Source organism: Zootoca vivipara, chromosome 16 (assembly GCF_965207765.1).
Source record: "Zootoca vivipara chromosome 16, rZooViv2.hap1.1, whole genome shotgun sequence".
In the NCBI taxonomy this organism is placed as follows: domain Eukaryota; kingdom Metazoa; phylum Chordata; class Lepidosauria; order Squamata; family Lacertidae; genus Zootoca; species Zootoca vivipara.
Genome location: NC_142599.1, coordinates 29,400,140 through 29,530,175, shown reverse-complemented (window position 1 = coordinate 29,530,175; position 130,036 = coordinate 29,400,140). Strand labels below are relative to the sequence as shown.

The following is a 130,036-nucleotide window of genomic DNA, read 5'->3' as shown; positions in this document are numbered from 1 at the left end:
GGCAAGCAAGACGTGATTAAATGGGGGGGGGGGTTATCACTTTAGTATATAAAGCGTTTTAAAACAAATAATATAATTGATTGAATAAGAGTATTACTATTGTTATTAGATGGCAATGAATAGAACCCAGTTAGCGATTGTAAAATTCAGGGATACTAAAAAAACAATAGTCGTGCCCCGCTCCATCCAGGGCACAACTTTGCATCTCATTTACAATAAGGAAAAGCATATGACTGTTTAGCATCCTGTACAGTGGTACCTCGGTTTAAGAACAGCCCTGTTTACGAACTCTTCGGTTTAAGAATGCCGCAAAACCGGAAGTAGTGTCCGGTTTGCCAACTTTACCTCGGTCTACGAACGGAAGCCGAACAGTGGAAGGGCACCGGCGGCAGGATGCCTCAATAGGGAAAGCGCGCCTTGGTTTAAGAATGGACTTCCAGAACGTATTAAGTTCGTAAACCGAGGTGCCACTGTATCTCTAAAGGGGAAAAAGCACACCAAGCAGTTTCTCCACCCTGAAGTGCTTTGACTAGAAGCTACCAGAAGGGGGAGCTTGTGTGTTGTCTTTTCTCTTTAGACCAGGGGTCAGCAAACTTTTTCAGCAGGGGGCCGGTCCACTGTCCCTCAGACCTTGTGGGGGGCCGGACTATATTTTTTGGGGGGGGGGGAGTGAACGAATTCCTATGCCATACAAATAACCCAGAGATGCATTTTAAATAAAAGCACATATTCTACTCATGTAAAAACATACTGTTTCCCGGACCGTCCGCAGGCCGGATTTAGAAGGTGATTGGGCCGAATCAGGCCCCCGGGCCTTAGTTTGCCTACCCATGCTTTAGACCAGGCATCCCCAAATTTCGACCCTCCAGATGTTTTGGACTACAATTCCCATCTTCCCTGACCACTGGTCCTGTTAGCTAGGGATCATGGGAGTTGTAGGCCAAAACATCTGGAGGGCCGCAGTTTGGGGGTGGCTGGGTTAGACAAAACATCGTCCCTAATTGGAACCTGGTTATTATTAATTTTAATAACCCCTGATTATCCTTCCCATCTGCTTCACACATTCCTTACACAGGTGGGTGGAGGATAGGAGGAGGGGACACTCGAGAGGAAGGTTGGAGGGGCAGGTCAGGCTATCAAGGCCTACGAGTCGCACTGGCTATATTCTCCCTCCATTTGCTGGGAATCACAAGCAAGGAAAGTTGCCCTCAGGTCCTGCTTGCGGGCTTCCAAAATCCGTTAGAATTTATCACTCTGGATGATGCAGGACAAAGATTTTACTTTGCACGGCGCATCGTTCAACTGTGGAACTCTCTCCTGCAGGAGGCAGCGATGGTCAGCAATGTGGATGTCTTTAAAAGAGGTTTAGGACAGGGATCCCCAAACTATGGCCTGTGGGCTGGATATGGCCCGAAGGACGCATTTATCCGGCCCGCGGCAATGCCCACTGCCGCTGCGCACTCTTACCGGCGCAGCGCGGCTGCCCACTTCCGGGTTGAAGGAGCACCGGAAATAACTTGCACGCACGTTATTTCTGGGTTGGAGGAGGCCCGTATGCATACGCACAAGCTATTTCCGGTGCTCCTGCGACCCGGAGGCGCACCGAAATAGCGTGTGCACACGCGTATGGGCGTGCACTCTCCGGCCCGCCGCGCGGTCGGCGCTGCAGGCACTGGCCCAAAGCGCGGTGGGTGACCCCTGGTTTAGGCAAATTCACAGAGAAGGCAGCTGTCAATGGCCACAATAATTTGGGGAGGCAGCCCATGGGGAGGAATAGCTCTGGGCCATTTCTCCTCTCCGTGCTGTTGCTGCTGCTTTCTTCCAGAACATTCTCTCTCAGGTTTTCTGTCCTTTTAAACCCCCAGAGACAGTGGATGAGGTGGGCGGGGGGGCGGGGCTGGGCTGGGCTGAAATTTCAGATCCCATTTCAGAAAGCTCACTCTGTGAAGCAAGGAGCTATTCTTTAAGCAGAAAACTTTGTAGAACTCCCTCTGAGATGGTTATGCAACCGCTCCCGTGTTTTATAAGAGGTGCTCTTGACTCAGAGCACCAGGCTGGCTTTTAACTTGGATTGCGGGGGGGTGTGGGGGCGGAGAGAGAACCCATGGGCACGGGAAAGTGAACCCGCAGGAATTTTTATGACATGCCGTCTGAGCGCTTCATGTTCGTTCTCAGCACGTTAGCGGGATGAGGGCATAGTATGCCCAAATAGGCTGTGAAGCTGGAGCCTCTTGCACTGATTGGCTGAGCTCCTCTTACGTCACAGAAGGACAGAGCAGGCCTAAGTGTGTCTGGCGGCTATTGGCCCCACAGCTCTACTCCCAGAGAGGGCTGGTGATAGGCAAAAGGGCCTGGAGCATTAATGCAGGGAGCATTCGCAAATTCAGGGCTTTTTTCAGCCGACACTCAGTTCTGGCAGCTCTCAGGTGGGCGCCGTTGCCATTATAAGGAAACAAGTTCATGGTGAGTTCCAGCACCTCTTTTTCTAGGAAAAAATACCGGTAGCCCCGAGCAAACTTGAGAATAACCATGGGAGGAGAAAGAAGAAATAGCAATAGGGAGGGATCTGAGAGCATAAAGAGAAGGAGACGGTGCAGAGGAACATATAATGGCCAAAATGATAGCTATGGGGGACTGAGTTTCTGAGGCTTGTGGAGTCCACTCCCCCTTCCCCCCAATATTCCAATTTGCCTCTTTCCTGAAATTTCAGTTTTTTGCTTTTAAAAGTGTCCAGTCCTTTTTTAAAAATGCAATAGAACAAAAAGGGTGCAGGCCTCAGTGCTGTATACCTGAAGGAGCATCTCCACCCCCATTGTTCAGCCCGGACATTGAGATCCAGCGCCAAGGGCCTTCTGGCGGTTCCCTCACTGCGAGAAGCAAAGCTACAGGGAACCAGGCAGAGGGCCTTTTCGGTAGTGGCACCCGCCCTGTGGAACGCCCTTCAAACAGATGTCAAGGAAATAAGCAGCTATCCTATTTTTAAAAGACATCTGAAGGCAGCCCTGTTTGGGGAAGTTTTTAATATTTAATGCTGTATTGTTTTAATATTCGATCGGGAGCCACCCAGAGTGGCTGGAGAGACTCAGCCAGATGGGTGGGGTACAAATAATATATTATTATTATTATTATTATTATTATTAGGTTGCTCACTAACTTCATTTTTTTTTACTTCATAAAATTTATATACCGCTTTATTGTTAAAAACCTCAGCGCAGTTTGATGTTTTACTGTGTTTGATGTTTTAATTGGTTGGAAGCTGCCCAGAGTGGCTGGGGCAGCCCAGTCAGATGGGCAGCATCATATTATTATTATTATTATTATTAATCAACTTGCCTCCATCTTCCGGTAGTCCAGCCTTTGAGGACAAATGCACAGAGCTAACTGACAAGACCTAAGCCAGGCATCCCCAAACTCCAGATGTTTTGGACTACAATTCCCATCATCCCTGACCACTGGTCCTGTTAGCTAGGGATCATGGGAGTTGTAGGCCAAAACATCTGGAGGGCCGCAGTTTGGGGATGCCTGACCTAAGCCTTTATCTGTATATGATCCCTGAACCTATTAAGCTACCTATTATATCTGTTGCTTGGTGATCCACTGCCTCCATAGGCCCACTCAGTGAACAATTTCCAGCTACAGGCGTCTCAGGGGAGGTTGGGGAAACCGGAGTTGACTGGCTTCAAATATCTAGTCAATTTGCAGGGCTTTCAAGAACACAGGAGGCTGCCTTATACTAAGGCAGACCAGTGGTCCATCTAGCTCAGTATTTCCTATACTGACTGGCAGCAGTGATGCTCCAGGGTACCAGGCAGGAGTCTCCTCCAGCCCCACCTGGAGATGCCGGGGATTCATTTGAGGACCTTCTTGACGCAAGGAAGATTCTCATGAGATGAAGGAGCAGGTTTATCTAAAGTCGACAAGCTTTATCTAAAGTTGGGCACCATTTTGAATCAACATGGCGGACGGGCCTTCCGTAACTGCCCTGATTTTACCCACTGCTTTCAGAACTGCCGTAGTTTTGTTTTGCTGGGTATGAGGCTGTTGTTGTTGTTGTTTAGTCGTTTAGTCGTGTCCGACTCTCCGTGACCCCATGGACCAGAGCACGCCAGGCACTCCTGTCTTCCACTGCCTCCCGCAGTTTGGTCAAACTCATGTTCGTAGCCTCGAGAACACTGTCCAACCGTCTCGTCCTCTGTCGTCCCCTTCTCCTAGCACCCTCAATCTTTCCCAACATCAGGGTCTTTTCCAAGGATTCTTCTCTTCTCATGAGGTGGCCAAAGTATTAGTATTATGAGGCTGCTAGTTTTTTAATTAAAAAAATACTTCTTAAACAAGTAAAGAAGATACGAAATGAATACAAAATAACTGGGGGACTTTCGGAAGGATTTCTCCAAATGATCCGGCTGACTTTACAAATGGTTTCAGCAGCAACTGAGAAGACCAGCAAGTCTGGAATCAGGTACCTCTAACCACAGATGGTATCCCAGCATGGCTTGGCCAAAGTGCTGCTCCACCTGCGCTGCCCCAGGGCCCCGGGCGTTGGACTCGCTGGCCTGTCAAAGCAATCAACCGGCTGTCATCACGGTACACCTCTCGCCTTCAGTGAGCTAACGCAAACGGACAGGTAACTCTTGCCCACTAAAGAAACCTTCACAGAACTGGAAAGCTCTGCGCTGCCTCCCTTTCCCTTCTCTCCTGCCTTGCCTCGAGGCCCTGGGGGCCAGTTTTGCAAAAGTAGGCAAGTGACTTTGAGACCCGAGTTCCGATTCCAGAAGCCGTGGGAGCGGGAGCCAGCCTCGTGAATTCTGTGCCAACAAAAATAACTGTTGGGGGTCCAGACGGTCGGTCGCCCGCTCTACAGATAACGGCACAGTTGCAGATTTGGGAGCCAAGCTGAAGTTCTGTTCAGCTGATGCCCCACAAGCAAATCATTACCTCTCAGCCTAATCCCTTGCAGGGTTGCTGTGCACTTAAGCGGCTTGGAGGAAAGGCAATCTTTGCATGCATAGAGCTCGTTTTCAGTGCTGGGTGTGGTTGCCAAGTGTGATTTCTACGTTCCTGGTTCCTGGATCGTACTGGGGCCATAGAAGCCCGAATGCAATCTCACAGGACAGGGGCAGAGACAGAGTGGAAACTGAAGACTCTGGAGAGAAGCAGGGCAGGTATGGGATGAGGGTGGAGCTTGATGAGTGAGGGGTGGAGCCAGAAAAGTTTTGCAGAAGGAAAGTGCAGTTGGGGTGGAACTTGATGACTATGGGACAGAGCCAAAATGGAATAGGATGAAACAGGGTTTGTGCCAGGATTGGAGCCTGATGTGTTATGAGAGCCGCCTACGAGGATGAGGTAGGCCAGGCATATTGAAAAATAATATATATATATATGATAAGAATAATATTGGAGAAAACTGGGTATTGAAACTTGCTTAATCTAAATCGTATATCCCAGTTTTCAGTGGCCCTTTAAAGTATGCTTCACGCAGAGTATACGCAGTCAGAAGTCGACCTGGCTAAGAAAACACCACCAAGAGCGTAGGGAATTATCTCCCTTATATGAAACCCCTTACTAGCTGTACGCTTGTAAAAGCATACAGAAGAAAATACAAACTGTTGGGTTTCTTTAACTGAAAAACAAACTGACTCTAAAGAGACTTTAAACTAAAGATAAATGCTTTCTCTCTTAGCAATGTTATCTACCCACATTCAAAACCTCCCACAAACCTCCCATTAAACTACCCGAGAATTAACAGTATTCTAGCATTATAACTAAGCAATCATACTAAAATTCAACTAAGGAATCTCTTAAACTGAGAACAACTGAGAGAGTGATCTACTACGAGATGAATCAAACTGAAAGATCTAACTAAGAGATACAGAAGGCTTTCTGGCAGAGCCTTATATACAAGAAGCAGAGCCCACGCTTGTGGGCAATTAACAGAAACCACCTGCACCTGTTTCTCTTAAACAGACAGTATTTACATTAGACTGGCTCTAAAGTAACTTGACTATTCAAAAAATCCAACAAGGCATCCCCAAACTGTGGCCCTCCAGCTGTTTTGGCCTACAACTCCCATGATCCCTAGCTAACAGGACCAGTGGTCGGGGAAGATGGGAATTGTAGTCCAAAACATCTGGAGGGCTGAAGTTTGGGGATGCCTGATAAAGGTGGAATATAGTCATTTTTGGAAGTTTTCACACTCCCGAACTATTTATCTGACAAAACATGGTTTATTTAGGTATACTGTACAGTGTTTATATACAGTGGTACCTCGGTTTAAGTACACAATTGGTTCCAGAAGTCTGTACTTAACCTGAAGCGTACTTAACCTGAAGCGAACTTTCCCATTGAAAGTAATGGAAAGTGGATGAATCCGTTCCAGACGGGTCCGCAGAGTACTTAAACTGAAAGTACTCAAACGGAAGCGTACTTAAACCGAGGTATGACTGTACATGCAGAGATAAAGGTAAAAAAAATTGAGGTGCCAGTGTCATGATTAAAATTCATCTTGTACGTTTAAACTTTTTTTTAAAGTAAGTTGGCAACCCTAATCAGCAGAAGGACTGACACCAACTTGTCTATTTGGCAACCTAGTAAGTTAATGTTTATTGGAGACATTTATGCTAATGATATATTCATAGTAAAACTGCTGTAGGTGCCGGCACAAAATGGCTGCCATGGGGAGCAAGAGAGAGAGAGAGAGAGAGATGCCAGTATTCTGCACTAGTGAGTCCTGTCACAAACAAGCCATATATTTACATGCACACACATAAGCTCCATACTGTAATGCATTTTTGTTCTTTCTTACTAGCATATGCATTAGGATGGTGACTTTTTTACAACCTCATTTCCCTGTATCATAATTTGATGAGCTTTCATTAAAGATTAGATAAAATCTTACTTTCAAAGAGATTTGGTAAAAAAAACACCTCCCGCACAAAATGATTTTAAAATTTTTATTTATGAGATTTTTAACCATTTTTGAAGTCACTGTAAGCAGATATAAAATTGAACCCAAGCATTAGAGTCACATATATACAACATTATATAGGGTCATCAAACACACAAGGAAGCTTTTTTTAGCTGCAGTAACAGTATAGACGCCGCTAGAGGACGATGTTTTGCTACCTCTCCTGTAGGTTCTTTTCCCAGCATCCCCGGCAGGGTCTGCTGGCTGAGTTTTGAGGTCCCCAAAAGGGGCTTTTACCTTGCGCAGGTGTGACATTTGTATACCCAATGTTGCTAAGAACACTCCCCAATGTGGAATGTGGTGTTGTGTTCAAATTTGATACGAAATATATATAGGATTGTTAATACAATTTTATGAAATGGTAAAACGGCATACAAAAAAACTAAAAACGGTTTGTGTGTAACCTTTTTTAATATTTCAGTGGAATATACCTCATTTTAGTCATTAATAGGCAAAAGTTCATCCATTTGTGCTACAGGAAATAATTTTTGAGGGGGAAAAATGAAAAAGTCATCACCCTAATATGCATTCATGCACACCTTTCCCTAGTCCTGTGTATGCATTTCTGTATACATTACTTGCCTGGAGAACTGAGTCGCAAAATCTGGAGAATTGCAAATTTCGAAGGACAGCTGTTTTTCGGTTCACTTATTGTTTCGGGACGTGCCTTTAAATGCGAACTGGATCGGATTCCTTCGCCATCTCTATTTGGGGGGCAGAGTCAAGGCATGAAAAGCCGGCAGATTTATGGGCAGAGAGCCTGTCAGAAGAACCCGGCAGATGGTGGCCATCTGATTTGCTATGTTTTCAGTGGCTAATTACCGGCTACCTGCCATTTTGACAGCTAGGGCCTGTAAAAAAAACGCCAGCTCTGGGGAGCAACACACAGAAGGACCCAGAGAGAGAGAGAGATGAGACTTATTGCAAATGGGGCCGCTGTGGGGAGAGGAAGAGCGGCCGGCTCCACTCCGAACCACGAGACTCTTCTGCCAAACTGCAAGGGATTGATTGAGGCTGTTGTGGGAGATACATGAAAGCAGCTTAGCTGCAATATTATTTACTCTTAAACTCCTCTTACCTTTAGCCGTGTCCTCAGCAAGCTCACGGCTAAGAGGGTGCCTGGCAGAGGCTGCATGACGTAGGCTTTTCCGCCCACTGCCAAAAGTTGGAGGGGCGCTGACTGCCCAAAGCCTGGCCTTGAAACAGGGTCACTGCCTTTATGGACTGAGAAGCCCCCTAGATCTCAGTCCATTCATGAACCTGAGGGTATAAAAACACAGCGCTTACGCTAAGACCCACTGATTTGAATGGGAACCTACAGCAAAGAAATACTGCAGCCTTGGTCTGATTTTCTTGTTATTTAAATGTATTTATTTTTATTTATTTAACAAAACCCAGTGCGTTTTTCTGGGGGTACTCAAGGGTGTGCAGTAGTACTGGCATCTTTTCCCCCCAATCCCCCCAAAATGTTAAAAGTAGCACTAACTGTAACAACTTCATATTGAGTATTACCACCTTTTTTTTCTTGGGGGGAATAAAACGCTAACAAAATCTATATAGCGCTGGATCGTAAGAGGAGCTCTAAGCGTTTTACAAAAATGCAAAAAAAGTTAAAATTATGAATAAAAAGCAGTTAAAGACAGGTGTTTAAAAACAGTTAAAAGATTATTAAAATCATCAGAAGCTAAAAAGAGATGATGGTTTTGATCTTTCTATGCCGCCCATCGGAGTGGGTTGCCTCTCCGTCTCTGAACAGGCTTGCCTTAACAAAAATGTACTCCGATAAGATTACAGCGATTCCAAAGCGCAGAAGGGGTATTATGGGCCCCTGTAACAGCGCCAGTTCTGGCGATCGAAGCTGTCAAGTGGGTACATAGGGGGCAAAGCAATCCCGCAAGTATACTGATCCCAGGCTGTGATAGGCTTTATATGCTACTAGTAACTCCTTGAACTTGGCCTGGTAGCAAATCGCAAGCAGTGCAGATCAGGAAGAAGGAACGTTATATGCTTAATGAGCACAGCAGCTCATCCCCGCTCATAAATCAGTTGCCGAGCCCCCCCCCCCACAGCCATCTAAGTCCCCTCCTCTCCAGGGCTCTTCCCAAGCAATCAGAGGCTGTGCCTGTGTGAAGCCTGTCACTGCTCTGCCCCTTTCAGCCCTCTTCTGGTTCTGGAAGACAGGAGGGAGGGGTGCTTGTCATAGCAGGAGGGGAAGGCACCCTCCTGATTCATCTCTGGCTCTTGGCTTCCCTCCTTCTGCTTCTGCCTCTGGTCTTCTTTCTACCAGAGACTTCCCCTGTTCACTAAGGTCTGTTACCACGTCAGCTTCCGACACCTCCTCCTCTTCCCAGTCCTCTTTCTCTTCTCTCTATAACCACTAATCATTGTCCCACCACCGCTCCCCAGGCTCTGAGCCTGTTCCCTTGCTGGCTCCCCAGTTGGTTCCTCCTACCATTCCTCTGTATCCAACTAGTCCCATTACATCCCATTAGTTATGTCTTACCACCTTTACCTGAGGCAGGGTGCCACTTGAATTCCAGTTGCTGGTGAACCACAGTGTCCCTGTGCCCTGCTTGTGGGCTCCCCAAGAAGCATCGGGTTGGACAGGGGAGGAAACAGGACACTGGATTAGGACTGTCTAGGTCAGGCATCCCCAAACTGCGGCCCTCCAGATGTTTCAGCCTACAACTCCCATGAACCCTAGCTAACAGGACCAGTGGTCAGGGATGATGGGAATTGTAGTCCAAAACAATTGTAGTCCATCTGGGGGGCCAAAGTTTGGGAATGCCTGGTCTAGGTAGTCCTCTGGTCTCACCCAGCAGAATGGCTTCCCTGTTCAGCCATGAAGCTCACTGGATTCCAATAAGTAATATTCTCTCTCTCTCTCTCTCTCTCTCTCTCTCTCTCTCTCTCGGCTCAGCTAGATGGGTAAAGGAAAAGCATCTTAGGTGCTTTGTATTATGCGATATAACACTGCGACACCAGATGGCACTGTGGAGTCCTGTCTTTCCCTACCAGATTTCCCGTTACTGTATGAGTTTATAACGCGTTTAACTGAATCGCTTATTTGACGTGCCTGGATCCAGCCTTCCTCTTTCTCTCTGCCAGCCCCTCCTCCCTTGCAGCATTGTTGTTGTCAAGAGGAAGTCGCGAATCCTTGGAGGAAAGGCAGAGTAAAGCTATAGTCCAAAAATGCGGCTAAATATACAGCAATATTCGTGGTTAAAAGAGAGGTAGAGCAGCTGCGTTGCATGTAGAATGTCACTGGTTTAATCCCCTACATCTCCCGATGGGACTGGAAAAGGCCCTGTCTGAAAGCCTGGAGAGCCACTGCCAGTCTGTGTAGACCGGGGGTTCTCAAACCGTAGCCTGCGGACAACCAGATGTTTGGGAGTTTTGTGGTGCTGGTCCACGGCATGTCTGTGGATTTGTGGCTGAAGGCAGGCGATGGCATGTGCCTCCTGTTGAATTTTATTTGTATGCTTATTGCTTATTTCATTTCCTATATTGCATTCTATTGTATCACAATTTGAATTCATAGAATCATAGAACTGCAGAGTTGGAAGGGATCCTAGGGGGTCATCTAGTCCAACCCCCTGCAACCCAGGAATCTTTTGCCCAACGTGGGGCTCAAACCCATGATCCTGAGATTAAGCACCCCATGCTTCTGCCGACTGAGCTATCCCTATGCAATTTGAATCCTACACAATAAAACACAGCATAATAACAAATAAAATAAGCCCCAGCACAGCACATTACAATTCTTACAACAGAAAGCAAAAATAATAATTGAGTGATCCACCAAAATCCTCAGCAGCTTTCAAGTGACCCCAGGGGTGTGTAAAAAAATAAAGGTTGAGAACCTCTGGTGTTACATGATATTGAGAGAGATGCACCCTGGTCTGATTTGGTAAAATGCAGGTTCCTAGAGCAGCTGCTACTTGTGAAGGCTTAGAGGGGCTGGGTGAATGGAATTTGAGCCTTGTTTCAACGCATTCCTTGGCTGGGAAATATATTTTAAAACTTTGACAAAATAAAGGGGCGGGGGGGGGGAGGCCTGGATGGATTTGAGCCCAGACAGGTATTTCCAGCTCAGCCGCCGCAGCGAGAGATCAGATGTCTCCTGCGCCCAGACCAGGATTAGATTAAAGGGAACTTCAAACAATATCTCTTGTTTCAGCCCCTCTGAGGTAGTGATTAGAGAGAGGAAAATAATCCCTCCGTCACACACCTGCTGCCTTGCCTGGCTCTGATGTGTGTGCAGTCACAGTAGAGGAGGCTTGCTTTGTGCCCAGGGGGAAGTGGAGAATGGAAGGGGAGTTTGGGTTTGAGTGGCAATTTAGAAGCCGCAGCGAGAGACTGGGCTCCCCACTGCGGCGCGTTGAGTCACATTTGATCACGCACCTGTGCATCTCATAGCCTGTCCAAAAAGCATCGGGAAAGTAGAATGTGTCTTGGATTTACTTGGTAAATCCTGCTCTTCTGAGCTCACGGGAACTCTCCATAATGCCCTTTTTGTTGTGCATTCATGATTATTTGTGCTCATGACATTATCAGGGCAGTTACACTATTTGTGCCTGCAAATGTTTCATGGGGGGGGGGGGGACATGCTGCCTCATTTCCAGTCCCTGCATGCCTTGCAACTCCCTGCTGAAATCCTGTAATATTTCATACCACAACTGTTCAGGTTTAAGTTTTTTATTATGCTGTGCCCCTCCGGACGGCAATAATGCAGAAGCACAGCAGAGCAGTTAATAAGGTGGAATGTTGAGTGGACAGTCCAGACGAAATCCGCCACCAATCCACTATTATCGTGTCGATGACAGGTTGCGGAATACACATGAATGCAGAATGAAAAGGACACCTGGAGGGTTTGGGATTGGACTCTGCATAGCCAAACCAACTGTTCAGGGAGTTCGTTCATTTTAAAAACATTTATACACTGCTCAATAAAAACCTTTAAGTGGTGTACAAAAAATGAAACATTCAAACTTCTGTTGTCTATGTTCCAGTAGGTAGCTTCTGTGTTAGATTACTGCAATGTGTTATGTGTGGTACAGCCTTTGAAGGTGACTTGGTGCAGAATTCAGTGGCCAAGTTGCTGGCAGCCCATTGGTTTCCAGGCCCAATTCAAAGTGCTGGTTTTGACCTATAAAGCCTCAAATGGCTCAGGACCCTAACACCTCATGGTCTGCCTCTCCCATTTTGAAACGACCCGGACCCTGTAATCATCATCATCTGACGCCAGGCAAAAAATATTTCTTTTTCACCAGGTCTTTGGCTCTTAATTACCCATGGGTGGAATGTTTTAATCCTGCCTTTGAAAAATAGGATTTTATTCGTTTTTCCTTTCAATGTATGTGTTTGTTTGTGTGTCATGTTGGGTTACCTTGGTTAAAAAGCAACCACTAAATGCATGGTTCATGGGGTCACGAAGAGTCGGACACACGACTAAACAACAACAACAAATGTATTAAATATATAATAAAACAGAGTGGAGAGACAACATAAAAACCAGTAAAACAGCATTATCAAATAGATTCGGCTCTGAGGGTGGGGGCAATCATTTGTAAAATGGGGAGGGAAGAGAGATCACCATCCTTTGCAACATGCTCATCAGCCCATTCCGCTAGGAGGCACTGACTCCGCATCAATAGAGGAGCCCTCGGCCCACGGGGGGTGAACTACATCTCCCACAAGCCTTTGCAAACGAAACGGACATAGATGGCTATAAATCCACACATAGCCTCGCCCGCCCCCTCTTTTAAAAGCTCTCAAGTCCTGCCTTTCCGCTTTTCTGATTAGTGAGTTTGGAAGGCGCAAGAGGTGTTTCTGGGCGCGGGATTGGCTGTTCCTGTGGCAACAAAGCGGCTTGGGGAAGGGAGGGGGCCAGGGGACCCGCCCCTCCATTGTGCTGCGAGTTTTTCTTGCCAAAAGCTTGGCTGGGGGAGTTAAAGAGAAGCGAGTTGAGATCGTAGCGCTTATATCTCAGCGCAGGCGGATTGCGCGCCCGCGCGCGCCTTCTTATTTTGCGCTTGAGGGGAATCCGGTGTCTTGCAAGGCGGGTGGAGGGATGCGAGAACACTGAAAGGGAGAAATACTTAAAATTTTGATAGCAGTAAAAAAGAGGGTATTCCGAAAATTAAAGGGGCGCGCGCACATCCCCTCTCCAAGCGCCGATCCTGCGCGCAATGTTTGCGCCCAAGCGGCGAGAGCTGCCTGGGAGCGCCGCGGCTTGCTGGCTGGGGACTTGTTGATGGAGCCGGCGGCCGGAGCTCAGAGGCTGGCCGGGACGGAAGAGCCCTTCCTGGGAGGGGGCACAGCAAAGCGGCGCCTGTGCGCAGGTAAAAAAAACAAAAAACCCCTGTGCGTCGGAGACAGGAGGGCGATGGGGTCCCCCGTCTTGAGCCCGGATCTAATAATGCGTGCGCTTTTTCCCTAGTCGCGAGAGGCTGCGGAATTGGTAGGAGCTGAAGCTTTTGTCCCCCCAACTGTTCAGGAGAGAGTTGCGGGGTTTGGTGGGTCGGCGATCCTACTCTTGCTTCCCCCTCCCAACTCCAGCGGGGCCGGGCAGGGGGTTGGGGAGGCGGATCCGGGAGAGCCAGGACGCCTGGGTTGTCTCCCCAGAGGGAGGGGAGTCTGGAACAGCAGTTTGGACCTGCACCTCTGCCGTCGCGCGCATAGGGGGAGAGAATCGCGATTTTCCAGGTCCAGCTTTTAAGCGAGGGAAGAGAAGTCTAGTGGTTTGAGGTGGAGAGTCGGGAACAGCCTCGGGGGCTCTGCTCGGAGGAGACGCTTGTCGCTAGGAAGTACCGTAAGAGCCTCCGCTTCCATCCCCGCCAGACTCCAGAAGAGGGAGAAGAACTGGGTGGTCTTGGAGAGCCGAGAGTCTGTTCTAGATCGGGGGGGGGGGGATCCGTTTCAGACCAAGGGCCACATTCCCTTCGAGACAATCTTCCCGGGGCCACATGCATGTGATCGGCCTCCAAGTGGGCAGGCACGGTGAATGCACGGTTTCCTTTTGTGCAGAGGGTTTGGAGTTCAGGGGCAAATTCCACCCAGGTGGAAACAGAGCAGGACCAGGATGAGATGTTGCGCTGGGAGAGTCTCAAGGGCCAGACAGGTCTGGAGGGACATATTTGGCCCCTGGGTTTGATGCTCACCATCTGTGGCCTAGAAGGATTCTCAGGGTGCCTGGGTTCCCCTTCGGGCTCGAAGAGGTGGGGGCTGAGCAGGCAGGACTCCTGGGTTTTTCACACAGGAACAAGGCAATGTGGAAGTCTGCTGTGTTGTTATAAAAAAATGCGTCTTTCAGCTGGAAACTATGGGGGCGGGGGATCAAAGTGTGTAGAGCCACATATGGAGGTTCTCTAACTTATGAGACTGTAACCGACTGCAGGTCCCAGACTTCAACAGAAAGACGGTTAATTTCCACAACACCCCCTCCCCTTTGTTTAAAATATCCAGCCTGGTGAACAGTTTTTGGAACCTTTGGAAGTGGATCTGAAAGATGGTGCCTGGCTGTGGGCTTTGGATTCAAATTCATACGAAATATCCCAGGGCGCTTTCTTGCGTTTACGCTGGATCATCGTGAGCATATATCCCAGATGCAGCACTGGCTGTTTGTTCTTCCCCCAGACATTTATTGGGGACGGGAATGGAAGCCGATCTCCCTTTGCGATTGGGGGCTCAGGCTGGAGGAAGGCTGTTCGAACAATTCAGCAGGGGGGGGGGGTTGGCAAATGGGAGCTTGGCTCACATATCATGATCGATACCGATTAGCATCAGTAATAACTATTTTAGCGCTTTTCTTCACACAAAAGCACAGTATCCTCCATCTCCCTGTCTGTTTTCCTTACGGAGCTGAGAGAAGTTCTTATTTTACTTTGAAAAGTGGAAATGTATTCATTAGAAAGCCGGTGTGTTTGAGAGGACTGCTGTTGTGTGTTTGGTCGCTTGGCAGTGGTGCCCAGATAGAGGGATCATCCAAAGGGGAGATGTGATGGGTTGGATTTTCCCACCTGGAACTGGGGTGCAATCTGTAGGAGATTTTGCTACTCTTGGTTTGCTCTTCTCATAAGTAACTGGAGCCAGAAACTTTTCCCTAGAAGACAGCGTAACTGAGGAACTCTAATTTTGGCATAAGTGTAATAGCCATCTCCTCTCTTTCCAGAAAATTGCTTCTTCCTCTCTCTAATTCCCCTGCTTTTAAATGTAGGTTGGCCATTTGTCAGAACAGAATCCTGAACTTGATGGGCCTTTTGGCCTGATCCAGCCACCATGCATAAAAGCTTTCTGAGATTGCCTTTCCATGCATCCCTGTCCAGTCCTGATTATTTGCTGGAGGAGGGGGAAATTGCACTGTCTTCCCTTTTGTGTTCTTTTAAAACATTTGTACCCCAGCTTTCCTTAAAGTCAAAGTAGCTAACAAAAAATATATAAAATGCACTCCAAAAAAGTCAGCCAAAAGCTCTGGAGCAGGCGAGTGGCTTTCATTACATCAGGGTGCTGAACTGCAGCTCTTTGTAATAGCGAACTCTCTGGTGGGCGGCAGGATAGTAACCTAAGCAGTGTCACCAAGAAACAAGATGGAGGAACAGCAGGATGAGGGAGAAACTAGGGTTGCCATATTTCAAACAGAAAAGTTGTTGAGCTCTTCTTCCTTTTTTTTGCCAAAGCTGTTGGGCAAGGTTGCTGAAAATATGCCATTTTTTGAAAGAAAAACCTGCAAAATGGGCACTGCCAACATGGGCTGCCATATGCCTGGATTTTCCCTGACGTCTGCCCAATTTTCCGACCAGATATGCCCGGGAAAATCCGGACGTATGGCAGCCCTAGGAGAAACCAAAATTTTGTAGACCAACAAAAACAGGGTATGGAGAATTAGGGGTAGAACTACCACCCCCAACCAGTCCAGCCTTTGTGGGAGTGGTTGTTATGGCCGCATGATTAGGTTGATTAATTAATTGGCTTTAAAAAAATTGATCAGCTGTAATAATGCCCTCAGTTAGTTGGAGAACCAATTATTATTTTTGCATGCTGGTGTGGTTGGAGTGACAGTCAAGGATGAGAATAGCTTGTCGTCAGCTATCTGCCGGGGCAGAAATCGTACTTAGCTTTGGCCAAATGGCTGCAGAAACGTCACCACACACAGTGAAGCCTATCTTTAATATTATCCTGAATATCTGGAGAGGCATTGGCCTGTCAAGTAGTTAAGAGTCTCTAAGGGAGACCTAAGTACTGATCCTCCAATTGGCCATTAAGCTTATGTGGTGACCCTGGGCTATTCATTTGTCCCAGCTTGTCCTACCCTACAGGGGTATTGTGAAGATAAAGTGTGGTGCCTTGAACTCTGCTGCTTGAGGGTTTCCTACAGGCATCTAGGTGACCACTATGAGAACAAAATGCTGGACTAGATGAGCCATTGGCCTCATCCAGCAGGCTCTTCTCATGTTCATTGGAGGAAATGTTAAATATTTTAAAAAAGAAATATACTTACTAAAACTGCAGACAGCAAGAACCATCTTAGAAAACGGATTTGTGTACCAGTTTGAGAGCAAGAATACTGAATGCCTCTTTTAAGACCTGCTGCAACATAGGTGCACATTGTTTTTAGAAAATGTATGCCTCCCCCAACACAAGATGGATTTTTCTCGTATAAAAGTGTGTGCAAGTTCAGTAGATTGATAGACTCGAAATTGAAATTGTACACACAGTAGCCTCTCGTCTGCTGTGGTGCAGTCCTGTACAGGCTCTTGCCTCGAGGCGCTTACAACCTAAACTTCATCAGTGTGGTGAGAAGGGAATGTGCAGCTTTGGCGTGGAGAAAAGAGGAATTCTGCAACCTGTGTAAATCATGAAAATTGGCACGCATCCCGTTAGCTCGCATAAATTCATTTCTGCTTCAGTAATCATGGGGAACGGCAGTGAGCTACAGGCACTGAAGTGCCAAGCCCGGTCATTGATCGTCTGGTTAGAAAGCGAGAAACAAAACAAACTGATGCCTAGATAATTTTATGTGTGTATATTTCACACAGCCTCTTTTAAAGACCACAAAGGCAGTGCCCTTGTATCCTGGTGCCCTGCTTTAGGCAGAGTAGAAAGAGACCCCTCACCCCCACCTGAGAATTTACAATGTATTGCCCGCATACTTTGAAGCCAATTTTTTCAGCCCATGAGGACTAGAAACTTGCTTTCGTTTTGAAGAGAGTGGGGCGGGGTGCACTAAGATTTGCAGGGTGCTGAACTGGGTGGAATCATGTTGTAAACTCTTCCAAAGGTGAATGTAGACACACTCGATGAGGAACTGTAACCTTTCTGGGATGCTAGGATAAAGACCCTGGCCCCCTAATATCGAGCAAGGATTGGCAAGCTGAGTGTTAGGTGTGGGTTAAAGGGCAGAGGAGCTGAGCTTTGCTATACAGCACCTGTTCTGCCTGCGGAACTGTACTCCACAGTAGCAGCAAGGGACCATGCTGCCTGTGTACCAGCTGAATGCCGGGATCCCAAAGCATAATTTTGGTTTGTCTGTAATTAATAATATGTGTTTATATTCCATTTTTCCAGTTCAATTCCTCTATGGGGTGTGTTCAGCCAGTGTTTGAAATTTGCCAGGCGCATTTTGCACCGTTAACACAGCTTAAGGAAACATTCAGTTCACATGAAAAGGGCAGGGCATGGTGTATGGCCAGTGAGGGGTGTGGCCTGGGGGTCCCAAGGGCCGAGCAGAGAGGCCTGGAGGGCCACATTGGGCTCTTCAGGTTCCTCCACCCCAATACAGAGAAAGGCACCTCTGTTTTGCCCCGGTGATATGAGGGAAGCCATGGCTGTTAAAGTGGTATAATAGAGCTTTTAAACGTATTGGTGTGGATGCGGCCTAGTTTTCTGGAACTGGCCCAGCCATGGCATTCTGAAGCCCAACCACCAGCAAAAATAAACCGATCTCCAAGACACTTTGTGCAGCAAAATAAATATCCTTTGGGGGGGGGGGAGAATTCCGCCTCCTTTGTGAACTGGCATTTGTAGGCCTACACTTCCAGGGCCCCATCCTCCCAATTTAACCTGAATTGGCCTGCATGCCTTCAGTTTCGAGCCAACGCTTTTTAAAATAAAAATCAAATCGCAGCCTTCCCCAGAGCCCATCCATCAGCGAGTTTTGCACAGATCGTATCAGAAAGCGCGAAGTGGGCCAAACAACTCTTGAGCCTGTGTGAGTCGGAGTCTGCCTGGAGTTACTTGCTGGCCAAGACGTGTGTGTTTTTAATTTAGCAGAGTTGTGAAGATTTTAAAAGAGGAGGAGAGAGAATATTAGGGAGAGCATGACCGTTCCCCCTCCCCTCCCCTCTTTCCCAGGGTGTTTAAAACGCAGAAATAGATATGGGTGGGCTTTGGGCAGAATCTATAACATTCTGTCTGCTGGGAAGGTGGAAAGCGGAGGTTCCTTATGAGCAAGGTTGGAATAGGCAAATTACCTCTAGACCTCACTCCCCCCCCCAAAAAGGCAGGAGAGGGAGATGAGGCTAAGGAGATGGAGAGAGAGGAAAGCTAATGAGGGCTGAGGAAGGGAAGGAGGTAGAATAGGAGATTTTTGCGGAGTTCAGAGTTGAATCTGTCAGCCCATCAGCTTTCTTGCTTCTGTAAAAGGGAACAGGGAACTCTTTCTATGCTCAAGGACCATGTTACTTCTGGGCAACCTTCAAAAGTCCCTGTGACTGTGGTGAGCAGGGAAATTACCTGTGAATTTTACCTTTGCACACAGTAGACTAGTTTCTATACACAGTGACACACCCTTCTGTGTCCCCCTTTACAATCTAAGCTATTTCAAGGGATCGGGGAATGAGAGTCATTTTTTAAAAAAATAATTATTACATTTTCTGTTTTACAATTTCAAATGCTCATTTTACATCTTTAAGATATCAATGCCTTCCCTTCTTCTCTTTCCATGGTTCATTTTATAGATCTCAAATCCCTGCATATTTTGCAAAAACTATACCAGTCAGTATTCCATTATTGCATCCATCCATTATTGCATCCAACTTATTTACACTGTTGAATTTATCTTAATGCTGCCAGCGTTTTCAGCTGTACACAGTTATTTTCCATATATTCAATAAACGTTTCCCAACCTTCTTTAAACATTTATTCTTCTTGTTCTCTTATTCCATACGTTAAGTCTGAAAGTTGTACATATTCTGTCAACTTAAGTTGCCGTTCTTCTTCAGTTGGGACCTTGCTCGTTTTCCATTTTGGGGCTAACGAAACACGGGCCGCAGTAGTAGCATACATAAATAACCTTTTCTGACACCTGGGAATTTCAGTCTGAATTATCCCCAACAGAAAGAACTCTGGTTTTTTCGGTTCGCTGGGGACAAGAGTCATTCTTATGAAGGCCACGTTGTTTAATTCAGTAGGGAAGACTGGGGCAGGGGGACATACACAGGGCAGCACTCTTTGAAATTGCTGGAGGGCCATCATATAGGAGAAATGCAAAGGCTTGTTCTTTGCTGCTGGTATAGAAGCCCATGAGCTAGAATTGCAGAAGAGTAGATTTCGGTTGGGCATAACCTCTGGTCCGTAAGAGCAGATTGACAAGAACGAGTAAAAACAAGATTGAGGAGCCTGTGGCCCTCCAGATGTGATTGGCAGAGACCCTCATTTTTTTGGTTTCCAGGCATCTCTTGAAGACATTTCATCATTTTCATGTTTATTCCACTCCTTATTTTAATCCCCACAACGACCCTGTGAGGTAGGTTAGGCTTAGAGGCCATGACTGGCCCAAGGTGAGCTTCAAGGCTGAATGGCGATTTGATGGAAGACTCCTTTTATTTTATTTTTATTGGCCAGTCACAATTATTTTTACCACTTTGTGGCATTTTATTTATTGTATGTATCAATGTGCACCGCAGTACTGCATTGCATGAATACTTTTACTAAATAACCTTTTATTATGTACGTATAAACAAAGATAAACAAATCTGAATTAATTTCCCCTTTCTGGATCTTTTGCTCCGACAGGGTTTGGTCTATGCTGAGGTGCAGAGTTCGACAGAAAGCTCTGAAGTCTTGAGACTTCCCTGCCAGCTCGCTAAAGCGGCAGAAACTGGTGCTACTCCGAAGGGCTTTGTGGGGATGAGAAACGGCGTACAGGCTGCAAGGCTCCATCACCAAGTTCCCCGGGAATCGTCCGATGGTGTCTCCTGAGCTGCAAGGGGCAGCCTGACCCTCTCTTCTACCACCTCCTCCCTCAAACGAGCAGCTGGTCAGCTTGCCGGCTCGGCGTTTCGGCAAGTGGGCGGTTTTGGCGGTGCGAGGTGTCTGGTGGGGGCAGCTGTGCTATGAATTGGCGTTTATGGATTGTCCGCCTTGCCCTGGTCTGCAGCAGCTTCGCTGAAGGTGGGCAAAGGTTTTTTGTTGGTCTCTCTTTTGGAAGACGATGCTGGCGGTGCGCTAAGTCTTGCCAATAGGCTATGAAGGGCCGCTGACCCTGGGGAAATGTCATTCGAGGGGGCCGCAGCTGGTGGTGGGCGGAGCCAGAGCCCAGAGTGGGCGGGGTTTGTGGCTCTGAAGATTCTGTAGCCCAAAGGTGGAGCACCTCTGGCCCACGGCCCTCTCTGCCTCTCTGTCTGGCCCTTGGAAATCTCTCTAGGCTGCATTTATTCTCTAGCCCTGAGGTTCCCCATTCCTTGTTTTGGTTTTTTGTTTGTTTGTTTATTCCCTTGGAGACCACCCAAAATATGTCATGAAAACCTATGTTCCCTTACTTGCACCACAACTTACATTACAGTGATGGCCAAATTTGGCCCTCCAGCTGTTTTTGGACTACAATTCCCATCATCTCTGACCACTGGTCCTGTTAGCTAGGGATGATGGGAGTTGTAGTCCCAAAATATCTGGAGGCCCGAGTTTGCCTATGCCTGGACTAGAAACTTGGTCTTCATTATTTGTTTTATTCTGCCATGGAGTTATAGCACACAGACATCCTTGAATCATCCATTGTTTGCTTATAATGGGAACTTTAGGAGCCGAAAGAATTGGCAACTAGGCTGCACTTGTCGGTAGAAGGAGTCTACGAATGTAACTTTCTTGCAAACTCAAGTCTACATAGCCAGCCAAGTGTGTGGCACTCCTGTTTTTCCCTGGGATTTCTGCAACTTAACTTTCCGCCCGTTGAATTCCCTCTGCTCAATTAACAAGCTGCCTTTTCGCTACAGGGTGCCTTTCCGTGCAGCAATAATTCACAAATTAGTGTGGCCAACTTGCTTCCCAGCCCCATGATAGGTTGGCTTTTAGCAGGTGAAGCTTTTCTGCATTTGTGTGCTGAGGGAAAAAAAATACACTGCTTGAATTTCCACCTGCTGTTTGGAAAGGCACAGGAACACTATGGGGGGGGGGAGTAGCACACTTAATCTGGGGTGTGGCTCAAGAGTGCCACTTTTTTGGCAATAGAGCACGTTGGGTGAATGAGGGAAAGCGCAAAGAGCATAGCGTTATGGGCTTGATTTCCATATTCTTGCCTCCTAAGCCATACTCTAACCACAACTGCCAGCTGTGATGCAGGAGTGAGGAATCCTTACTCACAAATAAGCCCCTTACTTGCAAGTAGACCAATGACTGTCAGCCTGTGTGTGCATAGTGTGCCATCACGCTTTGGCCTGGACTCAAACCTGTTGCTCTTGAGGATTGAGGACCGGGGGGGGGGGCTGCCTCGGCCTTGGGGGTGTCTGGTACCAGGTCAGGGCTAGGTGGGACAATATTCCTTCCAAACTACACAACGCCTGAGAGGCTGTTTGTTGTTCTTGTTCAGTTCTTTTTCACGCTGTTTCAGCCTCGCCTACATTGAACATGCCCACATTTAATTGAATACTAGAATTGGACTCCCGGCCCCATCCAGACAGAGGAAAGGCGCAAAGAGCTTCTCTTTAACCAAGTGTGGTGTTGGCCGATATAGGTGATTTCTCCCCTATTGGGGAGGGATCCTGGGTGTCATTGTGTGTTCCTGCCTCTCTTTTTTCCTTTTTGATGTGGCAGACATTTTGTGTGTGCGAAACCCCTCATGGCAGCCATTTTGTGACAGCAGGTTACTCAAAAATCCAGGTGTGTCCACAGGCCCCCAAAGGGATGCTGGCCTCTGGACTAGAACTTTTAAAACTTTTGGAGGCCTTTTTTTTCAAGGCTGCACAGAAAGCCTTTGTTTGCCTTTTTCGTAAACCGCTTTGAGGGTCCCCCCCCCTTACAATCAAGTGGCATATAAATTCCGTGGAATAAATAGAAAAAAATAAAATAAAATGTGCTTCTGACTTTACCACCAGCAGGTACCCGTGAAGCAGAGCCCCGTGCTGTGATTGGCCGGACGGGAGAGAGCGCCATTTTGGGCTGCGACCTACTGAAGCCAGACGAAGCGACTCCTCCCCTCTATGTTATTGAGTGGGTGCGTTTTGGCTTCCTCCTCCCCATCTTTATCAAATTCGGCCTATATTCCCCACGTGTGGATCCGGAGTACGTAGGTGAGTCGGCTCCACTGCCTACCCTTCCTTTTATTATTATTGACTATTAACTTTATACGCCACTTACATGACAAAATGGCTTCTAAGGGGTTTGCAAGTGGGGGGAAAAATCAATTATACAATCCATACATTAATTGAAATATGAATTTATTTATTTATCACATTTTCTGCCAAGGTGCCCAAGATAGGCTTACGAGTTTAAAATACTGTGCTAAAAGAAATCCTATGGAATGTAACATTGTGTATTCTTTAATATACGATAAAATAATTTCCACAAAACATTGAAAACACATGCAATGAAAATATGCAATAGAAAAGCCAGATTAAAAGCGTAACAATTAAAACAGTTAAAAACGATTACATCGGGAGCTTCAAGTTCAGAGGAATGCTTGCCTAAACAGGTGGGTCTTCAAGGGTTGGCAGCAAGCCAGTACTACTGACGGGGCCTCTCGTCTTTCAGTAGGGTGGGCATTCCATAGCACTGGTACCACCAGTTTAAAAGCCTGCTTCCATATTATCACAATCTGATAATAACTAACTAGGTTCTGTTTCCTCCTCCTCCTCCTCTCCAAAAAAGGAATAAAGTAAGGATGCAGAACTTCAGGTTCTCCAGATGTTGCTGAACTACAGCGCCCATCATCCCTGATCTCTGGCCATGCTGGCTGTGGCTGATGGGAGTTGGGGTCCAACAACATCTGGAGGGCGAGAGGCTCCCTACTCACAATGTACTGGGCTTTTTAAAAAAGCATCATTATTATTTATTAATTTATGACTCTGTTTTCACCTACGTCAAGGTGATTTTACAGAGGAAGTTTGTCCTGAAGAGATTTGTTGTCGCTTAGTCGTGTCCGACTCTTCGTGATCCCATGGACCAGAGCATGCCAGGCACTCCTGTCTCCCACTGCCCCCTGCAGGAGGAAGCTTTAGTAGGGTTTTATATTTTGATTGATAGGGAGGAAAGAAGAAGCCCAAAAAGGGAACAGAAGGAGGCAGGACCAGTCGGGGGATGGGGACCAGGACCTCAAATCTAGACGCTTGTTGGTTTTTTGGCATTTGATGAGTTTCTCATTTTGTGTTTGTGCACATCAAACCAAATTGTGGCACACATTTTCAGCCAGAGCTGCAAACGTGAACAGATAAGAAATGTGATCTGGTTGAAACAAAACCAAACAACCCATACATTTTTGTTAACTCATAAAATATTTTGTCATATGCTTAATAAAAAGGTAAATGACCTCTGGACAGTTAAGTCCAGTCAAAGGTGGCTATGGGGTGCGGCGCTTATCTCGCTTCAGGCCGAGGAAGCTGGCGTTTGTCCGCAATGCTCACACTCCCATTGGTCCAGGTGGGAGTTACCTGTAAGAAAATGAGGATGTAAGGAGAGGCTGGCCAGTGGCCCATCTCATCCAGCATCTTGATCTCACAGTGGCCAGCTTAGAGGCCTTTGGGGAAACCAAAAGCAGGAGCTGCTGAATGTAGCAGCCACTCTCAACCTGTACAGTGGTATCTTGGTTGTCGAACTTAATCCGTTACAGAACGAATTCGAAAACCAAGGCGTTGCTTCTGATTGGCTTCAGGAGCTTCCTGCACTCAATTGGAAGCTGCGTCGAACGTTCAGCTTCCCAAAAACGTTCGCAAACTGGAACACTCACTTCCGGGTTTGCGGCGGCGTTCGGTAGCCAAAACGTCCGAGTACCAAGGTGTTCGACAACCAAGGTGTGACTGTAGTTTTCAGCAGCTGGAATTCAGAGCTATGTTGCCTCTGACCGTGGAGGGAGGGCAAGCCATTGTAGCCAGCAGTCATGTCTCCCACATGCCATTGTTTAATCCTGCTGCTTTAAAGCCATCCAGGTTGGTGGTTGTCACAGCCTCCAGTGGGAGCGAAATCCTGTAGTTTAACTATGTGCCGTGTGAAGAAGTTCTATCTTTTGTCCTGGAATTTTGCAACATCCCGCTTCCTCGGGTGTCCTTGAGTTCCAGGGTTAGGAAAGAAAGGGTGAAAAATGTCCTCTATCATTTTCTTCCACACCGTGCACAATTCTATGGTGTGGAGCTAGTATGCGCCTAACGCAAGGTGCTCCGGAGGGACGCTTGGCTGGCCACACAGAGTGACAGGTGGGGTTCCCTTGTCATGAGTTACACACCCTACACTGTCTGATTTGATCAGAGACAGTGTGCAGATCCAACCAGCCCCCATCACCGTGGGCTGCAGAGATGTCTGCGCAACTGAGCCTGCAGTGGGGCGGGCGGACAGGGATGCTGGCTCCCCATGGGAAAGGGGCCTTGCATGCATCAATGGGTGCCTGCTGAAGCAAGGCAGGACATGCCCCAAGCAAAGTCTGCCCACCACCCATCCCTTTATTGACGGGCTGGTGGTGGAGAGTTGGGGGGATGAGGAGATGAAGGGCTGGGCGAGCTTTTGCTTCGCACCCCCTGGGCTTGGGAACAGGCATCGCTTCAATCCCTGGGTGCGAGAGAGACGGAGAAACTAGGAAGAGCTATTCGTATTGAAAAATGCTTGCAATTTCTGTGATTTGTTTCAGTGCATTTGCTTGGGTCTTTTGGGGTAAGGCATTGGCCTGGACAAATGCTTTGGGGGGGGGGCATTAGGTGTTTGTTCTGGAGTATATACTGGCTGAGGGGCAAATTTGGCATGATGAGGCAGATCAATGCATTTAAAGATGCAGAATTGCCTGTGTGTGAGAGAGAGAGAGGAAGGAAGAAGGAAGGAAGGAAGGAAGGAAGGAAGGAAGGAAGGAAGGAAGGAAGGAAGGAAGGAAGGAGAAGAAGAGGAGGAGGAGGAGGAGTTTGGATTTGATATCCCGCTTTATCACTACCCTAAGGAGTCTCAAAGCGGCTAACATTCTCCTTTCCCTTCCTCCCCCACAACAAACACTCTATGAGGTGAGTGAGGCTGAGAGACTTCAAAGAAGTGTGACTAGCCCAAGGTCACCCAGCAGCTGCATGTGGAGGAGCGGAGACCCGAACCCGGTTCCCCAGATTACGAGTCTACCGCTCTTAACTTCTACACCACAGTGTAGAAGCAAGAAAGAAAGTTAGTTAGTTAGTCGCTGGACTACAAGTCCCATCATCTCCTGACCACTGGCTAGGGCTTATGGGAGTTGGGAGGCCTTGCAAAAAAAACCCAACTCAACAACTTTGGGAATTTTCTTTTTTTCTTTTTTAAGTCAACAATTTGTTTGAAATATGGCAACCCTAGAGTGAGGGGCCTAGCAGGCCATGGAGTCTTGCAGAACAGATATACCGTAACTACAGGTAGCCTAATGTGTTTATAATCATTTAATTGTATTACAACTTACTGAGCTGTACTACTTAACTGTACAATAACGTTGGGCATATTTTCATTGCATCTGCAAGTAAGAGGACTAGAGGCTTACTTTTTAATAGAAAACAAAAGTATTCAGGGAAGGAGCCTGGACTATCCTGAAGGGGGCCAGATGGGAAGGAATTGTATTTCATCTATCACAGCTTTTCCCAACCTGGTGCCCTTTTGAACTACAACTCCCTTAAGACCTGACCTGTTGTAATCCAAAACTTCTGGAGGGCGCCAGGTTGGGAAAGGTTACCTGTCACTTTCTCTCACATGAAAGAGCAGCCCAAGAATTAAACCTGGTGATTAGTTCACTGTTTAAAGCACTCTTATATCTCTTTTAAGAGTCATGGCTACTCTCAAAGAATGCTGGGAACTGTAGTTTGTTGCAGAGATATAAATCCCAGCACTCTTAAAGAACATTAAGCATTTGGGCTGTCCCTCAGTAAAGACTGGGAAGAGTGAAGCTGCTGGGCCAGTGAGGGACCCTCTTCAGTTCCTGAGGTCCTCAGTCAAGGGCCTGGCCTCACTGACCACTGCCACCACTCCTGGCACAACAGCTCAGCGGCAGAACACCTGCTTTGCATTCAGAAGGTCCCAGGTTCAATCCTCAGCCTCTCCACTTAAAAAAGGAGATGGGAAGTCTTTCCTCTGCCAGAGAGCCATTAACACAGGGGTAGGGAACCTCTGGGCCTCCAGATCTTCTCATAGAATTGTAGAGTTGGAAGGGGCATCTAGACCAACCCTCTGCAATGCAGGAATCTCTTGCCCAATGTGGGACTCGAACCCACGACCCTGAGATCAAGAGTCTCATGCTCTGCCTTGCTGAACTGCAGCTCCCATCAGCCCCGGCAAGCATGGCCTATGGCCAGGGGTAATGGGAGTCGCAGTTCAGCAACTGTTAATTTTATTGAAGGTACTTGTACCCTGCCATTTGTGGCAAAGCCCTCCCAAGGCAACTTACAAAAGACTAGCCTGACCTCCTATCAAAGCAGCTTCCGAACTCCCCCTAACCCCACAGACGGCGATTATATGAGCAACCGGTGCCCTGCAATGCTCCCGCGAGGGGCTGCAGAGCAAGAGAGGATGCCAGCAAGGAGACGGAAGGAGCGGCTCTGTTGATGGGCTGGGAAAGAGAAGGGGCTGGGGCCTGGGCCTGCACAAAGGCCCTTTGCTTGGTGGGGGCAAAGAGGTCAGATGGATGCTGCTCGCAGGCCCCTTTGTTTCTTTCTAATCCCCTAATCCTGCCTTGAAGCCTTGGCTGCTTGGCAGCTCCTGCTGGGTGGGGAAGCTGGGATGGAGTGAGAGATGGAGCAGGGGGTTGGGGGTCTCTCTGGGAATGGAAAGCAAGCCCGAGGGGGAGGTGTGTGTGTGTGTGTGTGTGTGTGTTTGTACACATGCATGCATCCTGTCTACCCATAAGCATCTCTGCCCAACCACACCAATGTTGTTTTGGGAGCTTTAGGTAGAATCAGTCGTCCTGTCTCCCAATCCAGTTTAGCATTTTTGGTCTGGCAACAGCTCTTGCCTCTGTCTGGAGATGTCAGGGATTGAACCTGGTAGTTCCTGTCTGACGTGGCTCTCCTTTTAAAAATAACAACTCCTACGGATCTGAATCGAGGGCTGATTTTAGTCAACCCAACTATTGGTCCACCTCGCTCAGTTTTGTCTACACTGACTTGGCTGCAGCCCTCCAGGGTCTCCTTCAACCTTGAACCTGGAATCTTTTATGCACAATGCACGAGCTCTACCACTGATTGGTGGCCCTTCCCTGATGTGTGTCACCTGCACAATGTGAGCTGTGTGCTGTGATTTGCACACAGAAGGTGCCAAGTGCAATCTCTGGAGAGAATGTCTTCCCCACCACCCTGCTATGTGATCCTTTTAAGTGAAGGTTCCAGGGATAGAACCTGTGTTCTTCTGCATGGAAAGCAATGTGCTCTAAGACTGCACTGTGGCCCTTCGGATCTCAGCTGCTTTTGTGCAGCACCTGCTTCATTCCAAAGGCTCTGAAAAGCTCTGCTTTCAAAAGAGCAAGGTGCTAGTCCTCAAGATACTTTTTAAAATGAATTAAAAACCCACTGTATCTTGCAGGCTTCATTCATTATTTGTCCAGCCAAAAGAAGCCTTGATATTTGTGTGTGTGTGTGTGAGAGAGAGAGAGAAAGCAACTATGGATTTACTGAACTGTGTTTGTGTATTATCTGAACAATGCTATTTCATGGGACTCTTAAGTGTCACCCTGCTTCACTCCAAAACTGGGGGGGGGGGGGGACACCTAATGCTTTAAGTTTAAAATTTACTTTTAAAAACTCATAATTTTTGGTATGCTATGGGCTAGCAACTCCCATAGCTGCCAAGTTATCCCCTTTTTTAAGGGATTTTCCCTTATGCTGAATAGGCTTCCTCGCGAGAAAAGGGAAAACTTGGCAGCTATGGCAACTCCCTCCCCCCTTAAGCATAGTTTTTCGGCATTGTTTTAGTTGATAGGTTCCAAAGGGTCATTGGAGCACAGGGCGTGGATCATTGTGTGTCTCTGTGTGTGTGTGTGTGTGTGTGTGTACGCAAAAGTGTGTTCTGCCTTTTGCATGCTGCAATGTTCAGCCTCCTTGCTGGTGGGTCATTCCAAGGTTGTTCTCAGGGAGGGGATTTTCAGCCTAGCTATTAATTGGCGGCACTGGGGATTTGGAGATGGGGCTGCATCAGCAGCAGCCGTGGCGTAGGAGGGGGATGTTCTCCTATTGGGTATTTAAAGTGGGCCACTGGCAGATTCCCCTGGGAAGCCCGTCATCCTTAATAAAAGTGGCTGCGTGGGCCACAGGATCTTCTGCTCTTTAATTAGAAGAAGGGAGCGATATCTTGTGCTGGCTGGGAGAGTGTTATAATTATTACATATCAATAAGGTTTCTTACCTCAACTTCACCGTAAGGTCTCAAAGTGGGTGGCAACAATAATCTACGAGAAAAACAAGTATAGGTAAGATGGAACAGAATGGTGTAAATTCAGCAGAAGAGGTGGGTCCCTAGAAACAAAATCCCTTTAACTGTCAAAGGCCAGGGTGAAGGTGCTGGAAGTTCTTCTATTAGGAGGGCGTTCCGCAATTTAGGGGCTGCCACAGAGGAAGCCCATATTATCATGGAATCATACAGTTGGAAGGAACCCTGAGGGTCATGTTGCGCAACCCCATGCAATTCAGGAATATACAGCTGTCCCTTATGGGGATCAAACCTTGGTGTTATCAGCTATCCAGCTGCTATCCTCTCCAGGTCCTCCATCCCCTGCACTTCTGAAGGTGGCAGATCTTCCAGCCTGGGCATTGAGGTCCAGCTCCAAAGGCCTTCTGGGGGTTCCCTCACTGCAAGATGTGAAGCTACAGGGAAGCAGGCAGAGGGTCTTCTCGGCAGTGGCGCCCGCCCTGTGGAATGTCCTCCCATCAGATGTTGAGGAGATAAAACGATTATTTGACTTTCTGTAGACACCTGAAAGCAGACCTGTTTAGAGAAGTTTTTAACGGTTGATGTTTTATTGTGCTTTTAACCCTTTGTTGGGGAGCTGCCCAGAGTGGCTGGGGCAACCCAGTCAGATGGGCGGCATATAAATAACATTATTATTATTATTATTAACACAAGTGGTGGCTGATGCCTATTGAGGCAGGCAGAGCAGGAGCCCCACGGTAGTTGGAGACAGGGCCAATGGCAAGCAGAGCCAACTGGTCCTAGTTTTCCCACTTACTGGGCCCTGTAGTTGCAACCCTGAGACTAAGGAGGAAGAAGCTGGCAGGCAGTGCCAAGCCCTGGACTTGGATGCAAAGGCAGGCAGGTGGAGACTGCCTAGGAGCAGAATGAGGCCAGTGGGGCAGATTACCATATGGGAACTAATGGACCCATCTCCACTGATTAACATGTGATTTAGCGCTTTTGAACACCAATAAGTGAGCACCTTGGATTGCATATGTAAAGACTCCTGGTGGGGAGTGAAGTGGGGAGAATTCTTTTGTGTTCCTGTCATCCTCGTCCCCCAAAATACCTTCATTAAAAACACTTCAGGCAAAAGTAAGCCAGGGTGCACAACTGATAATACGTATATAGTCCAAGGCTGGGCTGACCCCTGGGGCTCGAGGAAGAAAAGGCCTGGCCTCCTCCTGGTTTGCAAGCCAGTGGCCAAGTTTAAACATTTGCCTAACAGATACCTCCAGATCGCAACAATTGCTGTAGTTAGCTTTTCTATACAGTGCAGGTTCCTGGCGCTTATGCGATCTCAGCAGATAGTTAAGTCCTTTGCTTTTAAAGAAGAAGGAACGTAGAGAAGGACTGGAAATGAGGAAACTGCCTAAGAAGCCGACACCATCAACATCATAAAATTATTACTTATACCCAACCCATCTGATTGGAGACTGATAGATAATGCTGCCAGTGGCTGCTAGCCACAAGGGGTGTGTTTTACTCCAGTGTTGGAGACAGTGTGTCCCTGAATGCCAGTTGCTGGGAATCAGAAAAAATGAGTTTGTGCTTAGGTTCCGTTTGTGGGCTTCCCAGAGACATATTATTGGCCACTGTAAGAACAGGATGCGGCCACTGGCCTGAGGCATTTCAAGATGGCCACCATTTCAAGATGGCTTTGTGGGCCTGGCACAGCTATATCATCCGTTAGAATCTCCATTCCTTCCTTTCTGCAGTGCCAGGGGGGTCATAAACCCCTGCTCTATTGGTCAAAAGACACTTAAAACTGTTAACGTCCAGACCCACCCGCACCCAACTTGAGACAGCATCTCGGAGGGTTCACCCTGTGTGTGGAGTGTGGGGGCGATCCTTCAATCTCTCCCAAACGCCCTTTTCCCAAAAGCCACCAGGGCCTGTGGTGTGTGAAGCTCAGGGGGCGGGATGGTGTTCTGGACAGTTCCCATGGCAGCGGGTTGTCCGTCTTCAGCACTCCCTCGTGGTTTGGGGTTGGGCTTGGAGCTAAAGGAGAGGCCCACGGCTGGGGTTTGCAAGAGTGAAAGAGGCTGGTGGGTCGGCTGAGTGGAACAGCAGCCCCTTTATCTCTCTCTCTCTCCCCTCTCTCCCTTGTTTTCTCTTTTCTTTTTCCTTTTGAACTGTCAAGGTCAGCCAAAAGGATTTCAAACTGTGTTGCCATGGTTCCCAGGTGGTCCTTTGCAGAAGCCTGAGGAGTCTGTTGGCAAGAGAGGCCCTGGGAGGCCTTGAGCCAGCATTGAACATGTATAGCTGCCGCATTAAAAAAAAGTTTATTATTGTTTACCGTACACACACACACACTCACTCACTCACTCACAGAGTGCCCTCATAAAATATCAATGTGGTGTACAGCAATGTTGAAAGAAAACAATCATTAAAATGGTGGTGAAGTGAGATGAAGAATGGTGTGGATAATTTTTCCCCTGCTCTCTCTCATAACATTAGAACTTGCAGTGGTCACAGTAAAGTTGATTGGTAACAAATGCAGAACAGGGGGGGGGGGGGAGACAGTTCCATAAGTTTAACTTACGGAACTCTCTGCCACAAGATGGGGTGATGGCTGCTGGCTTAGATGGCTTTATAAGTGGATTAGGCAAATGGCAGGAGGAGTTGGATATGGTGGTGGGCTCTCTTTCATTGGAGGTTTTTAAAAAAGAAGTTGGATGGCCATCTTTCAGGGTTTATTGAGCTGTGATTCCTGCATTGCAGGGGGTTGGACTAGAGGACCCTTGGGTACCTTCCAACTCTACAAAACTCCCAGTCTCCTAGGGCAGACGTGTCCAACCGGTCGACCGTGATCGACAGGTAAATCCTCAGGGTGATCCTGGTAGATCGTGCGTGATTGTGGTCGATCACGGGATGAAATAAAGTGGGCAAGGAATGTCACCACCCCCTGTCCCCCGGTGCTACGTCCATAGCAGCAGCAAGAGAAACTTGGCCAGGCAGCAATTGCAAGTAAGCGTAACGCGTGCGAGCAGCAGCAGAGGGCAGGCTGGTGATCGATGTTTGGCATTCCCCCCAAAAAAGCTTAAGAACCCTGCCCCCCAAAAGCTCAACAACTCTGGGCAACCCTCCCCACAAAAAGCTCAACAACTCTACTCAATCTCCCTCTGCTTCCACCCACCCCACGCACGCTCCTCCTCCCTCCAATGACAATGGGTAGATCACTGCAAGCTTTTTTTACACTGGGAGTAGATCACAGTCTCTTGGGAGTTGGATGTGCCTGTCCTAGGGGGATACCCTAGGCTGGATTCAAGTAAATAGCTGTGCTATTGGGAATAGTCACAATGAGTCGAGCTAAAGCAATGAGGGCTTCCCACCCTCTTGTGCCGTGCCCCAAATCAGCTCTGGAGATTGGTGGAAGAACCCCCAGAACGGGGCAGGGTAGGGGAGAGAAGATCATTCTGCCTGGCAAGCAGAAATCTTTGTTTCCTTAGCTCAGCGTTGAGTTCCACCCTCTGATTTCCATTTGAGTACAGTAATATGTTTGCTACTGCTGGGGCACTTGACTTGGGATTGGCCCTACCTCAGATTGTAAAACCCGTTTAATAAGTTCATTTGAAGGGCAGGAAATTAGTTTCGGTTGGGATGGGCTGCAATTCTGAACACGGCAAACTGCCCACAAGCTCACATCCTGGTTTGGAACAGCCACCCCCACCCCAGTGGCAGACGCTCGCTGTGGTAGAATGGCCTGTCGTCACTCTGAACCACAGGTGCGAGGAATCTCACTCCCCTGGTTAAAAGACGTCCCTGCAGGTAGAAAGCGAGCATAGCAAGGAGCAGGCAGGGCTAGAATCTTGGGAATATTTGCAAACATCAATCCCATCTTGTCTAGCATCTTTTCTTCAAAGCAGCCAAACTAGATGCCTATGGCACCTGAGTGCAGTTTCATGCTGCCTCCAACAGTGGAGGGAGAACATAGCCACTATGGCTAAAGGCCTTGTCCTCTATGAATTTGTCTAAAGCTTTCCGAGTTGGTGACTGTCAATGCATCTTGTGGGAACGAGTTTTGCTAAGCGCCGTGTGAAGAAGTACCTCCTGTTGTCTGTCCTGAATCTTCCAGCTTCATACAGGCCTTTCCCACAGCCCTAGGAGCACCGTTCAACATAGACGCATGCACACACATGCAAATAGCGCGGTCAAGGTTACTACTGGTCTGCATTTCTTTCACACTGTGTTTATCTTCAGAGAGCAAATGGAGAGCTTTTGAAATCCAGACTTTCTCTCTTGTTTACTTTCTTCCTGTTGGAGGTTGTAATTACGGGTGGGGTTGGGTCCATGGTCTTCTTTTTATGGGTGGCAATATTGACAGTCGTGGCTTTATGGCAGTGAGGCTGGCCGGCCTATTTGTTTATGCCATGTGAAGCAACCTAGAGATCTCCTGACTCCACCATCCCCCACCCTTTTCCCTGCAGGCTCCAGGTTTTGGGAGAGTCTTGGGTAAGGGGCCCCCAGTGGGCGCACCTGGCTGCTGCCATTGGAGATAACTAGGCATTGGCCAGGCAAAGATCTGAGCTTCTCTCTGCCTTTTCTCAGACTGCTTTATTGAGAACTTCAGTCTGTCCCTGCTGCTTGGTAGGGTCAATGGAAAAATTTGATTCAGTTCTCATCCAAAGGCAAGCTTAACCTAATTAGCACTTCCCGAAACATAGCCATCCTTTTGAAATCTGCCCTTCTCTGAATTTTGCAGTGCAATTCTTCAACCAAGTAACGTGTGGGGAAATGTGTATGCTAGGGTGAACTGTCCGTGAAAATGTGTATGTGAGTGAAAATGGCATGCAAAGATGCATTATATAAGAGGAAGCAGCTTTGCAAAAATGTGCACATTAATATACACAAAGTTGTGTATATGAGGAGACATCCACACTATAAATGCTGCTGGATCTTCATGAGCACTTAAAAAAAAATCACAAACTGGTGTGTAAATGTGAGAACTGAACTTAGGACGAAGAATAAAAGCTAGTGAGGGACTGCTATTGACAGGTTTGCCCATCCAAATATCATTAAATTTGTCCATGGCAAGTCTACGTTTTTGTACACGACTTGTTCATGTGATGCCAGATTCTACATATCTTCTATCCATTCATTAAAAGGAGCCCCATTTTTATTCTTCCAGTTCTTCAATACCAGTCTTTTTGCCATAGTTAAGAGCATGGAGATTCCATTCATATTGTCCCTTTGTTGGGTGTATAATTCAGAAGGATATTTTCCTATGCAAATGTAAGATTTCCCCCCCATATAGTTGTGTTGATCCCTCTGCTAAAAATTTGCCCATATAGGACATTGTAAGAACATATGTTTGAAAGACGCATTGTCCCTATTACGTCTCCAGCAGTTAGATGTCTTAGATAGCCCAGATAGAAGGAGTGTACCGTTCTTCGGTCAAGGGTATACGATAGCTGCACTCCTCTGCTAGAACCTCCAAACAAGCGCAATCTGTTGTAATACTAAGGTCAGATTATTTGTCCATCTAGCTCATTGCTGTCTGCTTTGACTGACAGCAGTTCTCCAGCGTCTCGGGCAGCAACAGGTCTTTCCCATCACAGCAATGTGGAGTCTCTGATCTGTGAATGCCAGTTGTGGAGCAGGTAAAGATGCTATTGAGCCAAAAAGTGGTTTGCAGGAAGCACTTATCAGCTTCTTTTCACATTCCTGTGTTTTGGAGATGATTCAGCGTGTTGAATGAGGCCTTGGGACATGGGTGCTTCTCCAGACAACCTGGTTTGCTTGCACAAAGCTTATGTTGTGGTTAGGCTACATCCTGCCTTTATTGAGCATTCACTCTGATCTGTTTGCAGGGAGGTTATATGCCAATGAGCATTTTCCTGCATTCACCCATATGTCTTCCTGGTACAGTGGTAACTCTACTTACGAATAACTCTACTTACGAATGTTTCTACTTACGAACGGAGCTCTATCCGCCATCTTGGATGCTGTTTAGATAGGATTTTTTCTACTTACGAATTTTTAGATAGTATTGCTTCGACTTACGAATTTTTGCTCCCAATGCATTCCTATGGGATTCGACTTACAATTTTTTTTCGACTTACGAATGTGCGTTCGGAACGCATTAAATTCGTAAGTAGAGTTACCACTGTAGTTGTTAGTCACCCTACACTTTTCAGTGCATTTCCCCATCACTTTCCAAACTGCAGAAAGTCAGCTCTGGTTGTCAATTTGCTGCTGGGTGAAATTCAGGGGTATTGTGTTAACAACTTGGCCCCAAAATGCCTGATTCCTTATGGACCATCTCGGTTGCCGAGGTCTTTGGATGGGGCACTTTTTGTGGTCCCACATACCCCTGAATTTCAGATGTCATTTACCAGAGGGCAAGTCTTTAGTGTGGCAGACCCTTACCCCCACCCCCTTGTGGAACACCTTGGCAATAGTGGTTCAGCAGGAATCATCCTTGCTTGCTTTTAGACATCTTAGGCAGAACCTGAGATCCTTTGCCAACCAGCGTTGTTCTTTTAATTGTTTTCACTGTGCTTTTCTGTTCTGTACCGCATTGTGATATTTGATATGACAGCGTGGTTTGTATCTACATAAAGGGAAGTAAATTAAAAAAAGTCTGTTTCTTTGTTGAAAGTCGATTTGTTGCATCAAGGCAACAGAAGGCTTCGATCCACTTTAATTGCACAAAGCTACATTTCTCAGTGTGCACTCAAATCCTTTCCACAAAATGCTGGCCGTCTAGAGGTACCTGAACTCTGGACTTGGCTTGATGGGGTCAGAGCTGTCCTGATCTGAGCTCAGCGATGCTGTGTGGTGTGAATGTGGAGCTGATGGGAGAAGCTTGCTTTGCAGTCTGAGGCCTGAGCTGAACCTCTTGTGGGGTGGTTACTGTGACAAATATCTGCCTGTCCCTTTCCCCTTTTCTTCCTCCTCCTCTTTCTTCTTCCTCTTTTCCGGGTCACTGGCTTTTAAGAGAGGCTTCTCAGCCCGACTGTCTGGCCACCCTTTTGATCCCCTCCTTGTTTAACAGCTACTTGTGGGAATCCGACTAGTTTGTTTGAGCCAAGGAGCTTGCTGGAATGTGCTGTACATTCTTCTACTGAGGCAGTTTAGCTGATTCTTTTCTTCGTTTGATTGGTATTATTTGTTTGTTTGTTCTCCTGTCCCAAGTTCGAAATGAAGGAGCGGGTGCATTTCTTGGAGAGGGGGGGGGGGTGTCCCCCTTGAGCCAATGTCGACCCTAGAGACTCCTGTGTTCAAAGCACTTTTTGTTGGGATCAACTGATTCCTCCTCTGTCTTTTCCGGACAGGAAAAGCTTCTCTTTTGATGCTGTGTCACTGCAAAAATCAGCTGATCTGCGGGGCGCCCAGGCATTTAGTTGTAGCGACTGAAACCCAGGTTTAAGATGGCATTTGGCTCCTAGCTTTTCTAATCTCAGTTTCTAAAACTGTTTATTTTTTTTAAAAGCAATTTATTAAATTTTTCAAATAAACACATTAAACACTTTAAACAAAACAAAACATTCACCAACAAACACAAACATAACACACACAAATTTTCTCTTTTTAACACCTGTTCATCTATCTCGAATTCCCAATGCTCTGCCGAGCTTTGACTTCCCTCCCTCCCCTCATCTGGTTTTCTTATCAACTCTTATCTCGCAGTTCCTTTACTCCTTCTACTTAAAGTCATTTCGTAGGATTTATTTCAGTCCTGCAAGTGTCTTTAAACTTCTACAATTCCTCTCCATATAGTCCACAAATTTACTCCAGTCTTTTTGGAACTTTGCCTCTCCCTGGTTTCGGATCCTGCTAGTCAGTCTTGCTAATTCAGCATAGTCCATCATTTTTGTCTGCCACTCTTCAATCGTCGGTAACTCCTGAGTTTTCCATTTTTGGGCTAACAAAGTCCTTGCCGCGGTTGTCGCATACATAAATAATACTTGATCTTCTTTTACAATCTCTTGTCCTATATGACCCAATTAAAAAAAGCCTCTGGTTTTTGGGGAAAGGTGTATTTTAAAATCTTTTTCAGTTCGTTATATATCATTTCCCAAAATCTTTTAATTTTTTCGCATGTCCACCACATATGATAAAACAGTTTCTAAAACTGTTTAAAAGGTGCTCCTTCAACACCTCCCTACAAGGCGACAGTCAGAAGCATCCCTGTCAACATGGGTGGTTGGAGCATGCAAAACCTGGTACAGGTAACTTTCATCTTACACTTACTTAGCATACGTGTTCACAGCTTTACACGTGTTGCCAGAAATTAATCTAAAAATAAATAAATGAAATTGTGCACACAGTGCCGGGGGAGGGGAGGAAATAGCACGGAAACAGTGCGTGAGGAGGAATATCGGGCAGGATTGCTGGGGGAAACAGCTAGCAATCCCAGCAGCCTTTGTGAGCAGAAGTGGCGGTTGGAGAGAGTGGTCAGAGGAGGCCACAGAGGCTTGTGGAAAGGTCTGGGGAGACAAAGGAGGGCTTTGGAGTGAGGAGGAGGAGGTTTAGATTTCATAAAAAAGGTAAAGGTAAAGGGGCCCCTGACCATCAGGTCCAGTCGTGTCCGACTCTGGGGTTGCGGTGCTCATCTCGCTCTATAGGCTGAGGGAGCCGGCGTTTGTCCGCAGACAGCTTCTGGGTCATGTGGCCAGCATGACAAAGCTGCTTCTGGCGAACCAGAGCAGTGCACGGAAACGCCGTTTACCTTCCCGCTGGAGCAGTCCCTATTTATCTACTTGCACTTTGATGTGCTTTTGAACTGCTAGGTGGGCAGGAGCTGGGACCGAGCAACGGGCGCTCACCCCGTTGCAGGGATTCGAACCGCCGACCTTCTGATCAGCAAGCCCTAGACTCTGTGGTTTAACCCACAGCGCCACCTGGGTCGCAGCCCCCAAACGCAAGGCATCGTCATCATCAGCTGCTGAGAAACTGAAGAGGAGGAGTTTGGTTCCCACGCTGGAAGGAGGTTGGCAGTTCTAGTCTGCTTGAGGGATGGCATGTCTGCATGTGCTGTGGCGCACAAATTCGTCCAGAACGAGTCCAGCATCCGTGCTATCAGGTTGCAAAGGAGATTTGTGGGGCTCTGGCAGCGAGTGTACCACTGACTGCAAAGATGACCAGTCAGGTGTGGCGCAAGGTTTTGGTGAAGATGGAGAAGGCACTAAACTTGCGGCTGGAAGACACGGACCAGAAACGTGTTCCTATGGATGGCAGAAGCTTGTGCCGAAAGGTTCTGAGCCTCTATGACCACGGCAGACCTTCCACCACAGATGGGGACCAGCCTGCCAAGGAATTTAAACCTAGCCCAGGTTGGCTTCACAGCTTTAAGATCCGCTTCCACCTGAAGAATGTCTGATGGAGAGGGGAGGCTGCATCTGCAGACAAAGAGGCTGTAAAAGTGCACGGCTGTTGAACGACAAAGTATAGCTTCCAGAGCAAGTCTTCAGTGCAGGCAAGGCTTTTCTGGAGAAAATGTCCAAGCGGACTTACATTGCCAGAGCTGAAAAGCCCAAGCCCTTGGCTTCAACGGTGCAAAGGTTCGAGTGACTGTGCTGCTCTGTAGCATTGGGGCTGGACACTTAATAAAGCCTGGCTTGCTGTACAGGTCCCAATACGCCCGTGCCCTAAAAGGCAAGAAAAAGAATCTGCTGGGTGACTTCTTCATAATATCTGGAATTGTTCCACAACTGCTTCATTCCAGAGGTGAGGCGGGACCTCGAGGAGAAACAGCTGCAGTTAAAGTGCTGCTGGTTGTGGATGGCGTTCCTGAGCCCCCCAAGGGACTCTGCTTTGCACATGGCAAGGTAGAGGTTGTTCCCCCTGCCCTGCAAAATGACCTCCTTCATCCAGCCTCTGGGTCAAGGTGTGATTTTTTTAAAATTATTATTATTATTTATTCAATTTATACACCGCCCTATACCCGGAGGCTGCTTACACATGGCTCACCTAGGCGATCAATGTGATGGATGCTGATCCAGATCTTGACCTCGCAGCATGCAGGAAGTCCTTCAGCGTTGCCCATTGCACCACCTGCTTCAAACAGGCAGTGGATGCAATCAAGCTTCAGACAGCAAATGCATGCTGGCGGAACTTGTGGAAGGAAGGCGTGCACGATTTCAAGGGATTTCCAAGCATTGCAAGTTGGAGAGCGTTGTATGGTTGGCCAGGCAAGTGGGTGATTATGGCCTTGTGGACCTTATCCAGCAAGAAGTGGGAGAGCTGGAGGAACTGGTCAGATCAAGTTCAGAATATGAGGATGGGCCCTTCTGATTTTTTCTCTCAACTCTTCAAAGTCATAAAGCAGGCATCCCCAAACTGCGGCCCTCCAGATGTTTTGGCCTACAACTCCCATGATCCCTAGCTAACTGGACCAGTGGTCGGGGAAGATGGGAATTGTAGTCCAAAACATCTGGAGGGCCAAAGTTTGGGGGTGCCTGTCATAAAGCATGCAAATGATCAGATTGCAGAGTTTGACCCTTCCATGGAACATAGCCTCAATGTCGTCCGTGGAATTACAGACGCTCTGAGACCGTACAAGGAAATGTTTGATGAGACACGGGACGACAACAGCAGCTGCTGCCAATCACCATAACGCTCACAAAGAAACCAGCAGCTGCAGATGTGGCCAGGCAACCCACCTCTGGATCTGAACCACAAGCAAGCACTTCTTCCGGCTACCAATCAGTACCTCCTGCCCCAGTCCTCATTATCATGTGAAGCATCATCCAGTGAGGGAGAGGAGGAGGAAGACATAAGAGCTGCGATCGACCCTCGCCGTTAGGTGCAGTGATTCTTAAAAATAGGGGGTTTTATATGGTTTTCTGGGGTCGTTCTGGCTTTTCGCAAGTTGGCTTCTGCGCACAATGGCCAACCTCCATGTAAGATGCAAGTTACCTGTACTGCGTATGGAAATGGGCATAGCTCCATGAGTCAGGAAAATAGGAAGCTGCCTTATACCAAGTCAGACCCTTTTCCCATCTGGCTCAGTGGTCTCTGCACTGACAGGCAGAAGCTTTCCATGGATACTGCCAGGGATTGAACCCTGGGACCTTCCGTACACAAAGCAGGAGCTATGCCACTGGGTGGAAATCTGAATTGGATTTGAATTGATTTTATGTTGTCATTTTAAACTGTTTTTGCATGCATATAATTGTTGTCATTTTAAACTGTTTTATGTTGTCGTTTTAAACTGTTTTGGCATGCATATAATTGTTTTGTTTTTATATATGCAATTGTTTTATATACGTTTTTTTACTACACCGTTATTGTAAATTGTTTCAGGGTGCCTCGTGGGAAATGATTCATAAATGAAATATGATAATATGAAATATGATAATAATAATCAATAAGCTGTCACGGAAGCCGCTGCTGAAATAGGAGAGCTTTTAGCTGGGCACTCTTCCAGCTCTACAATTCTAGGATTCTAACTCGCTACAGTGAAAAACATGGGCCTATAGACTGCTATTCAGTGCAAGTGGAAGCGTTTCCTGCCCCCTGCACCTGCAAGTTTGAGTGCAGCCTGCAAATGCCAAATATTTCCCCAGCCACTCAGTTAGGCATAGTGATTGGTTGATTTGAGAAATGCTCCCATGACCCCACCCTTGCTGAAGAGCATCTGTTACCTTGCAGGTGCAGTCTTTCCCAAAACTTCTCTCCCCCCCCCACTTTCCCCAATCACTTATTTCTCTGCCCCACCCCTAAGCACCACCCTTATTGCCAGCGCCTGCCACACCTCCTGTGCAACCCGGCAGTGGCTAAGCATAGTGAGGTAGGAGGGCAGGCCATTCTACCTTTGTATGCCTTTTGAATGGGCTGTTGCTAAGCAATGGGAGGTTGCCGGTTGCTAAGGCCACTTGATGGGTTTTCGTTAACTGCCAAAGACCCTCTGGTGATTGAAGGGAGGGGAGCTGGGCAAAGCAGGCAGCCTGGCTGGCTGGCTGGCTTCAGAGAGAGGGGCCGAGGGGGCTGGGACTTCGCCCTCCTAATTAAACTCCATCAACTGGAATTAATCTATTGTTCCAAAGGCATCTTTGTTCAGAGGGGAGAAGGCCATTCCCTTGGGTGGAGCAGGATCTGGATCTGGGAATCCAAGCAGTGAGAACCTATGGGAAGTCTTGCTGGATCAGGCCAAGGGACCATCTAGTCCAACATCCCATTCTCACAGGGGAGAGCCAAAAACCTGTGGCAAGCCTGGAAGCAAGACACTTCCTCAGGCATTCCTCCACCTGGGTCCTCTCCATTCCCAGGCACTGGGAAGTTTGGAGCAGCTGCCTTTAACTCATGCCTTAACCTGTGCAAAGCCAACCATGTGGAAACTACAGGTGGAACTTGGAAAATTAGAATATTGTCAAAAAGTGCATTTATTTCAGTAATGCAACTTTTTATTTTTCATTTTTCATTTAATTTTTACAAATGCATTCTTTTGGAAATTCCACAGTAATAAAACAAATAATTACAAAAATACAAAAATAAACATCGCTATTACATTTCATTGATTACATTCCATTTATAATTGACCCGCCTAATAATTACAATTACATCAAATAAAGGCTTGACATATCTTGCTTTGCATGTCACGCATCTATCTCATATACTGGTTTCACCTTTTAAGTTGCATTACTGAAATAAAAAGTTGCATTACTGAAATAAATGCACTTTTTGACGATATTCTAATTTTCCGAGTTTCACCTGTAGTATTGCTTCCAGGAAGGAATTAAAAAATAAGGATTTCCATTCTGGATCAGAGCTGAGATCCATCAGCAGCTAGTCTCTGTCCCAACCACACACACACACACACACACACACACACACACACACACACACACACACCCCCTTTTGGTGTTTCCTACACTTTTGAACACTTGAGTGCCCAGTTTTTTTCCTGAATTGGAACTGAGACACACTTCACCCTAGGAGAGAGTCAGGCCCAGCATCTGCTCACAGTCCCCTTGGACAGATCCTGGTACCCCAGAAGTGCCCAACTAGCTCTGATGCCTGCCTCCAGTCTCCTGCAGAAGAGTTAGAGCCCCTACAGATTGTGTATTCATAACAATTTGTGCTCATTGTGGTATATGCAATCCCACTTTCAATGTTGTTTGTGCCTGCAAAACCTCTGAGGCAGACATGTTGTTGTTGTTTAGTCGTTTAGTCGTGTCCAGCTCTCCGTGACCCCATGGGCCAGAGCATGCCAGGCACTCCTGTCTTCCACTGCCTCCCGCAGTTTGGTCGGACTCATGTTGGTAGCTTCGAGAACACTGTCCAACCATCTCGTCCTCTGTCGTGCCCTTCATCTTTCCCAACATCAGGGTCTTTTCCAGGGAGTCTTCCCTTCTCATGAGGTGGCTAAAGTCTTGGAGCCTCAGCTTCAGGATCTGTCCTTCCAGTGAGCACTCAGGGCTGATTTCCTTCAGTATGGAGAGGTTTGATCTTCTTGCAGTCCTGGGACTCTCAAGAGTCTCCTCCAGCACCATACTGCTTTGTTTCCAATTTGCATGCCCTGTAACTTCCTGCTAAAATCCTGCAATGCATGTTCTGGGTTTGTTGGGGAAGCGCCACAGAACAACTTAGAAGGCAGAATGATGTCCAGTACAAAACCACCAGTAATGCATTGCTGTTGTGTCAATGACATGTTGTGGAACTCACCTATGGAAAAGATCTACCAGCCTGGAAGGGCCCGTTGGCTCTAGCCATTGCCATAATGGCTGCCATTTTGTTTTTACCTGTATGTCGTGGAGGTCTGGAGCGCTGTGGGAAAAGAAGGTGGCAGCTGCCAATTAGGACTGCTGTTTCTTCACGCATGTACATACACAATGCCCTGGATTGGAATGGTGTCCAAAATAAGGGGGGGGCTGTGATTGGCCTAGTAAACTTCAATATGAGGACATGGGACGATGCTCTTGGAATGATTTCTTTCCGCTGGGTGTTCATCCGTTGCAGACCCTTTACATGCAGGTTATCAAGTCTGTGGCAGGGGGTCAGGCTGGCCAACTCTTGGGGGCTCCTAGGGGCATAGTGCATGATGCCTGCAGTGTCATTGTGTGTGTTGGGTCTGCGCCAAATGCCTGCAGGGTTGCTGAGCCGATTACAGGTCTGATAATAGCCCTGGGGCAGGATTAGGCCGGTTGTGGTCACTGCTTCCTTAAGTTTCTTATCTTCCCCGCTCCATCGTCAAAACAAGCTATGCCCAGTTCTTAGCCAGGAAACCCCTCTGGCCCTTTTCCCTTGTGGCTCTACCACTTACTGGTGGAATAGGGAGGTCAAATTGCAATTCCTACCAAGTTCCCAAATGCCCAGCCATGTTCCATCATCTAATTTAGACTGTCTCCTAAGCCAACTTTCCCCAGAACCACTGCTGATATACAAGGGTGGCCCGGTGAGCTGCTACTGCCAAACTCATTTGGGGGAACAGCAGGGTTGATTTTGTCCTCATTACTCATATCTGCAAGTTTCTGATTAGTTTAGCTTTGAAAGCATCTCTGTCTCTTTTTCAGGCCAAGCGGCTTACAATGATCCAAACCACAACAACAGTCTGCAGCTGCTTCCCACCCCCACCCCCCAATCCTGAAAATAAGTCAATGTATATAAAATATTACGGGGGGGGGGGGGGGAGGTTCTTTATAAAACCTCCTTGAGGCCTGCTTTTTTTTCTTTCTGGCCTTTGACTCCAGAGCCTTTAATCCTGTTCTTGACAGTAACCACCTAAACTATGTGTTTTTTCCTCCCTCAGCTCCAGCGATCATTTTTCAGAGTGTCTCAGGGTAGGCGCCTCTCTGAGTAGAATGAGAGCCCCCAATGATTAGAGGATCACTTGCCACAATTTGAAGCTAGTGAAATAACACACTTTACCTTCTAAAAGCTGCAATGTAAAACTGTTCAGTCCAGAGTCTAAAATTACTTAACTGCACCAGTGGATGCTATTGTTTCTAGAAATTACATCATTTTACTAAAAAGGGGGGGGGTATGTGGGTTTTATTATGGGTTCCCCAAACCTCTCTTCTCCCCCCCCCCCAAAATAATTTGAGCATCTCCCTAAGTTTTCTTCCCGCTTTGTATCTTGAATATAGTACAGTCCTTGGGGCAGGGACCTGTCTCTTTTATTAATGCCATTCTACAAGGTGCCTTGGATGTGATGAAATTATGATTATGGTAATCACATTATTTAAGCTAATTTATTGTAGCTGCTAATTAAGTGCATCAAAAGGCAGATTTTGCGTTTCATGTTTAGGAATAGGACTATATTTTCCTTCGTTTGTTTGTTTTTTGCCTTTTCCTCTCTTTTTTTGGGGGGGGTGTTTTAAAAGGAACAAGTTCCTAGCCGCTGAGGTACAGGGAGATGCTGAGATGTCAAAAGCGAGATATGTTACTGATAGGGGTTGCCACCTTTGGTCAGGCAAAATAAAGAACAGGTCGGGAAGGGGGAATTGGAGGGGGGGATGAAAATGACTTTACTCACCACCACCTTTGCAAGGAAGGAGTTTGGGGGGCAAATGCCATCAAATTTTAGCTCTTATGCTGCACTTCCTTCCAATCGGGGTTTGTATGTATGCAGAATTAAAAATTAGCATCATTGGTTCAGAACAAGCATTAAACTAAAAGCCCAGTGGCTCTTGACTCTCTGCTGATCAGCTTCCACCTCGCTGTTCCACAGGCCTCCCTGTGGCCAGCCCTGCAGTGGAAGGCGCTGGCTGTATCCATTGTTAGTCCTACACAGTGCAGACCCATTGAAAACAATGGGCATGCCTAATTTAGGTCCATTAATTTCTGTGGCTCTAATCTGAGTATAATTTAAACAGACTCTCTGGGTGAGTAGCTTTGATACTTTTTGCTTTGCATTGGCTTCTCTGCCCTCTCCCGATTTCAGTATGTTAATTGATTTTTTTCTTAATTGAAGGCCTGTTTCCTAGTGGCAAAATTAGCTCTTTAAAACTTACTCTGTCTCATCGTAAATCAGTATTGGTGGAACCATCCGGTTCCAGCTGGTCTTAGCTGCAATGGGCACTGAACTGGCCGCATAGATATTCCCACCATTCCTCCAAGGAGCTCAAGGTAGCTGGTTCTCCCTCCCCTAGTCCAACTCTCTAACCACTCCACCACACTGCCTCATAGGTGATCTGCTGCTCCAGCACCCCTGTGTGCCCCTCCAATTTCTCCTTGAAAACTTCTAATGATGGGGAGTTCACCACTTCCCAAGGCAGCCTGTTTCAATGCCTAGCATCTCATAGCATCAGGAAGTTTTCCTCTGAGCAGACAACTAAGTGCTACTCAGAGCTGACGCTTTGAAATTAATGAGCCTATGTCCATTATTTTGCAATGGATCTACTTGAACCAACGTTGAATGCAACACGTTGATATTAATAAGCCTAAATTAGTTATGTCCTTTAATTCCAGTGGATCTGTGCTTAGGAGGCTCGAAGGAGGGAAACGGTTTGGAGGACATGGGGCAACCGGGGGAGGGGAGAGAGACCCACTTGGTTTCCCCTTAACAAACAAGTGTTGGGGTGGGGGGAGAGTCCGTGGGGCACATATCCAGCCCCCTCCCCTCGGTGTGGCACTTTCACTGGCCTCCTTTTTCCAGCTCCCCACCCCTCCTGCCCATTGAGGGGGGGGGACACACACTGTGTAACACTTAATGTCTGTTGAATTGACCCCTGACCCGGCGTCGCTGCCAGGGCCTGGACTCTGGCTTTTGTTTTCCGTGGCGGTTCCCACAAAAGCAAACAGTTTCTTCCCAGCGTCATGGTCCCAGCTGGGCAGGGAGAGAGGGGGGGGAGAAGGGGAACATCAGCAGGGGTGGTCTTCTCGGGACTCCCTCAGAGAGCGGGAACCCGCACTGGCCCAAGACATTTTGCTGCCCGAGGCAAAGGATGTGAAGGGCCACATGCAGAAGCTGACTGGACCAGTTGCTGGATCGGCCTAGTCATAGTCCCAGCATCCTGTCTTCGGAGTGGCCAAGCAGATGCCTATAGGGAGCCCCACAAGCAGGACCTGGGTGCAAGAGCCCTCTCCCCCCTTGCGATTCCTACCAACTGGCCTATAGACTCCCAACAGTGGAGGGAGAACATAGCCACTGTGGCTTGTAGCCATTGTCATCCCAGCAGCTTTTTCCTTCATGAATTTGTCTAATCCTATAAGATAATAACCACAGTTAAACCACAGAGCCTAGAGGGCTTGCCGATCAGAAGGTTGGCGGTTCAAATCCCCGCGACGGGGTGAGCTCCCGTTGCTAGGTCCCAGCTCCTGCCCACCTAGCCGTTCAAAAGCACGTCAAAGTGCAAGTAGATAAGTAGGTACCGCTCCGGCAGGAAGGTAAACGGCATTTCCGTGCGCTGCTCTGGTTCGCCAGCAGTGGCTTAGTCATGTTGGCCACATGACCCGGAAGCTGTACGCCGGCTGCCTCAGCCAGTAAAGTGAGATGAGTGCCGCAACCCCAGAGTCGTCCGCGACTGGACCCTAACGGTCAGCAGTCCCTTTACCTTTATAAGAAAACTAGTGTCATTTCAGCCCGTTAAAAATGGGCGCTAGAACATATGTGGGCAGCCTCTTGGTGGCGGCGGCAATGGGGCAGGCCCAGGTGGAGGTGCTACTCTTGCCGCCGCCGCCGCCCGAAGAGCAGCCAGCACAGCAGGCTGAGGGAAGTGGCCCCGGCAGCAGCTACACTCTGTGGCTGCTGGGCAGGCCCGGCCTGGTGTCAGAGCCGGAGCACGGGGAGAAGCGGCCCCAGGAAGAGGGCGAGGAGGAGGTGGAAGTTATCTGGGGCAGCCTCGTCCTGGTGTGCGGCGGCCCCACGACGGGGCAGGCACTCGGTGTAGAGGGGCAGGCACTCGGCGGCAGCCGCCACCGCCGCCAGCAAACCAGACTCCTACACTGGCATACGTTAAGTCACCTGAGGAAACTGGCTCAGCTCCCGGTACAGAGCGCGTCTCGACAGCAGCAGCGGCAAGGCCAGATCGCAACCCCGGCGCTCGGCTATAGGAGAAGCCGGGGCCGCGGCGCCGCTTCCCCGTCACGGAGCGAAGGAACTAAAGAGAGGCGCCTGGCGGGGCTCCGCCCCCACAAAGAGGTGCGGCGGCGGCGGCCGCCCGAGCCCTCAGCCCCAGGGGAAAGGCGGTAGAGATAAAGGGGCGTGAGCGCCTCCCTCCACGTGCCCTCTCCCTCTCACACACAGGCACAAACCTCCCCCCATTCACCTCCTCCACCCTCGCTTCCCCAACGCGCCCTGCCTCCCTCAGCCGGCTCCTCCTCACGCTTTAACGCAAGTGCAGTGAGGCGCTGTCTGGAGAGCGGCGGTTGGAGGAGGCAGAGGGGTGGGGGGGAGAGCGCGCACGTGTGTGTGTCCAGTCTCTGCTGTCCAATCCCTGTGTCCCTGGGGGACATGCGCAGTGACTCAGGGACACACGGGACAGCTTGGACGCAGGGACAACTTGGACATTATTATATAGGATAAGAACAATGTGGCCGATCTAATCCAGTATACAATTCTCCACACTTGTGATTCCCAGCAACTGGTATTCCCACTGCACTCCCTCCCTGGAAGCTGTAAAGGGGGGGGATTTCCTCAGGAAAACAGCATGGATGAAGGAGGTTAGCATCACCTCCCTCCCGCTGGCTACTCCCCATGGCTGCTCTTGACTTGTCTCTGCGAGTGGATGTCAAAAGCACATTTAAAGTAACTTAGAAGCAGGGAACGGATTCAGTCCGTTGGTCCATCTAGCTCAGTATCGCCCACTCTGACTGGCAGCAGCTCTGCGGGATTTCAGGCGGTTTTTCCCCAGCCTTACCTGGGGGATAATAGGGATTTAACATGGAACCTACACATGCAGGCAAATGCTCTGCTACTGAGCTATGGTTCTTCCCCTAAAATAAAGTAGGGTTCCAGTCCTCATGGTTGTAAATAAAGGACTGCTTTAAGTAGGAACATAAGGCATTATGTACTGAAACAGTACAAGGCAGCAGAGTTGGGTCATTGGTCTATCTAGCTCAGTATTGTCGACACTGACTGGTAGCAGCCTTTACAGGTTTTCAGACAGTGAGTCTCTGTCTTGCCTGGAGATGCCAAGAATCAGACCTGGGACTTTCTACATGCAAAGAAGATGCTCTTATCTCTGAGCTGCAGCTCAGTGTGGTATAGTAGTTAAGAGCGGTAGACTCGTAATCTGGGGAACCGAGTTCGTGTCTCCGCTCCTCCACATGCAGCTTACTCCTGCCACCTCCCCTTTTGGGTCTCTCTATTTATTGATGCTTCCCTCTTGTTTTTGGACAATGCCATTTTTGTCTCCGTACAATATTCTGATAATGAGTTCTCAAACTTCCTCAAACTCGGCCCTCCAGATGTTTTTGGCCTGCAACTCCAGTGGTTAGGGATGATGGGAATTGTAAGTCTCAAAACATCTGGAGGGCCAAGTTTGAGGAAGCCTGATTTATTTTATTCAATTTACTGCACCTTCCTCCCTTTATCAATAGGATCTTGGGCAGGACATAAGACAAGTGTATTGGTTCCAGTTCGGTTTCATTTCAGGGGGAAGAAAATTTGGTGGGCTGGGTTGAGGTGTCGGAATCATATACAGGTAAAACTCAAAAAATTAGAATATCGTCAAGAAGTGTGTTTATTTATTTATTTAAAATAATTTATTTCAAAACAAAGCAAAGCAAAACAAAACAAAACTTACATAGTATTCCACATCTCCTGTTCTTTCCAGCCCTTAGCCACCAATAACCTAGCCACCACTGTTGCGTAAAGGAAGATTTCTTTTGCTGAATTCAGCACAGTGCATTTATTTCAATAATGCAACTTCAAAGGTGAAACCAATATATGAGATAGATGCATGATGACATGCAAAGCAAGATATGCCAAGCCTTTATTTGTTGTAATTGTAATTATTTGTCGTTAGGCGGGTCAATTATAAACGAAATATAATTAATGAAATGTAATAGCGATGTTTATTTTTGTTTATTTTTTGTATTGCCGTAACTATTTGTTTGATTACTATTTGTGGAATTTCCAAAAGAAAGCATTTGTAAACAGTAAAAGAAAAATTAAAAATAATAAGTAGCATTACTGAAATAAATGCACTTTTCGACGATATTCTAATTTTTAGAGTTTCATCTGTAATCATAGTTGGAAAGTACCCCCTAGGGTCATTCAGTCTGACCCCCTGCAATGCAGGAATCACAGCTTCCTGTGGTGGTGATGGTGTTGTTGCTTCTATAACCCCCTGCGTGTGCTTCTGTGGTTTCTTGTCTGCAATGCAGGTCGTGTGCGGATCCAAGAGGGCGCCTCTCTCTGGATTGAGCAGCTGCGTGCCGAGGACCAGGGCTGGTACGAGTGCCGGGTGCTCTTTCTCGACCGACCCAACAGCGACGACGAGTTCCAAAACGGCACCTGGATCCACCTCACCGTCAATTGTATGCTCTGGGTGTTTATTTTTAATTTACTTCAGGGTTGGTCGATGTGGTTCCTCCTACATGTTTGGGACTACAACTCCCATCAGCTCCAGCCTGCCTGGCCAATGGCCATAGAATCAAGGAATCTTAAGAATTGCAGAATTGGAAAGGACCCAAAAGTCCAGTCCAACCCCCTCCCAGCAGTGGTGGGTGCTGGGTTCAATTTATTTAGCTTGATTTATTTATTTCAATTTCTATCTTGTCTCTTTCTAGAGAGCAAATGTTTTTTAATTTTTTAATAATAATAATAATAATAATAATAATAATAATAAAATAAAAAAAATATTCATACCCCGCCCTCCCCAGTCAAAACCAGGCTCAGGGTGGCTAACACCAACAAAATTACAATAAGACATAAAAGAAAAAAAACAATTAATTAAAATACAGATTAAAAAACAATATTAAAATTTAAAAAGCAGCCTCATTTTAAGTAGTCCATAAATCCAAACCATGAGGGAGGAAAACACAGGGGTCAGACTGAATCCAACCCAAAAGCCAGGTGGATTCAGGAAGCTGGAATAAAAGAGGCGTATACAATTATTAACGGTGCATGATATTTCCCCCCCTTGCTTATAACAACAATTCAGGTGCCATAGGGATGGACAACTTTGGCCATTTTGGTTTCTCTTTGTTTATCATTTTTCCAACCTTAAGCTCAGGCCTCCATGTTTCCACGCCAGTGTGCAGTTTATTATTTATTTTTGAAAAAGTCTCCATGAAAATTAATCGGTGTCTAGCGTGGATTTCTCCTAATGTGCACACTTTTGCAGAGCAATTTCCCATACTAGAAAGCATTTTTATATGTTGTTGTCGCTAACATACACGTTTTTATGCATGCTTTCCCTCAGAATGTGCTCCCCCCCACACACACATTTATTGGCTGGAGAACTGCTTTGCAAGCTCTCCTTTCAAAGGATGTTTCGGTTTGCATATTGTATGGAAACGCACTTAAGTATGGAATGGGGAACCCTGTGGCACACCAGATATGGCTGGACTCTCATCTGCCCCAGCCAGCGTGAATGATGGAAGCTGGGTACCCCTTGGTACAGGGGCTTGTCCACTTGTATTTTTTAAAGCAGTATGCACAATGATATAAGGAGGGTTGCACACTGTGCATTTAAAGCTCTCTAGTGCCTGTTTAACAGTCATGGCTTCCTCCAAAGAATCCTGGGAACTGTAGTTTGTTAAGGGTGCTGAGAGCTGTTAGGAGACCCTTCCCATCAGCCTTAACAGACTACAGTTCCCAGGATGAATTGTGTGCATGTGACCTAAATGTCCTCATTTGGGCCCGTCTCTTATCCTTCACATCCTGGTTGTCTTGGCATCAGACCCCCTTTTGTCTTCCATCTGCTTAGCTCTCCTTCCAGACTCTCATCCCAGTCTGTAATCCTGCCCTCTCCCAGCTTCTGTCTCCCCAGCTACTCATCCCTGCTCTGCTGCCTAATCAATTGCTATTATCCTTGAACAGATGACCAGCCCCTACTTGCAGCTGAGACATTAAAAGGGGAGGGGAGTGGGCATTTGTTAAGGGGATAAGACCTGGGGTAGGAGGGGAGGAGGATAGGCATGGGGGAGGAATTCAATTCATCTGACATTTAAAGGCAAACCTATATACAGTAATTTGCACTTCCAGAACCAATATGCAAACAGAAATGCATTTCTGAATTTGCAGTTTTCCAGGGTGGTTTGCCAGCCAAGTAACATATACAAAAGTGCATTAAAAAGTGCATAAATATGCATATAATCGTGGAAATAAAATTCAAAGCAAAGATATGTTACATTTGGGGAAATTGCTTGCAAGAATGTGCACGTTAGGCAAAATTCCACACAAAAGTGCATCTATTGGGAGAATTTTGCACAAAAATGCTGATTAAATTTCCACGAAGATTTATAAAACATCCCTCTTCTCCCAGGCCTTTGGCCAATTAAACAGTTGATCACATTTTAAACCGTTGGGGCTGGTAGAGGTATTGTTTTGTTTGTCATTATGTTACATATTTTTGTGTTTTTATACTGTAAACTGCCCTGTGATCCTTGGCTAAACCACTGCCATGGGCATTTGGTCAGCCACAGTGGGAACAGGATGCTGGACTAGATAGACCTTCAGCCTGATCTAGCCAGGGCTCATCTGGTGTTCTTATAATAACATTTCTGGTGATTCGGGTGCCCTTCTTATAAGGTCTGTCTTGCAGTTCCCCCCACCTTCCAGGAGACCCCGCCAGCTTTCATAGAAGTGCAAGACCAAAAGTCTCTCACGCTGACCTGCTCTGCAGCGGGAAACCCCCAGCCAGTAGTCACTTGGAAGAGGGACAACCAAGCCATAGAAGGTGGAGACAAAGTTCAGGTAAGGCGTGTGCATGTAGACCAGGCATCCCCAACCTTTGGCCCTCCAGATGTTTTGGACTACAATTCCCATCATCCCTGACCACTGGTCCTGTTAGCTAGGGACGATGGGAGTTGTAGGCCAAAACATCTGGAGGGCTGCAGGTTGGGAGTGCCTGGGCTAGACTACAATTCCCACAACCCCCAGCCTGGTTGAACCATTGGTTAGCGATGATGTGAGTTGTAAGGCAACAACTGGAGATCCGAAGTTGAAGAACTCTGGTCAAGAAAAGGAGTGGGGAGCCTGTGGTCCCCCCCAAAAGTTGTTGGCCTGCAAGAGTCCCCAGCTGGCATGGCCCAATGGTCAGGGAGAATGAGAGTGACCGTCAAACAACATCTGGAGGATCATAAGTCTCCAACCCCTAGTCTAGAAATGCGTGTGGACACAATCATTTTACAAGCTGGGAACCTAGCCTTTGAACTGGGAATTGTGTGGTTGTTTTTATTTTAAAGGGGGGCATGAGTATGTTTCTAGACCTCATGGTAATCAAGCATATTCTGTAAGTGCCCCATCCTTGACTCCTGTTTTAAATGACTTTCAACTCTCTCTTTCCTCCCCTGTTTGCCTGGAACATACTTTTAGATGCCCTGCATAGTGCCTTCTCCCTTCCTTCACACCTGGCTCTTCAGGTGTTGTTGGGCTACCACTCCCCATCATCCTAACAGTTTAGCTAATACTCTGCTTTAAACCCCTCCTCAAACTGGGCAGATTACAAATCTCTTTCAAATGAGAATATGCTGTTTCGTTTTATGGTTATTTAATAGTGTATTCATTCTCAGTTAGCCGCCCTGGAAATGCCATTGACATTGAAGGGCAGGATATAACACGTCAGCAATAAACGAATGTGTTCACATTTATTGGATTTGGTGCGATTTCCCCCCGCTGTATACACACAAATTTAAAAAGGTGTTTAAATTAATGCATTTTCAGAATACCTCCAGTGCTTTCTTGTCACAAAGAGAGAGCTGAAAATAGTGACAGATTCCCTTCCTAACACGAGCAGTTTCTATGGTTCACAACTTAGCATTTTAACAAATCCAGGTATTCAAGAGAACATTATTATTGTCAGGAGCCAGAGTCAGGAGTAGGTCAACAATTTAAAAAACACACACACTGGTGTCAATGTTAACACTTTATTCCAGAAACCCAAACAGCACAGGCCTGGTGAGCACAGCAGCTCTTCCCAGCAGTGTTTGACCCAATGAGGGAGTTTTGGGGGCTGAAGGTCCCCACCTTCCCACTGCTCTCTAAGGACCCACCCTCTTCATTTCTCTGTGCATTTTGGGAGGCCAGGAGGAAGGGGAGCTGGTTGCAGGAGGGGGAGATTCCCTGGCTTCTTCACTCTGCTTCTTGACACACACACCCCACCGCTTCTGCCTCTGAATCAGAACTGCCCTCTGCCACAGCCTCTTCCCTCTCACTAAACCCTGTTGCCTCTTCAGCTTCAGACACCTTCTCTTCCCAGTCTGCTCCCTCTGACCGCTCAGCATTGTCCCCCTGCCCCCTGGCTCTGAGCCTTCTTACCTTGGGGGTTCCTCAGCTGGTACCTCCCGCCATTCCTCTGCATCCAGCCAGTCCATGACAATTACAGTGGAACCTTGGTTCACAACCACAATCCGTTCTGGAGGTCCGTTTGTAAACCGAAACAGGTTGTAACCCAAGGCGCGCTTTCTCCAATGGGGCCTCAAAAAAAAATTGTTCGTTATCCAAAAAAAATGGGTCGTAATCCAAAAAAAGTTTGCAAACCGGGACACGCACTTCCAGGTTTGACGTGTTTGTAATCCAAAACGTATGCAAACCAGACTGTTTGCAAACCACTGTACTAATATTCGTATTACTGCCATCCGTGAAGCATCCTCCTCTGTGAGTCCCAGAGCATCTCCCTTACACAAAGGTGCGAAGAACCTTTGAACTGCAACTCCCATCATCCCTGGGTCTTGGCCATCAGCCTGCTGGGACTGATGGGAACTGTAGGTCAGCATAACCCAGGGAGGGCGCAAGCTTCCCCACGCTTGTGCTAGAGGTTCTTTTTCATCATGGGACACCTTTGCTATTATACTTCTTTGCTTACTTAGGTTATGGTCCACCACTGGTGTAATTAACACCCAAGTTTATTCTCCTGCCTTTGTTTGTTCCTTCTCATTGAGGAAGTGCAGGCCAGTTAAACCTGTTTGCCAGCCCCCTCTCATCTGTCCCCTCCTGGAAATGGTTGAGCTACCCCACCCCAGGTTTCATCGCCTGGGAATGGGAAGCTGTTTCGTGTGATTTGTTTAGGGGCAACCAGTGAGCCTTTGCGGTTGGTTAAGAACTTCCCTGTCTAAGTTTACACTCCAGTGCTGTTTATTCTGAAGAGGAATTTCATGCCTTCCCCACCCAGAGAAATAAAAATACCTGTAATTAGTTTCAGAAAACCCTAAGAGATGGATTTCCTAGTGGGAGCATAGGCACTACAGTCATACCTCGGTTTGAGTATTTTCAGTTTAAGTACTCCGCGGACCTGTCTGGAACGGATAAATTCACTTTCCATTACTTTCAATGGGAAAGTTCGCTTCAGGTTAAGTACAGACTTCCGGAACCAATTACACTCATACCTTGGGTTAAGTACGCTTCAGGTTGAGTACTCCGTGGACCCGTCTGGAAAAGATTAATCCACTTTCCATTACTTTCAATGGGAAAGTTTGCTTCAAGTTAAGTACGCTTCAGTTTAAATACTCCACGGACCATCTGGAACGGATTAATCCACTTTCCATTATTTTCAATGGGAAGGTTCGCTTCAGGTTAAGTACGCTTTAGGTTAAGTACAGACTTCCAGAACCAGTTGTGTTTGTAAACCGAGGTACCACTGTAAATGAATTGTCAAGCTCATTTTAGGACCGTTCTCTAACAAATATTAATACCTAAGGTCTGGCTGACCCCTGCTGGCCACTCAAAGGAAACAAGCATTTGACTTGCTCTCTTCAAGAAAGCTTTGCAGTGTGGTACGCGACTGTTTGGAGTGCTAGCGAGCCCTGACCTTTTCCAGTATCTGAAGAAGGGTGCATGCACACGAAAGCTCATACCAATGACAAACTTAGTTGGTCTCTAAGGTGCTGCTGGGAGGAATTTTTAAATTTTGTTTCGACTACGTCAAACCAACACGGCTACCTACCTGTAACTTTTCCAGTATATCCCAGTGGTTCTTTTGGGGGTGGGGGTAGGAAAGCCCACTTAGACTGACCCATGCCCTTCACTGACATGCAACCCTGGAGGATTAGCCAAATGGGAATTAGACCCTCATGGAAAAAAAGAAGAAGTTTTGCGCCCCTGTATAAAACCCATATTTCAGGTGAGAATGCTGACGCCAAGAGGACTGTGTTTTTTCACACTGTGAACTCTGGTGATATTTGAACACAAGCTCACATACTTAGTGGCTGCTTTTCTCAAGTTCATAAGAGGGATGGGGAGAAATTTGATTTTGTTCTCACTTAAAGACATACCTGCTTAATTCACACTTTCTGAAGCACAGCCATCCTTTGAATTTTGCCCTTTTCAAAATAACCTATGCATATACTTGAGTGAAGTATGTGTGGAAATTCATATATCCATGAAGATAACATACAAAACTGCATTATATTGAGGAAAATATAAATGTTAGGGGAAATAGGCTTTGCAAAAATGTGTATATTAGGTAAAATTGCATATATGAATGCATATGCTGAAGACACCCCTCTTTATCTTGGCATTGGAGACCTATGGTATATATTTACAGGATGTACCCTATTTCTGTGAGTGCAGTTTGCTTTAAACTGTTTTCAGTATTAAGTTTAAAATGCTGTAACCTGCTGTGGGTAGGAAGTCAAATTAATAATGATGGTGATATATTTAGAGAAATTCATACTGAAATGCTGATGAATTTTTATGCAGACTTTTTTAAAAAATCATGAACCCACAAATACAGGATGGGTGTCACCTGGCTTGAGAGCAGTACATGTGAAAAGGATCTAGGAGTTTTGGTAGACCACAAACTTGACATGAGTCAACGGTGTAATGCAGCAGCTAAAAAAGCCAATGCAATTCTGGGCTGCATCAATAGGAGTATAGCATCTAGATCAAGGGAAGTAATAGTACTACTGTATTCTGCTCTGGTCAGTCCTCACCAGGAGTACTGTGTCCAGTTCTGGGCACCACAGTTCAAGAAGGATACTGACAAGCTGGAATGTGTCCAGAGGAGGGCAACCAAAATGGTCAAAGGCCTGGAAATGATGCCTTATGAGGAACGGCTTAGGGAGCTGGGTATGTTTAGCCTGGAGAAGAGAAGGTTAAGGGGTGATATGATAGCCATGTTCAAATATATGAAAGGATGCCATATAGAGGAGGCAGAAAGGTTGTTTTCTGCTGCTCCAGAGAAGTGGACACGGAGCAATGGATTCAAATTACAAGAAAGAAGATTCCACCTAAACATTAGGAAGAACTTCCTGACAGTAAGAGCTGTTCGACAGTGGAATTTGCTGCCAAGGAGTGTGGTGGAGTCTCCTTCTTTGGAGGTCTTTAAGCGGAGGCTTGACAGCCATCTGTCAGGAATGCTTTGATGGTGTTTCCTGCTTGGCAGGGGATTGGACTGGATGGCCCTTGTGGTCTCTTCCAACTCTATGATTCTATACTGGAAGTCTAGAGAACTGAAGACTGGAAAACCTAGAGAAGACATTTGTCCATCCCTAGTTGAGGGAATTGACAGAAACTTTCCCCAGTTCACTAAGGAATTGATTTTCCTGGTCTTCTTGACCCCCTCGATGGCCGTACAATTTCTTGGTGAGGAGATGCTGGAGGGTTTTTTTTTCTTGCTTGCTCCAAGCCTTTCCAAATCGATGTGTTTCCCACCAGGTGAAGAATGGGACCCTTGTCTTTGCCAGTGTGGAGCGGGCCAGCGCTGGGGCCTACACCTGCCACGCCACCAGCGAAGAGGGCGCCATCACCCACACAACCCGCCTGTTGGTGCAAGGTAAACAGAAGGGGCAGCACCTTCCCCAAACTGGGTAGAGCAGCAATTTTACACAGGATGCTGCTGTACAAGCTTATCTGTCCATAGAGCCCGGGGGGGGGGTAAGGAGGGGAACCTCTGTCCTGGGAGCCAAATTCGGCCCTCCGGAGACTCTTCCCAAGCTCCTTCCATTCCCAGGCCACACCCCTCGCTGGCCTTCCTCTGCACCCTCCTCCAGTGATCTTTATCTGGCTGGAGTGTACTCATGGTACTTGCTTGCTAGGATGGAGACAGGTGTATGCCTGGCCCCTGGAAGGTTACTCATAAGTGAATGTGGCCCTTAGGTTGAAAAAGGGTTCCCCACCCCTGACCTAGCCCCAAATTGTCCTGCTCTCGCTGGCAGCAACTCCCTAGCATGCCATTCAGGAAAAAAAAAACTTTCCCATCACCTTCAACTGTATCCTTTAAATTGGAGGCGCCAGGGATGGAACCTGGAACCTTCTCTACATGTGCACAGGCCTGTGCTCTGCTACTGAGGTGGGGCCTCCCTCCCTGGAGCACAGGAAGTTTGTGCCTTGCCAAAATTTGCCAAACTAGCCCAGGACTGCCTTCTCCAGCCTAGCAGTCCCTGCCTCCCCATTCCAAAGACTCTGGCAGAAGCCTTTCCCACAACCCTGCTCCCTGATCCTTCATTTAACTGGTGATGCCGGGGATTGGACCAGAAACTTTGTGTGTGCTAAGCATGTGCTTTTACCACCGAGCTACAATCACTCCCCCAGTTTACCATTCCAGACTTTCTGGCGGATACAAGTGCACAGCTATGGGAGTCAACCATATCTCTGATTTCCAAAGGGAGTCTTGGCATAACTTCGGAGTCAATAGTTCCACATTTTATCACTGGCAGGGTTTGGGGGAGAGGAGTGCCTTTCCGTCCTTAGATTTGGGGAACCTCAGACTCGGGGAGAGGGGCCCCAGCCCCACATTCCCTCACTGGCCTTGGATGTTTTTGATTGTCTGGGGTGTGTCCTTGAACCTCTGGGCTTCTCTGGACCAAGGATAGAGAGGGCTGTGTGCTTGTGTGTCTTTGGTGTAGAAACTAGCCTACTGTACAAAGGCAAAATGTAAATTTGATTACCTCTCCATTCTTACCTCTGGCGGTACCCACAACTGGCATGTGTCTCCCCCCCCCCCCCAACAAGGTTTTGCAGAAAGGAATGGAAAAGGTTCCTTGTCCCTGCCTTAGCCACTCATTCCGGGCACTTTCTTCTTCCCAGGGCCTCCGGTAATTGTGGTGCCCCCACAGAACGTCACTGTCAACCTTACCCAAGATGCCTTCTTGGCCTGCCAAGCCGAGGCCTACCCTGCCAACCTCACGTATAGCTGGTTCCAGGGGAACACAAATGTTTTTCACCTCAGGTACGAAACTCCAGGTGTGAGTGTTTTGCGCGAGCGGGGAGCAGAATTGCTCAGTGGGCTCTTCCGCAAATGATGGTTTATTCCTTCCTTTATTTATGTAATATTTCCCTTCCACAGGGTGCTCCAAGCAGCAAAGTAACAGGGAGCACAACATAGGGCTTAAATTAAAGCTTGTCCTCTTTGGGAGCAAGTAGAGGTGAATGCCATCCCGGGAGACAAAGCGGTCTTGCGTTGCAAGTTATGTTTGTTATACGATGGATAAAATCTTGGTTTTGTTTGGAAATCCCTAATTATTTGTTTGACAGTTGGCAGTACGCCTAGTTATTTCACAAGGATGTTTCATCAGTTACTTCAGAGAACTGGTACCAAAAAAAAAGCATTATTTATGGCAATTTGTAAGAAACTCACTCATCATTTATGCACCTAAAAAGAACAAGCAGAAACCAGAAGACTAGGCAGCAGCATAGCTGCCAAGTCTCCCGTTTTTTGCGGGAAACCCCCGTATTTTAAACCGTTTCCCGCTGGCAGCCCAGATTGGAAAAAACCCTGTAAATCCCCCGGATTTCCTACCTGCCAGGGAGGCTCCATTTTGGGTCCTGGCGCCGCCCGATTTCCAGTGTCCATACATGGGTAGCGCGTAGAAGCAACTTCCGCTGCTGCGCCGCTGCTGATCCCACATTCTTCAGGGGGAGATTTGGCAGCTATGGGCAGCAGCATGGTGGAAAGTTTCGTTACATGTGAATCAACATTTTCAGACTCATTTATATTCTCTCAATGTGAATGTTTGGAGAAATATGTAATAATTGCTGCAGTTACATTTGTTTGTACACTTGATTAGACTTGGTCTTCTTCCTTGAATTCAGATAGTATGTATTTGACTCCATTCTCTCTCATTCATAGATATATAGATATAGATATATCCTTATCTATATATGATACATAGAACTCCCAGTTGCCCATGTTAGCCAGGCAAGTGCTTAAATACAATGCTGTTGCACTTTTTTTGTTCCTGCTCTCTTCAAGTTCTCTTTCCTTCCCCTCCTTCAGCCATCTCCAGTCCCGGATTCGAGTCTTGGTGGACGGGAGCCTCTTGGTACAGAAAACTGTCCCAGAGGATTCGGGGCAATATACCTGTGTTCCTAGCAATGGGCTAAGGAGATCACCTTCTGCCTCAGCGTTCCTCACAGTTCTATGTAAGCATGGCACCTTCCCATCATTCTAGACCTCCAACTGGTAGACACAGTCTAAGGGTGGAGGAAAAAGCAGGCAGTATGAAGACAGGCACTTTCGGTGTTCAACCTTCTGGGTGTGGCTCAGACAGGGATGGAGCAAAAATGCAATTCTGATGGGATTCAAAGGCAAACCTACTGACCTTGCACTTTCTGAAAGAGTATGTGGATCGAAATGCAGCCATCCTTCAAAATCTGCACTCCCCCAAATTTTGCAGCACGGTTCTCCACCCAAGTAATGCATACAGAAATGCACGTTAAGTGTGCATAAATGCATACATCAGTGAAATCAACATACAAGCATGCATTATATCTGGGGAAATCACTTTGTGAAAGTGTGTGCGAAAGGCAAAAACGCATCTAAAAATGCATATGGTAGAAAAAAATGTGCACTAAAATTATGACGATTTAAATAATAATAATCGTGCTCTGATATGGAAGTGTGGAGAACCGATCATAAGATCGGAAAAATGAGAAACCAGAATTGTCAGCTCCGCCTGCCCCTCGGCTCAGATCAGAAAGAATCGTCTCGCAGCATTATCCACATCCTGTTATTTTGTAGGGCTGCTGGTGCAAGGGGTGGGTTGCTGTCATAGTGGGATATCCCAGCAGTTGATTGGAGAGGCAACCCAACCTTGGATGTGCCTCATCTCTCCTCTAGCTTTCCCCCACTAGCCATCCCGCTGTCTGAAGCCGTGTCCCTCTGCCTTCCGCAGATCCAGCGCAAGTCATTGACATGCCCCCTGAGACTCTCCTGCCAATAGGGATGCAAGGCACCATCAGGTGCCCCAACAAAGCCAATCCTCCGCTGCTCTTCATCAACTGGACCAAAGACGGGCAGCCGCTGGAGTTAGGCAAGGTACTCGGCAGAAGCGTCCACCACACCTTCTTGGGCTCATAGGCCTTTCGGGAGAACTCTCTTCTGAACAGAACTCTCTCCCTCTCCCAGCTCCCAGGTTGGTCCACAACTCCCGATGGTGCCATTGTCATCGCCACAAGCAACGACAATGCCGTGGGTCTTTACACATGCACCCCGTACAACAGCTACGGCAGTGCTGGCTCCTCGGCACCTACGCGCGTTCTCCTGAAGGTGAGTGGCGGAGAAGAGACTGACTGCTGGGTCATCTAGTCATATAAGAAAAAAGCAACCTGTGCTGTTGATAAAGACAGTGCAACACATACAACACGTTGGCGACAATTGTTTCAAAAGTAATTTTGCATTATTTGTCTGGAACAAGAGACACTTACTTGTGAAGTGCCACAAAAACTTTCAAGCTACCCAAAATAAATATAATGTCCGATATGGCAAAGTTCTTGCAAATTCTTGGCCTGGTTTTTCATTTTCTTTGTTAATTCCAAATGAGTTCACGAGAAAACGTTGCTCCCGGTAGCCGTAGGGTGCTAAAAACTCAGTCTATAAGGTTGTAGAAAAGACAAGGTGCCGGCGTTCTACCGCTGTTTCGGCCAAGCAGTTCGTGTTGTTAGAAGACCGCTGTTTTGCCCACAATGGGGCCAATTCGTGGGGGTAGGCAGATAGCATGGTGCCTAAGTTTCCTGGGCTTCTTCAGTAGTCAAGTCTCAAAGTATTGATGCGTTTACTGGTGTTTGATATCATTGAAGATACAATTTATTGGCTTAAGCTTACAAGACTAAATCGCTTAGCCACTGTGGACGACCCTTGCCTGTTTCGGATGCCAAATGTGTGTTGTGTTTTATGGCCTAGGACCCTCCCGCGTTCAGCCTGCGCCCCAAGGAGGAGTATTTTCAGGAGGTGGGGCGGGAGCTGCTCATCCCCTGCACTGCCAGAGGTGATCCCCTGCCCGTCATCTCTTGGACAAAGGTGAGGCAGCTATTTGCATAAACAAGAAGTAGATCCTAGATAGGCTGTCCAGCGGTGGTGGCTGCTGCTGCCCATCCGGCAAGGTGGGAGGCCAACAGGAGGCGGAGCCAGAGCCAGTGAGAGGCAGAGACAACTTTATTCTAGTTTTGTCCCCATCCTCCTCCTCCTCCACCACCTTCTCTCTGCTGAGGTAACACTGATACTGAAGGAGCTGACAGGCAGACTGAGAGGCTTGCTCTGGTTTACTCAGAGCTCCACCTTTTAGCTAGGCTCAAATTCCTTCTCAGTTTATTCCTACTACTATATAGAATCATGAAGGGACCCAAAGGATCTTCTAGCCCAAGGCTGGCAACCTAAGACCCATGGGCCGGATGTGGCCCAATTGCCTTCTCAATCCAACCCGCGGGCGGTCTGGGAATCAGCGTGTTTTTACATGAGCAGAATGTGTCCTTTTATTTAAAATTCATCTCTGGGTTATTTGTGGGGCCTTCCTGGTGTTTTTACATGAGTAGAATGTGTCCTTTTATTTAAAATGCAACTCTGGGTTATTTGTGGGGCACAGGAATTTTTCAAAATATAGTCCGGCCCACCACATGGTCTGAGGGACGGTCGACCGGCCCACGGCTGAAAAAGGTTGCTGACCCCTGTAATCTAGTCCAACCCCTTGCAATATATTTGAGAACTTGAAGGAAATTTAAAAGTAGCTGGCAACATTTCATTTAAAACTGACTTCAGCTATAGATAGTATAATTAGCAGGGCCCCAATTTCCCCTGAGGTCTTGAACAGCTTGCTAACATCTCTCTGGTGTTCCCCCTCCCCCTACAGATGGGCAGCAAGGGCTTAGCCAATGCCCAGGTAGACAAGAACAACAGCTTGGTCCTGCGCCCACTGACCAAGGAGCAGCATGGCTTATGGGAATGCGCCGCCAACAACGGTGTGGCCCGCATCAGCACTGCAACCACTGTCTACGTATTGGGTGTGTACTTCATTCAGAGCGCAACAGAATTAACAAACTGTACAGAAATGCATTGAAGAACTATTTTGAGTGAAAAGGGATGTATGCTGCTTCTTTCATGGGAGGGCAATGAAGTTTCCCTGTTAGTACTAAGCCATGGTTTGTATGGCTTAACCATGGTTTCTTTGACCGTGGTTTGCTCCAACAAACAATGGTCATAACCCATAGTTTGTTTTTGCCTTACAAACCTTGGCTTGTTCTAACTATGGCTTGTCATTGCACGCAAACCTGACATGGTTTATTAGGCATGTTTTGCTCGGCAAGCATCTGGGGCAGGGTGGGAAAACTGCCATAATTGTGGTAGATCTCAAGCCGGTCCTCGGTTAAGTTTGTGGTGTCTCGGGTTGATCGGGTAGCAGGCGATGAGTAAAGATGTCTGCTCAAGACCTTTGAGAGCTTCTGCCACTCGGAGCAGCCAGTACTCTGCAAGATGCCATGTAATCGGCAGTTTCCTATACTGGAGGGACTATAACTCAGTAGTAGAGCTTGTAGAAAGAGTCCAGATTCAGTCCTGGACATCTCCAGTTAAAAAGGGATTGGGTCAGAAGTGATGGAAAACACCCTTCCAGATCTGCTAGAGCAGACACTACCGGGCTTGATGGACAGAATACCATAAAGAAGCTTTCTGTGCACCTGGTTTAATCCTAAAAAACAAGTGTTGGAGGGACTGGTGGGGGCGTCAGTTGATAAAACTGCTGCTGCTGTGGATTTTACCACCCACAAAACCCCTTTGAGCCTCATCCTAATCCTGTCAATCTAATTCATTTCTGCTTTTTGTTCTCTCTCGTGAACTCTAGGCACCAGCCCCCACACAGTGGCCAACGTCTCGGTGCTGCCTCTCCAACAGGCTGTCAACATCACCTGGGAGCCAGGCTTTGACGGGGGATACTTCCAGAGGTTCAGCATCTGGTATACGCCGCTGTGAGTCCTCGATTAGGATTTTGGAGAGGAGGCTGTGGGCGCTAGGCCCCAAATGGCTGCTTTGCCCAAAAGTTTTTTTTTGGGGGGGGGAGACAGGATGGGGGCAAGGCTGCCCCCTCTCCATCGGCTGCTTTCTCAGTGGGGGAAAAGGCACCTATATAAACCACAGCCACACTTACAAATATATGCTCTTTCCACCTCCCCTCTGTTCAGAGCCGAAAGGAGGGCATCTTGTCCTGGCACCCAAAGAAATGTGAGCAAGTTTTGTTTTGTTTGTGTTCAGTGTAGGAGAGGCTAAGCCAGTGCAGGAGCAGGAACAGCAAGCTGTCCCTCATACACTATTTACTGAAACCTTCCATGGGTACCATAGGAGGTCATGCCAGGCACACTGACCATTATGGGCAGTGATCCCTGTTTTAATGTATTTTTAAATACTTTATAAAAAAAATCAAGCCTTTTACATGTATGACGTGGAATTAATATAATTGTTATAACTCCGCGGAACATTTATTTACTCTCTCTTCTAACAGATCAATTTTATCAATGCTGTGATTGCTTGATCTCTCGCTTTTTTTTTTACAAAAAGTGCTACTTTTTATGGTTGTCTTAATTGCTGCTTTCCCATTTTCTTTTATTGCATTGGGTTTCTAGGTTGCTTTTGCTTTTATACGTTGCCCAGATAACTCTTGTAATCTATCGGGTGCCTGATAAACTGAGTGAACAGATTAATTAAATATAAAGGTTACTGCAATGCTTCTTCCAGGAGCTCACAAGTCCCTTCTGCTCGAAACAGGGGCTTTTCTGTCTCTGGTTTTTGTTCTTCTCAGTGACTGCAGCCTCTCCTCCATTTCTGTGTCCCACGCAGGTTGAAACGCTTCAATCGCCCTCACCACGACTGGGTTTCACTGCCTGTGCCTGTTGGGGCCTCCCACGTCCTGGTGGAGAATCTGCAACCAGATACCGGCTACCAGTTCAGCGTTTTGGCCCAGAACAAGCTGGGTAGCGGTCCCTTCAGTGAGATCGTCACCACCGTGCCACTAGGTGAGAGGCCCAGGACTCCTTTCCTTCTGATCAGCGATGTGTCACACCCCAACTATTCCCTTAAAGGAACAATGCACAGTTTCAACATCCGTTCTCTCTTTTCTTTTTCTTTTTCGTCTTCTTCTCCTCCTTTCTCCTCAGGTTTCCCAACAAACACCATGCCGCCCAACCCCTCATCTACGACCTCGCAGATCTTTCTATCCCCACCTCAATCCCTGATGGCCAACGAGACCACGCGGGGGGTCCTCCTACTGTGGGAGCCCCCATTCCAATTCTCTGTGGCTCTAACAGGCTATACCCTGGAGCTGCGACAAGACCAGGGGGGCTGGGAGGTTCTCGACGGATCCATTTCCAGCTCTGAGACGCAGCTCCTGGTGCCTGGGCTAATCAAGGTGGGTTCAGAAGGGTGTCAGAGATAGAGTTTTGAAAGGTTAGTGCAGGCACCCCCAAAGTGCGGCCCTCCAGATGTTTTGGCCTACAACTCCCATGATCCTTAGCTAACAGGACCAGTGGTTGGGGAAGATGGGAATTGTAGTCCAAAACATCTGGAGGGCCGAAGTTTGGGGGTGCCTGGGTTAGTGCATGGGTAGGCAAACTAAGGCCTGGGGGCCAGATCCAGCCCCCCCCCAAAATATAGTCTGGCCCCCCCACAAGGTCTGGTGGACAGTGGACCCGGCCCCCTGCTGAAAAAGTTTGCTGACCCCTGAGTTAGTGTGCTAACCAGGCTCTGCCCTAGCAGGACTTGCCTATGTCATTAGCTATAAAGCATGGTTGTAGGCTGGGTTTGGGGGCATTAGGCAGGGGACCACGGTTGAGTGAGGCAAATCAAAAGCTTGGCTTTCACAATTTTTACTTTTCACAGATTTTACTTTTTTAAAAAAAGGGGAAGGACCAAGGTTCTAGTCCTCATGGCTGCTTGAAAGTGTGTCAAAATATCAGAAGCTGGGATTGAGTTGGGCAGGATTTCCATTGACTTCAGGCCAGTGCATAGCTCCCTGGCTTTCCTTGGGGCTGTCAAAAAGTGGAACTAGTTAAGCAAAATGATACCCCTTCTGATGCTGTTAAGTGGGAGAGGGGTTTACAGTGTGACCACAGTGACAATAAGAGGGTTTTCACAATGTACCCCTGCTTCCTCTCCCCCCCCCCATTGTAGGACGCCTTCTATGAGTTCCGCCTGGTGGCCTTTGCTGGCAGCTACATCAGTGACCCCAGCAACACGGTCAATGTCTCCACAATAGGTAAGGGCCAGAGAGTGGGCAGCAAAACCTGCAGCAGCCTCAGGATTAGCTCACTTTGCGGGAGGCCACTGCAGCTGTTCAAAGCTACTTTAAAACGTTACTCTTAATATTAGTAGGGATGAGTGAATCTCTCGGTTTCTCGTTTCCCCAGTATTTCCAAGTCAATTTGCAATTAGAAAAGAAAAGTCCTTACGATCTGATGCAACAGGGCTCCTACAGCGATTCTTCCTCCATGTCGAGGTTTCTTCCTACCCTTGCCATTGTGATAGGGTAACATTCCCCCTCTTCCCACCAGGCATGGAGGTGTATCCCTCCCGCACCCAGCTCCCTGAGCTCCTGCCCCAGCCAGTGTTGGCAGGAGTGATTGGCGGGGTCTGCTTTCTCAGCACAGCTGTCATCTTCAGCACAATGGCGGCTTGCATCATGAACCAGAGGCGAGCTGCCCGTCTCCGCAAACGCAGGCAAGGTAAGGAGCTGTCGCACAGAAAGTTTGAGCAGACACGTTCTCTTGTCGCCCCAGAGGGCGAGACCAGACCTAATAACAGGGATAAGGAACTTCCAGCCCGCGAGCCAAACTTGGTCTGCCGCACCATTTGGGGCAAGTTACATCCGCCCGTTTTGCGCCTGATGTCAAAGGAACAATTGGGAGCTTAAAGTGAGCTTTTGTTCATTTCTGTCCTGGTCCCATTGAAACCACTTCTCCCTCCCAGTGCTGCTCCTTGAAACCTGTTTGAAAACCTGTTTTCTGAAGTTTTAAAGGGCAATGCGGGGCTGTGTGCAAAAGGGCTTTTAAACAGCTCCACACTGCGCTTTGAAGTCCTGATAATCGGGGCTTCAAAGCACATCCGATGTCATAGCAATGCTAAGTGATTGGCAGGTGGGCTGCATCTCTGCAGGGGTGGGGAGGCTAGGATTGGGCCCACTGGCCAGAAAAGATTCCCCGCCTCTGGGCTAATGGGTAGAGAAGGCAGGGCACAGATTTTAATTGAACATTACAATAAAACTTGATGGTGGGCCAGGCTGCTTCAGTGAAGTATTTAAGCAGAGTTCAGGCAGCCATTTGTCAGGAGTGCTGTCATTGCATCCTGCTCTGCAGATTCTGCACTGAGCTGAACAAGGTTGGTCTACACAACCTCCACTTCCCCAACTCCATAGGCTGCATTCAACTAAGTTCTACTCAAAGTAGACCACTGAAATGAACAAGCCTAAGTTAGTCATGACCATTAGCTTCAGTGGGTCTACTTTGAGTAGGACTAGCATTGAATACCACCCGATGATTTTGTGAGGCAACCACAGTCAAGACCCTGTGGTTGCAGGAAAAAGGTGTCTGGTGCAGAATCCAGCCTTCTGAGGATCCCACCATTGCATTTATAGGAGACAATTTTAATATGCAGAATAAGAAAGCGTGCACAGATTCGCACAATCCATTCAGGCAACAGCATCTGGCTTAATTTTTTTAAAAGAGCTGCTATGTTTTGGCATATTTGAGTTTGCTTCTAGCAGTTATCATTGTGGATACCCTGGTTTGCTATCTTACCGGGAACTGTCTTTTTTTAAAAAAAATATTTATTTAAAGTGTGGCATAAATAATATCTCTTCTTTTATTTATTTTAAAGCCTGGAAAGCAACTCATAGGATAGACGTTGCCACGCTTTTTTAATTTTGTGGGCACATTTGGATTTTTGAGTACATGCCCCTCCGTTCATTTTCTCCCCCCCCCCCCCAATTTGCAACCCCTTGAGAGACAGAAAAAGAGAAAGCACATCCATGCAGGCTGTGATTTTCCAAATAAAAGCACAAAGAGCTGAAAAAGCAAGTGGGGCAGAGCGACACTCTTCCAACTTCCTGCTGCAACACACTGCAGTTTTTCCCAGATCAGCTCCCAAAACAGAAAGAGACAAAGCATACTTTTCAAAATGGGTGGAAACCTACCATCCTCGTCACTTCATGACCAAGGGGTGAGCAGGGGGGAGGGGGTTCAGAGGCTTTGTAGGCAGCCAGGGAAGACCTCAAGAGCATCACTGCACCCATGGGTGCCATGTTGGCAGCCCTTGTTACCAGATGTAGAAGCAAAAGCAGACTTAAGCAAGATCCCAAACAGAATCAATTCAAGCTCCCCTTCCTGTCCCACCTGAGAGCAGTTGTTAAGGTCCTCCTTTAGCTTCTTTTTCCATTACCTTGGAAAAGGGGGGGGCAGAATTCACCTGATCTAGCTTTTAAACATTTATCAAAATATGTTTTCCTCTCTCTCAACTTTTTATGTTTGCACATGGGACCCTCAAAGCAGTTAGCAGCCATATGCAATCGTTAGCAATATGGTTTTTTTAAAAAAAAATTAAAAAATGGGTCAAAAGCCTGAAGACAGAGCGATGTCCAGAAGGACCTCAAGGGGCAAAGGGTTCCAAAGCTGGGGTGCCACCACCAAAAAGGTCCCGTCTTGTGTGCCCAATTGCTGCAGCTTACAGGGTGCTGAGATATTCTATAGGTGGCCCTGCACATAGGTAGCTTTCCATGGGAGGTGACAGCCTGCATCCGAAAACCTTTCGAGGCACTGCTGAGCAATCTCTGTCCCTTCCAACTGTACTCCAACTCCCATCAGCCCCAGCGAGCACTGCCAATTTTCTTTTTCTTTTTTTAAATATATTTTATTAATTTTCCAATTAAAACCAATTATATCACATTTATTATTTCAAATTATACACATATATATATCAATCAAACCGAATGTTATGCCAAATCGTCTAAAGAATTTTTTATTTGGGTTCCCATGCTTCAAGAAATTGGGGATTCCTCGCAACCGTCCACTGCCGTCTTTTTTCTAAAGTTCAAATCGTCCTCCAAGTTCATAATAATCCAGATCTTCCCCTTACAGTCACATAGATGTTTTCCACTTTCAACCGATTGTTTCCCAGCTGCTGAGATAAATATCAAACAAGGTTTCACAAATGTTCTTTCTCCTGTGTGGGTTAATCAGTCCAGCCTCCCCATAAATCTTCTTAGTCTGGAGCTCCCTGTTGCGTCGAAGCAGCGCCATCTTAAAAAGCTCAAATCACTTTCGTTTTCTCTCATAGCCATGAAGATTAAACATCAAACCATAAACTCTTGGTAAATTAATGGATCTCCTTGCCCTATAGCTGAACTTAGCTTCAGGTCGCTGCTCCAATTCAAAGTGCGTCACAGCTCATAAATCCTCCGAACGCGTCCAGGACTCCTTCCGTCCGACTAGGGGGGGGGGGCTTTTCTCATCGGCAACTCCACATCTTTAAAAAATATGCTCAGTAACAACAGTTTATAAAGTTCAACTCACACAGTCTTTTGCTTCTCTTTCACTCCAAACAAGCCAGGACATCGCGTCTGGGAAGATACGAAGTAACTCATATGAAGAAAAATAAAAAAAAACTCAATTCCCTTATCGCTCCGTCCCCATCAATCCTTCTTCCAGGTGATATACAGCCTTTAACTCCTCTCCCTCAGCAGCATAGATTTCTCAGCAGTAAACAGCGCTTCTTCCCCTCCTTCTGAAGTATGTCCATAGATTTAAGCCTAATTATCTTCTTTAACCATGGAAATCCCCGCCATGCAGATTAGCGTCCGGGAGTCCTGGCCCTCGTAAGTGCTTTTCAGCCCAAGCTCCCCCCACTCCATAAACAGTCGGAGTGGGTCTGGGGGCATCGCGGGCCAGCGGCCCCTCTCCGTAACCCCCGGAGAGGGTAGGGGGTTGCCATTTACTCCCCTAGCAACCGCCAAATTCCTTACGAAGGTCAGAGGGATGGAAAACAGGTCCGCCATTCCTGCCGGCGGAAACCGGAACCTGGAGCACTGCCAATTTTCAGGGATTATGGGAGTTGTAGTCTACAACATCTGGAGGGCCATAGGTTCCCACCACCAGACTTCAAAAGCCAAACACAGCATTTCTAATTGGGCTTGGACACAAACTAGTTGCCGGTGAGAAAGGCACAAGATTGGAGTGAAGCGATCGAAGGAAGGAGGCCCAGGTCTGAGCTACACCAGTCGCATTCTGCACTTCCCCAAATCAGCTGGAAGCATCCTGGAAGTCCCCAAATGGGACGTGGCTGCAAAAGCACTCCCCAGTTGTTCGCCCCCAGTGTCTTGATATTTGTCATCATCTTACCTCCGAACATGGAGGGTCCATGTACACGTCACGTCCGAAAGCCATCGAAAGACCTCTTCCTCCTCCATGAATGAATATAAAGTTCTTTCTTCAAAGTTTTCTGCTTCACGGCAGTGAGTTACAAAGGTTAATTCCGCTTTGCATACAGACATTATTATTATTATTATTATTATTTATTTATTTATTTATTTATTTACACCATCTGGCCGGGTCTCCCCCGCCACTCTGGTCAGCTTCCAACACACATCAAAATACATTAAAATATCACAGACTAAAAATTTCCCTTAAAAGTCTGGTAGTTGTTTTTATTTTTGACATCTGATAGGGTGGGTGCCACTACCACAGGGTGGGTGCCACTACCAAGAAGGCCCTCTGCCTGGTTCCCTGTAGCTTTGCTTCTCACAGTGAGGGAACCGCCAGAAGGCCCTCTGCGCTGGATCTCAGTGTCCGGGCTGAACGATGGGGGTGGAGACGCTCCTTCAGCTATACAGGACCGAGACACACTTTGTTGTTGGATAATATCCAGCACCTGCCGCCAGCCAGTTTTCACTGTACTGCCCTTAGAAGTTCTGAGACAAGGTGGCATGCTTTTCTCAGCCTGTTGTATGATTCCACATGGGTCTGTCCCAGAGGTGAGGACCCTTCTTTAGCTCGATGGCTCCAACCCGTTCTGGACAACCTTTCAGGCACCACATGCCGGGAGGGGGCGGCAACAGGGACGGCACGAGATGCAAAAAATGGACAAAGCCACAAATGTCAGTTTTAACTTTGGGCAGAAGGCTAGTTTTCTACGGGTGCTTGCTTGCTCCTCTATCCAGACAAGCAAGAGGCATTATCAGGGGTGTAAAGGACACACTCCTGCCAGACAAAAACTCAAGGAAACAAGGCGAATTTAGGGGTGGAGAGGCCGCAGGAGAGTCTGTGAGATGGTCCACATTTTGTTAGCTAGGACAGAATATCCTGTCCAGGTTGGGTGCAAATTTGCCATCAAGGTAACTTGAATTCTAAAAGAGGAGGTAGATTCTCTGCTCTATTCCCCATTAAGCAAATTGCCTTCGTTGGCTTTCTTTCCTAGGTAATTCAACCTGCTGTTTTTCCAAGGGGGGCAGTGGGGAGAGGAGTAAGACATGAAACATCTAAACCCGCTCCTGGCCACATTAAATCCCTTCTCAGCACCCGGGGGGGGTGCCACACACACACATACACACTCCCTTTCAGTCTTTGCATCCTTAAAGACTAGAAACTTGCTGTCTTAAGTAATATCTGGGATCCTCAAGAGGGTTGAATTCTATGCCCGATGCAGATGTCTGTGACCACAGAAGGTGTGCAGTTCTCCCCTCTCGCAATTTGTGCCGCTGCATGACTAGAGTCGCTTGCAAGCTGCAAGAGACTGCATTTTTAAAAAGAAGGAGGAGGAAAAAGGAAATCCTGCTTGTTTTCTGAGCTGGACAGGGAGGTGGTCCTTGGAACTGAAGCTGGAAGGGAGTGGGGGTCAGGGCAAGTTTAAGGCTGACACGGGCATGTGTGTGCGTGCATCTGTCTGTTGGCCGTGACGTGGCAGTCGTCCCGTCCCCTTTCATTGTCACTTCTTTTTTGTTTTTTTGAGTTGCTCTCCGTGTGATTTCCCTTTTATGTTCTCGTGACCTTCCAGATCCACCAACCGTCTTCTCCCCCAACAAGAAGCTTCTGCCTTCACAGTAAGTCACGCCATCGCATGACATCACTTCCTGTTCCCATTCATGCCAACCCTGCAGATCCTTCCCCTGTTGCTTCTGCTCAGTTCCCCCCCCTGTGTTTTGCAGGCCACAGCCAGGGGGAGAGGGATGAAGTGCCTAGTGGGGTGGGAAAGGGAAATGCTACAGCAGGACTCCGCAGGACGGCAAAAACAGGCAAGGCTTATAACTCGGTGGTGGAGCATCTGCCTTGCAGGTACAAAGTCCCAGGTTCAATCCCTGGCATCTCCAGGTAGGGCTGGGAGAAACTCCCCACCTGAAAACCTGGAGGGCCACTGTAGACAAGAGTGACTCTGATGGCCAATATTCTGACTCAATATAAAGCAGCTTCCAACATTAGGCAAGCAGGACGTGAATGCCATAGCCCTCTCCCACTGTTGTTTCCAGGGACTGGTATTCAGGTTGAAACAGAACTGATAACAAACCAATCAAAACAATAAAAGCAAATTATTAAGAGTCCTCTTGCATCAGTTTAAATTTTTGTCCGTATTCCATAGCCACCAGATGAGCTGCAATATGTCTGATCATTACTATTATCTAGTCCTGGCACTGTAATCTGAACTGTGAAAGTGCATGGTGCCTTTGGTGGGAATCTTCTTAATCACAATCCTAATCATATGCACACCGTGTGTACGTTCTGTGAATCCAACACTCACAAATGCAAAAGCACAGCTGTTCTGTGACCTTCAAAGCTGAATCCTGTGGCCTGTAAGAACTGGATAAGTACTCATTTTGCAAAATCTGCATGATTTGGACATATTTGCTGGTCACAGTGAGGTTGCTGTGCAAAGCACAAAATGGCAATCTGGGTTCCAAAGTTTTGCCAGGCATTTCCCCCCCCCACACACACTTAGCAATGCTAAGGACTTGAAACCCCTCTTAAAAATAATAATAATAATTGAGAACACCGATTCTCAGTAAGCTGAATGTTGCACCTGGTACCACATGAGCATAGGCCTAAATGCCTTTTTGGCTTATAGAATCATCTGCAGCAATAGTGTTCTGTCCATGTCTGATGCCAAATGTAGAGTCCCTCACTCACCCCATGAGTTATCACTAGAGGTTTCTCAAGCTCCCTTTCAAATTCTGTCCAATTACCATACAGTGGGACCTCGACTTACAAGCTCCTCGACATCCGACGTTTTCGACCTACAAGCGGAAAAAGTGGCCGCGCGCTTATGATTTTTCCGACATCCGAACGGAAAACCCATTCGCCGTTAGATGCGGTTTCTTCGACTTACGAGTTTTTAGATGCGGTTTCCTCGACTTATGAATTTTTCCGCTTCCAATGCATTCCTATGGGAAACTGCTTTTCCTATGGGAAACTCGACTTACGAAGTTTTTGACCTACAAGTGTGCATTCGGAACGGATTAAATTTGTAAGTCGAGGTCCCACTGTATTTGGAATCTTCACATGCTTTTGGGGAGCTGGTGTGAACAATCACTTATTGAAAGATACTTTCTGCTTTTTTATTTTTATTTTTTAAAGTCAAACCTGCCTGCCTGGAGAAATCCAGCTTGTCAGGGAAAAGGTATAGAGCCTCATCTTCCTTTAGCATGCTAGTTTTCTCAGTGCAGCTACAAAAAGTGGTACAGCGGACCACTTGGTGATCCTGAGTTTGTGGTTTGGCTCTCACCTAGAGCACCTTTTCGGCCGCACGTCCTGTTGCTTGCCGCAGCATGCATTCTGCCTTGCGCAGCTCGATCTCTGCGAGGCTGGCCGTCCTCCCTCTTGGGCAGGGTGGCATCTGTTCTTGACAGCTTTTAGGGAACCCTGGGGCTGGGGTTGGAGGGAAACTGGGCCTAATCTCTCGCCAGCTGACCAATACAAATATATTTTTGGGCTTTTCCCCGCTCCAGAAATTCTACAGGCACTGCTAGCCCAGACAGCGTTGTGAAGATGAAATTCCAGGCCTCCCCGTATCAGAGCCTTCGCCGCTCCCTGCTGTGGGGGGAGAAAGTCAGCACCAACTTAGGCCTCAACATCACCAGTGGCAGTGCGAGGAACAGCTCCAGATACACACTCTACGAGAGCCACGTCGGGGAGCCGCTACCCCTGGAGCGCATCTGCCGCGGGCCCGACGGCCGCTTTGTGGTGCAGAGCGAAGCACCGCCTCGGGAACGCTTGGCGGCCATGCTGGAACGCTATTCCCTGTCCCTGGCTTCTTCGGAGAGCAGCCTGGGCCAGCTGGAGCCTTACCTGCAGGTCTACTCCCCCCCTAGGCCTGAAGAGCCTGTCTGGCAGAAAAGCGTCCCCCTGAGGCCCAAGAGCACCAGCCGGTCCCGCCGCGAAGCCAAGGCCTCCGGCTACCGCCAGGGACGCTACTTCGACTACAGCAGCAGCAGCCCGACGGAGGAGGCCGAGCCCTTGTGCATTGTCAACGTCAGCCCAGTGGCGACCATGCCATACGGGGCTACCAAGCAGCGCGCCCAGACCACCACCCAGAGCCCCGAGGCGCACGTGGACGGGCCCGCCACTGCCGCCTCCTCGTCTTCCTCGCCAACCCCTTCCTCGCCAACCTGCAGTAAGCCCCCGAGCAGCCAAGCCCATGCAAATACCTCAGCCCAAAGTGGGATTCTGCAGTACTTGAGTCTCCCCTTTTTCAAGGAGATGAATGTGGATGGTGACTGGCCTCCAGAGGAAGAGGAGGAGGAGGAGGAAGAAGAAGAAGACGAGGAAGAGGAAGAAGAGCAACCTTCCAAACCAGCCCTCCATGAGGCTCTGGGCAGCACTGAACTCACTGGGTTGGGGGATGAGGACAGAACCGTGTGTCCAGCCTACATGGACACGCAAGCCAATCTAGACCCTGCTCAGGTACAGGCATTGGCCAAATCTCTCCTCAGGCTCCCTCACGCCAACACAGGCCCGGCTAAGGCTGCCTTTCCCGGGACCTCCGTTTGCCCGAGTTACCTCAGTTCCTTTTCAGAAATGCGCTCACCCAAGGAACCAGGGCCTTGGTTGGAGGTGCTGTCATCCCCCCAGCCCCCCATGGACAGCAGGCAGGCAGAGCTTGCCTACACAGCCATCCCCTCAGAGCCTCACTGGCTCCATGCAGCGGAGGAGCCCCCAGAGTCTCTGCCCCCCGAGAGACACAAGTCGCCCGTCACCGTTCCCCCGGCAGGGCCACCCGCCGAGAAGCTGCCGAGGGGCAGCCTGACCAGCCAGAGCAGTGGCCGAGGAAGTGTGTCCTTCCTGAGACCTCCCTCGCTGGCGCCGTCGCTGGCAGGCAGCTACCTCAGTTCCCCCTTTGCAGAAATGACCGGCTGGCAAAGCGGCTCTGCGGGAGAAGAATGCAGGTTCAAAAAGGACCCTTCGGTGGTTGCCATCAGTAAAAGGTGAGACAAGAGGGCAGGCAAGGGAGCAGAGGTGAACTAGGCCTGCTGTTTTCCCGGGAGGCTCTGGTGGGTTGGATGAGTGCTTGGGGGCCTCAAGTAAGCACCTCGCAAAGGATGAGCAGGGTGAAACATGTCTAGCAAATTTAAAAAGTTTCTAGCCGTTACAACTGTGCATCGAGACCTGGAAAACATGGAGACAGTGCCAGATGAAATTGCAAATGCTGGCGTGAGGAATAAATGGGATTTCAAGAGGTTATAACCAGTAAAACTAATGCAATAAACCCCACATGAGAATGCAGCCGTGGTAGGAATTTTCCCTCGCTTTCCACACTTAGAACCCTCTTGGGGTCTTAATTCTGCAACCCTAAGCAGGCACAGAGACTGCAGAAAAAATAAAAAAGGAGCCCAAATGCAAACAAAATCCTGTCCCCAGTGAAAAAGCTGCTGTGGGGAAAAGGTTGCTGCTAATTGGTAGGGCACCTGCTTTGCATGCAGAAGGGCTCCAGGTTCAACCCCTGGTTTCTGCAGGTAGAGCTGGAGACCAACTCCTGTCTCCAACCCCAGAGAGCTGCTGCCAGTCAGTGAAGACAATACTGAGCTCAATGTATTGCTGGTCTGACTTAGTATAGGGCAGCTTCCTATCTTCTTAGGCTCTTCAGTTTCAGCAGGCAGGCAGAACAGGAAGTGAGGAAGCAGGACACACACCTGCCATACTCTCTGTGTCCACAGGATGGAGCCTCCCTTCTAAACATCCTTTCCGTGTTAATTTTGCTCTTTTTGAAAGCTTCCGAGCTCCTCCGTTTCTTATCTCACAAGACCTCCTTCCAAAGTCTTCGCCAGGTTGTGCATTCTTTTAAATGTAACTTTTCTAAATTGAGCCAGACCGTTTGAAACCTGGAGGTTGGTCAGGGTGCAAGACGTCAGCACGCAGAGACACGCTGTACCATCCGAAGGTCCTTTGCAATACAGGAGGGGGGAGGGACCATGCCTTGGGTGTGGAGCACCTATACTCTGCAGGCAGAAGGCCCCCCAGTTCAATCCCTGCTATATCCGATTACAAAGGTTCGAGGAGCAGCAGGTAAGGGGAGAAACTGCCAGTCAGAGTAAACAATATTGGGTTACAGGAGCAAAGAATCTGAGCTGGACCAAGACACCTCCCTATGTTCTAAGGGAGAACATAGCTCAGTGTTGGAGCACCTGCTTGGCATACAGAGGGCAACAGGTATATATATAAAAAATCAGCAGATCAGAGTCTTTCCCATCACCTGAGCCTGGAGAGCCAGTCCAGGGCCATCTGGAGAATTAGACTCACCTGGCATTACAGGGATGGGGAACCTGTTTCAGTCCTAGAGTCACATTCCCTTCTAAGCACCTTTCCTAGGGCCACATACCTGGGTTGGGTGAAGCCAGAGGGGAAGAGGTGTAGAATTTACATTTGTAGCCAGTTTCTTTTCGATTACCTTTCTGCACAGGCTTGCACACTTGTCTTTGCCCTGCATCCAAACCAGCAAGAGGCATTATCGGAGTTCAAGGACAACCCGTCCAGGCAAAAAAAAAACCAAGGAGGATGCAAAGCAGAGCCAGTGAAGGAAGCGGCATAGGGAGAGTTCCAAGGGCCGGATAGAGAGGCCTGGAGGGCCACATTTTGCCCTGAGGCCTGGGGTTCCCCACCCCTGTGCCTGCTCTGTCAAAATGGGGGCTGCTCTGTGCACTGTCTGAGTCCACCCGTATTCCATGGATCTTTGCAATATACAAGCCTACCCCCATATTTTTCTGCCATTCTGTTCATGAAGTGGGGTGGGAGGAGATACTCCTTTAAACAGACGCTGGTAAGCTGTGGAAGCAGGAAAAGATCCAAACAAACTAGAACAGCAAGACGTGAAAAAGGAGCGACAGCATTAGTCGTTAAAATAAATATGTCTAAATGGATATATTGAATGTCATACGTGAAATAGGAATCATTTAAGGGTAAATCTGGAAACCATGGAAGTGGCAGGTGGGAAGTCAATGAATAAAGTAATTTATGGTCTATGTTAAAATCTGTAATTTGGGGGGGGGTCAATAAATAAAATTTAAAAGAAAAAAGACCCAAACAGGCAGTGGAGGGGGATCAATTTGGAAGCATTGCTTATGGATACTTTTAACTTGTCCTGTTGATAAGCTGTATGCTTACGTAAATGTTTGTGTATGTTAAAGGAACTGTTAATTGTTGATTACTTCTTATTTAGTGTTACGTTGCAGTAATGTTATATGTCTTACAATGTATTGTGGCTGTACTACGGTACTACTATTCTTGGGTGCACTGCTTTGAGCACAGATTTACTTGCGGGAAACGCAATATATAAGCAAATTTATAGCATGGGGCAGGCACTGCCCCACCGACCTCAATCTGCCCTCCGCCATCTGCCTGCCTTTTTTACTTTTAGCAGTGGCTGTCGCTGCCATCCTCAGTGTTGCCTTTATAGAATTCAACAGACAAGGCGGGGAGGGATGAAACTAGACTTGAGCTGGTTCTGCCTGCCCTTGGCTCTGTCTCCGCTCCCTGTTGGACTCCCTGCTTTCCACCCCACAAGTCCAAATGGGCAGCGCTGCAAACAGCCTGGTGGAGAGGATCCCACCATCTCTCCCTCTTGGCCTTTTTGGCCTCCATGTTTCCTCTCACACCCACCCCATGTATCTTAACTCCCCTCTTATCGCTTCCAGGAGGAACACATCTGTGGACGAGAACTACGAATGGGACTCTGAGTTCGCCCTGGAGTCTGACCTGCTGGATGCGCTGCAGCTTTATCGGAGTGGGAACCCCAAAAGGCCGGTCTCCACCATCGCGGCACAGGAGTTGGAGAAGCAGAGTAAGCATTTGGGGGGGGGGGAGGCAGCAGATGAGCAGAAGCAGAAATATACAGGTGAAACTCGGAAAATTAGAATATCGTCGAAAAGTGCATTTATTTCAGTAATGCAACTTAAAAGGTGAAACCAATATATGAGATGCATGACATGCAAAGCAAGATATGCCAAGCCTTTATTTGTTGTCATTGTAGTTATTTGTCGTTAGGCGGGTCAGTTATAAATAGAATGTAATTAATGAAATGTAATAGCGATGTTTATTCTTGTATTATTGTAGCTATTTGTTTTATTACTGCGGAATCTCCAAAAGAAAGTATTTGTAAAAATTAAAATTAAAATAAAAAATAACAAGTTGCATTACTGAAATAAATGCACTTTTCGACAATATTCTAATTTTCTGAGTTTCACCTGCATTATTTCAGTTGAAAATGGCAGAACAGGCTTTTGAATTTAGCCTGTCTTCTTTCAGAATTTTAATGTGGGGCAGGTTGTTATGGGCTGGAATCTTAATATCAGCTTCCCTCTGCTGCCACAGACACCAAGCCATAGAAAAGGTGTCCTTGTTTCATGGTGGCTCATCGGAGCCCACAGGGAGGCTTATGTTAAGTATGCAGAGGTGTACAAGATGCTTTATCAGGCCTCCTCAGCACCCCAACCTTCATTAAAGCACAGCCAGGTTACTAGCCCTCATGGTGTCCAGGAGGAGAGATGATGTCGAGAGCAAGTGATTTGTGGACAGCTGCCCCATGTGGCAAACCACTGAACTGCAGCTGGCAGCTTCTCTGTGATGTCCCTCTAGCTCTGGACTGACCATTGGATCCAGGGCCGGCTCATCATAGACCCCCGGTGGCGCAGGGCACCATGGCGCCGGCCTGCCAGGAGGGCGCCGCGAGCTGCGCCCGCCCACTGGCTGGCCGGTCCGCCGATCCGCTGCGCGCGGCACCCACCTGCCCACCGCGCTGGGAAACGGGGCGGGAGGGCGCCAGAGAGATCCGGCGCACCATGGCGACGGGCGCTTAAGACGCCGCTGATTGGATCCTCTTGGACAGGAAAGGAGTATTATCCACACACCATACATTTAAAGCACACATCTTCCCCAGTAGAATCCTGTCAACTGTGGGGGGCTTTCAGCATGGTGGGAATTGCACCTCGGTGAGGGATAAACTACAGTTCCCAGAATTCTTTGTAGGAAGCCAGGTGCTTTACATATTGTCAGCAAAGACTGGCACCATCTTTGCAGGGTTTCAGGGGGTGGGCATTCCCAGCCCTACCTGGAGGTGCTTCTGCATGCAAAGCAGGTGCTTTGCCACTGAGCACCTTCTCCATTAACAGAGTAGGAACATAGGAAGCTGCCTTCTGCTGAGTCAAACCCATTGGTCCATCTAGCTCAGCATTGGCAACACTAACTGGCAGCGTCTGCCCAAAATTTTAACCCAGGGTGCGGCTCTTACCTGGAGATGTCATAGATTGAACCCAGGGCCTTCTGCCAGTGAGAGCCAGTGTGGTGTAGTGGTTAAGAGCGGTAGACTCGTAATCTGGGGAACCAGATTCGCGTCTCAGCTCCTCTGCATGCAGCTACTGGGTGACCTTGGGGTAGTTACACTTCTCTGAAGTCTCTCAGCCTCACTCACCTCACAGAGTGATTGTTGTGGGGGAGGAAGGGAAAGGAGAATGTTGTTGTTGTTGTTGTTGTTAATTATTATTATTTATACCCTGCCCATCAGGCTGGGTTTCCCCCGCCACTCTGGGCGGCTTCCAACAAATACCAAAATACATAAAAATATCACAGATTAAAAACCTCCCTAAACAGGGCTGCCTTTAGGTGTTTTCTAAATGTCAGGTAGTTGTTTATCTCCTTGACCTCCGATGGAAGGGCATTCCACAGGGCGGGTGCCACTACCAAGAAGGCCCTCTGCCTGGTTCCCTGTAGCTTTGCTTCTTGCAGTGAGGGAACCGCCAAAAGGCCCTCGGCGCTGGATCTCAGTGTCCGGGCTGAACAATGGGGGTGGAGACGCTCCTTCAGGTATATAGGAACGAGGCCGTTTAGGGCTTTAAAGGTCAGCACCAACACTTTGAATTGTGCTCGGAAACATACTGGGAGCCAATGTAGGTCTCTTAGGACCGGTGTTATGTGGTCTCGGCGGCTGCTCCCAGTCACCAGTCTAGCTGCCGCATTCTGGATTATTTGCAGTTTCTAGGTCACCTTCAAAGGTAGCCCCACGTAGAGCGCATTACAGTAGTCCAAGCAGGAGATAACTAGAGCATGCACCACTCTGGTGAGACAGTCTGCGGGCAGGTAGGGTCTCAGCCTGCGTACCAGATGGAGCTGGTAGACAGCCGCCCTGGACACAGAATTGACCTGCGCCTCCATGGACAGCTGTGAGTCCAAAAGGACTCCCAGGCTGCGCACCTGGTCCTTCAAGGGCACAGTGACCCCATTCAGGACCAGGGAGTCCCCCACACCCACCCACCCCTGTCCCCCCAAAACAGTACTTCTGTCTTGTCCGGATTCAACCTCAATCTGCTAGCCGCTTTGAGACTCCTTTGGGTAGTGATAAAGCAGGATATCAAATCCAAACTCTTCTCTTCTCTTCTTCTGCACACACAGTAGATCCTCTACGGCTGAGCATCTGCTTGGGGTGTGCTTATGTTGGTTAAGGTTCATTCCTCTGCCATATATCCGTCCCACTTGGAGAGAGCTTGTTCTTGCCTTGCACCTTCTGACCACTCTCCCACCCCCTCCTTTCCGCAGGCTCGAAGACCTCCAGCGAAAGCAGCAGCTCACCCTCGAACTCCCAGTCAGTGGGTGCCTTAGATGGGTCCAGCTCCCCGGTGCCCTTGCCCAGCCCTGAGGAGCGCTGTGCCGCCCTGCGCGAAGAATTTATGGCTTACCGCCGGCGCCGGGAGGCTACTCAGCAACGCCGCCAGAAGCTGGGCTCTGACCGGAAGCCGGGGGATGAACGGTTCGAGCAGGCCACCTTGTTGTGAGGGGGCCCCAACAGCCTGAGCTGGCCACGTTGCCCACACACACACACACCCCATGAGAGGGACGGTATCTCCATTTTGACCATGCTCCTGTCGAGAGACAATGGCCTCCAGAGCTAACCAAGGGAATTGCGTCCTGCGTGGAACAGCTACTGGCTCCAAAGACATGGAGGCTGACGTAGGAAGGGGAGGAACTCTGGAGCTTCTTAACCCTGCTGGGAGACGATATGTTAAAACTACTGGTGTTTTGATTTATTTTAAAGCTGATGCTGGGGTGGGGTGGAATTTGGGGGGGAGGTGCTGTTTTGTAAAACGGGACTTTGAAAAGAAAAAACGAAATCGAACCGAGTCTGGTGTCGTGTTAGTTGTAGAAACTGGAACTGCGAAAAATGCTAGGGCACAAGATAAGCTTGACGAACCTCATGGAGACAGGAAAAAAATGGTGACTCAAGAGGTTATGACAGGCATCCCCAAACTTCGGCCCTCCAGATGTTTTGGACTACAATTCCCATCTTCCCCAGACCACTGGTCCTGTTAGCTAGGGATCATGGGAGTTGTGGGCCAAAACATCTGGGGGGCTGTAGTTTGGGGGTGCCTGGGTTATGAGCACCTTCAGAAAAGGCCAAAGCACTGGGGGGGGGCTTTTTAGCTTAGAGAAGATGATCCCTGATGGATCAGATCAAGGGGGCCACTTAGTCCAGGATCCTGTTCTCACAGAGGCCAACCACATGACCATGGGAAGCCTAAAAGCAGGGCCCTGAGCAGAACAGCAACACTTTCCCTATGTTAACATGGAGAAGTGGTTAGAGTTGCCTTCCTCATCCCGGTGCCCTCTGGACATTTGGGCTACAGCTCCCATCAGTCCCAGAAAGGTAGAATAGAGGTTTATGAAATTTCGAGGCATGTGGGGAGGAGCGTTACCTGTTATTGATTCAACTGGCAGCAGATTCAGGGCAGACACCTCCCCACAGAGACCCACGCAAACAGCACCCCATATTGTATTGTCACTGGTTTGGATGGCTTTTAAAAAGCATTCTACAAGTTGAAAGGGGCCCAAAATCAGCGTCCTGAGTTACAGGTCATCAGCCTCATTGCTCCTTCTGTTTCCGGTGCTCAGAGGTGAGTGTCAAACTGTTATGTAGCCAAGACTGCACCATCCAAGCACAGGAGGGTAAGCTGAAAGGAGCCCCAAGGTTGGCAGAAGTTCAAGAAAAATTGGGGGGGTGGAATCCCCATGGAGCTTGGGCTGGAAGTCGCCAAAAATAGCCCAACGAGGACTGAGCCTACTCAATTGCCATGGAATGCTGTTATGGGAAGGAACGGAAAACCAGGATGTAGAGGAGGAATGGAATGGAGTAGCTTGGGGGGGGGGAGGCATGGCTGGCTGCCTGGACCACTAAACTGCAGCAGTCCATGCTGCAACAATTTGTTGCGAGATCCAGAAGTCCTCTTCTCCCCCACCAATCCATTACACTGCATGTGAGGGTGCCCAGTTTAAGCTGGAGAGGAAAAAAAATGTTTCCTTGACATTCAATATGTGTATCTTTGGATCCATTTCACCAGTGCGCTTGCAAGAGCCTGTAAAACAAAAACCCACAGAAAAGACTGCCCACCATCTGGCTGGCCTGTTCTTACCTCCCCATAGCCCCATAATCTGCTTTAACCTTGGATAGGATGGGAGCTCTCAACTGCTTCCTATGCAAAGAAGCAGCAGGAGGACCCATCCTCCAAGGCAGGCTGCCTGGTCTCTGCACAACTCACCTCTCCTTTCATTCGGAGAGGAACACCTAGGATGGCAAAGTGTATGGAAGTGCAACAGGTAGGCCAGGTCCTTCTGAACCTTGGATGTTCCAGAAAGGAAACTTCATTGACAGTAGCAGCACTGCATTCAGGCAGCAGTCTTAATACAGTCAATTTGGGTGGGGTGTAGGGAGGAGCCAGGGCTTTAAAATAACCTCAAAGGGATCCCAGTGATAGTTGTTCAAAAACCACAAAAAAAGAAACCTGGAGCCAGTCCTGCGCATTACCATCTAGAAGCGCCTCTGTAGCCTTTGAGCAAACAGATCAGATGCATGCTCACTGACCAGGTCTTCAGGAAGCGACTTTGAATGTTGACGCCTGTCTCCAAAGCAGAGAACTGTGATGCGCTGCCTAGGGTCGAGTTACATCCGGTTTCTGAAGCTACCGGTACTTGGGAGTGTTGAACAAGCAAGGAAGAAAAGCAAGAAACAGAAACAAAACAAAAACGCTAGGAGGTCTTTCAGAAAAATTTAACTAGTTGGTCTTTCAGAAAAATTTAACTAGTTGGGCAGTCCAGATCGCTTTGGTGATTGCTCATGGGCGGGATGCAACACACACACAGAGACACACACACTAAGCACAGAGAGTGCCAAAAGGGCTGTCCTTCCTGGTGGGCCCTGCCCCAATCGGATTCTGCATCCCGGTTCCCTGCGATTACAGTTGTTGAGCTACTGTTCAGAGTGGCTTCCCCACAGACCATCCAGGGTTAAAAAGGAGGTTGATGACCCTGCGCTGAAAAAATCCTCACCAGCTTCCTTTTTCCCCAAATTTGGCCTTTCTCTTGCAAGTCACATGGCCCCAAGGGGCTGAATTCAAGGGAAGAGTCCCTGCAGGAACGCAGTTGGAGGGAAGGGCAACAGCAAGCACAGTGTCGTAATGCAAGCAGGAAGGAGCAGGGAGACAGACGATTGTGTACGCAGGGCGTTCTGCTTATGATGAACCAAGGGAGCAAGCCGGTGAATTATTCCAAGGCAGCTAGGGATGGGCAAATCTCTCCCATTCTGGTTTCCTTTCCATTTCTTCTTACATTGTTAATTCCAGTCCTCCACATTTCTACATCAGTTTGCAAATTCTTTTTGAATCCCCATGAAAATTTGTCAGCATTGTGATTGATCTCTAAAATGCACATTTTGCGTGCAGTATACACATTTTAGCAAGCGATCCTTGTGCATTCACTGTGTTTTTGTGCACATTTCAACCAGTACGTGCATTTTTGCACCCATTACTTGGTTGGAAAACAGCACTGCAAAATTCAGGTAAGAGTGAATTTCGGAGGGTGGCCGTGTTTCAGTTTGCATGTTGTTTCAGGAAGTGGATAGTAGGTAGATTTGCCTTTAAACTCAAACAGAATCAAATCTCTCTCCCATCCCAACTTCTAGGCAGCCTACTTTTTTGGGCATTCATCCTGATTTGCTTGTGGGGAGGTCAGACAACAGCTGCATTAAGTCATCGCCAGCCCTCACTTTGTCACTTTCCTTATTGCAAAAAGTCTTATTTCAAGAGAGAACATGGTTTGTTGTGCAAGAGCGCATATGGATTTTTAATTGTGCAACCTGAATTTGCTGGTATGGTTGAATTTTATGTGAAAATGGTGACAGCTTGGAAAGCACCTAGCACTACCGTAGTGTTGCTGCCCAGTAAGGGAAACCTTAAGTTGATAAATCATATTGCGATTGATTGCTCAGATCTGCATTAATTAGCATCACCTTAGGCAATGTGGCACCCTGCGGATGTTATTAGACTCCAACTCCCATCAGCCCCATGCAGGATAGGGAATCAAATTGTTTTGTTTCCAGTCAGTTCACTGAATATTGCAGCCCTGTTGAACACCATTTATTTGTTTGTCTGTCTGTCTGTCTGTCTGTCTGTCTGTGTGTTGCATTTATATCCCACCTTTTTCTCCAAGGAGCTGTGTACATAGTGTACATGGTATCCTCATTTAATCCCTGCAACAATCCTGTGAGGTTGGTTAAGGTGAGGGAGAAGTTCACCCAGTAAGCTTCACAGACCAATGGGGATTTGAACCCTGGTCTCCCAGGTCCTAGCCTGACACTCTAACCACTACACCACACTGGCTCTGTTCCTTAACTGTTCTGTTAACTGTTCTTTCATACTGTAATAACCAGCAGTTTGCCTGGGCCAGATGCGAACAACAAGGCAACTTTGTCCTAGGTCAGGCACCCCCAAACTCGGCCCTCCAGATGTTTTGGGACTACAATTCCCATCATCCCTGACCACTGGTCCTGTTAGCTAGGGGTGATGGGAGTTGTAGTCCCAAAACATCTGGAGGGCCGAGTTTGGGGGTGCCTGTCCTGGGTCAATCTCTGGCATCTCCAGGTAGGACCGGGAAGGCGCTGCTGCCAGTCAGTGTGCATAAAGGACCAATGTTCTGGCTCCAGTATACGGCTCCTTTGCTCACCATCTGTTGGGGTTTAGGCTCTAGCTCAGGGATAGGGAACCTGCGGCCCTCCCAAAGTTGGATTTGAACTCCCATCATCCCTCCCCACTCGCCGTGCTGGCTGAGGATGATGGGCGTTGAGAGTCCAGCAACATCTGGAGGGCATCAGGTTCCGTAGCTATCTGGGAGCTGCAGAAGGACCGTGGTGGCAAGCCGACAAACCTGGGAGTCCTCCGTTCAACTCTCACCTCTGCCACAGACTCACTAAACAGCCACAGGCAAGTCGCTTTATTCCATTGTTTCCCGTTGTCATCTGTTGTATGGGCAGGGGGAGAGTTTGTGGGTGCATTTAATCTAGAGTTACCAGATGTCCCTGTTTCCCGGGGACAGTCCCCGGATTTGCAAATCTGTCCCCGGACAAATGCAGTCCCCGGAAGGTCCCCAGCTTTCATTTATATGTCCCCGGGAAATGCGACACCCTGCTCTCCTGGAGTAATTTGCAGCTGGAGGGTTAGGAAGATAGTTTTTGCGCAGGCAGAGGCAGAGGTTGGGGGGGGGGGTCGAAGAATGCGAAAGAAGGGCTTTGCACCTTGCCTAGCAGAGAAACCGCGTGCCTTGCCCCTCCCGAGCCTCCCCCAATCTCCTGCCCCCTTCCTTTTGACAGATCGGGGGAGGCTTGGGAGTCGCGGGCAGGTGGCGCACAGTTGCCCAGGAGGGGCACAAGGTGCGGAGAAGTGAGAGGACTTCGATCCCCTTGGCCAACTGGAGCGGTGGCAGAGCCGGGCAGCTGAGTGGAAGAGAGCGTGAACAAGAGGACGGCCGGGAACTGTCAGATTGGAGCAGGGAAGCCTTATGTTCTTTTAAGTTGAGGCTGCTTGAGTTGAGGTACCTTCATTGCAGGGGGTTGGCCTATATGCCCCTCAGAGGTCCTTTCCAAATCTGTGATTCTGTGAACATCCCACAGTGGTATTCTCAAACTCTGCTTCCAACTCCACCCCCACCCCCCCCCGGTTCCTCTCCTCCTCCAGACTTCTCAAGACAGAAAAAGCAGCTGATGTAGAGGTATAATTAGGGATAATAAAGCATGTAACTTTTAAAAAGTCCCTAGATTAATTGAAAAAATTTGGTAACCATAATTTAACCTTTCTAATGCCCCCCCATATCATGCAAGCACCAACCTCCAGTTAAAAAGCAACAACAGATGGCTTTCCCTTGACTACAAAAAAGCTTGTTTTCCAAAATGGGGGTGCACAACCCAAGATTCAGAAATTCCCTTACTGAGAAATGCTGTGTTCTAGAGCTGGCTGACCACCTATAGATAGATATTTTGAACCTGCCTTATGCTCAGTAGCATTGCTGGTCCATAAAGCCCAGACTGGTAAAAAGCTCTCAGGAGGCCTCAGGCAAGGAAAGCCTTTTTCCACCATCTGCTAGCTACCTGATCCTTCTAACCAGGCTGGGACATTCTGCATGCCAAGCATCTGCTTTGCCACAGAGCCACGACATGCCCTTTCTTGGAGGGTAGTTACCCCAAGGGTCATCTAGTCCAACCCTCTTGCAATGCAGGAAATCTTTTGCCCAATGTGGGGCTTGAACCCACAACCCCGAGATTAAGAGTCTCATGCTTTACCGACTAAGCTGCCATCCCGTATATCTGCTTTGGATGCAGACGGCTCCAGGTTCAATGGGGCATCTCCAGTTATAGCAGGGGAAAGAAGCCTGCCTGAAACTTGGGAGAGGTGCTGCCAGTCAGTGTTGGCAATGCTCAGTTAGATGGACCAAGGGTTGGAGTCTGCATAAGGCCGCTTCCCATATTTCTACAAATATGTCCCTACTTTCCCCCTGATGTCTGAGACCTCTTGCAACCAAAGGGGGGAAATAATGCCCCAGTGTAGACCAAGAAGCAAATCCTCCTCAGCACCCCAACCATCTCTTTGGAGACTTGCGGGGGGGGGCTGTCTGTGCAGCCTTGAGGACTAGCAACGTGGTGTTTTGTTTAAATGAGCTGGCATGTGTGCATTTCAGGATGCCAAATTCTGCAATTGCCGGGAAGAGATGGGGGAACAAGCATGCCCCTGCCCGTAGCAGCAAAGGCACAGGGGGGTGGGAAAAAATTTTTCAGCAGGATAATACACACACACACACACACAAAAAAAAAACTTTCTCTCCTTCATCCAGCCAAGCAATATTAAGAGATCAAGGACCCATTCCGAGATAGCCAAATGCACAAGGTGTGAAACAAGGACTTGCAAGCTAATCCTCCCAAAGTGAAATCAAGTAGCGCTTCACTCCCCAAAGCGGCGGTCCTTAGTGGAGCCCCCACGGGGCTTGGTCTGGACCAAACCCTTTGCCCGGCTCCCAATGGCCGCCCTGCGCCTTTAAGGCCTCTCCCCGTCTTCCCCCCTCCGCTTTTCCTCCGCCGGGGGTGGCACCGCCTCCCCGCCCCTCATTAGCGCTGACATCAGCCTTAAAAGTCCCAGCTTTGGGCGTGGAGGCGCAACGCAAGACGCGGCTTGATCGACCCGGTGTCTCGCTCGCAACAGCGCCTGCCTGCGACGCCCCGGTGGGAAGGTAAGGAGACGCTGCGGGAGAGAGGTGCCGGGGCTCAGCCTTCAGCTGCGCTTGCTCCGTCGTGGGACTGTTGTCCACGCGCAGCTGGCTGGTGGCAAGAAAAGCCGCCGCGCTCTGCACATGTGCCGATGAACTCTTTTTTTCCCCTCTCAGCGTGGTCTGTTCCGTGCCTGAGTTCCCAAGAGAGGCCTCGGTCCTGATTTCAGAGGGCAGAGCCGGAGGAGGAGTGGGATATATGCTATGCGGTGCAGATAATTGTGGTTCATAAATCGCGACACCCAAATAGTTCCCACCCCGGTTTAAGGCGTGAGCTGGATCAGGGGTGGGTGCTTTGGGAGAACAAAAAAAAGGGGGGGGCCTTGGGGAGAAAGAGGATTGATGTACCGGTATGTCGAGCTATTTCCCCTAATTATGTGTGGGCTTTTCAAATCGATCGCCACCCTTTCTGCTATAGGGGAGGTCTGGTCTGAAAGTTAAGAGACTGGGTGGTTTTTCCGAAGTTTTAGGGTAAACGGCGCTCCGGTCTAAGGGGCTCCTGTGTAAACGATGTAATTTTTTTTCCTCCCCGCCCAGTTGCCCTGTTCTGTTTGGGGAATGGCCAAAGCTCAGAGTCTGAATATTTACTTTGCTTTCAGAAGGTTCTATTTCCCCATAGGAGTGACTGCTGTCTCTAGTCCCAGAGAGCTGCTGCCAGTCAGTGTAGACAATACTGAGCTAGGTGGACAGCGTCTAAAAGGCATCTTTTAAGGCCCTTTCTTGATTTTTTTTGCCTTGCCCTGCATCTAAATGCCGGCCTGTGCAAACATGTGTGTTGCGGGATGATGTCACCTCCGCTATGCTCCTTTGCATCTTCAACCGGAATATAGATATTCACTGCCATAACTGGAGGCGGCGGGGGGGGGGGGAGAGAAATCCCCCCCTGGTTAAGTAGCAGGACATAAAACCACCTCCACCACACCTGCCCAGTTTCTTGAACTTCCTTGGTCAGCTTCTTCAAAAGCAAACTGGAACTGAATTGGAGAGGAACCAGAAACTAGGAGGCTGTGACCCTAAGTGTACTTTATTGAAAGTGATGTCATAGAGCAGTAGAGTTGGAAAGGGACCCCGTGGGTCATCTAGTCCAACCCCCTGCAATGCAGGGATATTTTGCCCAATGCAGTTCTCGAACCCACAACCCTGAGATTGAGAGCCTCGTGATCTACTGGCTTAGCTATTGCAGCTGTACTTATCTTTCGCTTCCTCCTACACACGTGTTTGTGTGTGCGTTTGTGTGTACACTTGACAAAATTTAATCCAAAGGAAATATGTTTAGGACAAGAGCATTCATCCAGACTAAGCTACACTTAAATCCTAGGCACACTTAAACTGCAGCCTTAACTCTTCTTGACTGGGAGCAAGCCCATTTGAATTCAGTGGGACTTAACTTGTGAGTAAGCATGGCTAGGATTGGGAACCAGCCCCACTGAAAGCAACAGGGCTCGCTACTGACTGTATGTAGAACTGCGTGTACAATTTTATTTTGGAGTTTTTAACTGGTTGGATAAAGTTTCTCCTGAGCATACTTTCACCCTCCTTTTGCGCTTCTTTGCAACTCCCCCCCCCCATTTGCTACATCTCCCTTCCAGTTTTGGGTTTGCTCTGGACTGGAGTCTCTATCTACCGGGGTTTTTTCAGCGGGGCCTGCCTCACCCCGCGCCAAAATCTGTTATCAATGGGATAGAGCAGGCGGAGGGGGGATGTGGTTTCCTAACTCTGTGCAACCGCTTTTGAGTAATGAGGTCTGAATGAGTAATTGTCTCTATTTATGCAGAAAAAAAGAAGTGGGGGGGGGGGAGAGGAATTTGAACGGCATCACTGAGCAGACCCTCTCCTGGAAATGAGACAATTTGGCAATGTCTCCTTGCAGACTGTCTTTTGCTTCTTTCAACTGAGGCACGTCCTCGACTGATCTCTGACGGAGGTCGGAATGTAGGGATGACGAAACTGGTGGGGCGGCGGCGGGGGGGGGCGCAGAGAAGTTTTCTTCTGAGCCTGCTTCCAGTCTACGCAAGAAAGGACTGAGTTGCCCTGATGATGACTTGTTAGGGAAGGATTTCAGCCGCCCAGGGCTGTGGTCACAAAACGGAAGAAGTCTAAGTTACTTTTCTAGTGGGAGAATACAAGGTGGGCAGAAAGGCATGCGTGGGTTCCATTGTTACCTTGTGGAACTCCTTGCCACAGGAGGGAGCGGCGGCAGCAGTAGCTGATCAGTTAGGGCATTGGTATAGCACTCTGGCTGAGGATGAGCTTGAGATCAGGCGACCTTGCCTTTTCAAAACTATCTCTGTGCCTCATGTCCACATATTGAGATTATATTTGCCTAGGGCCTAGGTCACAAGGCACTTGTAAGGGTTTCAGTTTTATACAGGAGAGTGAAGTATCTTTCATGCGATTTAAGCCCAGCCTTGTCCATGAATATTTCCATGGGTTTTGACCCATGATAGAGCCTCCATAGCAAGGCCCAGTGTATCCTGGATTGCTAGGCACTGCCATAGGCCCTAACTCATGAGCTTTTCTTATCATGGGGAGGCTGTGGCCCTCCGGAAGTTGTTTGATTCCAGCTCTCATCAGCCCCAGCTAGCAGGGCCAATGGTCAGGGCTAAGAGGAACTACGGAGTCCAGCAACGGTTACATGTTGGCTACTGTCATGGATGCATTAGTTGAGATTCCTGCATTACAGGGGGTTGGACTAGATGACCCTAAGGATCCCTCCCAACTCTATGATTCTATGACCCTCCCAAATACAGGGTAAGCAGGATGGGGGTGTAGCCCAAAGGTGGCTCTGCTGTTTTGCATGTGGATGACCCCAGTTTTGAATTCTGACATGTCTTTTTCACAGATCAGCAGCAGATAATAAGGGAGAAGAAGTCATTTAGCTCTGTGGCCTTGGAGAGTGACTGCTGCGTAGCCAGCAGTGAGTTAGTTGGAACCTTGATCTGATTTTAAAAAATTCAAAAAGTGCTCAGGGCTTGCCTCTGCCTTAAAAACTTTCAAGGCCCTTGGCACGCTTTCAGATGTTGAAAGGCAAAAGTAATGTGTGGCTGCAGCAGACCCGTGTAGAATTCCCCCGGTATATTTTCATTTGGGAACAGCTACAGCTCCGTGTCTCACCTGGGAAGCAAACCTGGTTTTGTGTCTGTAATGTGGATACTGCTAGCAGCCTGATAAGACAGGTCAGAATTGCTTTGGGTGCTGGAAGAGAGTTATAAAACTCCTTTCCAAATGCATATTGAATGTTCTAGGTGCCCTGACTTTTGTAATATTTGATATGCTGACATTGAGGCTGAAGTGGGCTCTTGTTTTGTGCAGCCTGAATAAGGAACTGGAGTTGGCACACCCCTGAACCCCAAAATAAGCTCTGGGCTGACTTATGCCACAAACCCCCATGACCTGGAAGCTGCCTGCTTTCAGCTACACCCCCATTTTCTCCCAAAGCTATGCAAGCATTGGCACACATACAGAGCTGGTAATTGATGCTGCATTGTTTGAAATGGGTGTGGAACACCCTGATAATAAGGGATAGGACCCGTTTTAATTTTAAGCAAAAGGAAACCGCCCTCTTTCTTGCCTGCCTTCTCTTCTCCAGTACACACACAGCTTCCTTTGTTAGACTTGGGTCAATTCTGCAATGGGAGCCTTGGGCGCAGGAAGTCATAAACCAGGGGTGGGAAGCCTTGGGCCGAGGGGCCAATGGTGCCCCCTCAAAGCTTCTCTATCCAGCCTTTGGTATTCACCCCAGGCCATGCCCCTCACAAGGCCCTGAATATATTTGCTGGCTGGGATGTGCCTGATAATGCCTCTTGCTTCAAGGCTGGGTTGCGGCTTTCCATCAGGTGTTTTGGGATGAACAGGTTCTGGAGCCTGAGCTTCATCTAAAACCACAAGTTAAAAAATCAATTTGGGGGGAAATCCATCCAATAAACATTAGATAGTCACCAGGGCTAGCTGGCTAAATTAGCCCTACTTGGGCCAGCAAGGAGGCCAGGGAAGAATTAGCTGTAAGGTCCCAGAGCGGGTAATCTTCATAAAAAGGGGAGGGGGGGACAGAAGGGAGATAAAATATCAGATTGAGTTCAAATTAAAGGCCCGGCAGAATAGCTCTGTCTTGCAGGCCCGGCGGAAGGAGGTGAAGTCCTGTAGGGCCCTAGTCTCATGGGACAGAGCATTCCACCAGGTCGGAGCCATCACTGAAAAGGCCCTGGCCCTTGTCGAGGATAGTCTGACTTCCTTAGGGCCCGGGACCTCTAAACTATGGTTTTTCATGGACCTTAGGGCATACCAGGAGACGTGGTCCCGTAAATACGAGGCTTGGATACCCACAATGCCCTGCTAGGGAGCAGTGCTATTTCCAGGGCATTATGAGGAATCTTGAAATGGCAGGTGGCACTCAGACTTGGCTGTTCAGTGACCCATACAGGTGACCATGAGGACGGAAATGGATGATTGACATAGCTGGGTACGTGTGTGATTTATTAACTTGCCTTTTAACATGGGCGCGTTTGTCTATGTCTTGCACATTGGCCTGTGTTGCTGTGGTTAGCGGTTGCCTGGTTGAGGTGTGTGTTGGGGTGTGTGTTGAGCACAGCCTAAATAAGCACAGCCCTTGACAGGCTGAGTTGCTGCTGTTGCTGATGGCATAAATCAAGCGGAAAATCTCTGCCTGGGCTGTACCACCTGCAGCTGCATTGCAGCCTCCACAGATGGCGGCAGCACTTCCTGCGTGGCGGAGAGGCTGCGAGGCCAAACTTTATCTCTGGTGTTACCGTAGATTTCTACATAGCAGGCAACGCCTCGTTTACATGGGGGCTGATTTCCGAGGAACTGCATGTTTTGTTTTAAATGAAATCGCATCGATTGGGAACACCATTGGAAAAACCTGCAAACACCCTCTAAACCAGGCATCCCCAAACTGCGGCCCTCCAGATGTTTTGGCCTACAACTCCCATGATCCCTAGCTAAGAGGACCAGTGGTCGGGGAAGATGGGAATTGTAGTCCAAAACATCTGGAGGGCCGAAGTTTGGGGGTGCCCTGCTCTAAACCTCTGGAAACCCTCAAAAGGCCATTTAAAAAGCCAAAGATCCACCAAACCCCACCACAGCCTCCTTGCCCAAACGCCAACTCTCCACAGGCCTCAATAGTCGGTGCAAAGGCTTCTGGGATTGCAAGGTGCCATTTTTGCCATTCCATGCTCTTTTAAGGCCGTTTTTGCCCCCTTTTGTTTCTTGGTTCGCAGTGATACGTGCATGCACTTGTCTGTACAGGGACTACTTCTCCCTAACACCATCACCGCCCCGGCCTGCTGAATGATGGGGCAGTGAAGCATTAATACTACCTGGTATACCAGAGCCAGCAAATGTGGACAGCCTGAAAGGGTGAGCTACAGGTGTGAGCGTTTCTTTGCCTGCATTCCAGGCGCACAAAAATCGGAGGCTTGAGGTTTCCTTGCCTCTGCCTTGGAATGTACTGGTACAACCTGAGCCTCTGCTTATCGCTTTTGGAGAGTGAGGAAGGGAATTAGCTAACTTGATTGCTACTTCCTGGAATTGGTGGAGGAGCTGAGTCCACCTCCAGAAATGGAGACGGGAGGGGTGGCTGAGAAGCAGGCCTTGTGCGAGGCCTTGTTGTGAAATGGCAGAGGCCTGAACTCGGGGATCCCATGTTTATTAGGCACCTCTCCTTATTGCCCTCAATGCAAATGGGGAAGCTCCCTTTCCCATGTCACTAGCAGGTCAGCATTTTTTTTTTAAAAAAAATCTACTAAATTAAAAAAATATGACTAGAGCTTGATTAAAATAATCCAAGCTGGCTGCGGCAGAGGAAACCGGGAGCCGCAAGCGCTGCGTGTGTCATCTGTCTTCTTTCCAGGATCAGCGGTTTGGTTTGGTTTGTTATTTAAAAAGGTGTGGCTCAAACACAAATCCTGGCTTTCTTTTCTTAAATAAACGTTTAACTGACTTTGCTGTGTTGGAGGGTGTGTAGGTCCTAGAGAATCTCAATTCCACCCCCCACCCCTGTTCGCACTCCATTATTGTTGCCAAGGTGGGGGTTTTAATCTGGTGACTTTTAGATTCTAATGGCAACCAAACAGGTGGAAATGACCTCTGCAGAGGCCTTACTCAAGGTATAGCAAGTGGAACAAATTCTCTGCCTCCTAAGGCACATGTGTGTGCAGAGTATGTTCTAAACCCAGGCAGTGCTCCTGAGCATGTGTAAAGAATTGGGTTGCTTCCAGGTGACCTGTTTGCTGAGCGTTCCTTCTGATTTGCTTGCGCAAATTTTGTGGGGAGGTTAGTAAATATCAGCTATATATTGAGCATTCATTATGGTTTGTTCTCGGCGAGGTTTGACATTGTGTCAATTCGCTCGTTTTTCCCTGTCTTCTTTATTGCAAAAAGTCTGTGCTGTTGTTTTTAAAAGTTGGGTTAAGCAGTTTTGTTGTGCCAAATCAATTACTTGTACAACCTGAATTTGCTGGTGTGTGATTTGAACCCCGCCTGAAAATAGAGACAGTCTGGAAGCCCCCTTGTTCTCTAGCGTGAAGAACATGCTTGCACATCTACCCACCACATGCTCCGGACGATTTTGTGCATCCTGAAATTGGGGGGGCTTGCAGCGACTCAAGACAGACCGGCAGATGGCTGTGCTACTATGGGGTTTGAATTTCGAGGTATTGCTAAGAGACATCGGTCACAAAAATAGTTGGGGATGGTGGCGGGGAGGAGGAGCATGACATAGCGCAGATGAAAAGAGAGAACCGCTTCCAGCGGCCTTGTGTTTTTACCATGGAGTACCAGCTGTGTCCTGCTGGTCCTGACTGTGGAGATCTCACAGTATTGATTTTACAGACATGCACACACAACAGCGAGTATCCTCGTTACCAGGAAAAACATATACAAGATACTTGTATCACTCTCATTTCAGAAACCGCTTGGAAAGTACCTGAACATTTCACCCCATGACTTCCCTTCTAGTGGGGTTATGGACCATTTGTAAAAAAAAAGAAAATGAAAGCTTAATGCGAGTGTCTGGAGGCAGTTGGAGGTTGGACGGCGGCTAACAGATTGAGGTTGAATCCTGACAAGACAGAAGTACTGTTTGTGGGGGACAGGAGGCGGGCAGGTGGGGGGGGGACTCCCTGGTTCTGAATGGGGTAACTGTGCCCCTGAAGGACCAGGTGCACAGCCTGAGAGTCATTTTGGACTCACAGCTGTCCATGGAGGCGCAGGTCAATTCTGTATCCAGGGCAGCTGTTTATCAGCTCCAACTGATATGCAGACTGAGACCCTACCTGCCCGCGGACTGTCTTGCCAGAGTGGTGCATGCTCTAGTTATCTCTCGCTTGGACTACTGCAATGCGCTCTACGTGGGGCTACCTTTGAAGGTGACCTGGAAACTACAACTAATCCAGAATGCGGCAGCTAGACTGGTGACTGGGAGCGGCCGCCGAGACCACATAACACCGGTCTTGAAAGACCTGCATTGGCTCCCAGTGCGTTTCCGAGCACAATTCAAAGTGTTGGTGCTGACCTTTAAAGCCCTAAATGGCCTCGGTCCAGTATACCTGAAGGAGCATCTCCACCTCCATCACTCTGCCCGGACACTGAGGTCCAGTGCCGAGGGCCTTCTGGCGGTTCCCTCACTGCGAGAAGCAAAGCTACAGGGAACCAGGCAGAGGGCCTTCTCGGTAGTGGCACCCGCCCTGTGGAACTCCCTCCCATCAGATGTCAAAAAGAAAAACAACTACCAGACTTTTAGAGGAAATCTGAAGACAGCCCTTTTTAGGGAAGCTTTTAATCTTTAAGAAATTAGTGTATTTTAATATTTCTGTTGGAAGCCGCCCAGAGTGGCTGGGGAAACCCAGCCAGATGTGCGGGGTATAAATAATAAATTATTATTATTATTATTATTATTATTATTATTATTAAAATCTACAGCACCAGTGAAGGCTTTCCCTGTGTGGCGGATCCCGATCAAGGGGATTGCAAGGCTTGGTTTGCATGATGATCCCAGCTGGATCAAACTAAGGAGCATTCTTGGTAGCTGATCTTATCAATAGCTAATCTGCGTCCCCTCTGGATAGATGTTCCCGTGTTACAACTCCCGTCAACCCATTTAGCGATTAGCTTACCTGAGTTTCTGACACTGCGACCCTTACTGCTGTCCATGATGGCTAGAATTGGAGTTCAACATCTGGGGGGTGGAGGCAGGTTAAGACGTCCCTGATTAGGCCTGTCGGCAGCTAAATCGAGCCTCTGCATTCAGGAGCAGTCTACCCCTGAATGCCAGGGAGCAGCTTCAGGGGAAGGCTGCTGCCTTCTTGCTGTCCTGCTTGTGAACTTCCCACAAGCACCTGGCTGGTTGCCTGAGGTCTGGCAGGGGTCGTGGCTGGCAGGGGGCATGGAGATGCTGGGGAAACAGGCCTGTGTGAGACTGTCTGAGCCTGTCTGTAGCCTCTTCCACCCAAATTAGGCCTTATGGGACCGAGAATGCAAGGAAAAAGTTGTATTGCTACAACAGTGCCTTGTATAAATACTGTATGAGGAAAGTGTTTGTTTGTTTTTCACACACACACCCGGGACCCCATAAGCTGCAGCTCCTGCCTTTGGCCAACTTCCACTGCCCTCCCTACTTTTGCAGGGAGAAAAAATGTGCCTTTTTTTTTGGCAAGGGCTACTGTGGCTTCAGAAAAAGCTGTACTGGAAGAGGAGGCAAGAGATGGGGTGAGCCAGGGTGTTGGCTGCGGTGCTTAATCACGCTTTTGAGAACTGCCACTTCCCTCGCCTCTTGCACATAAAAGGGAAAAGTAGCTGTTACTTGGAATGCGGGAGAAAAGAGATCTTCTTACTCCTCCGGCAGCTGGGACTAGGCCAGGTTCATGAAGGGGGGAAAGAAAGAGGAGGAAACACAGGCTAATAAAATGTTCAAAAACTCCTGACTCTCCAGGCCAAGCATCCCCAAACTTCGGCCCTCCAGATGTTTTGGACTACAATTCCCATCTTCCCCGACCACTGGTCCTGTTAGCTAGGGAACATGGGAGTTGTAGGCCAAAACATCTGGAGGGCCGCAGTTTGGGGATGCCTGCTCCAGGCTATTTCCTCTCTTCAGCCTTTGGGAAGCTTGCGCTGTTAAGCAGCAGCGGATGAACGAACCACGATCCTGCACTTTAAAAAAAAAAAATTGCAGAATTTTATTCTATTTATCATTCTTACATGTGCTGGAAGCTGCCCAGAGTGGCTGGGGTGTAAAAATAATAATAATTAATGCATTTACACCCCACCCTTTTCTCCAAGGAACTCAAGGAGGCATACATCATTCATCCCCTTCCTCAATGAAATTGGTCCAAGGTCACCCAGTGAGCTTCATGGCAGCTTGGGAATTCGAACCTTGGTCTCCCAGGTCCTAGTCTGGAGCTCTAACCACTACACCACCCTGGCTGTGGTTCTCCAATCTGCCCTAGCCTGATGATTCCCCGTGGGTTGTAGTAAAAGTAGACAACATTTTCTCCAGCCTGCATTCCTTAGAATGTCTAGGCGCCATTTATTTTGTTCCAGTGAGATTTGCTATTATTTTAATTCTTCATTTCATTTCTATACTGCTTTATATGTTAAAGGAAAAAAATCACAAAAGTGGAGATGGAGACGTCGGTCACCAACCTGGTATCCAGAGATCTCTACATGGTTGCAGATTAGACCTGTACCAGTAGCAAAATGCACCTGGCTAATTTCTGACACTGCTTCTGAGGGCCACATGACAGTCGTGAGCAGGGCCAGAGGCAAAAGCAGGTGGAATGCTGAATGCAGATTTTGCCTTTCCTCAGCAGGCCTGTTCTGAGCCTCTCACACACATTCGCCTCTCTGTTCTCAGCAAGAGGCATTGTCAGAGTTCAGGGACAGATTTCCAACCAGGTCCAAACCTTTGAGGAAAGTACAAAGGTGGAGCAGGGAGGGGTCTCCCCTGGGGAAACAACGTGAGTGGGGGAGAGCCTCAGGGGCCAGGTGGAGAGGCATGGAGGGCCACATATGGCCCTCGGGCCCTTGGCTCCCCACCCCTGCCTTAGCCTCTCAGGTGGCGTAACCACCAAGGGCAACCATGGCCTCTACATCCTTTTAAGGACCCGTGAAATGGGTTTTGTGTCAGCGGATCTTGCAGGATGTTCGAGAGCCTTTGAGTATGTAATGAGGCATGGGAGAGGCTGGAAGAAGATGCTTTCTTTTCTTACCTCGGTGAGAAAAACCCAAACTGGCAGAGTTGGGGATGCGAGGCAGTGTGCTGGGAGACATTCGTGGATGGAAAAGGAATGCTAGTGTGCAGATTAGAATTAAGGCCGCCATTCTCAGGAGCTGTCTGCTGCGCTAGTGTGATAAATTGTGCTGGCTTTAGGAACATTGGAATCTGCCTGGCACTGAGTCAGGCCAAGGACTGACATTGCCCACACGGACTGGCAGCGTCTCTTCAGGGTCTCCTGCAGGAAGTCTTTCCTAGCCCAAATTGGAGATGCCAAGGATCTTCTGTAAGCAAAGTCAGATGTTCCGACCCTGAACCCTTCTTCCTGGGTAACCCAGAGGATGGGTAAAATAACTTTTTCCACTCTCTACTCTAAACACACGCCAAAGCCAAGCTTCTTCTGGTTTTATAAGATAGTTTAATTCAGAGAAAGTCTCTCCCATCAGATGTTTAACTGTCCTGGCTGGGAAGTATCCATATTGGAAAGGAAAAGTTAAGATAGACTTCCATCAAATCCTCTTTTTCTTTCAGAAGCCTGCTATTCAGTGACTTCAGTGTTAAAGTGCTTGCTGGGACGTTTGTTTTGAAAGCAGGATTGGTTGGCGTCACCTGCCTTAGTTACAGAGTTCCTTTGCAGTGTCTCTGCTCTGTCAATTAAACTGGCCCCAGTTTTCCACCCATTTCACAGCTGAGAAAACAGAGGCTGGCAATAGCCTTGTCAAAGGGTTCACACCTTTTCAGTACAGGCACTCAGAAGTCAACAGTTGCCCAATAGATGGATCTGTAAGCTGGACCTGACCAGAGCACAACAGCAAATCTCCCCCACCTTGCTGAACACAGGGCTGTGTTTACCTTAAAAATAAGCTGCTTTTCAGTGTAACTTGAAGCCCTTAGGGTGGCTATATATTAACCAAAGGTGTTTTTTTTAACCCCTCGCCAGTTCATTGGTTAAAAGCCTGGACTAATGCCACAGCTGTGTGTCTCAGTCGGGAGCCTTATAAGACTCTTGCACTTATTTCCCTGTTGCCACAATCTCCCTTACCTGGCACATCCTCCCACAAAACCCAGCTCCTTTTCCTCCAGAGCTGGCGCTGCCAGATAATAAGCAACAATCTGTGAGCCCGGGAGGCCCCTGGCATTATCCAGATTTAGCGTGTCCAGGCTTGCTTGGTGTCTGTCGGGCTGACGGGTAAAGGACGGCTTAGTGTGGTCAGCAAATTCCATGCAAGGCTGAAGGCCCGTAGCTTGGTGTCGCTAGCCTGTGCTTGGTGCTCAGAAGGTTCCAGGTTCAAGTTCCACCATCTTGGAGTGGATTGAGAAAGACCCCGTCCTTTTAATTAAAATGCATGAATGGAATAAACAGCTGGGGCAGAAGGGCTGGCTGTTGGCTTCAAATCCTGAAATGGAGAGGTGGTTTGCCAGGGTGCTTTCAGTGGGCTTTTTCACCTGGAAGAGGCGCTGCATCCACCCCTGCCTCTCTCTTGCGTCACCATATCAGGGCAGGGAAAGCTGGGGTTGCAACATTATACTGCGGTTGCAGGGGGGCAGCTTGTGGCTGCTGCAGGACACCCCATCTGGAGCCAGAGCAGAGTCAAACCTTCCTCAGCTGCTTCTGGGGCCTATATATATATCTCAAAAATCTTGGACAGTGCTGCTGAAATGGAGCAGGCTTCAACCAAACTGTAGCTTTACTGGCTTGGAACATCTATTTGAAAAGGAAGGAAGGCCTTGCAGCAACCTATTTACGAGCCATAATGACAGGCAGAGATCGGAGGCTGGGAGAGTTTTATAGGCAGCCGCAATTGGGACTGAATGGTGGATCTACATAAGAAGTGTAACTGCCCAATAAAACGTCGGCAGCTGCAGTCTTTGTGCTTCATCCAGATGCCCCCAAAGGATTTGGGGAGGAGGTTTTCTCTCTCTCTCACTCTCGTAATAGACTCTTCCTTGGCTGACCTACCCTGGATTAGGCTTTTTAACATCTAAATCCATGCATTTGAACATGAACCTGGCAGGGGGTTCGGATAGCTTGCTTTATTCTACCTGCTTTATTTTACTTATATTCCACGTTTCCTCCAAGGAGCTCAAGTTGGTGCACACCGTTCTCCTCATAACAGCCCTGTGAGGTAGCTTAGGCTGAGAGACAGTGAGGGGCACCCAGCGAGTTTCAGGGTTGTGCGGGGATTTGAAACCTAGGCTTGCCTGGTCCTTGTCTGGCACTCTAAGCCAGGCATCCCCAAACTGCGGCCCTCCAGATGTTTTGGCCTACAACTCCCATGATCCCTAGCTAACAGGACCAGTGGTCAGGGATGATGGGAACTGTAGTCCAAAACATCTGGAGGGCCGAAGTTTGGGGATGCCTGCTCTAAGCACTAGACTGGCTCTTTAACGCTTACCAGCATACATTTAACTCCCTGTATTTCAGAAGATGAGAGGTGTGTTCCAAATGAGCCAGAGCAGGACAGTGTGGCCTGGCAGGAGAGTGGGGGGTAAAGAGGGGGTAGTCTGGAGAAAGTCCCAAGGGTCAGAGAGAGAGATACCTGGGGGGGGGGTTGCATTTGGCCCCTAGAATCAAGATCACCTGCCCTCTGCTCTAGAGCAAAACAGTTCTCCTTGGCTCAATGTTGTTCTGGTATCCATCTGTCTCAAGAGACAATGGAGTGTGCCTCTAGGGGTGAAGTCAAACTCCTGGAGAATCACGGCGCCTGCTGTGGCTGCATAGTCCGATAATTTCTAACAGCTGTTTTTGCTGCCATGGCAGCACCAGTCACCTTTCCGGGTGCAAGGCTGGGCAGTGTGCATGGAGGTCGTGGGCTGGCATCCACAGAGATTAGCTGGTGGGGTGGAAGGCAGGGGGGAGACCAAGAATAGGAGAAGCCAGAGCCAATGTCGGGCAGAGGCAGCTCCTGATTGGTTGTAAGAAAGAAGGCAGGCGGGCTGGTGGAGCAGCTGCCTTCATGGCTTACAGGATACCTGCAGAAGCAAATAATAGCTTTATAGCAGGTTTGTGGATGAGTCCCTCAAAGTACTGGTGCATGCAAATCCTTGTGTACTTTGCATAGCCTGATTGGTCACTCAAGTGGTCCAGATATCTACAGCATTTCTCTAGCACCACCATCTCATTAACAAAGAACAGGAATAAACTAAAACCAGTGCTTTTTTTCTTTAAAAAAATGTTTAGGGGTACTCCCGTTTTGGCTGAAGAAATTCACCACTTTATAGTTCAAATTGGGAAAAATAAATACAGTAATTGGACAAAAGGCTTCAATTGGGGGTATGCGTACCCCTGCATCCCCTCAGAAAAAAGCACTAACCAAAACCTTTGAAGTACTATATAGTGATGTTAAACCAGCAATAGAAAGTGGTAGCAATTTTTTATTTTTCAAGCCTGGACAACTAAAACATTTTCACCTGGTGCAAAAGCGCTGGAGCACAGGGAGTGGAATGTGGCCTTCCAAGGGCCAGACAGAGTGGCCTTGGGGGCTGCAGTGGACCCCTGGCCTGAGCTTCCCCACCTCTGATTTAGGCATGTAGCCTTTTTTTAAAAAAAAAATCTACACCAGTTGCATGGGGAACCTCTGGCCCTAGACTTGTTGCTGAACTACAATTCCCATTGGCCATGCTCGCTAGGGCTGATGGGAATTATAGTACAACAGCCTTTGGGCGCCACAGGTTCTGCACTCCTGAGCTATGGGCAATATAATGGCTAGAGCAGCACAGCCTGCTTGGCATACAGACCTGTCCCCAGGTGACCCCCCCTTTCCTCCTTCCCCTTTCTTAATGGCTGGGGAGGGGAAAGGGTTTCCTGCTTCTTTCCTAAATGTTGTTTTTGCTAGCACACTCGATCTGGCCCCAGAGTGGTCTCTGCTGTAGGTTAACTGCAGGAAAAGCCTTGAGAGTCCCCTCTCCCTCCCCACAAAGCTTTGCCGGTTCTAGGAATTGTCCCTATCTGAAACCTCCTTTGCTTCCTGATTGCTAACTTGGCCCTGTGTCTGCCTCTTCTAGGGTGGCTTCCGCTCTTAAATCCGGTGGGGCCTCTCTGCGCTCTCTAGATGATCGAGTCTGATCTTTGAGCATTCTGGTGTTCTTTTTCCTCCACTGCATAACCCCGCATTGCCCTCTGCTTGGCAAATGGGTGCTGCAAAAGGGCAGGCAAACCTGGGACTTGGTACGGGTGTGTAAATGGACACTTTTTCCTGACTGCTTGGGGTGAAGGCAGGGCCGGTGGTAGGGTTTTTTGCGCCCTAGGCGAGATCACTTTCTGCCCCCCCCCCAATTAATTAAAAAAATAAATAGAAAAAATGAAAATAGAAAATAGAAAAAATTAAGACATAGAAAAAATAAAAATAAAATAAAAAACAGCTGAGAGGCGTGGCGAGGCGGCCCCAGGGGAGCGCGAGCCTGGGGCCGCCTCCACTGCGCCTGTCAGCTGTTGAGCGGCTTCAGGCCACTCTCCGGAGGCACGCGCGGGATAGCAGCCTGAAGCTACTCAACAGTGACAGGCGCAGTGGAGGCGGCCCCAGGCAGCGGCAGGCAGGCTGGCCAGCGCCCCCTCCATTTTGGCGCCCTAGGCAGCTGCCTAGTTTGCCTAAATGGACGCGCCGGCCCTGGGTGAAGGGAAATTGCCTGCAGGTGATGATCAGATGGGGAGCTTAGCCTCCACGGGCTGCCTTAATAGAGGCACCAAACAAACAGACACACATCACATGCCCTGAACACACATGCGCACCAAGGACTGAGATGAGCTTTAGACAATGTATGCTAGGGTGAAGAGGGCCTTGGACCAATGTGCATTACTTAGCTGCCTCTTGCACACTCTCCAACCATTATGCATCTACTCTTTTTGGCAATGCAAATTGCAGGCGTTGGGGGGAGGGTACAGGGCTGCAGTGGAGGACAAAGGGTTAAGCCCCCTTTTAATGGGCTCCAGGGTCCAATTGCCTATTGAAACCCCTTTAGATAGGCAGCAAGCAGCATTTAACCTAGTGATTTTTGGTTAGAGGGTAGACTTGTTGCAACCGAGCAAAGAGATGCTGTTGTTTGTTGTTTGTGGTAGGATCTGCATTAGTTGGATAGAAAAATGGTTTCTAGTACTAGTCTGGAGAAGAACAGGGCAGCCATGCTTGTTCTCTCATAGTTAAGGTAAGAGACCCCTGACCATTAGGTCCAGTCGTGACCGACCCTGGGGTTGCGGCGCTCATCTCGCGTTATTGGCCGAGGGAGCCGGCATTCAGCTTCCAGGTCATGTGGCCAGCATGAAAAGCCGCTTCTGGCGAACCAGAGCAGCACACGGAAATGCCGTTTACCTTCCCGCCGGAGCGTTACCTATTTATCTACTTGCACTTTGACGTGCTTTCGAACTGCTAGGTGGGCAGGAGCTGGGACCGAGCAACGGGAGCTCACCCCATCGCGGGGATTCGAACCGCCGACCTTCTGATCGGCAAGCCCTAGGCCAGGCATCCCCAAACTTCGGCCCTCCGGGTGTTTTGGACTACAATTCCCATCATCCCTGACCACTGGTCCTGTTAGCTAGGGATCATGGGAGTTGTAGGCCAAAACATCTGGAGGGCCGCAGTTTGGGGATGCCTGCCCTAGGCTCTGTGGTTTAACGCACAGCTCTAATTTTGAGGTCCAGGATAGAAGTGGGAGGAGGAGAATGGTTGTAAAAAAAGGATGCAACCTGAGAGTATGAGTCTAAACCACGACAGGCCAGCTGAAGTTAAAGATATGGGAACAGCCTGGGGATCCTTAACGCTGATCTAACACCAAGCCCTCTTCTGCAAGCTGAGTTGCACTCAAATTTCCAACCCCTCTATCCTCTGTTTCCAGGGACTGTTTAGTAAAGAGTGGGCAACAAATTGAATAATAATCCAGACTCTGTCCACAAAACCTGCAATTTGCTGCTTTCCCCCTCCCTCTTGGCTTCGATTTAAAAAGCCTTAAATGGCTAAGGACCAGCTCTCCATATGTGCCTCTTCTGAAGGAGGTTCATAGGGTGGCAACACAAGAACAGGCCTTTTCTGTGGTGGCTCCCTGTTTGTGGAATGCTCTCCCCAGGGAAGCTTCCCTGACACCTTCATTGCGTGTCAAAGCCCCAAGAAATCCCAATAACTCACACGGACACATTAATTTTTGTTTGGTTTTTGGGCAATTAATTTTGGGCCACAACTTTATTTAAAATACAAATTATTTTTTGAGTGTTGGCTTAGGCTTTGGTTAATCCTTCTGTCCACTCTAAGGGACAGGACCATTTCCATCTGACCATTGGGTCAGGACCATACCATCTGCCCCGTTGGGCAGGACCAATTCCATCTGACCATTGGGTCAGGACCAGCTCCGACTTACCTAGGGTTGGTAAGTCAAGTAAACACCCCAAGGGATTGGAGGTACGGTTTCCCAGTACTCTCCTTCCCCCTAGGAGTGTTCCCCAAGGCTCGGCTCTGTATTGGACACACCAATCCTGCCTATGGCAGGATGATGGACTAGAGTCCCTGAGCCCCAGGATTCCTTTAACGGAATACTTCTATAAGGAGCAATAAAGGAGGGGTAGGCATTTTAAGCCATGCCCCTCCCATACCAATTTAACCAAAGCCTAATGGCCAATCAAGCCGCCTCGGCTTGCCGCCAACACTCAATTTCCTAGCCATCTTCTTAAATCCTCGGAAACATCCCTCAACCAGGCGTCATTCCCAACCGGGGACAAATGAACTCCATCGGGACGAAAGAGGGAAGTGGCCTTAAACGTAATTTCCGGATGCGGTATTACAACCCCACCTGACTCTAGAACCAACTTGGAAATTGCATTATTAACACGTTTCCTAGCCTTTTCCGTGGCAGCCGGGCGAAGGCTGCCCGTCCACTCGATGCGTTGAAGCAGCTGAGACCAGATTATGGTGACACCCGGCATCAATGTCTTCAGACGTGTCAAATCAGATTGAATTGTTTCTGCAGTATATTACTTTTGGCTGCTGAACAGTCTATGGCAGGGGTGCTCAAACTTTTTTTCAAAGAGGGCCAGATTTGATGAAGTGAACATACATGAGGGCTGACCAAAGATGTTGAGCTTTTTAAAAGGGTTTTATCCCAGAACATATACTGCCACAGAGTCTGGATTAAATCGACCAGCGGGCCGAATTAGGCCCCCAAAATGGACTTTGGGCATGCCTGTTCTATGGCCTTTAAAATGTTGGAGGGTTTTTTTTGTTTCTTCTTGTTCTTTTATGTGTTTTGTATTCTCATTTTATAATTTTTATGTTGTGAACCACCCTGTGTTCTTCGGATGAAGGGCGGTGTCTTGTGACGACACGCTTTGTGGGCCCAGTCACCTAATGTGGTGTTGAGCAAAATGAATTTGAACACCTGAATTAGGATTTGATCTGAACAAAGCAGTGTGTACTTATTTAATTGGTTTGAACAGACTTCAAGGGGTTGTTGATGAGGCCCCAGTGTGCCTGCCTGTAGCACTAGTGAAAGGGCTCGAAGAATAAATGGAGAGGTTTATTCTCTATCCCTGAATCTTTTAAGTGCAGTCCGCCAACACACACATCTAATATGGGATGACAAGAATACCGGCCTATCTTGCAAGGGCGTTGTACCTGTCCCACTTTGACCCTTCACATCATACCTAACTCTCGGTGCATCTATCCATGGTGCAAAACCCTGATGGATTATGGATAAAGAGTCTTAATTCCAGGAATGGGGAAGCCTCAGCCTGGGGGCCAAAGGTGGCCTGTGTAGCTGGCCCTCAGGACTCCTCCCAAACTTCACACCTCACCAACCCTGCTTTGCACCCCTTTTGAGTGATTTTGCCTGGCTGGACTATGTCTTTGCAAGCTGATAATGCCTCTTCCTTGTCGGAAGAAAGGATAGAGAGGACTGTGTGAATGTGTGCAGAATCTGGCCTGTTGAGCAAAGGCAAATTATATATTTTTCTCTGCCCTTTGCTTTTGCCTCTGAGAAAATGAGAGAATCCAGTGATTTAACTTTTGTTGTGATACTACTCAACCTCTCCCCGTTTTCCTTTCCTTTTTGTGTGTGCAAAAAATCGAAAACAAAAAACCCTCCTGTTTATATAACTGTTTTTAAAAGTAGAAATCAGTTCAGGTCTCAGACTTCCCCAACAAGCGTTCAAAAGTGGGGGAGTGAGGCGGGGCGTGTGTTTTATTTCCTAGAAGACCTTGGGGGGCCATTAGAAGGTGCCAGGGAGAGAGATTCACATCAGTATGTGGAAAGCCTGGCTTCAATCTTGAGTGTGTGAAGAGGAGGAATCTGTGACCTTTCGGTTTAATCCTGTTTCATAACTCCCCACCCCCACCCCTGAATTGATAGGTCCCTGAACGCTGCCTCCTGGTGGAGTTTGGGGGCTTGAGGCGAATTTGCTTAAAACTTCCTTAATATTATTGCGGTTCTGGAAGCAAATCTGGCCAAGTGTGTTGGGGCTTACACCTGCGTAAGTGCGCAGCCTGCCCTGTGTTTCTCGGGCAAGTTGCTCGCAGTGGAACCGCAGCATTGGAAGGGGACCCCCAAAGGTCCTCTAGTCCAACACCCTGCAGTGCAGGAGTCGCAACTAAAGAATTCCTGGCAGACAGCCACCCAACCTCTATTTAAAACCCTCCCACCACTTTGCCTTCTGTGAAATGGGTTTGGGGGAACCCTATTTTGTTGCAGTAGCCCATAGCCATTAGTTTCACCTGGCTTCACCTGGCTGCTGTTCCATCAGAGTCTTACCTCTTTGCAGAGTAGACTCAGGCTCCTGTCCACTCTCCATTTACTGCGTTCCTAGGGCTGAGATTTTAATTCCATCTTCACACAGCTGTTGTCTGAAATGCGTATGTACCCTGTGCTAAATGCTAGTGTATAAGATGCTGTTTTTTAAACCACCTTCCCTCCAGTTCGAGTCCTTAAGCCGTTTTCTAGTTCAACTGTAGCTCAGGTGTGGACATCTCTGCAAATAGGGGCAGGGCCGTCTTAAGCATATCCGGAGCCATGGTGCAAAGCTCCCTCCTGCGCCCCCTCCCCCCCCCCCGTTTCCCAGAGGTTTTTTTGGATGGTGCTACCGACGGGGCTGGAGGAGGCGGGCAGCGGCTGGAGGGCGGCTCCTCCGGCGGGGAAGAGACGGAGGCTGGACGAGGTGCCTCCCGGCTCAGCTGGCCGCTTCGTGCCGCAATAGGCAGATGGAGGCTCCGGGTGCAGCGCTGCTTTGGCGCGGCATGGCAGAGGTGAGCGAGGGTGGGGAGCTGATGCCGGGAGTGCTGCGTCCAGCCTCCACCTCTTCCCTGGCGCCCTCCAGAACTTGGCGCCCTGGCACCCCCCACTAGCCTCTATGGGTAAGACGCCCCTGTATAGGGGTAAAGTTGCCCCTGCCCCCGTCAGCGCTTGCTGGTGTGGACACAAGCAGAAGTGAATCTGACACTAATGAAGCTGTACTGATCTGAACAGCTTGGGCTGGGGAGGCGAAGCGCTGTGAAACACACTAAGGAAACAGCAGCTTCACAGCACTCTTAAGGCAGTGATGTGAACACGCCCATGGATCCCACCCCACAGAAATCAAGAGGATTCTGCACACATGGAACACATGCTTCTCAATTCTCCAATCCGGCAAGCAACAGGCCCAATCACAGTTCTAAAGACAAAGCACTCAAAGGCTGCATTACATGGGGGTTGGACTAGATGACCCTTGGTGCCCCCTTCCAACCCGACAATTCTATGAGAGCCTGGCTTTGGGAGCAGGTCTATCTGGGTCAGATAGAGAAGCCCTGGGGGTCATGTCCCGTCCTTGAGCCTGAGGCAGACAGTGCCAAGCAAGATGGCCTGACTTGGTGTTAAGACTGCCTCCAATACAAAAACATTACTGCGTTGTAGGGGGTTGGGCTAGATGACCCTTGGGGTTACCATCCAACAATTCTGCACAATTTCAGAACCACAGTAGCAAAGTGTTTTGCGTTGGGGGTTGGAGCTTGGTCCCTCCCTCACAGGGCTGTTGCGATGATGAAATGCAACGGGGTGATAGCATGGGATGAACCATATACAGCTGTACCTCAGTTTTTGAATGTCTCAGGGAAGTCAAACGTTTTGGTTTTCAAATGCCAAAACCCAGAAGTAAATGCTTTTGTTTTCGAACGCTCCTCAGAAGTCAAACGGCTTCCGCTGAGTGTTTCTCAATTAAATTTGCAGACCGCCCTTTGCACCTCAGTTTTCGAACGTTTCGGAAGTCAAACGGTCTTCTGGAACGGATTACATTCGAAAACTGAGGTACCACTGTATATGCACTTATTTTGAGGAAGGATCCTTTTTTAAAAATAAAAAAAATCAGCACAGAGAGTGACCTTGCCACTCCTTTTTTTAAAAAAAATGAGGGTTTGGGGGGAGGCACACTGCACATGCTCAGAGGCCTGAGGTTCCACGTGTTTAAAAACTTAGATGTAGTCAGCCCAGTATGGCTTGAGAAGGCCCCATGCGCTCCTCCTTGGCCAGCTTGTGGCAGGCTCCAAATTTCAGGCCTCCTGTGGAGCAGCTGGGGGGGGGGGAGACCTTCTCTTCCTTTCTCTCCTCCCCCACCCCAGTTTCCCAGACTGTGGCGGGTGGGGGGCAGGGAGGGTCTAGAGGGAGCAAGAGACAATGGCTCGCAGTGTTGTCTGGAGAGGGTCGGACAATGGGCTACGGTGGGTGGTTCTGTAAGCTTTTGAGAATTGCTGGGGGATTTGAGGCAGGGAGGCCTGTGAGAATCTGCTGGAGTGTAAAACTTTGCTCCTTGGCAGAACAGCAGTTCCCATTTTCAGGGCGCTGTTCCTGGAAGCAGGCTTCTGTTCTGACTACCACCTCCCCCGTTGATCTTAGGTTTTCCTGCAAAATGAAGCTTCTGGCCCAGAGTTCTTTTCAAAGGGTTCTTGCTATTTCCTGAATCGAAACTTGCAGGCTCAGTTACCATATACAGTACTCAAAAAGGCCTCTTTAAAAAAAATTGTCGGGATAGCTGGCTGCAGAATGAACGAGACTCCGCCACCTCTCGAGGGAGTCCGTTCCACAGTCAGGCAGCTCTTACAGTCAGAAAGTTCTTGCTGATATTTAATTGGAATCTCCTCTCTTCTTGTAATCTGAATCATTGGTTCTCGCGCCCTCCCCTCCCCTCTGGAGCAGCAGAAAACAAGCTTGCTCCCATCTTCCGTGTGGCAGCACTTCAGGTCACTTGAATATTAGGGGGGGGGGGAGAGATGCTGTAGCTCAGGGACAGAGCCTCTGCTTTGCATGCAGAAGGTTCTGGGTTTGATCCCCACTGCTAGTCAACCATAAAACGCTAGATGGACCAATAGCTTGACTCTCTCCGAGATCGTTTCCCTTGCTCCTAGCTTGGATGGTGCGTGTAAAAAAAGAGTAAGACATGGGAATTTGTGACACAATAGGATGTAGGAGGCAGGGGGCGTTGCAGATTGGGGTTCTGGTGTGTGTTTTCTTTTAACATGTTCTCTCTGATCACTTGAAAGCAACTTCTGATCACCCCAGGCGAGTTGTCTGTTTACAAGCCTGATCTAACCACTCAGGCCTTGGCCTTGCTTCGCATCTTGGCACAGAACCTGCCCTGCAGGCAAAGGCAAACTGGGCTGTGCCTGGCCTCCGAGCAAGCAGAGATTCCCCACCTACTTGTAAAACAGCATCCCTTGAAAGGGAGCTCTCCGAAGCCCCAGGAGAATCGCCTCCGCCTCCACACAACTGCCATTCTCCCCCTCCTCTTGCAAAACAATACTGTATAGCCTTTGGGCTGGGTACTGTAATGGTTTATAAAGGGCCTGTGTGTGCTCTCCAGGGATTTGTTGAGGTATGCAGTAGCTGGCATTGCTAATCCGCAATGGTGGGCCATAGCTCCGTGGAAGACCATCTGCCATGCATACCAAAAGTCCCAGGTTCAGCTGGGAGAGACTCATGTCTGAAATCCTGGAGAGCTGCTGCCAATCAGTGTGGACAATACTGAACTAGATGGACCAATGATCTGACTTGGCATCAGTGTCCAGAATTCGCCAGGCGCATTTTGCACCAGGCTATCGACCAGGTGTGCCGGGATGGTGCCTGATGTCTCCACCATCTGCAGGTGCATGCCTGAGGACCCTTAGATCTGGACTGTTTTCACACACTAACAGCACATCCTGTAGAATTCTACCAGTTATACTTTATCTGCACAATCGGAATGAATTTCGGGAACCAAAATGCTTCGACTTTGCAGCCAGAGCAGGAGCAGTTGCCATTAAGAAAAAGAGGTCGGAATAGGCCAATATATATGTGGACTGGTCCTGGATCAAGGGACGTTCATTCTTTTAAGTTCTCAGATTTCTTAACCTAGGCTCATGGCTGTCATCTGAACTACGGTAGCCAGATGTTTAACAGAGAAATCCATCATTTGAAAAAGAAGACTTTAGAGCCGCCTGGCTGAAAAAGGGCCACTAGACATTCCGCTTTGGCATCTGCCACCTTTGTTCAAGGAGCCTCACACTGCTTGGTTTAAGGCAGCCTCCCGTGTTCCTATTTAAAGCAGGCCTTTATTTAAAGCCATGGGGACTGGAATCTTTATTTTTAAGGGAAGAGTCGTAGCTCAGTCGTAGAGCGCCTGCTTTGCATGCATAAGGTTCCATCTTTGGCGCCCACAGGTAGGGCTAAGGACGTCCTCTGTCTGAAATCCTGGGGGGGGGGGCGGCTGCTGCAAATCTCAGTGGGCATTTCTGAGCTCGATGGGCCCAGAGGTTTCCTATGGAAATGCTTCTCCGTTCTGTAGTTACTTGGGTCGTCCGCTGCCTCCTTTCTTCCTGCCGGTGCCAGTTTGCTTGCTGAGCTTCCTGTTTTGAGCATGATGGCTCTGCGCTCTGCCTGCACAGTGAGAGGCAGCAATGCTTCTGAATACCGCTTGCTGGAAACCGCAAGACGGGAGAGAGGGCTCTTGTGCTCAGAAGTCCTGCTTATAGTTTTCCCACCCCGGGCATCTGGTGGGCCACTGCGAGAACAGGATGCTGAACTCGATGGGCCACATGTCTGATCCAGCAGGCTCCTCTTTATGTCATTATGTTTTGCGGGTGGTTTTCATGGTCTGGGATACTTAAAACTTTTTCTGGCTTTTCTAGCAAACCAACCACTTGTGGTTGCCAGGGCTGTTGCAGTATTCTGTCCCATGCCTGCAATCCCTTGTCTAGGGATGTTTAAGGTTTTTGTAAAGCCGCAGTCTTGGTGTGTGTGTGTGTGTGTGTGTGTGTGTGTGTGTGTGTGTGTGTGTTTTAAAAAAGCAACCCAACCTACCTGATTTGCCTTACCAGAATGATAAGAGTCAATCAGGGTTGGTAGAAGACTTAGCAGGCTTGTGTCAGTGTTAAAAAACTGCTGGAACAGGAGCTGCACTAGGATGCGTTTGGAAAGGGCCGTGTCTCTCTTGTCTCCACCTACAGTAACCATCTCTGGGCCAAGGAACAGGGTCTGAGAATTCCCGCGTAGTTTGCTAAAGGCTCCTTCATCATCACCTGCTCTGCTTGTTCTGCAGCAGCCCATCCTACTTGCTCCTTAGCTGGTGCAGAGCGTTCCTGGGAAGGGTGATTTCGAAAAACCACCTATAATGGGTAATTAGCACAGGCTGTACACCAGAGTGTGCCCAGGGTTCATTGCAGGCAGGCATTTATATAAGGCAGGTCCTTAGCTAAGACATTAGAGGGTTAGTGACAGTTTCTTAAGAGAGAGATTCTTCCCTGACTTTTTATCTGTTGGGTGGGTTTATATTATTTCAGTAGCTTCTGGAAGGAATTTTTTTTATTTTGTTTCGACTACGTCAGACCAACACGGCTACCTACCTGTAACTAGCTCTATTTTTCTGGTTAGGATAGGATTATTTTGCCTTGACGTTTAATAAAATGTAGGTGTGGTTGTTTTTTTTAAAGAAACAATTTTTACTTCGAGCTTTCATTTTTGTCTTTATAATTTTTTCCCTAAAAACCTCTTTAAAGTCTAGAGAAAAATGAGACACAAATATGAGTACTATAAGTTGTACCCTGTGTTAGTCTTACTCAGAGCAAACCCACTGAAATTAATCAAAGTGGCCAACCTGAGCTCATTCATTTCAGTGGGTCTACTCTTAAGTAGAAGTTAGTTGTCTGCCAAAACATGCACTTCAAACAAACTGAGCTGTTTGTAAGAACCTTAGGCATATGCATTTCTCTGTAACGTTAAAATTTCAACAAAAAAAGGAGGTGGCAACATGGTACCCATGGTATTTTTGGGAGTTCAAATTTGGCATGTGCTTCTGAGGTTTCCTGGAGAGCCAGGCTGATACTCCTCCCTCGTGTTCCCTTCCAACGCTACAGATCTGTGATTCTGTGATTCTCTTTCTTTAGGTCTGTGTGTCTTAGTTCTATCTAGCCTTCCGAGGTACACAAAAAAACCCACACAGCCGCCATGGCAAACAGAGGCCCCTCTTACGGACTCAGCAGGGAGGTTCAGAACAAGATCGACAAGCAGTACGACGACGAACTGGAGCAGATTTTAATCCAGTGGATCGTTGCTCAGTGTGGGCCGGAAGTCGGGCAGCCCCAGCCGGGCAAGAAGAACTTCCAAGAGTGGTTGAAAGATGGAACGGTAAGGAGTTTGGTGTGGCTTATGTCAGGATATCCTACTCGCAAGTAGAACCTTGGCAGAGACACACGCCTGACAGGGCCCCTGTAATGACAGGGGACCCTCTGTCATTACAAAAATGCAACCTAAGTCGTACAGTGCCTTTTAGGCAGGCATCCCCAAACTCGCCCTCCAGCTGTTTTGGGACTACAACTCCCATCATCCCTAGCTAACAGGACCAGTGGTCAGGGATGATGGGAATTGTAGTCCCAAAACAGCTGGAGGGCCAAGTTTAGGGATGCCTGCTTTAAGGAGAGGCTGCGGGTATTCAGTGGTGTGAGCTCCCATGGGCTAGAGCAGGCAAGCTTCCGGTCTGCCTGATCTATTCTGTTTCATACAAAACCACCCAAGGTCTACTAATAACTGGAGCCTAGCGCTGCCGCTCAGAGCAGCGTTCGAAATTTTGCATCTAACTATTGGCCACTTGCGGCCAAGTGGCTCCAGGATGGCACCTGACAGCTCCACCATCTGGAGGTGCCTGCCTGGGCATCCTTGGATCTTGACTGTTTTCACAACACTCGCAACACGTCCTTTAGAATTCTGCCTGTTATATTTTATCTGCACACAAACGGAACAAATTTCAGGAACCAAAAGGTCATACAGTGGTACCTCGGTTTCTGAACACAATTGGTTCCAGAAGTCTATTCATAAACTGAAGCGAACTTTCCCATTGAAAGTAATGGAAACTGAATTAATCCGTTCCAGATGGGTCCGCGGCGTTCGTAAACCGAAAATTCATAAACCAAGGTGTTCATAAACCGAGGTTCCACTGTATTGAAAAATACGACTTCTGAGCTTCCTGGCCCCACAATGACAGCTGAACATTTCGTTTTGGCAGCAGTAACGCTGGTTTAAGAAACCACTTGGTGCCTAGCTTATTTATCCAAGTTTCTAATACTGGCTCAGAGGAGTTAGAGCACCTGCCTTGCATGCAAGAAGGCCGTAGAATCATAGAATCAATGGTCCCTGGTTCAAGTCACAGCATCTCCCAGTAGGGCTAGGAAGGAGCCCCTGCCTGAAACCCTGGAGAGCCGCTTGCTTGCCAGTGTAGCCAATACAAATTTTAATAAATCAATCAATAAAAATAAAAGTATCCCACCCTTTATCTGTAGGTCTCAGGGCACCTCACAACATGAAATTAAAATATAAAAACCACAAAATGCATAATAAAAATAAGGGCAACAACAAACCAATAATCCCCGCTCCCACAGACAAATATAAAAGTGGCCTTCTGCTACACCTCATAGCACTTGAGGCCTCTCTCTAGCCCTGAGGACCAGTTCCTTGGTTTTGTTTAGATTTAACGGAACTCTCACAGCCTCTCCTGGCTTTTTTGCCACAGGATTTGAATTTCTTTGGCAGAGAGGTTTTGTTTCAGGGAATGCCCTTTTATATTTGATGTATTTTAATGTTTGTTGGAAGCCGCCCAGAGTGGCAGGGGAAGCCCAGCCAGATGGGCGGGGTATAAATAATAATAATAACAATTATTATTATTATTATTATTATTATTATTATTATTATTAATGCCTCCTTGGAGCCTGAGCCCCTATCTACCCTGAGGAGATTTGAAATCTCAGGTTTTTTTAAGGGAGGTGCTGACTGAGGGGGCAAACGGGCAGAGGGTTGGATGTGAGGTGGCTTGTGGGTTAACATCTGGTACGCCAGCTCCATCTGGTACGCCGGCTGAGACCCCACCTGCCTGCAGACTGTTTCCCCAGAGTGGTGCATGCTCTAGTTATCTCCTGCTTGGACTACTGCAATGCGCTCTATATGGGGCTACCTTTGAAGGTGACCCAGAAACTGCAAATAATCCAGAATGCAGCAGCTAGACTGGTGACTGAGAGTGGCTGCCGAGACCATATAACACTGGTCCTGAAAGACCTACATTGGCTCCCAGTACACGTCCGAGCACAATTCAAAGTGTTGGTGCTGACCTTTAAAGCCCTAAACAGCCTCGACCCAGTATACCTGAAGGAGCGTCTCCACCCCCATCATTCAGCCCAGACCCTGAGGTCCAGCTCTGAGGGCCTTCTGGCGGTTCCCTCACTGCGAGAAGTGAGGTTACAGGGAGCCACTGAGAGGGCCTTCTTGGTAGTGGCGCCCGCCCTGTGGAACGCCCTCCCATCAGATGTCAAGGAAATAAACTACGACCTGACTTTTAGAAGACATCTGAAGGCAACCCTGTTAAGGGAAGTTTTTAATGTTTGATATTTTATTGTGTTTCTAATATTCTGTTGGGAGCTGCCCAGAGTGGCTGGGGAAACCCAGCCAGATGGGCAGGGTATAAATTATTATTATTATTATTATTATTATTATTATTATTATTATTATTAATGATCACAACACTCCATTTTCTTCCTGGCCCCTGACTAGGTGTTATGCCACCTCATCAACAGCCTTTGCCCCAAGGGACAGAAGCTGGTGGCGAAGATCCAGAGTTCCAGTATGGCTTTCAAGCAGATGGAGCAGATTTCCCAGTTCCTGCGTGCAGCCGAGCAGTACGGCATCCAGGCCACAGACATATTCCAGACGGTGGACCTCTGGGAAGGTACAAAGTATTTGCGGCGGGGAGAAGGAAGGAGGTCGGAGGGAGCATCTCTGAGGGGAAACCACATGGGATCTAAGGCCACCTCCCCTGGCTTCCAGCCTCCCCAAGCCTTGCCTTGCCCAATTCCTCCCCGGCTGCAGTTAGGGTTGAAGGCTGTCCCTCAAAGCCTGCCTGCTATGGGGCGGCAGGCTTCCAGAAGAGCGGATTGGGGCTCCCTCCCTCAGCTGCAGTCTCAAGAAAAGTCTCCCCATTCCCTCTTGGCAATTAGGGATGGAAAGGAAAAGAAACAATTAGGGATGGAAAGGAAAAGGGGAAGGCATGAAGTCGCCTCGCCACTTTGACTTGGGGGGTTGGCATATAGCACCCCCCCTTCCAGGGATTCTGCTTGGAAATGATATTTCTGATTTGAGCCGGTATCTGGATCACTGAATTCTCCATTTCTAAACAGGAGCAAAGCCAAGGAAGTGTCTCTTTTGGCTCAACTTTTAAAAACAATGCAGATCTCTGCCAAATCGGTCCACTTTATAAAATAGGCTCCTAGCTGTTTGGAGAAGTTAAGATCAGAGCTTCCATTTTTGCCTAACCTGCAGTGTGGGATGAGGGTGGATTCTTAATAGCCTGTATAGCTGTTTGGTAGAGTGCTTTTACTTAGTTTCTTGGTTTATACATTTCTATCTCGCCTTTCCTCCAAGGAGCTCAAGGTGGCGTAGATTGTTCCCCCCACCCTCCATTTTATCCTCACAACAACCCTGTGAGGTAGGCTAAGAGCCAATGAACTTCCTTGCTAAGTGGGGATTTGAACCCAGGTCTGCCTAGTCCAAAACTCTACCCACTACATTATACTGCCTCCTGCTTTGCCCAGGATTAATTCCCAGCCATCTCCAATCTAAAGGGTCTTGGGTAGAAAGTAGTAAAGAAAAATTCCCTCTGCCCTAGAGAGCTGCTGCCAGTCTGTGCTGAGCAGACTGCACTAGACTCGGTGGTTTCACCCTTCTTGCAAAGCAGCTTTTCATGTAACGGTTGCTACTTCCTGGGGATGGTGAGCCGAAACAGGAAAAAATTATGGGGAAACGATGCAAGATCGCCTTGCCTAACTTGTAAAAGGGAGTGGCCTTTTGCAGTCCTTGGCTTCAACGCTTTGGGGTCTCTGCCAGACTGTAAAAGAGCACAGGGCTGCTACTTGATCTTGAGAATGGTGTTAAGGCTTGGACGTGGAGAACATATATTTGACCGACTTCTGAATTCTTTCAAATCCACAGCTAAACACATGGCCAGTGTGCAGAGAACCTTGATGAACCTGGGAGGCTTGGCGGTCTCTAAAGGAGACGGCCTCTTCGTCGGGGACCCCAACTGGTTTCCTAAGTAAGTGCTGTGGCAAGAGGGGGTGGGCGGGTGGACTGACTCCATATTGGGCTCTAATTTGTAAGGCGTGGAATAAGGGAAGAAAATCACTGTTCACTGTAGGGTTGTTCTGTAACCGTTTGAATCCCAGAAGTAGTTGCATTGTAATGCTTCCCAAAGCACGTTCTGTAACATTACAGTGGTACCTTGGCTGTCGAAGTTAATCCGGTCCAGGAGTCTGTTCGACTCCCGAAATGGTTCGAAAACCAAGGCGTGGCTTCCGATTGGCTGCAGGAGCTTCCTGCACTCAATCAGAAGCCATGTTGGACGCTCAGCTTCCGAAAAACGTCCACAAACTGGAACACTCACTTCCAAGTTTGTGGCATTTGGGAGCCAATTTGTTCAGGAGCCAAGCCGTTCAAGGTACTACTGTATTCAGTCACTGGGACAACCTTGTTGGGTAGGCCAGTATTATCCCCATTTAGCTACTGTGAGAAGAGGAAGGTTGAGTGAAGATGGCAGGAGATGAGAGTCTGCTGCTGCGCATCAAAAACATCAAAAAACTTCCCAATACACGGCTGCATAACGTCATTTATGCATTGCTCTTCAGCTGGCGGCTCGGAGTCTGCTGCTGCGCAGGTGACGAACTTGTGGTCCTCTAGACCAGTAGTCCTCAACCTTGGGCCTCCAGATGTTTTTGGCCTACAACTCCCATGATCCCTAGCTAGCAGGACCAGTGGTCAGGGATGATGGGAATTGTAGTCTCAAAACATCTAGAGGCCCAAGGTTGAGGACCACTGCTCTAGACCACAGCATATCTGGCCCTATGCCTTCCAGATTTCACTCCTAGTTCCCAGCCTCTGTGGTGAATGATTAGGTATTGTCAGGGGGTTGTAGCTGCTACTCTCGAGTAAAGAAGCTCCAGTTGCGCTGTCTTTAAGAGTTTTATTGTGCATACTATTTACAGTGCAGAGATAGCAGAAAACATGGTCGCCTAGTCCGATTCAGAACCCAGCAATGGCTTCCGTCTGCTTTTCGGCCAGCATAAAAGCCTGGGCACCCCAAAACGCCGCCCCTTCGCCCTACGTGTAGGCGCGTGCCTCAATTCGGGCACCGGAAAGAGAGGTCTCCCCTCTTGCTGGCTGGGGCGGTGCCTGGGCTCCGATATCTCACTGAGCCCCTCATCCGCTGACCCTCGTCTCTGAGCCCCTCCTGCACGCTCTGTTCCCCATAGCGTTGTCAGGGCTCAGACGCCTCACTTCAGTTCCCATCATCCCTGACCACTGGTCCTGTTAGCTAGGGATCATGGGAGTTGTAGGCCAAAAACATCTGGAGGGCCACAGTTTGGGGATGCCTGTCCTAGCCTATGTCCTCTGCAATGATGTGTGTGCTTGTTTCAACCACTCACTTCCTGCCTTCCCCATTCTACCCGGACAGGAAGTCCCAGGAGAACCGCCGTGCCTTCCCGGAGGACAAGCTCAAGGAAGGGCAGAGTGTCATCGGCCTGCAGATGGGCACCAACCGGGGAGCCTCACAAGCAGGCATGACAGGCTACGGCATGCCACGCCAGATCCTTTGAGCTGGGCTGCCCCACCAAGCGATGGCTCCTTGCTTCCCACACCTAATCTCCCCAAGAAAATCTCTCTCTCTGTCTCTCTCCAAATTGTGCTACCACGTGAGGCCTTAAAGGCATGCCAGGAGGAGATGGGCCTTTCTGATGCCCATTTCCCCCCTGTGCCAGCCCTAGTCAGTAACCTCCTCTCTTTTTTTACTGCCCCCTTTTTTACTCATATTTTTCCTCTGTTCCGCCTCTTAAGCACACACAACTGGAGTAAGTACACTTTCTTTCCTTCTCCCTGCCTACTCTTGATCTCATTTCTCAAGAGCACTTTTAACCCCCCCCCCGGGGGGGGGTGTCCTCCATACAACACCTCCCCTCTCACACACACCCTAAATATAATGCTGGGGGCCAACCAACCACTCATCTGAAGAATACAGGGACCAAAAAAAAAGGTGTGTGTCTCCTTTTTCTCCCCACCACCCTTCATAATGCCAATGTGGTTTTTCTAGTGGCCAAATAGCCCTCCTGCTGCAACAGTTTTTTTTTAATTTTTAAACTCACTTTTCACATTCCAGAATCTGGCCCCTTAAACCCTACTTTCCTTTTACACTTATCTGGACCAAATAAATAAATAAATGGCCATTTCTTTTTTTGGACACTGTTTTTGGCAATCTTAACTCAGCAACTTGCCAGCAAAGCAGTCCTGGATAACATCTTAGAATCTCAGCACTCTGCACTGCAATGTCTTTTTTTTTTTTTTGCTGGAGGGGAGCAGGGCAGCTAACCTCTTCCCGTGGTGTCTACTTGGCAAATAACACCCACAACCCACAGGGCAGGAGGATGTCTTTGGCTGGCACAACCTCCAGAGATCACAAGGTGACCTCCAGATATTCCCTACAACTACATTCCTGGGTAGCTGTTTCATTTGGGGTGCTTTTAAGGAGGCAAAGGGGGGGATTTTTAACTTTTCAGCTTCCCCTGCTCTGTGGAGCAGCTTCCCAATCCAGGGCCGGCTACCAGTCTCTCCCTGCCCTGGAAATCCTCTTTATTTTTGTCTTGCAGTGGAAAACCTCACTCTCTGCTGCTAATTCCCACCCATTTGGGTGCTTCCGCTTGCCTGCCAGGCTTTGTTTCTTTTTTCTTTATTTTACTTCAGGGGGGTGGGGGCCTGGTCAGAGCTGTCTTGCCATTCCAAATTTGCCTCTTCTCCAGGGCACAAAAAGGCACAGGGCTGAGTCTGAACTCTTAAAACTGTGTGGCGTTCTTAACTGTGGAATGTACTCTGCCTCGAGATCACTGATAAGGAATAAACATTGCTCAAGTCCTTTGTTTATAACCCCTGTGTGTTTCTTATCTGGTTTGGGATGGGTGGAAAGGGCTGGGCGCTTTGTTTTGTTTCTTGAGGGAGGGCGGTAGAGCTTTTTAGCAAGCACAACTGGATCAGGAAGACCCAGCTGCCCTGCAGCCCGACAGCTGTTTGCCGGGGCTTCAAAGCGCCGCATGCGCTTCTCTGCAAGCCCCGATGATCCCGTGATCTGCCGAAAACCCCTTTGTAGCCCAGCCGGCTCTCCATCTGCCCCACACCTGAGGTATTACGCACAAGTGAGCAGGTGGCTGCTTGACCAAAGCAGTCTCATGGGTCAAAATGGGGGGCAGGACTGATTAGGCTTGAGGGCCACAGGCTCCCCACAGCTGCTTTAGTCCATCTCTAGGGCCTTTTGTCCTGTTCCCCACCTGGTTATAAAACGGGAGCAGAACATGAGTTATGAAAAGCGCTGCAGGGGAGAACTTCAGGTTCAAAGACACGATGTGTTTTGGGAGGGGGTGTGGTACCAGGTTGGACAATGCCATGGGAATTTAAACTAGGCTCTGTAGAAAAAGAAGTATTCATAGTCCGGACCTCGCCACTCCTGCCCACCCCCAGCGGACCTTGCGAAATTGTGCCCGAGTGGACCCAAACAGCAGCCAGGGCAGGATTCCAGCTTCTGGGCTGTTCCAAGAAACTGTCCTCTTCAACCAGGAACCGGAGGTTAATTTCTGTTAGCATAACTCCGGCCGCTGTTTCCTTGGCAACGGAGATCTTTTGTTGTCAACCGGGCTCTCCTCTCTGCCAAAAGTTCAAGGAGATATCGCCACTTGTTTCATGCCAAACTTTTTGCCCACAGGGCAAACCTTTTCCACCCAAGTGTGTCTTTATCGCGGAAACTTGCCTGCCCCACAAAGAGGGTACTGGGTAATGTTCTGAGGTGCACATCTCTGGTTCACGTGAAGCCCAAACCGGGACCGTTTTGCCAATCATCCAGGGAGTGTACACCGCAAGGGCGCGTAGAGCTTTCCTACAGCCATGTGGGAATCCTGTTTCTTCCCAAGGAAGCTTATCTGCCGTTTATTAGCCTTACTGTTGAGAAAGCGACACCTAGGGTGCCACTCTAAAGTTAGAAGCGGGACCTGCCGCAGCGTTGCGAGGTGTAGCCTTCCTGTTTACTGTCTGAGTCAGCCATGCTTTTCTCCATAACAGCCCACGCCCACTCCTACCTAATTTTCCATTCTCCCCACCCAAAAGCCAGCCAGCATTTTGTTGCCTCCACTGAGCATGCTCAGCCCTCGTTGAATGCAGGTAACATTAAGTGCAGGTAACAGCCAGCGGCTTTTGTCCCAGACACAGGAGCCAACTCCTAAACTGAGGTCTATTTGCCACCCGCCCAATAAAATACTTGTGGACAGCAGTCAATGGGCATTGCTATTCAAATGGTGTGCGTGGAGGGTGGGGCTTACCTGTCCCCCCTCCCCCATATTTTATTCAAGTTGGCGCCCCTGGTCCCCGAGGATCAGGTTGAAAACGCCTTTTTTTGCGGGAGTTCACGCAGTATAACTACTTTTGCGTATAACTTGGTTTGATGCAACAGAGAGTGGTTTTAGCAGTCAGTCTCTCTTCCCAGGGAACTCTGGGAATTGTAGTTTAGGGCGGAGAATAGGGGGTCTCCTAACATCACTCAGCGCTTTTACAAACCACAGTTCCCAGGCTTCTGACAAGCTGGAACGTGTCCAGAAGAGGGCAAGCAAAATGGTCAAAGGCCTGGAAACTATGCCTTATGAGGAACGGCTTAGGGAGCTGGGCATGTTTAGCCTGGAGAAGAGAAGGTTAAGGGGTGATATGATAGCCATGTTCAAATATATAAAAGGATGTCATATAGAGGAGGGAGAAAGGTTGTTTTCTGCTGCTCCAGAGAAGCGGACACGGAGCAATGGATTCAAGCTACAAGAAAGATGATTCCACCTACATTAGGAAGAACTTCCTGACAGTAAGAGCTGTTCGACAGTGGAATTTGCTTCCAAGGAGTGTGGTGGAGTCTCCTCCTTTGGAGGTCTTTAAGCAGAGGCTTGACAGGCATATGTCAAGAATGCTTTGATGGTGTTTCCTGCTTAGCAGGGGGTTGGGCTGGATGGCCCTTGTGGTCTCTTTCTCCAACTCTATGATTCTTTGCGGAGAAGCTATGCTTTAAATGCAAGGTGCACATCTGCCCAAAGATTTGGCTGCCACTCTGCCTTCTCTACATGGAATGGGGAGGGGGGGCACCTTGTCCTTTGCCAAATTGTTTAGGGCCAGCGCTGAAGAGGAGAAAAAGAGAACTGTTTGAGGGGGTGGAACCAGCTCCTAGCAATTCCAAGTGGAGCATTATGCTTACGCCGGCCTGACACTTGTGCTACTTCCACGTTGTCATGTGTGTGTGTGTCCCCAAAGGGAGTGTCAGTATTTGCTTTTAGTCTGTGTATATGTGTGTGTGTGTCAGCTGGGCTGGGCCTCTGTACTTGCAGCGAGACCCAAGCTCCCTATGTTTAAATGTGGGGCGTACACCCTTATTTCCGTCGTCTTCCATGCATTCCAAAGAGACTATCGCATCCTGGGCCCTAGTCCTCAGCCAAATTTTCAGCCGTTGAACCAATGGCACAGTCAGGTAATTTTTAGACTTGGGGACTGGAGGTGGAGGAGAAATTCGAGTCCGTCTGCATTTAAAGAGCCACTGCGGTGTGGTGGTTAGTGTGTCAGACGAGGACCCAGGAGACATGGGTTCAAATCCCCACTGGGCCTTGAAACTCATGGGGTGACCTAGGGCCAGTGCCCTCTCAGCCTAACCTACCTCTCAGATAGAAAAGTAACATATCAATGCCATTAAGAAGAAACAACAACAACAACAACAACAATAACTAACCGCAAACTTAAGTCACACGTTCCCAAACAATAAGCAAACCAAAGCACAGCTATGCTTCAAAATTTGCACTTCTCTTAATTTTGCAATGCAGTTCTCCAAGTACTGTGTACAAAAATGTATCTACTATGTTAAGTTGAGCATATGCACAGATCAATGAAAACAACAGGCAAAATACATTCAGTTAGGGAAAGGTGCATACATTAAGCCTGAAACTTACATGGGAATTACATTCCAGGGATTGATCCTAAAGCCAAAATTGCATCAAAATAAAAAAAAAATCCTTCCAGTAGCACCTTAGAGACCAACTAAGTTTGTCATTGCTATGAGCTTTCGTGAAGCTGAATGTGCACAAGTTAAATGCACGCGTAAGTTGCGGGCTTGCTGTATGTGCATATTAGGATAAATTATTATAATTCCGTTTATTACCCTCGCTTCACCAGCAGGTCCCAGGGCAGGTTATAGCAATTCAAGTATTAAAACCAGTTAAAATAAAATTGTAGTCACGGGAATAGGGTGGGTCCTGGAAATTAACACTGAGGGCCATATTTCCTTCTGGGCCACATGCCAGTGGTAGGCAGGGCCAGAGGCAAAAGTGGGCAAAAAAAACACGGAATGCAAATTTTACAAGCGAACTTGAAAGCCTTATTATTGCCTCATCTACTTGCTGCCCCGGCACATGACATCATTGCTCCTGCCCTGGGGCAGGGGAGTGCTGTAGCCACACTCCTCTTCCGCTGCCCCAGGGCGTCGTGTAGGTGAAGAAAAACCTTTTGCATACAGTAATCTGACACTTCTTGCTCCTGGTTAGAGAACATCTGGGCCTCTAGATCAGGGTTTGCCAAACTTGGGTCTCCAGCTGTTTTAGGACTACAACTCCCGTCATCCCTAGCTAAGCAGGACCCCAGTGGTCAGGGATGATGGGAATTGTAGTTCCAAAAAAACCCACAGCTGATTTGGGAAACCCTGCTCTAGATGTTGCTGGATTTCTTCTGCCTCCTATCAGCCCCAGCCAGCATGGCAAATGGTCAGTGGGGATGATAGGAGTTGTAGTCCAATAACTATAACTGAAGGGCCACAAGTCCCTTGTTCCTAACCTAGGAGTACAGGAGTTGCATTATGCCAGGTGTATCTATTTTGACTGACTTGAGCTCTCCAGGGTCTCATGCAGAAAAAGGGTCTTTCCCACAACCTGCTTCCTGATCCTTTTAACTGGAGATGCCAGGGATTGAACCTGGAACCTTCTGCTCTACCACTGAGCTGTAGTCTCTGCCCAGCTTCTCATCCCTGCAGCACTGTTAAGAGTTTGTGGGTGCACTGACTCTCCTGAATTCCTGGATCTGGTGAGTGTTGGAGTTAAATCAGTGCTTGGAGTATTGGAATGGGGCTGCCAGACGCTGGATTTAGCAAAGTGCTAAAATACAGGCCAGACCAGTTCTTCTGTGATCAGGAAATCATCTGGGAGAAGACTATTAAAAGAGGAGAAAAGCCATTAAGAAGGTATAAGCTGTGCCAAACAGCAGGCAGGTGGCACCCCTCCTTCCACTGAGAGATAGTTAGCAGAGAAAAAGAGAAAAAGCAGTGTTGAGTTTTGGATTGCTATGGGGATGATATGACCTCGGGGGGAAAAGAGGTTGCAGTTTGTTAAATGCGGCAAGCTGGCGAGGGGCGTCAGAGCACAATGTGGGCTGACAGTTGGAATCAAGGCTGCAGGAATGGGATAAACAGAACCCTCTTGGAGCGTAATGCTGGGAGCTCATCCATCGTAGACTGAGGTTGTACATAAGTCTAAAGAAATCATATGTCATAAAGACACCACAGTCTCCACTGTGCCTCAATGTCCAAAGGTAAACACAGACCCTGGGTAAGTGCCTGGAATTTCCTGGAATCTCACAATCTGCTTTTGGGGTGTAAGCTGCCTTACACTGAGTCTGACTGCCATTCTTCCATCTTGCTCTGTACTGCTTGTACACCAGGTTTCCTCAAACCTGTTGACCCGAATTCAAATTCTTAGGAATGCAAATGAAATAAGAATATGTCATCAACATTTGATCCATTATTAGGAACCATAGAATATAAAGAAATAAGGAAGGCTTACAAGTGAAAATAATTATGATATCATGCAGAGGTTCTGCAGTGGCAAGGGAGGTGCACTCTGTACATGCCCATGCTCTTTATTTTTGAGGATCATAGTTCCAAATTAAAATTTCCACACTATACTCCATGAATCTATTTTCCACCCCTAGGCTCTTTTTGACCCCCAGGTTTTCATTCACACACACCCAGTCCCACTGACACCAGGGGGTTGATATAAACCACTTCCTCCATGCAGCTGAGGACCATCTAACTCAGTACTGTCTACACAGGCTGGCAGCGGCTCTCCAGGATTTCGAGCTGATGCTTTTTTCCAGCCCTATCTAGGGGTGTTGCCAGGGATTGAGCCCAGAACCTTCTGCATGCAAAGCAGATGCTTTGTTGTTGAGCCAAAGGAAGGGTGAGAGTACCACTGAGCATGTGTGGTGAGCATTTTCCTCACCTCACCCCTCACTCCTGGCATTTGGGGGCGGGCGGGCGGTGTTGTCATCCTGCTGGAGGATGTTGCTTTAGCCTCTGTGTTTTCCCCTCTCTCTGTCAAATACTGTACATCAAAGGAAACACTCGTTAGCTTAATGGAGAATCCAGCAGCACAGTGGCTCGAGGCCAAGATGGCTGTCACACACCACCAGAAATGGAGATTGGCAAGGGAGCCAGTGCAGAGCCTCTAAATGAGTCACTTCCCGCCATTTGTATAGTGGAAAATCACAAGGCGACGGGGAGGGGGGATAAGATGGGGGGGAGAGTGAGAAAGAGGGTCTGCTTTGCTGAGAAAATGCTGCCTTGCTGCAAAAGTGTGAGAATTTGGACATGCTGGCTAAATTTCACTTGCCTGTGGCATTCTCAGAGTAATTGGAAGGAAGGGGGAATATGAGGTGGACTTTTAGAAATTGCCCATTGCCCCTCAGAGCATTTCCCTCCCCGTTTCTCCCTAGGCTAGAGCCCAGTCTGGATTTGTTAGAAGTCTTGATTAAACCCAAGTTTTGTTTTGTTTTTAGAAGAGAGGTTTTGAAAAGCTTTGCATCAGGGCCACATTCCTTTCTGGGTGATCCTCTGGGAGCCACATGGTAGGCGGGGCTGGAGGCTAAAATGTGTGGAGCAATGGGCACCAATTTTTTTGCTTGTGCATAGGCAAATTTCTACACACACTCAAGCCTAAGACACATCCTAGCAAGCACAAGACATTAATCAGCATTCAAGTCCACATTCAGGACAGGCAAAAAAAATTAGGTGCAAAACAGGGCTGAAGGGGCGGTCTGGGGAGAGTTTTGAGGGTCAGAAAGAGAGGACTGGAGGTCCATATTCAGCCCCCAGGCGTGAGGTTCCCTACCTCTGGTTTGTATATTTTAACTGTACTGCAATCTCATACTTCCTCAAGTGGCAGGAGGTTCCAGTGGCAAGATACAGAGCGGTTTCCTTTGAAAGGAGAGTCTGTCCACTGGTTCCTTGTGATTTGGTTTTTTCTTGCAAAGCCTGCCTCTTTGTTTTAGGCCTGCTGACCAGTTAAAAGGGTGTGCTTGTTCACACAGCTGATCACCTGCACTTGGAGCATTTGACTGGCAGCTCCTCCTTATCCCTGTTGACCTGGCAACTTTCCCTTTTCTGTTCCAGTGCCAAAAGAACGCCCTTCAGCCCAGAAAGAAAACAAGAAGCTGAGCTTTCAGCCACCCTCGAAGCAGGCTATTGAGCTGGACTTGGCTTGCTGTCCCAAGCAGCTGTAAAATATCTGGCAAAACCGTGTCAAGCTGACATGGAAGTTGTTTTTCCACTTTTTATTCGGGATCTCCATTGCGGATATGAAAGAGCAAATTTAACCCGCCCAAGTGTTCAGTTGCTAAAGCAGCCTAAAGCCTGGTGCCCTCCGGGTGTTCTGGACTAAAACTCCCATCAGCCCCAACCAGCATGATGGGAATTGTAGTCTGAAACGGTTAGTGAAGGCTGTGCCAACGAGAAAGAACCGGCACTTTGCCTTTCTAGATAGCTCCCTCTGATGCAATAACGTGTCCCTCTTAAGGCTAGCACTGCAAAAGAAGGCTTGGTGACACACACAAAAACCCAAAACACTCTGCACATGTTCTATGATGCTCTTTTATCTCGTGGGTACATGGTCCCACAGACTGAGCCTTGAAACTCTGGGCACAGATGCTAGGGTTCAAATTAATCCACCCCCCCAAAAAAACCAACCCCTGCATGACTTTTATTCTCCCCCCCTCCAGGGGAAATGGTTTCCTTGGTGGGGAGGAATTTGCCGCGGATGCCTCCTTCAGCTCCTGGGGAACGGCAGCTGTGAGCCACTGCTGTGAGAACCCAAGAGGAATGTGGCAGGCAACTGCGCCAGACAAGGCTGCTATGGTTTCATAATCTCTCAACTATCCTTTGCGCTCAATTGTGTTGTTGCCGTAGCTAGAGAGTTGCACCCCCCCCCCCACTTCTGATTTCTTTTCTAACCGTTCCTTGCAGCTTCACAATGGAGAGGCCTGACCCTGGGAGGGCGGGAAGCGGGGAAGCAGGGTGGTGGCATAACTGATTTGTCTGGCAGGGCTCCCAAAAACAATGTTCAGTAGTAGCAGGCCAAGGGGCTACCTCTGCCTAACTTTTGTGGCGGATTCGGCCGGCTGCCTCTCCCTCTCCTGGCTAGCTGGGCACTGTGCCACGAACATAGCAATGGTCAAGACTGTGGCAAGAGCCAGCTGGGCCGTACATTAAAAAAAAAAAAGTTGATGTAAACTTTCTGTGACTTCGTTGAACTCTCAATTAAAGTAGCTTAAGAAACATATAGCCCTGCTTTCTTTTTCAGCTTTCAGACCTACCCTGCGGTTTTCTAACCAGTTCGGTGTTGCTGTTCTTGTCGTTCCGGTTCCATTTCAGCTGCCAGGGTTTGCCAACCCGCCACCCACGGGCGCCAGGGTGCTCTCCAGGAACGCCTATGGCACCCGCGAAAGGTCCCTGTAAATATCTCCTCAAAAATTGACAATGCAGAAGCGACTTGTTTGCTCCTCCCGCTCAGTCCCTGTTCACGTTGGCTCAGCTTCACCGTGAAACGGAACCCTTTAAACATGCCCACATTTCACTGGGCGTCAGGATTGGACCCCCACCCTCCCTCCAGTTCTGAACAGAGGAGACGCACAAAGAACTTCTCTCTGTCAGCAAACGCAGCAGGGACTGATGTAGGGGCCTTTTCTTCCCTTGGACGGTGGGAGGGGGCATGCCGGCAGCATTTTGTGCCCCTCTCTTTCTCTGCTCTCTTAAACGTGGTGGCCATGTTGGGCTATGCCATGCCTCTGTGCTTGTCATTTTGTTATGCCAAAGACGTTATGGCTGCCATTTTGTGACTGGCGCCCTCGTCACTTTTTCAATTTCCCAAATGTGTCCACTGGCCCACAAATTTTGGCTGCCCCTCAGCTATAGAATGGCGGCTGCTCCCAAACATGAATTTCCTAGACAGGAAGTCACAGATTTGCAAGACTGCTTTCATCTCCCCCCGCCCCTACTCGATATAATTGAGTGTGAACTACATAGCGCTGTCCGAAAAGCGTACAAATTTCGTTAAGAAGGCTCCCAGTTGCACCGACGTATTTCCTATTATCTTGTGTCCATTCATTCAATTGCATGGGCAAGAAAGACCTCAAACCATAACTCAAAAGTTATGGTTGGACTCAAGGGGCCACTGAGCACCAAGGCAGAATTTTTTCAACCTTCTTTTATTGCTAAATTATTATCTATACAGAAAGCATCATGTAGACCTCTATGTTGTTCTGTTTGGTTTCCATTTACATGTTACTTGTCTATATATGTGTGTGTGTGTGTGTGTGTGTGTGTGTGTGTGTGTGTAAAGGGACCCCTGACCATTAGGTCCAGTCACGACCGACTCTGGGGTTGCGCGCTCATCTCGCATTATTGGCTGAGGGAGCCGGCATACAGCTTCCAGCTCATGTGGCCAGCATGACAAAGCCGCTTCTGGCAAACCAGAGCAGCACATGGAAACGCCATTTACCTTCCCGCTATAGCGGTTCCTATTTATCTACTTGCATTTTGACGTGCTTTCGAACTGCTAGGTTGGCAGGAGCTGGGACCAAGCAACGGGAGCTCACCCCGTCACAGGGATTCGAACCGCCGACCTTCTGATCAGCAAGCCCTAGGCTCAGTGGTTTAACCCACAGCGCCACCTGGGTCGCAACATGGTTAACAGGAAACTAAAATGTTATCTTTAAATATTTCAAATGTTATCTTTAAATATTTCAAAGCAATATATATATTGCTGGTAAAAAATTAATAATCTTCCACGTGTTTTAGAAAGCTGTTTGTTTGCTATGCATTTGGACCTTTCTGAAGATGTTGCTGCCAAATTTTGCAGGGTGGTTCTTGAGATCAAACCAGCATAGTTATCCATCTATGCTTGGAGACAATGAGGCGCCATGATGAATCAAAAACTTGTCAAAACTGCACCGATTTTGACCGCTGCTTTCAAAACAGCCACGATTTTTTCATTTCTTAGACTTCCTTATTAACTGTGGGTACAAGGCTGCTGGTATGATGATGATGATGATGATGATGATGATAAAAATACATGCTAAGATCACTCTCCAAAGTTTGGCCACACTGCTTTGGTGCCTCCTGCATCCAGCTACCCACACTGCCTTCAGAAACTGCTGAACATGTCAGGAGAGGGTCCAGACTGTTGCAATGGGGATGGAGGATATTACCATTGCTCCTCACCCCCCAGCAGTTGCTCACCAAGCCCTCATCCAGCAGTTTCATGCATTCCAACTTCCTGGCAATGGCTTAGCTTAGGAAAACTTAGTAAGGCCACCTCAGTGACTCAACAGCCTTGGTCTACATGGTGAGGAGGGGGTTGGAATATTTTGACAGGTAGAAGAAGAAGAAGATCCTTCACACACACACCCTTTTCCCTCCCCAAAAGCTTTAGGTGCGTACCGGTATGTGCTCTTCATTAAAAAGGACTGTACTGCAAAGAAATTTGTGTCTGGTTGTGGTGTCCATGTGCCACCTTGTGGCCACTGCATATGGGAGCAGGAGAATAATAATTGGTTTATGAGGACGCGGGTGGCGTTGTGGTCTAAGCCACAGAGCCTAGGGCTTGCCGATCAGAAGGTTGGCGGTTCGAATCCCCGCGACGGGGTGAGCTCCCATTGCTCGGTCTCAGCTGCTGCCAACATAGCAGTTTGAAAGTACATCAAAGTGCAAGTAGATAAATAGCTACTGCTCCGGCGGGAAGGTAAACGGCGTTTCCGTGCGCTGCTCTGGTTTCGCCAGAAGTGGCTTTGTCATGCTGGCCACATGACCCGGAAACTGTCTGCGGACAAACGCCGGCTCCCTTGGCTTATAGAGCGAGATGAGCGCTGCAACCCCAGAGCCGTCCGCAACTAACGGTCCTAACACCTTTACCTTTAAGCGTTTGTGAGAGTTCGAAAGCCCGCCACATACATTGACTAGTTATCCTGTAAGGTAGGGAAACCTTTTTGGGGCTGGGGGCCACGTTACCCTGGCGGAAAGCTGTCAGTGGCCACATTCCGTATGTGAATGAGGCCACACACACACACACACTGAATACACAGACTTAGCGTAGGCTGCATACGCACCATGCATTTAAAGCACTACCACGCCAGCAAGAATAATGGGACTGTATTATTAATGAATTACTATTTTGATTTCCTGTTGTTTTATTTTATTTATTGAATTTATAAACCGCCCTATACCTGGTATTATTAGCACAATAACTAAGCATTCGGCATTGTCAGTGTATTTTTATTATTTCATATTTATTTCCCATTTAGGTATAGTCAGTGCTTTTTTTCCCCTGGGGGGACGCAGGGGTATGCATACCCCTAAACATTTTGTGAATCTAAGTTTGGCCTCATTGAGGGGCAGTATTTCAATGGGAGTAGGAAAATGAGAGTACCCCTAAACATTTTTTTAAAGAAAAGCACTGAGTATAGTTATAGATATATAGATATCATGCCATCCCAAAGGCTCTGTACAATACACAAGGCCCACAACATCTGCTTTGCTCCGAACGCCTGGGCATCTCTAACTGGCCTCTAGGCGTCGCTGGACTCCCATCACATCTGGCAAATGGCCTTGCTTGCTTGAGTATGATGGGAATTGGAACCCGCAATTCCCTTCCTATTCTACAGCATATTTCTGCTGACCACCGGCAGGCAGCGTCCGCAAACGCCACCTCCGCAATGCCATAGGGCCAGGGCCCGCTTTGCAGGCAGAAGGTCCCGGGTTCAAATCCCCGATTGGGCAACTCCGGGCAAGGACAGGACATGTGACCCTGCAGAGCAGGGGCTGCCAGTCAGTGCGGACAATGCTGCGCTAAATGATGGGTCTGATTCAGGGGCAAGTAGTTTTCCTG

At 48.3% G+C, this 130,036-nt stretch overlaps 2 protein-coding genes across 3 annotated transcripts; both read left to right on the top strand.

Annotated features, from left to right (window-relative positions):
- Positions 1–12,889: 12,889 nt before the first annotated feature.
- On the top strand, positions 12,890–80,585 carry IGSF9 (immunoglobulin superfamily member 9). Of its 2 annotated transcripts, XM_035098174.3 has the most exons (21): positions 12,890–13,308; positions 19,979–20,356; positions 22,273–22,467; positions 48,976–49,128; positions 51,360–51,511; positions 56,411–56,528; positions 57,782–57,923; positions 58,971–59,116; positions 59,869–60,011; positions 60,102–60,242; positions 60,876–60,992; positions 61,819–61,969; positions 62,806–62,929; positions 63,795–63,970; positions 64,112–64,362; positions 65,124–65,208; positions 65,504–65,674; positions 70,992–71,037; positions 72,934–74,409; positions 77,113–77,258; positions 80,006–80,585. In XM_035098174.3, exons 2-21 carry the CDS (start codon positions 20,299–20,301, stop codon positions 80,239–80,241), a joined length of 4,227 nt encoding a protein of 1,408 aa, XP_034954065.2. In that variant the 5' UTR covers positions 12,890–13,308; positions 19,979–20,298; the 3' UTR covers positions 80,242–80,585. The 2 variants fall into 2 exon arrangements, with proteins under 2 accessions (XP_034954065.2, XP_034954068.2); XM_035098177.3 differs by lacking the exon at positions 12,890–13,308 and having other exon boundaries at positions 22,276–22,467.
- Positions 80,586–86,948: 6,363 nt separating this feature from the next.
- Positions 86,949–118,691, top strand: TAGLN2 (transgelin 2). The gene is made up of 5 exons (XM_035098187.3): positions 86,949–87,007; positions 111,629–111,869; positions 114,279–114,453; positions 115,713–115,815; positions 117,232–118,691. Exons 2-5 carry the CDS (start codon positions 111,690–111,692, stop codon positions 117,371–117,373), a joined length of 600 nt encoding a protein of 199 aa, XP_034954078.1. The 5' UTR covers positions 86,949–87,007; positions 111,629–111,689; the 3' UTR covers positions 117,374–118,691.
- Positions 118,692–130,036: the final 11,345 nt, after the last annotated feature.

Bases quoted from the DNA above. Each gene is read 5' to 3' on its own strand.
- IGSF9 (XM_035098174.3), top strand. From the start codon at position 20,299: ATGAATTGGCGTTTATGGATTGTCCGCCTTGCCCTGGTCTGCAGCAGC. The intron at 22,468-48,975 runs GTGAGTCGGCTC...TCTGCAATGCAG, and splicing joins TGTGGATCCGGAGTACGTAG to GTCGTGTGCGGATCCAAGAG. The intron at 74,410-77,112 runs GTGAGACAAGAG...TATCGCTTCCAG, and splicing joins GTGGTTGCCATCAGTAAAAG to GAGGAACACATCTGTGGACG.
- TAGLN2 (XM_035098187.3), top strand. From the start codon at position 111,690: ATGGCAAACAGAGGCCCCTCTTACGGACTCAGCAGGGAGGTTCAGAAC. The intron at 111,870-114,278 runs GTAAGGAGTTTG...GCCCCTGACTAG, and splicing joins AGTGGTTGAAAGATGGAACG to GTGTTATGCCACCTCATCAA. The intron at 114,454-115,712 runs GTACAAAGTATT...TCAAATCCACAG, and splicing joins GACGGTGGACCTCTGGGAAG to CTAAACACATGGCCAGTGTG.